At 40.4% G+C, this 144,179-nt stretch overlaps 2 protein-coding genes across 4 annotated transcripts in view; one reads left to right on the top strand and one right to left on the bottom strand.

The window, feature by feature from the left end:
* CNOT10 (CCR4-NOT transcription complex subunit 10) overlaps nt 1-24,578 on the top strand; it is a 33,208-nt gene extending 8,630 nt beyond the window's left edge. The window contains exons 8-19 of one of the 3 annotated variants that reach the window (XM_081933379.1): nt 154-271; nt 1,055-1,204; nt 2,089-2,291; nt 3,844-3,965; nt 4,910-5,083; nt 6,954-7,031; nt 8,658-8,771; nt 9,570-9,700; nt 18,902-18,937; nt 19,535-19,662; nt 20,260-20,335; nt 23,524-24,578. In XM_081933379.1, coding sequence (XP_081789505.1) covers nt 154-271; nt 1,055-1,204; nt 2,089-2,291; nt 3,844-3,965; nt 4,910-5,083; nt 6,954-7,031; nt 8,658-8,771; nt 9,570-9,700; nt 18,902-18,937; nt 19,535-19,662; nt 20,260-20,335; nt 23,524-23,678 — 1,485 coding nt within the window. In that variant the 3' untranslated portion in view covers nt 23,679-24,578. Of the gene's footprint in view, nt 1-153; nt 272-1,054; nt 1,205-2,088; nt 2,292-3,843; nt 3,966-4,909; nt 5,084-6,950; nt 7,032-8,657; nt 8,772-9,569; nt 9,701-18,901; nt 18,938-19,534; nt 19,663-20,259; nt 20,336-23,523 lie in introns of all 3 variants that reach the window. The other 2 variants (XM_081933378.1, XM_081933380.1) reach the window with 2 other exon arrangements.
* A 6,272-nt stretch (nt 24,579-30,850) lies between these two features.
* TRIM71 (tripartite motif containing 71) lies at nt 30,851-104,826 on the bottom strand. The gene is made up of 4 exons (XM_081969820.1): nt 103,482-104,826; nt 61,338-61,505; nt 51,173-51,307; nt 30,851-33,501 (listed from the first exon to the last, which is right to left on the bottom strand). The coding sequence occupies exons 1-4, from the start codon at nt 104,391-104,393 to the stop codon at nt 32,050-32,052; spliced, it is 2,667 nt and encodes an 888-aa protein (XP_081825946.1). The 5' UTR covers nt 104,394-104,826; the 3' UTR covers nt 30,851-32,049.
* Between the last annotated feature and the right edge of the window lie 39,353 nt (nt 104,827-144,179).

The following is a 144,179-nucleotide window of genomic DNA, read 5'->3' as shown; positions in this document are numbered from 1 at the left end:
CAGACCACTAGAAATTGTAGATTTTAGTGGTACATTTCTGACAGTCAAAGTTTAGACATTTCTGCAGCTTTTGCTTTTCTGGTGTTATTAATTCAGGTTTCCAACCCTGTTCCTTCAAGGTTGCAGTAACTCTTCTTTTTATGCCCTTCACAGTCTGCACCTTCACTTTTTATGAAAAGCAACTTTGAGTATTTAAGGGGCAATTATCGGAAAGCTGTAAAGCTCCTGAACAGCTCAAATATTGCTGAACATCCAGGATTTATGAAGACAGGTACAAATCACTTTATAGTTTGATCCCCCCCCCCCCTGATTTGATATAAAACATTGTTTGGATGAATGTATCTGAGTTTCGTATTTTCTGTCTTCCTTGGAAATGTGTTTATTTCTACTTGCAATATATAAAATATTTTATTGTTGAATATCTTATAAATTCCAAATATTTTATCCGGGAGAGGTATCACTTAATAGACCACTTCCATTGATTTATTAAGCAACAAAATACATCTTTAATTAAGTCTTGTAAATGTGAAAAGATTTAAAGTACAGCCTCGGGAGTCTCACAGTGGTTAAATCAGTAGCTCCAGCTACCTTTTAAAGCCACATGATGTCTGATTAAACTTACAATCGGAACACACAAGTCCTTATTTTTATAACAACAATTTTCACTTCATTGTTGAAATTAATTGCATCCAAGTTAAATTTTCTAACACGTTGTTGCTTATCCATTCAGATTAAAGTACTTCATTGAGTCAATATGAATTTAGTTAAACTGAAAAAAAAACTTTTTTCTTCACAAGAAACACAAGAAAACTTTTGAAGGAAACAGCATTTGGAGTTTGATTTGAAGAAATAATACTGAGAGACTTCCAGTGGTCAATGCAGGGCTTAATGTTGTTGAACATGATGATGAACTGTGACTGCTGGTTTGTAAAAGACCAAGTGAATGTGAAAGAAAATAGAATGAAATGTGTAGTCTTCTTGTAGTGTTGAAAATAAATGTTGCCCATTTCCAGTAGAAAGTCCATAATTTCATTTCGGTATTGCTTTTTCTTAGGAGAATGTTTACGGTGCATGTTCTGGAACAATCTTGGTTGCATCCATTTTGCTATGGCGAAACACAACTTAGGGATTTTCTATTTTAAAAAGGCTTTGCAAGAAAATGATAATGCCTGTGCACAGCTTGGGACAGGTGGCACAGACCCAGGTAAAGTAAGCAAGTAATAAATACATTGTAAGGACTAATGAATAGATTAATAAAATACAAAATAAATTCAGAATTTTGACTTTCCTAATTTTTGAAATTGAACTGTTAGGTTTTTTTTTTTACATGCATGGGATGCCTTAAAATTATTTTTCTAGCTTTGTTTGCGACTAAGGAATAAAATACAAAAAGTAGAATTAAAGGTAGAATAATATATTAAATTTCTTCAAATGTAAATCTAGATTGATGCATAGATCATATTTTAGGGTAAGTCACAAGATCCCAAGAGCATTTTTGAATTGATTTTATCAGCTGCAAAAATATTTACTAATGGATAAGTTGAGAAAGGCAATAATCATAAACCTCAGGCTTAAAAAAGATAATGTATAATGATGACACAATTAATTCTTCTGGATTTAAATTATAAATTTTAGAATGAGCCTTTGTATGGATTAGAATTTTTGAATTGAGTTTATATAATCAGAAAGGACACAAAGTTGAGGAGAATAATAGAAAAAAGGAATAATATGCAATAACTGGTGAGCACATTGATACTTAGAAGGCAGTTTTTCCTAAAAATTGTCCTATCTGAATTTGATAATATTTGGATTTATACTCAAATAAGAAACTTTCATTTTTAATAAGAAAGGAACTTCTAGGAACCAGGATTTTGAGCTCTATTTCTCATCCTATGTTTTTGATCTATAAAAATATGTGCTGACCTTCCAAATAAAGCAATCAACATAAAGGAAGTGATTGAATTGTAGTGATTTATCATTACTGGTATCTGTTAGCTTCTCTTGAGTAGAGGATAAATTAATTTGTTCTTGTGCAATAAGAAACTGTCCTCTTAAATTGCACAGGTAACATTCAGTTTTTAATCACAGGTAAAAAGTTCTCAGGACGACCGATGTGTACGTTACTGACCAACAAGCGTTATGAGTTGCTATATAACTGTGGCATTCAGCTTTTACATATTGGGAGGCCACTAGCTGCTTTTGAGTGCCTGATAGAAGCTGTCCAGGTTTATCATTCCAATCCTCGCCTGTGGTTGAGAATAGCTGAATGTTGTATTGCTGCTAATAAAGGGGTAAGATGTTTTTTCCCAGTGGTCTTTTTGTACTGGAAACTAAATTTAATTTTACTGCCTTTTAAAATTAAGCATGGATTTTTAAATAGCTTTTTGATAATCTGCCTTTTACTATTGAAATTGTTCTTTTTTTAAAAAAAGCACTTTTTTCCTCGAGCCCTGAATGAACAGGAACTCAGGAGACTGCAAAGTCTGATTATGAAAAGGGAAATCAAAAGTATATGATTTTCAGTTAATTAGGGTTGTTCCTGTCTGAACTATAAAAACTATAAACAAAGATCTCTGAGTGGAAGGTTGAAGTCAAAGCCTATCTGATTATCTCCTTAGACCTATGCTGAAGGAGGAGAGAGAAGAACAATCCTTTTGGATCATTATGGACATAGTACTGATCTCTAAAGATTTGGTAATTAGAGGGTGAAGATACCTTCCTTTTCCACTTTGGCCATGCCTCATTTTCTTTCCCCCAAGAAAGAAACACATCTCTGTGGTTTGCTCTAAAGAATCCTCCCCTACACTTGCGTCTCCCAAGTGTATTCATCTGAGAGAGAGGGAGAGAATGACTTACCAACTACTTACAGACATGGACTCTGGCCCCTACGCAGAAGAAGGTTGATTACATCTGCTTTGGTGAATTGCAATGTACCTTTACCAAGAAGAGATTTTGAATAATGTAAATTAAAATATAACTATATTTTGTGCTTCAGTAGTCATGAAAAATTGCTGAGGCTGGATGTCAAGCTTTTATGTTACATATTAGAAATGCACCACCTGAAATCAGAGAAAAACCAATCACTCCTCTCGCATCCTTCAACTAAAAATTAGAAGCTGAAAAGGCTTTCTTTGTTTTGGATTTTCTTTTTTCTCTCTGTAGTCAGCAGATATAGAGCTAAAATAAATAGTTTTGCACTGATATTTCAATCTGAATCCACTTTGAGAAACTGCATATGTGACACACCATAATTTGTTAATGACAACACAATAATCAGTTCGTATACATTTGCATAAGCTAAAGTCAATAGAGTAAAACATTTTATATTAAACACGTAGCAACTCTTGATTGACTTGTTACCATATTAAAACCAGTAAATGATATTATGAAGCCAAGATTAAATTGTGTCTCAGTTCAGAAAAGATTAATGACTTGATTTTCAATATTATAATTTGGGGGGAATTTCCTTATGATCATATGACTTAATAGGACAGTTATATTTGGATGATATGTTTGAGGTGAATTAAAGTGGTGATGATGTTGAATGTAAATAACATAAGAAACTCACAACTTAATTTCAGACAGGAACAATTATTGCTCTTTCTTCAGTTGTGTTCAGTTGTGTAGGAGTAATATAATGAGCCCCAACTCTAGCCTTAATTGGTGACCTGCGGTTAACATGCAAACTGGCCTTCTTGGAACATCTTGTACCCTGGCCCCAGTACTAACCCTAGTCCTAATAGCAGCCATAAACATTCCATGACCAGGACTGGATTTAAAATTCTGGATAGGAGCAGGAAGAAAGTATGTCAGTCTTTTGATATTATCAATATTTTTTCATAGAGTTTGGAACAAGAAACAAAGGGCCTGCCAAGCAAAAAGGGGATTGTACAGTCCATTGTAGGTCAGGGCTATCATCGTAAAATCGTCTTAGCATCACAGTCTGTGCAGAACATTGTTTATAAGTAAGTACTTTGAGATAATATTTTATTTCATTGTAAATATGAGTAGTTGATTAGAATATTTCTTAACTGTTGTTATATTTTGCTATTTTTGTTTATTTCATTAAAAAAATTTTTTTAGAGGAAATGCTCAAAATCATGGGTATCCAACTTTTGTCTTGCTTGGGCCACTTTGAAGAGGAATTTTCCTGGGCCACATATAACATACATAATAATGTATATAAATTACATAATAATGTTAAAAGTTTTCCATCTTGTGGGGCTGCATTATTACCTGTCCAGCACCATATGTGGCACATGGATCATAGGTTGGACATAACTGCTGTAAATGTTTGCAAAAATGAATTTAAATGGAAAAACAGGTCTTACATATTTACCACAAGACCTTTTAATATATAAATAGGAAGTATATCAAATTTAGTTATTATTTATAGGATGCTCTTTACAATTGACTATGACTTGGGAAAGTTGAATATGTTCTGAATGTGGAATTCATTTATATGATTTAGTAAATTATTTAGTTTAGTACATTTAAAATTCTTTTAAAAGAGATGTTTTCAGGATACAAAATAACCCATTTTTTAATTATTGGTTGATATAAAAAATCCCTTTTCAGTTTCTTTGTAAATTTTCCAATTGACTTGAATGTATTTTTAAAAAGTAGATGTGTTTTGAAACTGTCTTCAAACAATGTTGTGTAGTAGTTAAGGTGTTTAACTAGGGATACAAACAACCAGTTTCTAGTCATCTCTTAGGCACAGAAGCCACAGGATATGCTTGGGCCGTTCACTTGTGTCTCAACTTTAAAACAATGTCAGACTCTGACAAATTAGCTGAAGAACAAAATAATGTATTGATGATTGTACTGTACGAAATAGACATAATGCAAACAAACAGGATAAAAAAGGGGAGAGAAAATTAATACACTGTTTAATTTCCTTTTCAAGTGATGGCCAATCTTCAGCTATTCCTGTAGCCAGCATGGAGTTTGCAGCAATTTGTCTAAGAAATGCTTTGCTGTTGCTTCCTGAAGATCAGCAGGAGCCAAAGCAAGAAAATGGATCTAAAGCTGGTAATCAGCTAAGTGGAAATGAAAGCAGTGAGAATAATGAAGCTTGCAAGTAAGTGAGACATTAATGGTGCTTGTTTGGTAACTAATGTGGATAGCGTTTGAGGGGGAGAGGAAATTACTTTGCACATAAACAGTAAGCAGAAGTTGTCTTGAAATGAATATATTACAACTGTAACACTGAATGGTGACATAGGAAAAATCTTTGTGTTCCCAGTATGAAAAATAAATGCAGGGTATGCTCAAGAAGCTATTATAAAGGGAATGTGTGAACAATTAACAAGCATTTGTCTTTTTTGATCAATTGTTATTGAAACAATAATTCTAGCTTACATAAAATAAAAGAGAGTGGAAAAATATCCTTGAAGTCACGTTCAGCTCCTGGAAGCTTTATAAACACATCTATAGTTTTCTTTGGCAGCAGTTGAGAAATGGTTTGTTATTGAATTTTCTGGGATGTTTTTTCTAATTTCCCAATCTAGTCTACAGCCTGGGATTTCTTAGTGGTTCCCCATTCAAATACTCACTGGTTTCAATCTCCCTAATTTTTCAGCAAATGTCTGCTGGGTACAACCGCCTAGCAGGGTCTCAATCAAAGATAACATTAGATATTTTTCTGACATGAAGAATACAATCTGTTCAATTTTCTTTTCATCGCTAGGGAAACTGCTAGTTGTAATACAGTGCTCTAAATTTGGAAACAAAGTCCTACAACATCAACTTTATTTTTTTTAAAAAAAACTGAAAAATTGTCATAAAATAATTTTTAAAATATTTTAGTTTAAAAAATCATTTTTTCCCAAGCATATTCTCTGTTCTTTCCTTCACCTATTGGTATTATGTCACTAGTAAAGCATGGGAATGCTTCAGATTGTAATGCATTTTGCTATTTCATAAATGTCATAGTAGTAGTGTAGATAATCTTACCAGGACATTTAGTGCCAGGACATTAAAAAAAATTTAAATTCTTGAATTGATGGTTTGGATATTTTGAACAAAGACTTAAGAAGTTCGGTGTTGATCAACATTATTTTTATCTCATATTTTCCTTTTTGTTTTGGGAGAAAAAACTGCTGAATGGTTTTTAATATGGTTAAGATTCATTTGACATTTTAAAATGTATCCTTTCACTCATCTCAATTTTAAATTGACTTGGTGGCATCTCGCTTTTGACTTCAAAGGAGAAATTTGTCTGTCACATAGAATCATCATTCACTGAAAAATTAAAATATATCTTCTTTAGATGATATTTAAAAGTGTGACAGCAAGAAAAATTATGAAGAATAATTAATCTGTTTTAAATCTATAGAATGTTTTTGGATATATGTTTCTTGTATAAATTTAATTTTTGCTTATTTAGGCTTAAATATATATTTATACATATTCAAAATTATATTGGTTTTTTGTATAGATTTTTTGATGCATATATATATATATATATATATATATATATATATATATATATATATATATACAATAAATAAATAAATAAATACAATATATCATATATATATATATATATATATATATATATATATATATATATATATATATATATATATATATATATATATATATATGCATCAAAAAATCTATACAAAAAACCAATATAATTTTGAATATGTATAAATATATATTTAAGCCTATATTTATATATATGATTTATTGTATTTTAAGGGATTGCAAGGAATATAAATAATCGAATTCCAGTCTTCTACAAAGTGGCTGCTGTGATATTAATATTTAAAATATTTTTCTACTAAAATGTATTTTTAAAAGCTTTTTTTACTGTCATCATGAATCTAATCCTTTTTTATTCCTCTTTAAAACATGCTTAATTTGGGTTTCCTTAATAACTAGAAAGTGCTGAACTTGTTATGTTGATCCTTATAATGCTACTCATGGTGTCTTTATTTCAGTAGTAAAAGTCATGAAGGAGACAAATTTATTCCTGCTCCACCATCTTCTCCATTGAGAAAGCAGGAATTAGAAAACCTAAGGTAAATTTTTCATCCATCCAGAATTAGCTAAAAAGCATACAATTAGTTTCTGATAAATAGTGATAATACGAAGAAGTACCTTTTAAAAAAAATATGAACATCTATCTTTCATATATTATGAAGAAATGACAAAAAGATAACTACATTTTAGTTTGTTTTATATTGTACAGCTGGTCTTTGTTCAGTGAATAACATAATTGCAGTGAGATTCTTGATTGAAACTAAGCAGGAGGGCAAGTTATGATTTAACTTTACCCATGGTAACTCTAAATGTTACAGTCCCAACCATCTGAAGACTTGTTTGGAGAATGTTAAATCTGCAGTTAGAAAGCCTAGTCAAAAACCTCTAGTTTGTGGTTTCCTAGTTCTTCTCTTTGATACAGTTCATATTTATTGCTGAAGATCCTTTTTCAGTGTGTTACATGAATAATGACAAACGAAATCTCAGATATACTCCAATATCTTCAGGTTTTCAGAGATTTTATTGTCATGTATGAGCTTTCCTGTTTGGAAGAATTTAATTCCTCCATAATTTAGTCCCATTGAATACTAATGACTGTTTTCAAAATCCAAAGAAAACCTTTGTGACTAGAAAAATTGCACAAAAGAGAAATATTAATATTTTATCAAATAAATGATATGCTGTATCTTTTTAAGGGAAAGCTAATGGTTAATCATTTATAACATTTATGTTTCAATTACCTCCATAGTATCATGCTATGCTTAATAAGCATTATATTAAGTTCTTAGAAGTTTAAAAGTTGTGTCATGGCAACTGGACTTATTTTTTAATTGGTTTTAGATGTTTCACTGCCCATCCAAGCAGCTTCTTCGAGAAAATTGGTTAGGGTGAGGAGGCAGAGAGCCATTGGAATATACCAACTGCATTTGTATGGACTCTTGGGGCCTAACATTTGGATTGCAAACAGCCTGTGATTCTATTATTATTTCTGGACAGTGGGAAAGGAAGATTGAGAAAATAATATATAGCTTATGTATCTATTCCTGCAGAATATATCTGGCATAATAATGGGTCTATTCATATAAAAAAACTACAAAAAGTCTACTAAGAAATGTGTATGCGTATGAAAATCAGTGTGAACCTGATATGTTTGGAATCAATTCATTGCAAAATCTTTATGGCTTGGTTTCCATTGAATATAACTACAGGAACGATTAGCCCCTAATACAAAGCCCATATCCTATTCCTTTGTGTAACTGCAACTGCTGCATGCCTCCTTTCCATGGCAAGCTTTTCAAGAATGAGATTTGAAATAATATCTGGGTATGGTACAAAGGAAATAGGAAGGTGCAATGGAGAAGCTTCTCATGTTACTCATGTATAATTAAAGAACATGCCTCCCAGGACCAAGAAATAAAGAAACTCCTGATCCTGCCATGAATTAATGTGACTTATTATTGAAGCTGAAGTGGGCTTAAAAACTGCCAAAAGCAGTATCTATCTAGTGGCTAGAGGGTTTAAGCTCTAGAAAACATCAGATTTCTTAGATCACATCTAATATAAGTGATTTCTTTTGCATTTTATTAAAAATATATGCTAAAATGTACTCATCCTGATAGCTATATGTATAGATAAATTAAATATCCTTTCTTTTTCTCTGCCAGATGTTCCATACTTGCCTGCAGTGCTTATGTAGCTTTGGCACTGGGGGACAACCTTATGGCTCTGAGTCATGCAGATAAACTTCTTCAGCAGCCCAAACTCTCAGGATCACTTAAGTATGTTTGTCCCTATTGTTACATATTAATACTGCTGTTACATATTAATATGGTATTTTATTTCTTTATATATAATATAGGCACAGCTTTCAATGTAATCAACAATGGAGAGTGAACAGATGCTTTGATAGAAAGCTGTTTTATTACCATTGTAGACAGTGTTTCCAATTCAAAGACAGATAGTATTTTGCACCGCATAGGAATAGTCACCTAGCGCCAGTCTGTATCTTGTTCAGACAGCCACACTTTACCATGATTGCTGTTTGTGTTACCCTGTTCAGCTGTAGGATGATCCTTAAAAAAGAAATGTTTGGTTAGAGTGGATGTAGGAAAATGCATTGTTTATACCTCTACACCCTTTGGGCCTTTAAACCACAACCCTGGTTTTTATTTTCTTGTTCCTTCATTTTACCAATAAAGTTAAGTAGAGTTTACAGTGAGGGAAGTGAGAAATACTAGCCAGGCTTGGCATTTGAAACCCAACAATGTATTTAGCCAACAATATATTGACTGGCAGCTGATCTTTAAGAAAGTGGTCAGTTATTCTAGTCATGAATAGATTTGTAAAAGTAGCTGGAGACCAAGAAACAGTGTGGAACAGCTCCTTAAATATATGAGCAATTGTCATTTTATGCAGTTATTGCTTTCTACTGAATTTTATGTCCAAATTAGATACCATGAAGTTTCTATTAAGAGAAGAATCCACATTTCTCTGTTTTTCATTAGTTACAAGTAGTTGCCTGTATGAGGCACCTTGTCACCAGGCTGATCTTTTTCACTATGTTTTTGGTGTTTTAGATTCCTTGGCCATTTGTATGCTGCAGTCGCCCTTATTTCTCTGGACAGAATCTCTGATGCTATTACTCATTTGAATCCTGAGAACGTCACTGATGTGTCCCTGGGAATTTCTTCAAACGAGCAGGATCAAGGTTAATGAATACGTAGTTCATTAGAATCAGTTATGTTTTCAATTGACTTTCCATCATATTTGCAAGGGTTCCTCCTTTTAGTAGTACACTATTATAAAGGACATTGCTTCTTTCTACGTATTTTTTAAAGTTAATACAGTCATGTCAATCACTAAAGAATAAATATTGCCTTCTTTAGATTAAGTTCATGTTTGTTAAATACCAAATGAAATAGAAATCAATGTGACCACCTTGTAATTCTAATGTAGGCATTCCATAAAATGTATATAAATGCATGTAAGACTGGAAAATTGATCTGCAATTGCTTCAAATTAGATATATACAAAATGTTCCAAATTAGAAATGTTTGTGCTCATATTTTAAATATGAAATGAATTAGCCACATTGTGAAAGTTTGTTCCAAACATAAGACAAAAAGCAATGATTGGTTTCTTCAAGTTGTTTTAAGCATTCTTTCCGTTCCTAGTGCTGTGATTGGTATTTTGCAAATAGAAGACATTGCTGTTTTGAGACCTCTTCCAATCCATCCATGCAAGTAATCCTTGAGTTCCAATCTAGCCAATCAATGCAAGTAGCCCTTGGCTTAATAGCCATTTGTTTAATGATGGCTCAAATTTATAATGGCATTGAAAAATAAAAGACTTATGACTGGTCCTTACAACTGGTCCTGTGACTACCACAGCCTCCCCACAGTCATGGGATCAAAATTAATCCTGTATGCATTTACAACAGTTGTTTTATCCTGGAGTTATGTGATTGCCATTTGCGACTGATCAGCTCCCAACAACTAAAGTCAATGGGGGAAGTCAGATTCACTTAGCAGCTATGTGATTTGCTTAATGACCACATTAAAAAAGATTGCAAAGTCAGGCACGATTCACTCAATGATTGCCTTAGCTGATGATGGAAGTTGATGTCTTCAATTCTGTTCTCCAGCTGATGGCGCAGGAGGGTCCAGGACTGGGCTGTTCAATCCTTATTTGCCCAAGGGACTGTGTCAGAATTTAAGCCACGCCTCCAGCTTCCCCTGCTGATATCCAATTCAGACTCAGTCTTGCCCGAAAAGATGTAAAAACTTTTGCTGTTAGTGATAATTGGTTTTCTTCCCTAGGATAGTTTAATTTTTTTTTCTTCATTTCTTTCAATTAATTTGATGTCACTATTGGATGGAAGGTGTTTGAACTTGGCTCACAGATTCTTTCTTTCCACCTGCTTATGTTAGCGTAGCAAATTGTATGGGCTAGATCCTGCTGGAGGTTCCAGATTCCTCACAGGCAAGCTACCGGCTGGGCTTGCCATTGCTTCCGATTACTGGCTCGTGAGCGGGCCAGGGAGGTTGTCCTGCGTTGCCACTAGCTCTCAGGAACTGCAGTGGGCGGACATCAAGGCTGTAGGTGCGAGGAGCGCGTGTGCGACATGCCGGTGTTCCCGCATATCTGCAAATGGTCCAGAATGATGGGAGAGTGTGATTGGCGCTGACGAAGACTTGTGGAGGGCTGCACGGCTGACCGGATGATCTCGGGGCCATTTGCTCACCCGCACCATTGGTTTTGTCCGGAGGTTTCTCCCTCGTGAATATGGGACCCTGGGAGCAGCCATTTTTAGGAGAGCTTCTTGGGCAGCAGCCATCTTGGGAAGGTCCTAGTGGTGACGGCCATTTTGTTAGTGGCCATGAGGTGGCGGCCATTTTATTGAACCTCTGGGGGGGAGTCACATGGTCGGTGGCCATTTTGTTTCCCCTTTTTCTCTGCCACAAGGCTCATTGCGACTGCAGGCTCCGGTGAGGTCAGTTACAGATTAATGACCAGGAGTTTTAATGCTGTGTTGGTTACTGAACTGGTCAGGTGCGGCCTTGGGCAGAGAGTTTGTTACAAGACCATGGCTGATTCCCGCAGGGAAAGTAGCTCTGGGGTGACTTCTGCAGCTCCTTCAAAGAGCTCCAAGAAGAGAAAGGATTCCCCCCAGGATCCTCCTCCACTGGTGAAGCTAGCTCCCTCCAGGCAAAGGGGTGCAGTGGATGGGGAGAAGACCAAGCAGGGAGGTGGAGATAAGGCCCCTTTGCCTTCGGTAAGGTCCAATCCCACCCCCCACTTTCTCCATCCCCTTCCCCTTCAAGAATCGCTGGATCCCCAAGGGCCGAGGAAGGCGAGTACCATCTGCCTCCACGCATTATGCCTGTTCCTGACCCAGGGCATAGGCATCAGCTGGCACCAAGGCCTGGGCCTAGTCATGACATTGGTGATTTTGAGGACTTGCCTGATAACATTCAATCTCTTATTTATCAAGCCATTGCACATGGCGTAGCCCTCCAGGGTCGCCCTTCTAACCAGGCAGATGCAGAGCTGATGGAGGTAAAGCGCAGACGCATCCAGGATCCGGTTGCTCGATCAGACAGGATGCAGAGGGAAGTCTCTTCTTCGCTGAGGAGCGAGGTTTCACTCCAGGAAGAGGAAGAGCAGAAGGAGACGGAGCTTTCTGATGATGAAGGTTTGGCACCGGATACTCCTGCCTTTGCCGGTTTGTTTCCTCCTAATTTGTTCCGTTCCTTGCTATTTAAAGTCAGGAGCACTGCAGCCGATGAAACGGAGGATTGCAAACAGAAGGAGAAGGAGGTCTCGGCCGAGGCCTCAACTTCCAAGGCAGCGCCTAAGAAAAAACATTTCTTTGTGGAACCCGCAGTGTGGAAAGAAGAAATCCCTGCACCAAAACTGTTTCTGGATGTCATTCAGAAGCAGTGGGCCAAGCCAGGTGCTTTCCCCACCCCGGGTGGGAATGACAGATGGTTCTATAATATGGATCCTGATTTCTCCCAGGCATTATAGGTTCCGGAGGCGGACGCCCCTGTGGCCGCCCTGGCATCCCCAACTCCCATGGTGGCAAGTAATATAGCCAACAATCTGAAGGCAGAAGATAAGAGGACTGAACTGGCATTGTGTAAGACCTTCCCGGCAGCAACATGGGCGATCAAGGCCACCTCTTCTGCGTCTTTTTTCAATCATGCCACGCTGATGTGGTTTGAACAAATGCAGGAGCATGTCCCGGCGCACAGTGTGAGGCTGCTTCAAGACATTAGCAAGGTCATGGCTGCAACTCAGTTTTTGGCAGATGCTACCTTGAACACCACTAAGTTTTCCTCTGTTTCAGCTAGGCGGATGGTATGGCTTTGAAACTGGCAGGCGGAGGCCAAAGCGAAGTGGAAGCTGCGGCAGGCCCGTATGTGGGAAAAAAGCTGTTTGGTGACGTTCTGGACCTAATCCTCATTGAGGATAAGAACAAATGTAAGGTTTTGCCTGCCACGCTAAGAAGCAGGAACACAAGTACACACCATATACACATAGGGCACCCTATAGGGGCTCTGACACAAACTATCATTATCAGCCTAGAAATTTTCAGCCACGACAGGACATGGGGCAGGATAGGTCTTCTTACAGGCACAGGTCATGTTTCTAATCCCAAGGTAGGTGGACACCTCTTCCACAGGAATAAATGAGCAGGTTTGGATGGCTCCCATTGTTGCCGACCGATGGGAGAGTATTGAGAGGTATAGGTTCTCAATAAACTTCCAGAAGAGCCACATGCAACCATCTACCAGACTGTTGCATTTGGGAGCGATCATAGATTCCTCCTCCGGCATGGTGTTCTTGTCCCGAGATCATAAGGCTAGCTTGGTGAAACTGGTCAATCAGGTACAGAGAGAATGGTGTGTTCCCATAGTTGTTGGGGAAGATGATTTCATGCATAGACCTTGTTCCATGGGCGAGGCTCCATGCTAGAACCCTCCAGTGGTTCTTGCTCCTGTACCAAAGGAGCAAGCACAGTGCTTCGTCTTTCCAGGTTCGAGTACCCCCCCCCCCCTCCCGTGATGCTCTCCCTGAGGTGGTGGATTTCTCCAGTGCTAGCCAGAGGGTGTGGTTTCAGGGAGCCGGAGAGACTTACCCTGACCACAGATGCGAGCCTTTATGGCTGGGGGGCATTGTTGGGGACACAGTTGGCCCAGGGTCGGTGGTCCCCTCGGGACCTTACACATAACATAAACTGGCTGGAGCTGCGTGTGGCTCATCTGGCCCTTCGACACTTCCAGGCCCTTGTAAAGCAAAGACACGTCCTACTCCTGACGGACAACGTGGCCACGAAGGCGCATGTGAACAGGCAGGGGGGGACTCACTCCAGAGCCCTCTGGGTAGAATCTCAGCACCTGGGCCATTGGGCGGAAAGGCACCTGTTATCCATCAAAGCAGAGCACATACCCGGAGATGCCAATCACCAGGCGGACTGGTTCAGCAGGGCCACAGTGGACCAGACAGAGTGGCAGCTGGAACCAGAACTGTTCGAGGAGATCTGCAGGAGATTCGGACGGCCAGTGGTAGACCTCTTCGCATTTCTGGAAAATGCCCAGCTCCCCAGGTTTTTCACGCGGTTCCTGACTCGGGGAGTGGAGGGGAGCAGTGCCCTACGCAGCAGCCCCCCCCCCCGGGTCTGCTTTATGCGTTCCCCCCCTCCCACTGATTCCAGGGGTGTTGGGGAAGATAGTGATGTAAGGGGCAGAGGTAATCATGGTCGCTCCATACTGGCCACGCAGGCCTTGGTTCGCGGACCTTTTAGGTCTGTCCATTGTCAAACCCTGGAGAATCCCGCAGGAGAAGATATCCCTACGTCAGGTGGTCCTGGTCCATCCGGAGCCGCAATGGCTCCAGTTGATCACCTAGTACTTGAGAGGGAGATCCTGAGAAAGGCTAGTTTCTCCTCACGGGTGATACGAACCATCGTGGCATCCAGACACCCTGCCATGACCAGAATTTATAACGCCACAGATCCACTTTTTGTACTTGGTGCCCTAAGGCACATGTAGACTCCAAACCCCTCGCTCCCGAATATCCTAGATTTCCTTCAGGATGAGCTCGATAGGGGCTTAGCCCATAAAACACTTTGGAGACAAAGTCTCGGCCCTGTCAACTGTCTTGGTCTTGGATGGCTGGGAGAGCCTGGGCCGTCATCCGGTGGTGAAGGGGTTTCTACGGGGGGCGGCAAATCTTTGGCCCCTGGTAGTTCATAGGTTCCCATCTTGGGATTTGTCCACGGTCCTCTTGGCCCTAGTAGATCCTCCTTTTGAACCGCTGAATAAAGGCTTTCTTAGGAGAATATCTATACGTTCACAATTAGTGGGCAACTATTACTGTGCAAAATAATTATGCAACTAAATGAAAAATAAAAATTTGCCATCTCATTTGTTTAATTGCATCTGTTAAAATGAGACTAATGAACAAACAACTGAAACTCTACCAATAAACATTTCTGATATTTTTTTAAAAATATCAGTGACCAATATAGCCACCCTTCTTTTCAATAATAGTCATAAGTCTTCCATTCATGGAGTCTGTCACTTTCTTGATCTGTTAACAATCAACTTTTTGTGCAGCAACAACCACAGCCTCCCGGACACTGTTCCGAGAGCTGTACTGTTTTCCTTCACTGTAAATCTCCCATTTAAGAATAGCTCACAAATCCTCAATAGGGTTTAGGTCAGGCGAGGAAGGGGGCCATGTCATTATTATTTCATCTTTAAGGCTTTTACAGTGGAGTACATCGGTGCATTCAATGGAGCATTGTCTGGAGTAAAAATCATGATCTTTTTGAAAGATGCAGACTTTTTCCTGTAGCATTACTTGAAGAAAGTGTCTTCTAAAAACTGGCAGTAGTTTTAGGAGTTGATTTTGAATTCATCTTCAACCTGAAAAGGTCCAACTAGCTCATTTTTAATAATACCAGCCCATACCAGTATCCCACCTCCACCTTGCTGGCGTCTTGAGTGGAGCTCTGCCGATTACTGATCCAGTCATGGGCTCACCCATCCATCAAGAGTCACTCTCATCAATCCATAAAACCCCTGAAAATCTATTTCTTGGCCCGTCTTGCTATTTCAACTTACGTGTTTTGTTCAGTGGTGGTTGGGTTTTAGCCTGCCTTATCTTTGCCATGTCTCTGAGCACTGAACACCTTGTAATTCTGGGCACTCCAGGTAGGTTGCAATTCTGGAGGATAATGGGTTTCGGGTAGCTTCACATTTGATTCTTCTCAAATCTTTGGCAGTTAATGTGTATCTTTTTTTCTTCAACATGTTTCTTGCAACCCTGTTGACTATTTGCAACACAACATTTGATGATTCTGTGATCATGCTCCAATATCTTAACAATTTCAAGAGTGTTGCATTCCTCTGAAAGACCTTTTACAATTTTTGACTTTTCAGAGTCAGTTAACTCTTTTTGTCCCATTTTGCCTGAGGAAAAGAATGCACACCTTGATATAGGGTATTAATCTCCTTAGGCTGGATCCTCCCTCATTACACAAAAACCTGATATACTTATATCCACTAAGCATTCAAGTTTATGCAGCTTGGAAGTGGGAAAATGCATAAAAATAATGATATGATAAAAATACTTGTTAAATATTTGTGCACACACTGTATTTATACTGCAGCAAAGAAAGGACTGCTTCTGATAAATAGGTTTTACAAGAAGGGGCATAAGCTGCAGCTTCATTGGTGAATATCTGGCTAAATGCTTTGAGCAGTCCCTACTCTGCATCTTATTTTAATAGTCATTTATTTATCCTATTTCCATGCTGTTAAATCTCTGAAGGACACACTGCAGTTTAGAACTGATAATTAAAAGATTCACAAAACAAATTCAGTTAAAAACATCCATGGTAAATCAATTAATTTACAAATATAATTTAGTTAATTTAAATTAATTCTCACAAGTAAACTGGGTATATCCTAGTCCTGAAAATACTGCACATCTATTAAATTATTACTGCTTTCTCACTTTAAATCAAAGTTTATTTTTAAAGCTTCTTCACGCCCTCTATATTGAAGATTATAGCAAGCTAGATACATCCATCATCTCATTCCACCAATCATGGCTCTGGAAAGGTAGAAGAATAAGAGGACAGCAGGTGTTAAATTGTGTTGTTATCAGCCACTAGTGACCATATCGATGTATATCCTCCATGATGATCTATCCTTAAACTGGCCCTTCAGCTCTTCTAATAGCATCCCCAAAGCCATAGTAACCAGAGTGGATTTGATTTAAATCAAGTCAATTTAAATCATGATTTAAATCACTAGTAAAAAGGAGTGATGTAAATCAACTTGATTTAAATCATAATTTTTAAAGAGCAACTGTCATCTCTGACCCGCTGTTGACTCACTGACAGTCTCAGTTTAATGGGATAGTTGGTGATGTGGCAATAATACAACAAGGTGAGGGACGTGGTGGGCAGCAGATGAGTAGATGCCCACTATCAGGCGCTGCCATAATGGATCTGAAATGACAGGTGCTCTTTAATATTATATTTATAAGATGCTTTGGTTTCACTTTTTTACTGCTTGCCCTTCCTCACACTTAGAGCCTGGTGGTTTAAATGTATTTTTCTTCAAACAATCATACAGTTTGTAGTGTACATACATTTGCAAAACAATCAGATAAAGGAATATTCCTGAACTTTGTTTCATTATTTATCTCATGGTTACTGTGAAATTGTGTGAATGCATCAATGCAGTGCATGCTATTTCAGTTTGCAGAGCTTGGATTCATTGAGTGAGTTTACCAAAAATGTAAATATTGCAGAATATACAGCCTCATGTTACATAACTAAGCTCCATTTCATGCTAAATAAACTAAATTATTAATGTAGCTTACCGTGTTTCCCTGAAAATAAGACAGGGTCTTATTTTCTTTTGACCCCCCCCCAATTTTGCTTTGGCCTTATTATCGGGGGGGGCTTGTTGGTTTGGGGTTGCCAGGTGGCTGCTCTCTTGCGAGCGGGCACCCGAAGAGCCGGGCACAGCCTCAGGGGCAAACAGCTGTGTTGCGCTGTCGCAGCAGCGCAACAAAGCCACCATGAGGTGACCATGCTCATGAGCAGCTGCCCGGCAACCCCCCTTTCTAGCTGGGCAGAGCTAGAACCCAGTAATAGCCCAAAGGTGCTAAGCTGCGTGGCTCTCTGCCTGGCTGGAAAGAGGTTGCGCAAGCACTTGTTCTGCCTCCAGCTTGCGTGCCTCCCAGCCTCACCATGCCCAGCTCTCCCTGTAGAGCTGGGCCAGGGTGCCCCCGCTGCCGCCGCCACCATACTCTGAGCATAACCGGCTTTCAAACTTGGAGATCCACTGCCGAGTTTTCCGGCATTGGCCGCTCTGGGATTACACTCAATGGTTGTGGGTTGGCTGTTGGAAGACTCTGGTGGGAAGACTCCACAGGGAGAGCTGGGCATGGTGAGGCTGGGAGGCACGCGAGCTGGAGGCAGAACAAGTGCTCACGCAACCTCTCTTTCCAGCCGGGCAGAGCACCACGCGGCTTAGCGCCTTTGGGATATTACTGGGTTGGTGAGTGGTGCTCTGCCCGGCTGGAAAGGGGTGTTGCCGGGCAGCTGCTCGTGAAAGCAACTGCCCGGCAAACCCCTGATCCAGCTGGGCACAGCGCCACCCACCAACCTAGCGGTATCCTAAAGGCATCAAGCAATGTGAGTGCCTTTGCCCCCCCTCCCCCTGGCTCCTGCGGCTTTGCGCCTTCGGGATATCGCTAGGTTGGTGAGTGGCGCTCTGCTTGGCTAGAGGGGGGGTGTCCAGGGGGCTTATTATTGGGGGAGGGCATATATATTTGCCCATAGGAAATATATGGCATGGTCTTATTATCAGGACATGTTGTAATTACGGGGAAACACGGTAAATAGAAAATTATCTTTAGATAGATTTTTATTCCAAAAGCATTTTATTAAAATAAATTTAATAAAAATAATAAAAAACCAATTTAATTTTTTTAAAAATCTGTTTTTTTAAAAAAAAATCATCTATTTTTATCCAACCTGACAGTAACTGAATCCTTCTACCTTGCTACTGGTCATCCTCTCTCCTTTCACCTTTTCTAGCATCTTTTCCCTTTATGCATCTGGGTCTTTGCATAATATATGTGAAGTAGGATAGTTTGAACTTGGTTGTTTGTGCTTGATTAAATGTATACATACAGACTCTTAATGGATTTGGATATGCATCATCAGGTCTTAAATATTATGCATTCTATACTTCTTTGGTTGCTTTAATTTCATCTTTTTCTTCAAATTAATAGTTAGCCCCTCAACCCAGACTACATTTTTGTCAACATTATTTTTAAAATTCTTATTCTATCTTCTGGTTTGGTTTCTCTTTAGGGTCCGATAAAGGAGAAAATGAAGCCATGGAATCTTGTAAGTTTGTGCACTTCTGTAAACTTCCCATTTATTGTATAATATGAAGTCATTGAAAAATTACCTTTGTATCCAGTTTACTTAGAGTGACTAAGGATCGCAACATTTTATCATTTTATCAGTGGGTTTCATAAAGCTGTCAGCGTTTACTAATAATCACTTCAGATTTAGACATTCCACCTTTTAAATAGCATTTTGTATTTACAAATGCAGTTTAATTAAGTGTTTTAAATACTAAAATGAAGTTGAAACTGTTTCTACAAATGCAAAACATAAGAATATTTGGGCATCTATAGCCCATACAGATGATCCAAACGCTGAGAATTGTTTCTTCTTCATATTGTTAACATTCACTGAGTGAATCGACTTATCAGCTAAGCTACAGTTTAAAAAGCTATTTGCATTTTTGAGAAGCTAATATTTTTTGCTAGATTACTCTTCTATTTCTGTTGATTAGTCGGTAGATGTATTTCTCTTTCTCACATAGAGTTATTTTGTATGAGATGGGAGATCATATAAATGTGATTAATAAATAAATAAAATACATTTTTACCAACTGTAATTTAACAATGGCATTCTGTATTCATTTTAATATAGCTGGCAAGCAAGTACCTCAATGTTATCCCAGTTCTGTTACATCTGCACGAACCATGATGCTGTTCAATCTTGGAAGTGCTTACTGCTTAAGAAGCGAGTATGACAAAGCACGGAAATGTCTGCATCAGGTTAAAAAAAGGGTTTCTTATTTAATTTTGGGCAAAACTGTTAAAATATGGTCAACTGCAATATTAAAGCAAGATATAGACTCACCTTTGCTGTTTTCACTGGAGCAATATTTGATCCTAACAAGTTGGGAGGCAGGACCCTTTCCTCAACCATGAAAGTTAAGCATTCTCTGCAGATTTCTGCGAATATGTGTTGTCCTCTGTGCAAGTCCCAGACACCAAACCAAAGAAATATTGTTATAATTTGTAAGTTAGAAAGCTTGAACAATGTTTGAACATATTATGTGTTTGGGAAAATCTCATTACATATTAGAAATGGTCTGTTTAAACTTTTTCTTAAAATTACTTAATTTAAAGATTATTTAGAGGGAAGAGATGTCCAACTGCATCTTTGTGTCAATTTATGTAAGCACTGATGATATAGATTAATAGATGCAAATGATGTAATATTAATTATCTATCTTGCTTTAACAATTTGTTGGGGGGGGGGAATGAAATCTGATATAAAATACTTTTTGTTGCATCAGAGGCATACTGTATTCTTTTGTTAAAAATATATTAATTTACCTTTTATTTCCTGTTTGGTATTGATACAAGGCTGCCTCACTGATTCATCCAAAAGAGATTCCACCAGAAGCTATCTTACTGGCTGTCTATCTTGAGCTTCAGAATGGTAAACATTTGCTGTTTTTTAATTATATTTTTAATGAAGCATTTTTAAGACATGAAGGAAAGGGGAAAGAAGAAAGACACGCAAAACAGGAGCATAATAAAACTAAAATACAGAATGGATAAATAGGGAGTTTACAGGTGTCATGGAATTGGGTTAGGATTTTCAGGGTTTCATTGATTGGGTTTAGATAACTGAATAAACTACAAGTCATTAATAAAATCCAATATATCCAATAATATACGAGTAGCAGTAGTAGCAGTCAACACAGTATATATCATAAAAGGAGATTAAGAATTATAGTAATTTCTGTTCAGATAATTAAAGACAAGGTCAAGAGAAAACCATTTTTTTATTTCTACAAATTTGTAAATAGTCTTGTAATCTAAATATGGTTTTCAAGTTGGAATAAATTCTGTATCAGATTTTGAAATAATGAAGTTATTTTTGACACCAAGTCTTACAAAGGGATTAATTAGCCATTTTTCTGCAGAAGGAATTCTAAGTATCCTCCAATAGGAGATTGCAGTTAATTACATATAGACTTAGTTCAGTATACTTGGTGAGAATGTCACATGTAGCCATATTTAATATAAAAAGAGTTGGAAAGAAATTCTATTTTTCAAATTTGTTTCTATTGCAAATCATTTTCCAAATTTGTTGAACTTTATAATATTGCCACCAAATACGGAAAAATGAAAATGAGATCAAAATGAGCTGTGCATTTTAGTAATCAATAAAGTAAAGGTTTCCATTCCCAGTTGGGACTGATTCTAAGGGTGGTACTTATCTCCAATTCATAGCCAAAGAGCCAGCATTGTCCAAAAATGATTCAATGATCAAGAGGCTGGCATGACTGTATGTCAAAGGTACAAGGAATGATGTTTAGATAGTGTCATCGATCCAATGAACATGATTTTGGCAAACTCTAGGAGACAGTGGACGACAGGGGAACCTTGCATGCTATAGTACATGGGGTCACAAAAATCAGACACAACTTAATGACTGAACAACAATGTATCTGTCTGTCTATTCCCTCCCCACCCTCCAATGAAACCAACCAAGTAATAAAATGACCAAATAATAATAATCTATATGGCAACTCTTTCAACATTACTTCTCAGTTGCCCTGCGAATCCTTTTGAAACTACCTTAAAGACCCACTGGCTGGGACACATACTTCGTCCCATTGGTTTCTGTGTGATCCAAGTGTACAAGTACCTTATAGTATAATCCTATGCTATCTATTAATTGTAGCTTTTTAGAAGTTCACTGGGTTGTTTTATCCAGACTATTGAATAGTAGGCATCGTATATACCAACTAAATATTATTGCTAATGACTGCCTCTGGATTAAATAAAATATGTTTTGGTCCCATAAGCTTGAATCCTCCATTGTAGTTATATTCCCTTAACTGAGGATAAGTCTTGCCAAAAGAAATAAAAATTATTTCTGAGTGGATCAGCATAGGCTTATGCCATAAGGTACTTGTACTTGGATCTCACAGAAATCAATGGGATCAAAAGTGTGTATCATAGCCAGTTTTATTTCTATATATACATATTTTTTGTTGTTCAGGCACTAAATCATGTCTGACTCTTCACAACCCCATGGACCATACATGACAGAGTTCTCTGCCCTCTAATGTCTTTCAGAGTTCACCCATATTTATGCTCAATGCATTGATGACACTAACTATCTCAACCTCTGCGGTCCCCTTCTGAAATAATATACCAGCTGTAATTTAAATGGATCTAATATTGACTGTATATTTTACAGTATTTTTCTTCATCAAAATTCCTTTATTGCATAACAATTCTTGAATCTAAATTCAGCACCCATTTAATTTAGTCGGTTTCCGGTTCATATTTCACTGTTGTGATATAGTTTTGTGATGAAAAGCATTTACAGTGAATATTGACTTCTTGTTCCTTGTTAAAACTCTGTCCATTTAATTAATTTGGAACCACAATTCATCTTCTTCAGAGTTGTTAAGCATGAAAGATGATTCCAATTATCAAAAGCTTACACTGCATTAAGAAAGATTATAGTTGCCCTCTCATTTTATCAATAACATTCAAGATACAGCTGACATTGTCATCTATTTCTTTGGAACAAATCCAGTCTGACCAGAAAGTATTAATTCAGTTTTTAAAAAATCCTCTTTTTGCAAGTATTGTGGTCTGTATTCATTAATGAAATATGTCTATACAATTCTGAATAGTTGTCATTTTCTTTCCTTGTAGATCAGAGAAATGAAAGCTTCTTTCCATAACATAGGGAGTTCTTGACTTCATTAATTACCTAGGATAGTGAACTAATCTACATTTCTTGGAAACACTTGTAGTATATTGTGGAAATGTTATCAAATCCGGGAGATTTGTTTAATTTCTGTTTTCTGATTGCTTCCATAGTTTGTTTAGTTACGTGTTAAGAATTTCATTTTTGTTGATCTATAAATTTTAATATATTCAAGTATTCCTTAATCTTTCTGGATAAAATCTCTGCTTACTATATAATCTTGAATTATATTTTAAAAATTGCCCCGTGATATCCTTGTCTAGTCTGCATTTCTAATTCAGTACCAAATAGAAGTAATAATTCTTTGGTCTTGTTCATTTCATAGTTGGCAAATCAACAATTTGCTTGATTAGGTGCTTTTTCCAAAATATTTAGCTCTGATAAAATTTGAGTAGGATTCATATATTAAAGTACTCATTTAATTCCATTAAATTCCATGTTATTTGCATATGTAGGCCTGTAACTTTTTGTCTAGGAGATTAATGAGTTAGTAATCAAGCACATATTGATTCTAAAGTAAGTTTATAAACTGAAGACTAGGAAGTGTATTTTTATCCATGTTTATTTATTCATTTATTTATATCCCACTTTATTATTTTCATAAATAACTCAAAGCATGAACATATATCCCACACACCTTTCTCCTACTTTCCCCACAATAACCCTGTGAAGTCTATTTGTACCTCTACAAATTGAAAAGAGATAATAGTGACATATTATTCATATTTTGAGGCAATGGTTCCTTTTAGATAACGCAGGTGTGTCTATGGAGGAAAAAGTGTTTCCCTCTCCAATTTCAAAAATTTACTGGCAGTTGAATTTTGTGGTGTGCCTGATGTTTCATAGACTTGTTACATATAAGATCTTAATAAATTTTGAAATTGTTTTAGGCAATACTCAACTGGCATTGCAAATCATCAAAAGAAACCAGCTTCTCCCTTCAGTGAAAATGCTCTCTGAAATACGAAAGAAACCTGTATTCCAACCTCCCCACTTGGTTCAACCTATTCAGATGCCAACATTCACCACTGTTCAGAGGAAGTGAACCTCTATAAATAGAATGGTCCTTTTGAGGGAGCACTTAAGATTTGTTTTGTAATTTTGAAAAAATGTTTTCACTACATATATCATACATTAAGTTTTTTTTAATTATAAAATAAAATCTATAGAAAGACTTAAGATTCATTTTATTTTGTTCAAATCGTTACTTATGATGTTTATTGGTGCTGTGAATCTCTTATCCATTCAAAATGGTATGGCATTTTTGCATTGCCTCCAAGAAAACGGCTTGGATTTTTCTGTGAAAGAATTAAAGTTAGTTTGAGGAAGCCATTGCACAACTGAAGCAAATAGTTATATTACAGTAAAGATAGCCCTTAATTTACAACCACAATTGGGATTCGATTTTTAGTTACTAAATAGTGCAGTCGAGTCATCACATGACCAAACCCAATTTTATAACCATCTTTACTGTGTTCATTAAGCGCATCATGTGTAAATCTGGCTTCCCCAATTGACATTTCTTGTCAAGCCAGCTAGGAAGATCACAAATACCAATAATGTGGCTGAAAAACATTGCAACGACGTGTGAACCAGTTGTCAAGCACCTGAATTGTGATCATATGATTGCACGGATGGTGCAACAGTTTCGACTAAGAATGGATCATCTTTTCCAACTTTGCACCATTATTTGTTGTTTATCCATCAAAAATTTGAACCATTGTTTACTGAACAGTCATAAATCTAGGACTACTTATATGGCAACAATTCCATGAAAATGAGTTTTTGACTCTTTTTGACTGGCATATAAAAATAACTTTTAATAAAGACAAAGTTTGGCACTATTAAAAATAACTTGGGATTTTGTAAAAATAATAATTGATTTTTCATTGTATTGGATCTATCCTTGTCCAAACTGAATTTTCTGCCATGTCACCAAGTAAAAATCAGCAGAAATAGCATTCTTGAATTATCTCAAAATCGTAGGAAATCTAAATGTTCTGCTGGTTCATGGAAACAACTTTTGAGCATAATAAAAATGTTGTCCAAGACAGTGAGCCTTGTTAATTGCTTAGGTCAAGAATGATGAAAAAACACAGCAACAGCTAGGTAAGTGCTAAGGTGATGAGGGACAAGGGTTGTAGGAGAAAAACATATATTAGCCTTAACCTACCAGTCCATAAAGTGGCAGGTTCTTCTTCACCCAAAACCTAGAACCACAGCTGATCCAAAATGGTTTGGCAAAACTTCCAGAATGTGATGATTTATTCTAGAACTAAAGCATAAAATTTTCTATTTCATACAAGCCCCTACTAATCTGTTGAAATTCAGTCTAGTTACATACAATTTTTGACTGTTGTCAAAACTTTAAATATGTTACTGATGGTACTTAAGCACATGCTTCTTTGACTCGTAAGAAGCAGACACTTGTCATTTTGTCATTACAATGTCATGTAATTACAGCTTAACAGTAGAGGTACAAATGCTTCAAATTAAAAAAGGCTGTAATTTGTTGTTATATCAGGCAATGATATGAATAAAAGTATTAACAGGGAAAGAAACAGGTGTTACCGATCACACAGATGTGAAAAGTTATGGGCAACTGTTTTTGGAGGTGGAAAAAAAGACAAACCACATTTGAAGTGAAACTCACATTTATTTAATTAAACAAAAATAAAATAAACTGCATAGAAACATTTTTAAAGTCCATGGAGACCATGAGTTTGTTTTAAGGCTGCTAGTAGCTGATACATCGTCTCCTTGCTACATCCTTCAGCCTTCTCCATGGACCACAAAGATACATTCAGAAGCCTCCATTTGAAAAAAAACACAAGTTCTAACATTTTAGCTTGTCCAAATAAAGCTTGTGCCTCACCTTTCTCATATCACTCTGCAATCCAACAGCAATAGTTGGGATGACCAAATTTTTTAAAAATTAACAGCTTATAATTGAGAAAATAACCTTGGCCAATCCAACAATAATACATAGGGGGGCTCTATAAGAATCTGTTTTCTTTTATCAAATCTGATGTATGTTTGGCAGTATACGAACCACTAAAAATTCAACTTGCTTTAAAAAATAGTGAATTTTCCAAAGCTAGTCAGAATCTTAAGTAGTTCCCATTTTTTAAAAATGGGAGAAAATGGATTTATATTAAGACTAATCAATGGAAGATTTGGTCCGCAGAGTTTCTATGCTGATTTAAAAAAAAATTGGTCTTGGACCAACCATAGGGCTTAGGCACGGAAAAATACTGGAAATGCTTTTTTTCAAGAAAATAATTCCAAAGGCATGTCATATACTACTGCTACTTTAAAAATTAAAAAAAGGGGGGGAGAGGATTAGCACTATATAAACAGATATGCAATAGGTGAGGCACAATACAAGGAATATCACATACAAAGTAGGAAAAGCCATCTGTATGAGTGAACACACATTACATAACCTATTTAAAAATATATGTATATATATATGAAGGGAGGCTACAAACAAGATCTCCCATGGGAAAGAAGCTACATGGACTTAAGAAATCTATAATGCTACAAAAAGAACATACAGATTTGGTGACTTAAAGAATACCACACCCTACTACATACACTAAACATTCAGTGACCAAAGCTCTGAAGAAAGGAGCTTCCCACAAAAAAAAAATCAACCTGAGTTTGTAAGTTGATACAATCATTGAAGCGGTCTAGGACCATGTAGATACAAACATTTTTTAAAAACCTTTTTCTTCAAGAATCATTACTTGAAGATTGTGGTGGTGGTGTAGGGGAGAGGGAAATTGACCTAATGTTTGTCATGCTGTAAAACCACTTAAAGGAATCCCCAAAAGACATCTTCCATTCAAACTCAACTAATTCTAAATAGTTTTCTGTGCCCATTTCTCCATCTTCACTTATAAGCAAGATTGAGGAAATGGTGATAATCCACAAGGTATTCAGTGTGCTTTCATTATATCATTGCAGCATGTGGGAAACAATGGATGAAATAATTCAATTTAAGATGATTTGGGTGAGAATCCTTTTTCTTTGCCTAAATAAGCTGCTATATGAAAATTTGTAAAACAAAAAAAAATCAATGTAAGACCCCTAAATCTCCTTTCACTGTTTGTTGATATAGGAGAAGATAATTATTTCCTTTCCTAGACTTTGAACAATTAACTAGGCATTTCCAGATCTCCAGAAGATGGCTTTTCTATCAACTTGTTATAAATGCAATGTATTTCTTTTTCTCAGAGGAGGCCTATAACCTATAGTGATTCTGTAACTAGAGTTACTGTATTTTTCAGATTATAAGACACACCTAGCTTTTGATGAGGGAAAAAAAAAATCTGCCTCTGCACAATTTGCCTCCTAGCAGCAAACAGCCTGGTCAGTTTGAGCACAGCCTGATTTAGCATGAGCAGCTGATTGGCAGTTGGATCGGCCTCCTGGAATACTGCCTATCAGATGTTCCAGGCTTTGGGGATCGCCACTGCCCATTGGTGCCACCTATCCGCATGCCCCATTTTTGGCCTCCGTGCACCCCATTTTCAATCTGCTCCCTGCGGCTTACCACAGGCCAAAAATGGGTTGCACAGAGGTAAAAAATGGGGCAGCTAGATGCTGCAATAGGTGGCAGTGCCACTGGGCGGTGCTAGCACTGATGGGCAGCGGTGATCCCCTCAGCCTGGAACAGCTGATTTGTGGTATTCCAGAGGCAGATCCAACTGCCAATCAGCTGCTCAGGCTGTTTGCTGCAAGGAGAGGCAAATTGCTGGGAGGCAGAGGCTGAAGGGTAGGGGCTGGCGGGTGATGGGGCTTCAGCAACATTCACTCAATAAGACACACAGACATTTCCACCCACTTTTCTTTGGGGGGGGGGAGTGTATCTCATACACTGAAAAATACAGTAATTCATTATGCCAACTAGCTAGGCTAAGTATTGAAATAGAGGTAGGGTTGTTCCCTAGACATAAGGTCATAGAGAAGGATGAATAATAGATTTGCCTGAGGTGTCCATTTTTAGTTCAAATGGCCTAATATTAAAAGAAAATAGTCAGGATGTTATTGCTCTTTGGAGTAGGAACCAAAAAAGCGTACCTGGCTTTCAGGTGGTTTTCTTACCATGCTGAATACCCAATTTTTCCTCTAATGTCTGGAGGCTAACTATGAGGTAGATGCTGTGTTTATAAAATTAACAGTGAGGTAGGAATTTAAAACATATTTATTCAAGCATCCTGTACCACAGCAAATTGGGCTTGCTGATTTCCCAAAGATGTCAGAACTATAAACAGTGTTGTCTTAAGTATCAATATTTACTTTTTACACAGCTTAAAACTGCGTCTGGAGGTAGGGTGGTGTCTAACTTTTCTTTTAAAAAAACAACCACCATTACCTTTTGGCACCATCTGGATATGACCATTTAAAAGAAAAAAAGCACTACATAAATGCTTTGGAACTTATTTTGAACCAGAAAAAAAATATAAGAATCTCCTAATCTTCAAAAGAAATCAGAGAATTGAGTAAAATGAAATGGAAGTTTTTCTTCAATAAATTAATTTTGAATTTAATTGCTTAAAAGTGACAGGATCAAATCATGCAATTCTAGCTGGACGCCATAAAGAAGTACCTCCTTTAATATCTGTTCTGATTAATCTTAGGCAGAGTATAATTTATAGTTATCAAATGCCATTAGTTTCCCTGAAATTTATTTAAGAATACACTGTTCAGTTTACTGTTGAAGTACCTGCTATTTAGCAGCTCTTCTTAGCTTCCTTATTGAGTTTTCAAGAAAAGAAAATAATTAGAAAAGTAACAGCTTATTGATTAGCCAAATTCAAATATTTAAAGCACAACCAGTCCCCAAATATAGGTTAAACTTTATAAATAACAAATATTTTGTAAATGAGATGCATTAGTTTAGTAGCCAAGAGCTAAAGAATAAACACATTTACAAGCTGCTTTCAAACCTTTGCTCACCTAGTGTTAATCTGTACTCAATTTCTGCTCAGGAGCCCAGTATGTCCATTCCAAATAAAACCAGATCCCTAGAGGGCATTTTACATTGACAATATTTTTTCTATTATGCTATTTAATTCATTGTATTATAAATACTGTGAGAAGTTTCCGTTAAACCTTAAAGTGTGATTACGTGTGCTTTGCATTATCTATTGCAGTAACTGGACAGAAGTAAATCTGGCAGCCAAACAGCAGCATATAACAAATTAAAAACTTAATAATACACAAGGAGGAAAATAGTATGAAGACACTACTTTTCTAAATTGTTTACTTTGTGCCACAATAGCAGATATATATACATCTGCAATAGCATGAAAGAAAGTATTTGTGGATGAACAAATACACAACATATACCTTCTTCCCCTGATAGGTTCCTGTCTTTGCAATCTTGTATAGCCCCTTAACGTAGGCATGTAACTGTGCAGATATATGTCTTTCAAAAGTAGAACTACATTAATTATCAGTTTTATCACGTTAGAAAGAATGGATGACACACAAGTTACTGGACAAAAATTTCTAGAAATAGCTTAGTTTACAATAAGCTTAGCAGAAAACAAAGTTGGAATCAATGAAAATAACAGCTTCCATTAGAAGAACATCAAGAATTCTGTAACAATAAAGCTTTTAACCAGTTATCTTTGGTAGCCATTTTGGAGAAACTAACATTAGAGTTTCAAGTACAAACTAAAATCTGAAATGCCTTCATAGATTATGCACTGGTCTTACATTAAGTTTGGCATCAAGATAAACTTCAATTTCCAATGACAATGCTCAAACAATGTTCTTTGTCAACTCCAGTAACAATTTCTGACAAACATAATGTGACTTGTATGGGATAAGACTTATATATTTTATATCCTGCCTTTATTAATTATTAAAGGCAGGGGCAATAGAACCCCCCCTCCCTTTGAAATAGAATATTTGGTGTCTAAGAGAAGAACATATTTTCAAGCATCATGATATGTTATCTTAAAGTATTAATACCACCTCCATCGTATGCTACTGATTGGTTTGCCCATGGTTAAGAAGGCAATCCTTAGTTTCAGATAGCCCAGTCTTTTACCCCTTAGCAGTGAAGCTCCTTTGCAACTTAGCTTTATATCAGTTGCAGCAACATAAAATACTGAAAGTAGCTTATATTTTATCAACTCTACCCCAAGCCTAATTTGAATCCTTGTATCAGAGATACTGGTGGTGACTAAAAGGGAACCATTGGGTCTACCCAACCGATTTACATAGCATAAGACATTAGAAATGCTACGATGGTTCAGTGAAGGATTGTAAAAATGTAAATTGTGAACGCCCTGAATCTCTGGGAGAAGGATATAGTAATGAACTATTCCTTTTATCAATGTAGCCATCCAGTTAAAAAATGAATTCAATTTCATCACATCTAGAAAGTAATGCCTTTGGAAATGCAAAAAGTGCAGTCATAACATCTTCTTCTGGTCAAAACATTCAAGGATAGATCTGCCAGTAATGAATATATGGTTGGGTAGGAAGTATTATTTTTAATTAAAGAGCATTTCAGTCACTACATGAAATGTTCATATTATCCCCTTCTGATTACTCAGTTCTAAAAAAAGAAGTAAACTGTTTGAAAACTCTCAGATTGCTGATAGCTCTATCAATATTTTGGATCTCTAAGCAGGATCCTAAATAAAAGACATCAGACTACTTGACAGACATGACTCCAAGGACAGCCTTAGCATAGAGACTAAGCACCATAGTAACTCAACACACATTTGCTCAAATATTCATAGAGTATATAGGGGTTAATGACAAAGCAGGAAAGGAATTACATTCCTATGATTTGATATAAAACTTGAGTTACAGAGCTTCTTGGAGAAGTATAAATATTCTCAGTATTTTCAGTGCTAAATGTGGCTGATTGAATTCAAGGTATTTACCAGTTTTGGTTTTAGAAATGCACCCCCATTTTACATGGCATTCTTTGGCGCTGGAGCAAATGAGGTAGGATTTAGGGTGGTTCACTTTCCACAGTCTTTATCCCAAAGAGGGAGCTACATGGTTATCCTGTCAGGATGAATTTCCCATGTAGATGTTCCATTTAATAAGGGGGGGAGGGTTGTTTGAAAAAGGCAGAAAACAGTCCACTCAGATTACATACTATTATCTACTTTCTTTCCTTACTGTTAACTTCTGATATGCACCCTGAAATTCCAAATTTGAACATATATACCTGAAAAATCACACGTCTTGATAATGCTACACTACAAAAAGCTAATTTCTTCAACACAAACTTTCAAAACAGAAATATCATATCATGCCTAAACATGACTCATTGTAATGGCTATTGCCACGTATTTGTTACACATATATAGACACATACAGACAATACATAAGGGAAGTGACTTTAAAAAAAAAACAACTGGAAGAAAGGTTATGAGAAAAAACACTAGCCTAAGAGGAAATCCTCATTTGCCTTGAACATCCAACTATATCAAAGCTACATTCCAAACATATCCTTTTGAAGTCAAAAGCTATTAGGGGAGACACATTCTCACCCATTTAGCAGCTCCTTAGTCAACAACAGAGGTAACTTCTGAAGTTTCCAAGTGTAGAGAGCAACTTTGCCTAGCAGATAAAAAAAGTTGTTTCCAGGAGCTCCAGGGCTATTATGTATGGGTGGTTTTGCCCTGCGGCCCTTTGGGCCAAAGTCCAAACTACCAAAATAAGGTTGAACACATCACAACATTTTGTGCATCCTCAAACATTGTTTTGGTGTCGTGAAATTACTGCATTTTTCAAAATACACATGCAGAAAAGTACCAGTGACAAAGAACCTAGCCTTTTTTTTTTGCCTGGTGATTTCCATCCCACTTCAAAAGAAAAGGCCTTCTGAAATAAGATGCTATGTGGAACAGTATGTCAAATGCACTGAGGTATAAAAAAAAAGAAAACAAAGAAAAGATTTCTCTGCTGCAGCAGCATCTAAAAATACAGCTCCCTTCACCTTCTCCAATAAGAAAAAAAACAGTACAATCTGAATATAAAACAATTAAAAATCTAAAACTACTGATTTTTTCTTCTTTTTCAAGATGAGTGTGCCTCTTTGGCAGAATCTACAAAATTTATCACACAACCAGCTAATGTGCACATAAACAAGCTTGTGCATGAGTGTCCCATTTAGGGAAAAAGAGAAAATTTTTATACTGCACTGTGTATACTGTAGATGTAAAGGAACATAAAGATAATGAGGTAGATTAAGAGTTCATATAATCACAGGTTCAACCCCTGCAGATATAAAGGGAAAATACATTCATCTATAAAAAAATTAAAGATGAGGTAGGTTTGAACTATCATTGGAATATTTGTGTGTTTATGTGGGGCAAGATCTCTTAGAAGGATTTTCCCTGAGACAGTTTCTTCTTAGTACACATATACACAGATTAGAATATGAGGATTCGATTGTTTCCAAAGTCCACCACAACTATCATACCATCTGGGGTGACTGTAATACCTGAAGGACGGTCCATCTGACCAAAGCCACTTCCCTGAGTGCCAAATTTGCATAAAAAACTACCATTTGGCTCAAAAATCTGTACACGGTGGTTTCTAGAATCTGCCACAATAATACGACCTTCCTGATCCACAGCCACACCTTGTGGGCGCAAAAACTGGCCATTATTTGTGCCTTCAGACCCAAGGAAACGGGCTGACTGACAGTCAGGGCGAATGACTAGAAGACGATGATTGTTGAAATCAGTCACGACAAGATGGCCCTCGTGATTGAATGTCACACCTCGTGGGGAATCAAAGTGCTTCCAGAGTGCTCCCTCAAAACCATATTTATTCAGGAACACTCCGTCAGGTCCAAACAATTGAACCCGATGATTCCTTGTGTCGGACACCAGGATTTTTCCCTCAGAGTTAACTGCTACATCCCATGGATAATTGAACTGCCCATTTTTGGTTCCCTTCTCCCCAAACTTGAGAATGAACTGGCCATCAAAAGTGAAGATCTGGATGCGATGATTGTCCTTGTCTGCCACAACAATCCTCCGTGAGGAGTCACAGGCAACACCAGCAGGCCTATCAAACTGGCCAGGTCTGGCGCCCAAGGTGCCAAACTTGTGGTGAAAAGCCCCACAAGGTTTAAAGATCTGAATGCGGTTGTTGCTACGATCAGCAACAATGATATAGCCTTCCTTATCTACACTAACACCCCAGGGGCGGCACAGCTTTCCATCACTATCCCCCTCACTAGCAAAACAGAGCCCTGGCAATCCAATGCCAACATAACTGCGCCCTGATTTGACCATGACTTTAAATGGGCTGCTTTCTATATGCTGGTTGCACATCATGACTGAGATCAGATGTTCCCCTTCCATCTGTGGCCTGTAATTTACAAGGTAAGTTCCATTCTGCTGGTCACAAATATCAGCACCAAAAAGATTTCCATCTGGCCCCATTACAACAGCTGAAATCATGTCTCCCCCAGAAAGGCGAGGCTCACCATCATGATCATAACCTATCACTGAGAAAGAGGCTACTTTGCCTTGCAATGCACGTTTGAGACCCTCCCCAGTGGCTTTGGTCAGAGGAGCAAAGGCCCCACTGCTGACAAACCCCATAGACTTGATGGCCAAATACAGTGCCTGATCAGGAGGAGTAAACATGACCCTGTCATCCTCTTGAGGCTGCAGGAAGCCTCTTACATTCTTCATTTCCTGCATCTGTGCAAGCATCCGATCCCGTGCCAAGAGGATATCCATGTTCCGTCCCTCTTCCAAGACTTGCTGGACTGCGCTGATGGTGTTATCTAGCTTATTAAGATTTTGACGTAATTTTTCAACTTGCAAGTAGAGGGATTTGGCTTTCACTTGGCGGATTTTTTCCACCTAAGATAAGAGCAAGAAAACATATTTGGAATTATCAACTACAAATACTATAGAAAATGGAACAGAATATTTGAATGTGAAAAAGCAAACCCTACAAAACTATTAAATTTAATTAAGAATTTTAATACTCCTTCCAACGTAATGTTTACTTATTTTATTTACTGTTAAATCTCTACCTAAATATTCTTGGAAAGCCAGACCAAAATGATTTCCAACATATTATATAATAAAGTAGCCAACAAAGCTGACATAAATACAAAATAATGTATTTATATGACCTGCAACAGGTCATATAAAACATTGCTAAAATAGCCATCAAGCAAATTGATAAATTCAAAGTGATAATCACAAAGGAAAGCTAGCTTACAAAAGTGTTTTTTAAATCTGACTAGACAAGCAGCCAAGAAGCACTAAGACACTCCTTGGGAGCGGGGGGATCCATAATATTGGTGTTGCCACTGAGAAGGCCTGGTTGTACCCAAGGTAGATCTTGTAATATGACTGAAGCTTCCAGATGGAAAAGTACTATGGAAATCCTTCCTTCAGATGGTCAAAAAGATGTTGAAAAAAGCACTTTGGGATTTACCGTATTTTTCGGAGTATAAGGCGCACCTAGCTTTTGGGGAGGAAAACAAGAAAAAAAATCTACCTCTGCCTCTGCTTCCCAGAAATGTGCTTCCTTGCAGCAAATAGCCAGTTTCAGTTTCAGCACAGACTGATTAGCACAAGAAAAAAAATCTGCCTCTGCCTCCCAGCAATTTGCCTCCTTGCAGCAAACAGCACGTTTCAGAACAGTCTGATTAGTACAAGCAGCTGAAGGTCAGTTGGATCAGCCTCCTAATCATCAGCTGTTTCAGGATGCAGGGATTGCCATAACCTATTGCAGACTCCACACGCCCCATTTTCTGCCCATTCCGGATGGCAGAGATCAGAATGGGCAGAAAATGAGGTGCACGGAAGCTGAAAATGGGGCATGCAGAGGCAAAAAATGGGATGCAGAAGCTGAAAATGGGGTGCACTGAGGCAGCAATAGGCTATGGTAATCCTTGCAGCCTGACAGCTGATGATTGGGAGGCTGATCCAAACTGACAATCAGCTGCCTGTGTTAATCAGGCTGTGCTGAAGCTGAAACTGAACAGGCTGTTTGCTGTTAGGAGGCAAATTGCTGGGAGGCAAAGGTCAAAAGGTAGGGGTGAGTGGGGCTAAATTTGGTGTATAAGGCAAATTTTCATCCTCTTTTAGGAGGGAAAAGTGAGTTTTATACTCTGAAAAATATGGTACTTCAAAAACAATGGTTAGTTACTGAAGTTGAGTGAGATTTACGTCACATATTCCTAAGGAAACCTGAAGGAAGTCTAGGCACTATATCTTGATTTTGCTGCAGCTTCTAAATAATTTTCAAAAGCATGCTGCTCCACCCCAACTTAACACTAAATCAAAACAAACCTGACATTATCAGTGCCAACTGGAAAAGCATCTGGAATTACTTATCAATCATTACTTTTACAAGTACCTGTACTTTTTCAATAGGTTCAAAAATTATTTTTAATAGGGAAAGGACGTTGGTCTTACCTGAACGTCCATTTTTGGGGGATGAGAGGGAGGGGGTCACACGTGGGTTTTAACACAGCCTGATTGGTCCATAGACTGAGAGAAAATTGATAAAGGCACCTGCCTTCCCTCTATCTCCCAGTTTCCACGAAGACGAAGGTACAGCATCTGCATAAAGGAAGCACAAGAAGACCCAGGAGCCAACCCAGCCCTCCCCCAGCCCTATGCTAACTACCTAGGGCGGGAAAGTGACCCCTCCCTCTCATCCCCCGAAAATGGACATTCAGGTAAGACCAATGTCCTTTTTCCGGTGGATTCGAGGGAGGGGTCACACGTGGGACATACCCAAGCTAAGTCCCAGGGAGGGAAGACTAGGGCCCCGGGGGAGGATCAGCCACCACCTCTGTAGGACCCTACGACCGAAGGACGCCTCTGCGGAGGCAAAGGAATCCAAACGGTAATGGTGAGTGAACGGAGTCGGGGAAGCCCAAGTGGCAGCCCAATAAATGTCCTCAAATGGAGCTCTGGTGGCCCACGCTGCCATAGTGGCTGCACTCCGAGTTGAATGGGCCGTGATCCCCAATGGGGGAACCTGATCTGAAGCCTCATAGGATACCACTCTGACCTGACGAATCCACCGTTCTATGGTAGTTGAGGACACCCTAGCCCCTAGAGACCCCGGTTGAAAGGAAACAAATAGGGCCTCTGACCTACGCACCCCCGCCGTTCTCCTGAGATAAATGCGTAAGGCGCAGTGAACATCTAAACGGTGCCAAAGACGTTCCCTTTCATGGGAAGGGGCTAGGCAAAAATTAGGGAGAATGATTTCCTGTGCCCTATGGAACAGAGTATTCACCTTAGGTAGAAAGGAGGGGTCAAGGCGGAGGACCACCCTATCTAGGTGAAAGATGCAAAGGTCGTCCTTGGATGACAGGGCACCCAGTTCCGAGATGCGTCTAGCCAACGTGATGGCGACCAAGAACGCCACTTTGAGTGTTAGCAGTCGCAGGTGAACTGACCTGATGGGCTCAAAGGGGGAACCTGTAAGGGCTCTGGGGACCAGAGGGAGATCCCAGGTGGGAAACCTGTAGATAGGAGGGGGCCTAATGTTTGCCGCCCCCTTTAGAAACTGCTTGATTAGAGGGGAATGTGAGAGTGAAAGAGCACCCTCCCCCCTCAGAACCGTGGCCAGGGCGGCTACCTGCCTGCACAAGGTGTTAGGCGCCAAGCCGCCCTCCAGACCCTTCTGTAAGAAGTCTAGCACGTTAGCCACTGAGGCTCTGGTTGGATCTAGGCCTAACGGGATGCTCCACCTAACGAAAGCCGACCAGGTGGAATTGTAGATCCTGGTGGTGGATGGATGCCTAGCGGCCTCCAAGGTCTCAATAACCTTGGCGGACAGGTGGGCTCCACTCAGGAGCTGCCATTCAAGTGCCAGGCGGTCAGGTGGAGCCACTGGGGTTCCGGGTGGATCAGGACCCCCTGGCACAAGACAACCTCCTCCTGAGGAATCCTCCATGGCTGGGACACTGAGAGAAGCATCAGGTCCGCAAACCATGGTCTCCTGGGCCAATAGGGAGCAGGAGGATGATATGAGCCCCCTCTGACACTACCTTCCTGATGGTCCCTGGGATAAGGGGAATGGGAGGGAAAGCATGAAGAAGGCCCCGCGGCCATCTGCTCCTGAGCGCATCTGTCCCCTCCGCCGACCAGCTCTGGAAACGGGAGAAGAACCTCGGGAGCTGCGCGTTGCGTTGCATGGCAAACAGGTCCACCAGCGGGGTGCCAAATCTCCGACAAATCTTCTGGAACAATTGCAGCTGGAGACTCCATTCACCGTTGTCGAGTCGCTCAGCTCATCCAGTCCGCCTGATGATTGGACTCCCCGGAAATGTGTTCGGACACCACGGACTTTAGATGTTTTTCCACCCACGCGCCCAATTTCATGCCAGAGGGCTCGAGAGTGAGTGCCCCCTGGTTGATGTGGGCCTTCGTGGCTACGTTGTCCGTCAAAAGCAATACGTGGCGTCCCCGTACAGCAACCTTGAAGTGTTGCAAAGCCAGGCGAGCCACCTTCAGCTCCAGCCAATTGATGTTGTGGCGGAGATCTGAGGCGGTCCATCGGCCCTGCGCCATCCTGGTCTCCATCAGGGCCCCCCAGCTGAACAGGCTGGCATCCATTGTCACCGTCACTCTGTCCGGTTCCCAGAACGTGTTGCCTTGATGTAGAGCGGGAGATAACCACCACTGGAGGGACACTTGGACTGATGGTGGAAGTCGCAGGGACTGTAGGCAGTTGCTCATCCTTCTCCTTTGGTATGGGATCAAGGCCCACTGCAATGGCCGGAGATGGAGCCGGGACCACGGGACCACGCCGATGCAGGAAACCATCTTGCCAAGTAGCTGAGACAAGGTCAGGATGGAAACTGACCGACTTCTGCACACCTTGACCACGAGCTGACGTAGACTGGAGAGCCAGTCCGGGGAGAGCTGGACCTTCCCTATTCCTGAATCTATTACTATCCCTAGGTGCAATATACGTGTGGACGGGTGGAGATGGCTTTTGGGAAAGTTGACCGAAAACCCCAGGGACTGGAGACACCTGATGGTGAGACGGAGGTCGGAAGTGGCTTGGGGAAGGGAGATTGCCTGAACCAACACATCATCCAGGTAACATTGGAATCTCACCGGCAACGAGTGTAGGTGAGCCGCCAATGCCGCCAGGACCTTTGTGAATGTGTGAGGTGCTGAGGCCAGCCCGAAGGGAAGAGCTCGGTATTGAAAATGTAGGTTTCCATGGGAAAACCGTAGATATTTGCGGTGGGCCGGCAGGATGGGGATGTGGAGATAGGCCTCGGTCAGATCTATCGAGGCCATGTAATCCCCCCGTCTGACTCCCTGGAGAATTGACCTGAGGGAAGACATTTTGAAATGTCTGTAAAGGAGGAACTGATTCAGTCGCTTGAGGTCTAGAATCGCCCTCCAGCCCCCCGAGTTCTTTGGGACCACAAACAGGTTGGAATAGTGGCCTAACCCGCGCTCTGCGGGTGGAACGTGTTCGACCGCCTGAATCTCGAGCAGATGTTCTAATGCCAGATCCATGAGGCGTCGTCATTCCGGATCCCGAGAGGGAGTGAATGTCCTGAACAAGTTCGGGGGGTGGAGAGGAACTCGAGTCTCAGGCCGTACCGAACGGTGGCCCTGACCCAGGCATAGGTGGTGATTTCGTTCCACTGATCCGCATAGTTTGCCAGGCGGCCGTCTATGGGAAGGCCTGGGTTTGAGTCACTTCCCTCTGCGGAAGGGGCGGCCGCCCCCCCCCCTCACAAAAGGGCCGCCTGTTCTCACCCTGGAACCTGTTACGGTTCTGGTAATAGGGATGGGAGAACTGCCTATCCGATCTGAAAGAAGGGATGATGATCCTGTTCCGGAGCCCTGTAAGAGGGTCTGCGGTAAGGAGTGGGACTGGACTCTGTCTTCTTTGCATTGGAAGGGAGGACCTCCTTCTTATGTTTATTTTCTATTAAAATGGGGTCAAGAGCCTCCCCAAAAAGATTGGGGCCTGCAAAGGAGGCCACCGCCAGACCCCACTTGGCCTTATTGTCCATCTGCCAGTTGCGAAGCCACAACAGGCAACGGGAGGTGACCGAAGTGGCCAGGGCACTAGAGGCGAATTTCACTGCGTCAAGGGTGGCATCAGCCGAAAATTGAGAGGCCGCTAAGATCTTAGTTATATCTTGATGGAGACGCTCATCCTGAATTGGAGTGCGTTCCTGAAGTTTGTGAAGCCACATGACTGTAGTACGGTTAAAATAGGAGGCAGCAGCCACCGCTTTAACTTCCCAAGCGGATGCATTAAAGTTCTTCCTTAGGGTAAGCTCCGCCCCCTTGTCCTCCGGCTTCATTTTATCTGCTGCATCTCCAGAGACTAGAGTGAGAGGAGGAGACCAAAGCGGCTATGGGGGTGTCTACCTTGGGAAGCTGCAATGCCTTAGCAAATGTTTGCTCCACGTTATAAAAACGACGGTCATTGCTGCCTGGGCTGGAGAAATTAGAAGGGCGTGCCCACTGATTTTGGACTGCCTCTAGGAACAAAGGTGGTGCAGGGATCTCTGCCTTATTAATGGCTGTGTTGGAAAACATAGCCATGTCAGGATCCCTGGGAAGAGGGACCGTGGGGTCTCCAGTACCAATTTTAGTGGTCTTACGAGCCTTGTGTAGCAGATGCTTAAACATGGCTGGGGGAAGCAAAGCCGAAGAAGAGGGGGCATCTGGAGGAGCGGAATCCTCGTCCTCCGAAAACCCCATGTCATTATAATTGTCCTCCCAACGGATAGAGGCTTCACTCACAACTGATGGGGAAGAAGCCCTAGAAAAATGGCGCCCCAGAGATCTGCTAGAGTGAGAAGCTCTGTCTCTCTGAGCTATACCTCGAGTGATGGCAGCCGAGATGAGCCTCTTAATGCTCTCTGGCAAGAGCTCCAAATCCTCAAGTTCATCCTGGAGGGGATCAGGATTTTGTGGGGCCAGTCTTGGAGCAGGTGGGAAGGATCTGGAGGAACCTTCCAAAGGGTCTTCCTCCCCCCAATAGGTGTCAGTGAGGCTGGGGGGGAAGGGGATCTAGGTTGCCTGAAACCCCTGGTAGATTCGGGGGATGCTGAGGGAGAAGATGGACTGAATCCCCGAAGAACCAGATTGGGCTGAAGCGGGCCTAACAGGAGACCTAGATCTAGGCCTAGATTTGGGCCCCTGAGCCTGCTTTTCTGCCCTAGCCCCACCCTTTCCAAAGCTTTCTGTCTCCTCTGCTCATCTCTGGTGGAGGCCCTGGAAGAGCACTGGGAGACCTTTGGGTGGGATGAAGCAGCCCTGGTTCTGGGTCTTCTCAATTGGGCTTCTCCACCCTCCATAGGAGCATCTTCAGAATCCAGGGTCTGTCTCCTGTACATTCGCCATTGCCCCACTCACGTGTCTTCCACTTCACAATGTGTACAGCTGGGCAACAGGTAAGGTTTACTGGCTGCTGTCTCTCCACGCAATGAGGCATAGCGGCTCTAATTCTCACTGGAGACTTGCGATTCAGCGCACGAGGTGCGAATCAAAATGGCCGCCTGCAACTCTAAGGCACAAAGAAATCAAAATGGCCACCCGTAACTGTTCAAAATGGCCGCCTGTAACCTTTCAAAATGGCCGCCCGTAACATCCAGTGGTCTGCGAACAGTTAATTAGAACCACAAGGAGGCTCCCAGATGGAACAAAACCTCCTCTGTTCCAGCCCCAGTTTGCAACAATCGCCGCGGCTCGTTTTAAAACGCCGCGGCTTTCTTTCTCACTGCGGAGGCTCCTCTCTGTTTACGAGCCTCCGTAAGCCTCAAAACGCGCGCACGCTCCCTTTAGGGCAACCGGGACGGCGCGGAACAGTATTTTGCCGCTCCAGCGGCTGCAGGCAGCTAAAAGGGCTCTTTGCGCACTTCTAAAGCGCCGGAATGGCCAGCGGGCATCCCCCGGCTGCAAAACACCTGAGTCCGACACCCCCGCACCCCGGGGATCGGTTTGAACTCAATGGCCCGTGGGGGAGAGGAGAGGCTGCCCCACGGGGCCCTCCCCCAACCGCTCAGACAGGGAGACTAAAGTGCAACCGCAGCCTGTAATTTGGAATTTAGTGTGTCCAATTAATCAAATCAATTACCATTAATAATAAATTTTTTCCTACCAGAAGAAAAAAACACAGTACTAGGACCGAAAGACTGAGAGGAAACTGGAAGATAGAGGGAAGGCAGGAGCCTTTATCAATTTTCTCTCAGTCTATGGACCAATCAGGCTGTGTTAAAACCCACTGGTGACCCCTCCCTCGAATCCACCGGAAAATGCACTATTACCTCTTTTAATGCAGATGGTATTACCGTAGAGAAAGGATGTGGTGAGAGCACAACATATTTATTAAACATTTCCCAACCAATTCTAATCAAATGAGAACTATGTTCAGTAGACATAGGCAATTAACTACACCTCAGTCAAGCACCCTGTCAATTGTGACAGGTCTATGATAGTTATAAACTTCTAAGACAATCCAAAAGATTGGGCAAGCCCAGATGTTGAAGTTTCTATATATCAACAACTTAGGGACTCCAACGTTGGATTCAAGACAACTCCAACTACTCAGATACAGAGAATGTTGGACTGTGGGCTGCCTGGTACACAAATAAATGCTATCTAAATTCCAGATACACTCAACATAGTTCTGTAGCCTGATGAAATTGTGGTTTGTTGCATTGTGGTCTGGAAGAGGAACAGAATCTTTAACAATGAGAGCAGGACCTGACCCCTGCCTTCAACCCTTCAAATACAATACAATACAATAGTAGAGTTGGAAGGGTCCTTGGAGGCCTTCTAGTCCAACCCCCTGCCTAGGCAGGAAACCCTATACCGTTTCAGACAAATGGCTATCCAACATCTTCTTAAAGACTTCCAGTGTTGGGGCATTCACAACTTTTGGAGGCAAGCTGTTCCACTGATTAATTGTTCTAACTGTCAGGAAATTTCCCCTCAGTTCTAAGTTGCTTCTCTCCTTCATTAGTTTCCACCCATTGCTTGTTGTTCTACCCTCAGGTGACTTGGAGAATAGTTTGACTCCCTCTTTTTTGTGGCAACCCCTGAGATATTGGAACACTGCTATCATGTCTCCCCTAGTCCTTCTTTCTATTAAACTAATATCCAGTTCCTGCAACCGTTCTTCATATGTTTTGGTCTCCAGTCCCCTAATCATCTTTGTTGCTCTTCTCTGCACTCTTTCTAGAGTCTCCACATCTTTTTTACATCGTGGCGACCAGAACTGAATGCAGTATTCCAAGTGTGGCCTTACCAAGGCATTATAAAGTGGTATTAACACTTCACGCGCTCTTGATTCTATCCCTCTGTTGATGCAGCCTAGGACTGTGTTGGCTTTTTTGGCAGCTGCTGCACACTGCTGGCTCATATTTAAATGGTTGTCCACTAGGACTCCAAGATCCCTTTCACAGTTACTACTACTGAGCAAGGTACCACCTATACTGTACCTGTGCATTCCATTTTTGTTGCCTAAATGTAGAACCTTACTCTTTTCACCATTGAATTTCATTTTATTAGATAGTGCCCAATGTTCAAGTTTGTCAAGATCCTTCTGTATCTTAAGCCTATCTTCTGGAGTGTTGGCTATTCCTGCCAGCTTGGTGTCATCTGCAAATTTGATGAGTTCCCCATTTATTCCCTCATCCAAATCATTGATGAAGATGTTGAAGAGTACTGGGCCTAAAACAGAGCCTTGGGGTACTCCACTGCATACTTCCCTCCATGCAGATGCAGTTCCATTCAGAACTACACGCTGAGTGCGGTTGGTCAGCCAGTTACGAATCCATCTGGTGGTGATGCTGTCTAACCCACATTCTTCTACTTTATCTAGTAGTAGGTTATGGTCTACCTTATCAAAAGCCTTACTGAAGTCCAAGTAAACTATATCGACGGCATTCCTCTGGTCCACTAATTTTGTCACATTATCAAAGAATGCAATAAGATTAGTCTGGCATGATCTGTTTTTGACAAATCCATGTTGGCTTTTGGCTATTACTTTGTTTGCTTCTAGGTGTTCGCAAATTCGTTGCTTGATTATTTTTTTCCAGAATCTTTCCTGGTATTGAGGTCAGGCTGATAGGTCTGTAGTTTCCTGGATCTAATTTTTTCCCTTTTTTGAAGATGGGAACCACATCAGCTCTTTTCCAGTCCTCTGGTAGTTCCCCGATGTTCCAGGATCTCTGAAAGATATAATTCAGTGGTTCTGAGATCTCGTCTGCTAGTTCCTTCAGAACCTTGGGGTGTAATCCATCCGGTCCTGGTGATTTGAACTCGTCTAGGGTAGACAGGTGCTCACTTACCATTTTCTTCCCTATTTCAATTTGTGTTCCTAATCTGATTTTTGTGGTGCTGCTTTTGATAGGTTGGACTGTTTTATCCCTTTGTGTAAAGACAGATGCAAAACATGAGTTAAATAGTTCTGCTTTCTCCCTGTTGCTTGTCACCTTTTTGCCACTTTCTCCTAGCAATGGACCAATTGTTTCCTTAACTTTTTTCTTGTTTTTAACATGTTGGAAGAAGCTTTTTTTGTTAATTTTTACTTTTGTGGCAAGCCTTTCTTCATTGTGAGCCTTAGCTTTCCTCACTTCATCTTTACAGGCTCGGGCTATTTGCTGATATTCTGCCTTAGTTATGTCCCCCTCCTTCCACTTTTTATACTTACCTTTTTTGTCTTTCAGTTTGCCAGATAGTTCTTTATGCAGCCATGCTGGTTTCTTTTGGGAGCTGTTATTTTTCTTCTTCATTGGTATTGTGCTAGCCTGGGCTTTTGTAATCTCATTTTTCAAAATTTCCCAAGCTTCTTGAGTTGTTTTCCCCTTGAGGATTCTCATCCATGGAATTTTTCCCAAGCTCTCTCTAAGTTTATTGAAATTAGCTTTCTTAAAGTCCAAGACTCTAGTTTGACTTTGTTCTACCATTTGTGTTTGCATAATGTTGAATTCCAATATTGCATGGTCACTTGCCCCCAGGGTTCCTATGGCTTCAACACCTTCTATCATTTCCTCTCTGTTAGTGAGAATTAAGTCCAATATGGCTGATCCCCTTGTTCCCTTCTCTACTTTTTGGAAAACAAAGTTGTCTGCTAGGTTTGTTAAGAACCTGTTGGATCTTCCACTTGGTGCAGAGTTTGTTTCCCAGTTGATGTCAGGGTAGTTAAAATCTCCCATTACTATTGTGGTGTGCTTCCTACATACCTTAGTTAGCTGACTAGCAAAACGTTCATCTACTTCCTCTGCTTGGTTGGGTGGCCTGTAGTATAGACCTATGGCAATGTCATTTCCTCCACAACCTTTAATATTGACCCAAATGCATTCAAGATTGACCCAAATGCATTCAAATCTGGGCTTAGGTGATATTACCTAGCTTATCCAATGAAGACTCTATTATCTTTTCCAAGTTAGTTTTTCAGGCTGTACAATCCTCCAAAAAGATGATTTTATTAGTCATCAATAGTAGAAGAAAAGACTTTGAGAAATTATCTGGGTGCCTGTCTGTCCAAAATAGATTGATGACTGGCTTTGAAAAAGTAACACTACCTGCTTAACTTACTCTCTCCTGGAATAGCCTGCTTTAGCTATATTAGAGTAACTCCCTGTACCTTAGGATTTCAACATCAGTTGTACCTTCCCCTAAAAATATCTGATTCCTAACTAAATTTCCCTAATCTCATTCAGGCTTATTTTCTAAAACTCATCTCCAAAAATCTATCTGAGTAAAGATCTAACACCCATATGCTAACTTGAAGAAATTAATATAGTATCCTAGCTCAAAAACGTAGACTCTACAAAAAAACAATGCTGTAGTATGAGAATGACCATTGTCTTACCTGAAGGGTCGTTTTCAGGGCGCTGCGAAGGAGAGTCCAAGCAAGGGTTAAATACAGCCAATCTGCCCAGAACTGAATTGAAACTTTAAACCACGCCTCTAGTGCTGATTATCTTCATATTTTTTCAATGAAGACGTGGAACTGTTGCGCGCTGAGAAAACAAGTCAATAAGAAAAACCAAACCAACTGGAACAGTAAATGTTCAAACTGTCACCAGCGGAGCCAGACCCCAGGGTGGGGTGGACTCTCCTTCGCAGCGCCCTGAAAACGACCCTTCAGGTAAGACAATGGTCATTTTCCAGGCACTGCTCTTGAGAGTCCAAGCAAGGGACATGCCGAAGCATGGGCGGGAAGCAGCAGCATTCAGAGTCTCTCCGCTGGTGTGAATGCCTTGAAGAACAGGCCTCCCAAATGCCCCTTCCACTGATGCAAAGCTGTCCAACTTATAATTTTGGACAAATGGAGAGAACAAAGTACAGGTAGCCATCTTGCAAATTTCTTCAATCGGTGCCTGGATCACCCAGGCTGCCGTGGTGGCGGCGCTCCTAGTCGAATGTGTTGTAATGTGATGAGGCACAGATTTGGACTGCAGGATATGAGCAAGGGCGATGCAGGCCCTCAGCCACCCTCCGATCGTAGAGGAGGACACTTTCCTGCCCTGGGAAGCCGGCTGGAATGATATGAAGAGTGATTCAGATCGTCAAAACCCCACTGTGCGCTTGATGTACCTATGAAACGTCCTGCGCACATCTAGCAAGTGCCAGCATTCCTCCCTCGGATGTCTAGGATGCGGACAAAAGTCCGGAAGAACTACCTCCTAGGCTCGGTGGAACCAGGAGTTGATTTTGGGGATGAACGACAGGTCCAGCCTGAGAATTACTCTGTCTTGTCAAATCAAGCATACGTCCTCTCTGACGGACAGGGCAGCCACCTCCGAAATACATCGAGCTGAGGTGATGGCGACCAAAAATGCTGTCTTAAATGTCAGATGTTTGAGACTGGCAGTTCTGAGTGGTTCAAACGGGGGGCCGATAAGGGCAGATAGAGCTATGTTGAGGTCCCAGGATGAATATCTGTGAACCACTGGGGGTCTCAGGTTAGTTGTGCCCCTGAGAAAACTGCGAATGGTAGGATGATGGCCGAGCGAGGAATGTCCATCGGGGGCCAGAATGGTTGAAATTGCCGCCACCTGATGCCATAGAATGTTAGGCGCCAGGACCTTGTCCAAACCATCTTGCAGGAAGTCCAGGATGACAGGGACCGAGGCTGAGGAGGCTGAAGATCCACGAGCAGTGCACCAGCTGGCAAAGGCTCTCCAGGTAGCATCATAGATCCAGGTCATGGATGGATGCCTGGATGCTTGGATGGTGCAGATCACTTTGGCCGAGAAACTGCCTCTGCTCAGGAGATCCCTCTCAAGTGCCAGATGGCTAGTTGCAGCCACTGGGGCTCTGGATGTTGAAGAGCCCCCTGACTGAGGGAGATCTCCTGCGGAGGGATCCACCACGGTGGTTCGACAAAGAGGCTCACCAGGTCCGCAAACCAGGTTCTCCTGGGCCAGAACAGTGCCACCAACAGTACCTCCGCCGCCTCCGACAGGATCTTCTGGATGACTCTGGGAAGTAGAGGTAACGGAAGGAAGGCATACAGTAGTCCCCGCGGCCAAGGGCAGTGCAAGGCGTTGACTCCTTCGGCACGCAGGTCGTGGAACCTCTTGAAAAACCTTGGGAGGTGCGTGTTGGATGCGGTGGCAAACAGGTCTACCTGTGGACGGGCGAACCTCTGGGACAATTGCTGGAACAGATGCGGATGCAGGCGCCACTCCGAGTGGTCGACCGTGGCCCTGCTCAGCCAGTCCGCCTGGGTGTTGGTCGTGCCCGAGATGTGTTCCGCCTGTAGGGACAGGAGGTGTTTCTCCGCCCACCGTCCTAGGATTTCGGCCTCTGACATCAAGGATCTGGAGCGAGTGCCCCCTTGGCGGTTGATGTGCGCCTTTGTCGCAACATTGTCCGTCAGTATCCACACATGGCGCCCTTGTATGCTGGTCTGGAACTGGCAGAGGGCCAACCTGACTGCCCTCAGCTCCAGCCAGTTGATGCTGTGAGCAGCCTCGGAAGGAGACCACCTGCCCTGCGCCAGTTGACTATGGCAATGAGCTCCCCAGCCGTAAAGGCTGGCGTCCGTCGTGATGGTGAGACGGATGGGTTCATTGAAGGGGGACCCCTTTGTCAGGGCAGGGGACAACCACTACCTGAGGGAACGCCGTACCTCTAAGGAGACCGGGATTAGCCTCGTCTAGCTGCTTTCGTTGGCCCTTTGGTAAGGGAGCAGGAGCCACTGGAGCGGACGGGAGTGGAGTCTTGCCCAAGGCTCGATGGACAGACACGAGATCATTTTGCCTAGAAGCTGAGACAGCTGAACCACCTTGGCCAGGGGCGACCGCTGCACTTGTGCAACCCTCTCCCTGAGGCTGGTCACCCTCTCCGGAGACAGGAAGACCCGGCAGGAGATGGTGTCGATGATGGCCCCTACATGTTGTAGTCTGGTTGCCACAAGAAGATGATTTTTCTCCAAGTTTATGGAGAACCCGTGGTTTGAAGCACCTGGATAGTGTACACTCCAGGTCTCTGGTTGCCTGTTGGTGGGATGACGACTGGATGAGGACATCGTCCAGGTAGCAGTGCAGTCTTATTGGATGGGATCTGAGAAAGGCCGCCACCGCCGCGAGGATTTTCCTAAATGTCCTGGAGGCCGATGATAGGCCGAACGGCAAGGCTCAATACTGGTAGTGGCGGCCTGCGTAAGTGAATCTCAGGTATCGGCGATGGGCTTTGCGGATGGGTATGTGGAGGTAGGCCTCTTTGAGGTCTATGGATATCAATGTATCCCCCGGCCTGATGCATCCCAGGATGGACTGGAGGGATTGCATTTTGAACCTCCGATAGGTTACATGATAGTTTAATCTTTTTAGGTCCAATATTCCCCTCCATCCCCCGGAATTTTTGGGAACCAGGAACAGGATTGAGTAAAATCCTGTCCCCACCTGACCCGCCGGAACTGCCTCTATGGCCCCGATATCCCTGAGATGCCTGATCTCCTGTTCCATGAGGGACCATTTGACTGGGCATGAAGGGACAGGGCACCTCATGAAGTGGCGGGGGGGAGGGAGAGGAACTCCAAGGTGAGGCCCATGCGGATCGTTTGTAGGACCCACTGGTCCGACGTGATCTGCTCCCACTTGGCGTGAAATAACTGGAGACGCCCTCCTATGGGAGCTGATCGTTGATGGTCATTTGTATCTCCTGAAGGGGCGTGAACCAGACCCCCCTGAAAGGGGCGTTTGGAGTAGTGTTGCTGGTGACCTCTGTCGTGAAAGGACTGATGGTCTTGGGACCGATCGATTTGCTGAGGATACGCACGATGAAATGGGGCGGAGCTAGTGGAAGGCTCAGTGTTCCGAAAGGGCTGCCTCCTGTAGGAGCTGGGACCCTTCCGATCGAACTTCTTATTGACCAATGGCATCACCTTCTTCTTGTCCTTGTTTTCTACTACGACAGGATCCAGGACCTCCCCGAAGAGCTTGTCCCCTTTAAAGGGGGCTGTGACAAGCTTCCACTTGGAGCGCATATCCACGTTCCAGTGTCTCAGTCACAAGAGGCGTCTGGTGGTGACATTAGAGGCTAGGGCTCGAGAGGCAAACTTGGCAGCGCTCAGGGTGGTATCGGTGGTGTACTCCGTGGCTGCCATGATCTTGTTGATATTCCACCTCAACTTGGTGTCCTTGGCTGGAATTTTTCTCAGCAACTGCCTCAACCAAAGCAGGGCTGCCCTGGAAAGGAAGGAGGCTGAGGCGGATGACTTAATCGCCCATGCTGCCGCTTGGTGAGTTTTGTGGCAAGCAGTCTCGGACCTCTTGTCCTCAGCTGTGAGCCCCTCTAATAAGTCAGGGGGGAGATCAGGCGTAGAGGTGCGTGCCGCCACGGGAGGATCAATTGGAGGTAGCTTAAGCAAATCCTCCAGGCTGGCATCTACTGTATAAGCTTCTTATCATTGTTGCTGGGGGTAGTCATGGTAGCAGGCTGCACCCATTGCTTTTGAACCATGTTGAGGAATAGTTTGGGAACTGGGACTATCTCCTGGGCCGACATAGGTTCTTCAAAAAGGTCCCTAGATAGATCATCTGGGTCTTGGGCCGTCGGAGCCGACGGGGTAGACCCCATGCGGGTCGCTACCTTAGCTTTATCCAGGGTGGTTTTGAAGTTGGTCAATTTAAATAGGCCCAAAAAGGTAAGCTTTTCGGAAGAACCACCTTCATCCCCCGAGAACTTGGGTTCTGCCTAGGTAATAAGTCTTCCTCCTCCTCCCAGGCCAAATCCTCCGAGGCTAGGGAGGAATGGGGGGACTGAGGAGGCTGGGAGAAGGATGCAATACTGGGAGCTGCCTGGGGCTCCAGATGGTGGGTCTTGCGAGTGCGTTTGCCTCTTTGATGCATGCCCGCTTCAATGACCTGGGAAATTGCCGTTGATGACCTCTTGCATTTCCGCTGAAAGGTTGGGCCCCTGGTCCTTGACTGGGTGAAGCCTGGGGCTGGGCCTGGGAGGTGGAAGTTGCAGTGCCAAGGGCCCCATGGGGGCTGGCCCCTCCTCCAGGTCCGAAGGACAGGCGAAGAGGTCGGCCTGATCCGCCATCAAGGGGCCTGGTGAAACTGCCATGGCCAAAGAAGCCGTGGGTGAGAATTCCTGGCCTTCCCCCTCGCTATCAGAGATAGGTTGAGCCTGGGCAAGGGCAACCTCTCCGGAGGATTCCTGAGAGTCCACCACCTGGGAAGCTTGGGCCTGCTGCTGGGCCTTGGAAAATTGTTTTTCTAGGGCCTTCTGACGGCATATGGTGTCCTTATCCTGCCCCAATCCCTCCTTAGGCCCGGGTTTGGAATAAGGTTTGTTGCCTCTGATGGCCTCCCTGACAGCCTTGCCAGCCTGCCTAGCGAAGGCTTGGGAGGAAACCCCCAAAGAGACAGGTAGGGAACCACCTCCACTCACCACCTCACAGTAGCCCACCGCAAGCCAAAATGCTCAGGAAGAGACACAGAAGGTTGCAGGAAGAGATTCAGCCAGGCAGGGTTATGGTGCGAGCAAATCCAGCTCCCAGCACCTGCAGGAAGGTAAGGGTTGTGATCCAGGCGACCACAAGCACTTGCCACTTCAGTTCGAAAGGATAGGGGCCCAGATCGCCGGTCTAACCGGTCAATGAGGTCTCCACGCGGCTCCTGCTATGAGTCAGGCTTTAGCAGCTACGGCATGCGGTTAAATCGAAATAAAAAACGAAACAGGCGGCTCCAAATGGAGGTCGGAACTCCCTGCCGCCTCTCGACATTTTAAAGTTGCCGCTAATGCTTAGGAGAGCCCTGAGGGGCCGCACTAAACGCCGGCTTGTAAAAAGCATGGACGATGACATGGGAGCTCTCAGTGGGGATTTCCTCCTGCAGCAGGGTTGCTGCGGCGGTGCTGGTGACGGCAGTCCAACCCACGCACTTCCCCAACAGCTGTCTGTGACCCTGCGGGGCCCGTGCAAGATCGGGACACCGGGAGGACCAAGGGGTGAGAGAGAAGCCAAATTGGGATTTAAAGTAAATTTCTCTCACCAAGCCTGCTCCAATGTAAAGAGCATGATCTTTTCCTTTCAGTAATATAATTGAGAGTCCAAGCAATCTATCTAGAATTGAAGAAAAACTCGAAGCGTGTCCACTGGGCTAGCTGAATTGAAAAAAAAACTGAAGATAATCAGCACTAGAGGAGTGTTTTAAAGTTTCAATTCAGTTCTGGGCAGATTGGCTGTATTTAACCCTTGCTTGGACTCTCCAGAGCAGCGCCCTGGAAAACAATTCTTCTCAATTGAAGGGGGGAAGGGCAAGCTTTAACCAGTCAGCCCTATTATTGCAGCAAAAGCCATTGCATAGGTGGGCAATCAAATAGCAATAGTACTTAGACATATATACTGCTTTACAATGTTTTTACAGTCCTCTCTAAGTGGTTTACAGAGTCAGCATATTGCCCCCAATAATCGTCATAATCGTCATTTTACCTGCCTTGGAAGTATAGAAGGCTGACTCAACCTTGAGCCTGCTGAGATTTGAACTGCTAAATTGCAGGCAGCCGGCAGGCAGCAGAAGTAGCCTGCAGTACTGCACTCTAACCACTGTGCCACCGTGGCTCAATGATTGTTATAAAGCACCAGTCAGCAGCAATAATGGTAATTAATATTGGCAAGTGACCAGCAAGACTTTCAACAGGATATTGGCCAATTAGACACTTCAAGATTTAATTAGTACCACAAAAAAAACAACCTTCCATATAGAGCTAAATTTAGAGATTTCTCAAACTGTGGGATGTAATTACTTCACTCTTCCTCTAAGCCTTTATAACTAACAAGCTATACAACTCGAGCTGGATCTGTTTAGACTTCTGCTCCAAGCAGGAATTCATTGCTTTCTTGTAAAAATGAAGTTAAAAGAACTTTGTTTTAATGTATTCTCAATTATAACAACGTTTGTTTAAGAAGACAAACAAAAAATTAATTTAGGATATGGCAAAATTATCATCTTTTATAAGCAACTTTCCTTCCATAGATAATTTTGAAAAAACATAGAAGTATGCCTCTGCAGTTCATAAACATATTGCATTCTCTTTTTACCTTCCACAGCAGCTCACATTCTCTTTCTTCTAAAGCCTTTTTGTGTCTGGAAGTCACGGCCTTCACTTCAGATTGTACCATTTTTGCCTTCATCTCAACTTGTTCTGCTACAGCTTGCGCTTGCTCAATACTCAGCTATAACAAAAAAAATACATTTTAGTCAATTAATTGTACAACAGAAGACAGAGCATTTATTAAGCTATTTTTTTTAAAAAAAATAGAACTGAAGCACAAAATAACCAAGTCTACCAAATAGAAATATAGGGTACTTAGAGCATGTTCAAACCTTGACTAATATAATCAAACTTTGAAAGTGGGCTGGCAATGGCTGATTGACCACTTCCATTATTAGCATCAGAGCACAGTGTTAAAACCTTCTGTGAATTAGGAATTGGTAAAACTGATTATTTTTCTCAGAAAGTGATTTATTCAAAATGGTCTATTTCCGCAGATCTATATCTCTTGCTCAAATAATGCATATACTGTACCTTTTTCTGCCATGAATTCTGATTTAATCTACTACACAGAAATCTTCATTCACATATAATAGTAGACCCTGCTTCTTTTAATTCATTCACAGTATGTACAGTTCAGAGGTGGGTTCCTACCGGTTCGCACCGGTTCGGTAGAACCAGTTGGTCAAATTTACCAAACTGGTTTGAAGATGTTCCACTGGTGGATCCAGAAGTAAGTTCCGGAACACCCTGCCCGGGCTGGCCCTGTCACTCACTCGCCATGCCCATTCCATTGCAGATCGCTTGCTCCTCCACCTGTCTGCACTAAACAAGCCCAGCCCACAGCTCACTGATTGGCTGGAGTCCAGCCTATCAGTGAGCAGGCTGGAGTATTAAAAGCATTTAAAAGCACGGCGCCAATGGCCAACATTCCTCTTTTGAAAAGAGTCTTTCTGCTCGCGAGCAGCTGTCGCATCGTGCTTGCTGACCGGGTCCTCCCTTCATTTCGTTTTGTTTCCCTTCGCCTTCCAGAAGCTTGCTGCTTCCTTCAGGTAAGGGGGGGGCAGCGGGAGGCTAGCTTACGCCAGCTCGCCGCTTTCGCAAGGGAAGGCCTTCAGGCCTTTGCTCGCGAAAGTTGCGAACTGGCGTACGCCGCATGCCTTTTGGAAGTGGGTGGCGGCAGCAGGGGGGAGAGGCTAGCTCGCCTGCGAAAGCAGTGAGCTGGCATATGCCGTGTGGCCGAAAGGGAGTTTCCTGCTACCTCCTCCCCCCATCTCCAGTTTCGCCTGGCTGGCTAAGCCTGCCAGGCGGCGAGCCTACCTGACCCGGTTGTCCCTTGTCCCTTCAGTCCAGCTTACCTGCTGCCTCGTTGCCTGCCTGCTTCCTGCAGCATCCATTGCATCGGAGAGCTGCTGATTCTGCCTGCTGATAAGTGACCCGTTTTTTTAATGCTTTTAATGTTTTTTTAAAAGAATATTTTATTTATTGTATAGAATTGTTTTAAATTGTTTTATTTAAAAGTATTGAGTATAGAATTTTTTTAAATGGTTTCATTTTAAATTATTGTGTGTGGAATTTTTTTTAAAATTGTCTTAGACTATTTTTAAAAAATATGCTATCAACAATAAATTGAAATAAACCATTTAAAAATATTCTATTCTCAATACATTTAAAAGTATTGTTTTTAATGGTTTATTGTAATGTATTGTGTATGGAATATTTTTAATGGTTTCATTGTAATTCATTGTGTATGGAATATTTTTAATGGTTTCATTTTAAATTATTGTGTGTGGAATCTTTTTTAAAATTGTCTTAAGACTATTTTTAAAAATATGCTATCAACAATAAATTGAAATAAACCATTTAAAAATATTCTATACTCAATACATTTAAAAGTATTGTGTATAGAATATTTTAATGGTTTTATTGTAATTTATTGTGTATGGAATATTTTTAATGGTTTTTAAGGACTTTTTATTATTTATAGAATATATATTTTAAATTATTTTTAGGGAATTTTCATTTATTTATTGTTTATAGAATATGTTTATTACAAGAAATGTTATTCCTTTTTGCAAATGGTTTATTTGTGATGCAATATGTTGCTTTTAAGTGTGCAGGTTGGTGCATGGTTTATGTGTCTCAAAGTGGCTGCTTTTCTATGGGCAGGCCAGGTTGGTGCAAGGCAGCTTTGCCAGATTTTGTGTGTTTCTATGTGATACCTGGTTGTTTAGGTAATTGTGGGGTGGTTGCTGGTTCTGTGAGCTTCCTGGCACTGGCCTTTATAATTTCCCACAATGCCTTGATGGTTTTTATTCCAGTGGCTTTGTCTTTCCTGTCTTTAGGATTAGAGAAAAAAGCTGGTTTCATCTGCAGTCTCTTGGTGAAAAATTGTTATTTTTTGGTGTTTTCCTGGCATTGTCATAGTTTGTGGGTGTGTAATGTCCCTCAGTTATCTACGCATTAATAATGATCAAGTACTAATAATATTTCCTTATACATTTTAGTGACCTTTCCTTACATAATTAGTGTTTTCTTTCATACTTTTAGATTTCTAATTTCTGTTTCTGTTAGTTATCAATTGCTAAAACAAATCCTACGTGAAAATGTATTCAAAGCCTTCTTGATTTTAATTGTCAATTTATTTATTTCTGCATATTGTAATATTTATTCATTTTCATATCTCTGTTTTTCCACTGTTGTGCAAACACAATTCCAGCAGCTGCTAATATGTGTAAAATTAAATATGTATTGTATTCCCTTTCAAATAGCCAACATAATATTTCTGGTTTTAAATCCATATCTTGCTTTACCATTGCTTCTAACCACTAACTCTTGAATAGTTACTTGGACTGACCTAAGTACTGAACCTAATTCATATATTCCTGTTTTTTGAACTGAGAACTAAATTTCAGAAAAAGAAATCTGTATTGTTCTGTGAATCTACCTATGACATTCATTCTTGATTTAACTTCTTGGATGGAAGACTATATCTTTCCTGTTTGTTGGGGGACATCCTTCCGGAAAAGACTGTACATTGTTGAGTGAAAGCAGAGGTCCCTTCTGTTACCTGTAGTCCTCAGCTTACAACCACAATTGAGTCCAATATTGTTTTATTTCTTTTGCAGTTAGTATTATTTAACAGAATGAAGAAGAGGCAACAGAGTATGACCGCTTTCTTTTCCAAAAACCAAAAGCTGAGGAATCAGCTGATCCATAATAGTCACCAGTACCACAAGCATCAGTACCACAAGCACCAGCACCACCACTTCCACCATTTGAGGTCGAAGAAAGCAGCAAGTCCATCTTCTCCACTCAAGTTCCACAACTTCCTGACTGCTGGAATTTGCAGCAATATAGACACTTCAAGGACAAGTATGATGGACTGGCAGTATCTGACAAGAAGTTAGGTTGTGAGTACGGTGCAAAACCCATGTTCTCATTAGAGAAAGGTATTCATGTTTCTAAAGAGTGGAAACATTTCCAGGTTGTGCCAGCAGGGAAATCTAAGGAGACAGAACAAGCATCACTCAGAAAAAAATTAAAGGAACATTTTCAATCAAAAGCACACCTTATTTGCTTGGAGAGCAGTAAACAACGGAGCAAGATGCTTTAACCGAATCCGTAGATAAGTCAACTGAGAAACATTTATCCAGTACTTGCAAAATATTTTCTACTGTTTACGATCTGGCGCAAAGATGTAATCCATTCTCAGAATCGAAGCGCAGGTAAATTTGCTAACCATGGTTGGAGTGGATGTGGGAGTTGGCTTGCATTCCCAGAGATCCACAGTGAAAATAGTTGAATTCATTGCAAACCAAATCAAGACCACCATGTTTTCCAGAATTATTGCAAAGAATCTAAAGGTGTGCCTAATAATAGATGAAGCCTCAACACTTTCAATGAAAGCAGTGCTGATAGTTTTTGTTAGAGTTGAGGATCTAGAATGTCCAGCAACCATTTTCGTTGAGCTTTTGGAATTAGAGAAATAAGATGGGGAAACCATATGTTCTGCAGCGATGGGAAGCTTGCGTAAAGTTGGGTTTACCACCGAATATCTCCAGAAGAATGTAATCGCTTTCTGCTCTGATGGTGCCAATGTTATGCTTGGAAGAAAATCTGGAGTCAGAACCAGAATAGCTCAAGACTTCCCAAACATCATAATCTGACAGTGCTTGAACCACCACCTACAACTTGTGCTGGATGATGCAATAAGAGAAGTGAAGCAGATCAACCACTTCAAGATTTTCCTTGATAAAGTACACACCACCTTCCACAAATCCTGCAAGAGCCAGAATGACCTCTTCCAAATCTCCGAACAATTGGGCATTGAAATTGTGAAGATTGGCAGAGTTTTGGGACCAAGATGGGCTGCCTGTAGTTTGAGGGCAACCATGGCTTTGTGGGATGCTTATCCAGCACTACATCAGTTTTTTCTGGGCAATGAAAGATTCCCAGGCAGGGCTTCCCGTTTTGAAAAACTAAATTTTTTGAAGGATTTGGCCCTCATGATAAGATATTCTAAATGAGATTTCTCATCTGTCAAATGCCCTGCAGGGGAGAGACACCGATATCATCAAGGCCGAAAAGTTAGTATTGCGAACATTCAAAGCTTTTCAAGTGCTTAGATAGAGAAAAGGCACATATGAAAACAACATTGCTGCAATGCTAAAAACACAAGCCTTCAAAAACATCAATTTAGTTCCAAATCAACGATTTGTTGCCCTTCCTCGTGACAAGATTCTGTCATGCATCATCACCAATTTGAAGAAAAGACTGATGGATTGCGACCATCTCAAAACAGGTAGCCAATTGCCAGCCGCAAACAAGTTTCACTTTATCACATATTTGGAGCCAGATTACTGGAACATTGAATATGTAGTCGTTCCATGGGCTGAGGCAGAGGCAGCATTGTTTGAATTTGGTGAAATTTTTAATTATGAAATTAATTTGAACGACTACAGAGATTTTTTGGAAAATGTGCTAAAAAATCCAAACAAGTACAAAATTCCTGACGGTATCAAAAAAGCTAAAGATATTGTCAGGACAATTGCTGTTAGTTCAGCAGAGGCGGAAAGGGGATTCTCAAAAATGAACCTCATATGTTCAGAGCAAAGAACCCGCCTAATTGTTCCAAACGTAAGTAATCTAATCATGATAAGTGTTGTTGGCATGCCTGTTGAGAGATGGGACCCAATTTCTGCAATGAAAAAGTGGTTCAGAGCGCACCATCACACGGCTGATGATCCACAAGTAAAGACCAAGAAAGCTGCAACTGAGGAGTCTGGAAGCTTAAGAACAATATGGAAATATCAACAACAAGAAAACCAATAACACAAGAAAGTACTTGAATGTATCTCTTTCATTGTGTTATTCTTATGTAAAATGTAAGTGCATGCAATTAAAGTCTTCCTTTCTGTGTCTCTTCTTTGTGCAGGTTATTGGAGCAAGGTGGTGAGGAGGTGGTGTGCAGAAGACTGGCAAGGCAGTAATCTTCCCTCTGTAAGTAGCTGTCTTTATTGCTGGGTGTGCTGGGTTCATCCTTAATATAGTAAGTGCAAGTGATTAAAATCCTCCTTTCTGTGTCTCTTCTTTGTGCAGGTTATTGGAGCAAGGTGGGGAGGTGGTGGTGCAGAAGACAGAGAAAAGGACAGTAATCTTCCCTCTGTAAGTAGCTGTCTTTATTGCTGGGTGTGCTGGTTTCATCCTAATGCAGTGCATGCAATTAAAGTCTTCCTTTTTGTGTCTCTTCTTTGTGCAGGTTATTGGAGCAAGGTGGTGAGGTGGTGGTGCAGAAGACGGAGAAAAGGACAGTAATCTTCCCTCTGTAAGTAGCTGTCTTTATTGTTTTGTGTGCTGGTTTCATCCTAATGCAGTGCATGCAATGGAAGAGTTCATTTCTGTGTCTCTTCTTTGTGCAGGCCATTCATTGGAGTCAGTGATACTGAAGACTTGCAAGGACAGTCATCGTCCTTCTGTAAGTAGCTTTTTTATTGTTTTGTGTACTTATTTTAATCTTATTGTAGTTTATCCATTGGGGCAAAGAATTCAGTGACATCGTTTTGGCCATTCCCACCCGGTCACATGGGCAGCAAGCCATGCCCACACCAGTCACATGGGCAGCAAGCCACTCCCACATAGCAAGCCACACCTACAGAAGAGGTTCCAAAAAGTTTTGAAACCCACCACTGATACAGTTACCACATCAAGTGTGAAAAAGAGAAGCCTTGTACATGCCTATCAAATCATATTCCCAGCAGTCTTCCTCATTCAATTCAGTCAATGAACTCCTGGAAATATCTGTATTCATCATAATAGCTTGGCCCAGACTCTGCCTGCATCCCACCAGGAGACTTTACAGTAGATTAAATCCAGCCATTCAGGAATTTGAGTGTGTTTTCTTCAATATATGCCTTGCAGTTCTCTGCTCTTAATTTCCACTTGTTCTCCTTCTTCTATGCCCCCTTTCAGTGGCAGTAAGATTTAGAGTAGAAGAGTCATGAATAAAAATTCAACCTTCCCAATTTCTTAACGCAATTGATAATATAATTGATGATCTCATTTAAACATGACTACCACACGTTGAAAACATTTCAAAATAATTTCATTCTTTACAACATTGTAGCATCTTATAAATTATCAACATGTTTTCTGGACTTTTTGAATATACCCAGTCATTTTGCCCTCAACAACTGAAAGCCACCATGAAAAAAATGCTTTTAATATTTTGGTAAAAAACAATCTGTTAATACAGCTATGAAAATGCATGATTTATTAATTAAGAGAAAAGCAAAAGATATGTATTCTTTCTTCCACAATGTCAAATGATTTCCATGAACATACACTGTACATTAGACATCTAATAACCTAAAAATAACAGGAAGTTATAGGTCAATAACATTCCCATTTAGCCTAATGTATCCCCAAAAGAATCAAGCTTTAGACTTTGAGACAGATACACATTCTTAAGCACACATTACATATCAGGATTTTCAAGACTATTAACATCACTGTTGAAAGAGATCAAAAGTTGCGTTTTAACATATTTTAAATTTAAATTTAAATCTTAAGATTTATGAATAAAATTTGGTTAACACTGATAATGTAGTGTTTCCTTTTCCTCCATTACCAAAAATTACTTATCAGAAAGTCCTTTTTATGCAATTCAGGTAAAGCTGCATTTTAAATGTTTCTGTTGTGATTGAGTAATGGGTTCAAAGAAAATACACTTTTACCCAGTTTTGGATAATTTTCAAGGTTTGGGAAACGCTGACACGAGGGAAAGTAAGGTTAAAAGCATATAGGTTTATACCCTTGGGTTTCTATTGTGGAGGAGTTTTCTAAAAGAATTATTTACTGGGATAGCAACATACCTGTTGCATTATGGTAGCTGTAAGACACGGATAAGATGTAGAGGTGGGAAGCAGAGATCCTTAACAATGGAAGCAACAAGTCCTGAAGAATAGCTCCAGATTTCAGATCATACTATTTCATTGTCTCATTACAAAACACGAATTTTGTAATGTTCATGTAATATCTCTTGTCCATCAATGCACAGGAGCAACATACATTTTATTGTGGGCCCAAGCTAAAATTATTGCACAAGTTCCAAAACATAGGGCAACTGACATCCAGGCAACCATGTTAATCTTTTACTAACATTCAGCAACCACGTAGGCTTTTATAGTAAAAAGTCAAAATCTTCTACGTGAATTCCTGACTTTCTTTCTATTGCTCCTATCAGGCATAAACAGATTTCTGATTTACTGCTGCAATTAAAAGAAGAAAAACCATCTATTTTTTTCTCTATAAGTTACCTAATAAGGCTGTGATGGCGAACCTATGGCACGCCAGCCGTCAGCTCCGGCGTGCACGTACATGCCGGCTAGCTTCAGATTTTTTGCCCTTCTAGAGGTACAAGGGGTGCCTTTTTCCCTCCCCAAACTTCAGGAAAGCATCAGGAGGCATGTGAGGGTGAAAAACAGTTCCAATGGGCCAACCAGAAGTTTGGAAATGTTCTATTTCCAGGTTCCGGAGAGCGTCCGGGGGAGCGGGGGATGCTGTTTTTGCCCTCCCCAGGCTTTACGAAAGCCTCTGGAGCCTGGGGAGTGGTTGCCTGCATGAGCAGGGGATTGCGCATGCATGCGCAGGTGGACAGGGAGATTGGGTGGGCAAGCGCGAGCACAATTTTGGCACGCCGTAAGAAAAAGGTTTGCCATCACTGTAATAAGGCATAGATGGTTCTCACCTAGCAATCTTAATCGGTATCAAAATATTGATGGTAGGGTGGGGGAAAAGAGTCACTACAATCCAATTCGTGGATCAGACATCACTATTATTTGCTCAGAGTTGCTGAACGAATGGTAAAGGGGTGATTATCTGGAGTTGGGTTTTGTCCAAATGCTTGGTTTTCTGGCAGTAGGAAGCCAGAAATTTGTCTGCTCTCAAATATTGTTCCAATCAGAAAAGGAGGAAAAAAGAGGAATCCTAGAAGACTTATGTATCATTGACCTGTTTATAAAGACAAACTAGTGATGTTGCCCCCTGCTGCCTCCTTTTTTAAAATCCATCTTCTCTCGTGGATATACCTCCTGTCACATTTTTTTCCAGGTAGGCAGACTCATGTATAAAAGAAGCACCAATACTGGAATACCATATCGCACAACTACTCAGGCAGTGAGCATGGAGGGGTTCCTGTAAATAAAGATAAGGCTAAATGCTGCTCCTAACTATTTGCTTTGTACAAAGCCATGTATGTATTATTTTAATAACAACAAAAATTTAGACTAAGAAAAATTTACTAGCAGTCTGAGGTTTTTTAAACAATGGTTTATCTGTACAGCCCTTCCTTTTTGATCTTTCTGATACCTTTCTTCTTAAAGTTTTTTTTTTGTCTTAAAATTTTCAGAAAGGTATTTTTAAAAAAAGGCTTGGATGCATGATCTAAATTTGTAACCTCTTTCAAAAATCAATCTGCCATCTGGGGATTTTTCAGAAAGATGTAGGGTATGCTTTTTCTGGATGTGCTTTATTTGAAAGATTCAAAACTGGACACAATGCCAACAATACAAGAAGTAATGCCTCTGTGACATTCCAGACCAGGAAAAATGTCCATAAGCTTAGCAAAAGAATTTCCTACAAATTTTGATTTTGAGATGAGCTAGACTTGCTTAACTGGTTTAATGGCACTTTGGACAAAGACATTTTGTGAATATTTTTTTTAAAAAATGTATTTTTGGAAATGGTTATCATGCACCACTTATTGAGTCACTGAGACTATTAGATCAAAGCTTTTAAAAAACCACTTTCAAGAAAATACAGATATTATTTTTTTCCCTTTAGCCAGAAATATCAATTTAATTATTTTTCTTTAGGTACATTGAGAGCATATGCACCAAAGACAAATTCCTTGTTTGTCCATTCACACTTGGTCAATAAAGAATTCTATTCTATTTTATTTAACTGACCCAGCAAGGAGAGCGGATTTTCCAGAGAGCCTAGGAAACCTTAAAATAAAAATCAAACAGTCTGATAACATAACAAGAACCAAAACTGCAATTTGAAAAATCTCCCTAGTTTTATAGAAAGACAGCTTTAAATAATGATACATTGGGAAAAGATATTGAAACAGCCTAAGCTAAAAGGTTTAGATAGTTAACTGCCAAAATTTAACAAATTAAAAGGAATCTTTCCACAGAGATGGTGCGATCATAATCCCAGGGTTATCCTCATCCTAAATTTGTCTGCACCCCTCCTCTCTCTATCACACACACACACACACACCCCTATATCGATTTTTGTTGTTTTAATTTTTTCTGTTTTCTTTCTGATGTTAAGGAAAAAAGGACAAAATAGAATGGTAGATTTAAAAAACAATGTATTTACAAATACTTCATACACCTCTCAAATATATTTAAAACCTATATTCATGAATCCAGGTATCACACAATAACGTGACACATTTCTACATCATTCAAGAGAGAATGGCATAGCAGAGTATATACAGAAGTGTTCTACACTAAGAATACTCAGTGTTTAGCCTAATACATCAACTTAAGCTGTATTGACTTAGACTTCTGGAATTCTCCAGCTAGAGTTGAAGTCCACCCATTGCCAAGATTGAAAAACAATGGTTTATCAATTATGGTTGTCTCCCAACAGGCTGCGAGACTTCAAAGAATATCAGTCCCTAGCTTAAGCTGCATATTTACCTGAATAGCTTGGCGGCCCTGTTGTGCATCTGCTAGCAGCTGAATAGTAAGAGTTCTGGAGTCCTGCAAAGCTTCTTGGAGGTAGATAAAGCTATGGCCGACATGGCGTCCCATGGTGCATTCCCGACAAATGGGAACAGAACAAGCATCACAGTAGAAATGCAGCACCTGAGACAGAGAGAGTATTGAATAATATGCACATCAACAGAAGATGTAAGATTTTTTTTAAAAAAAGCCATTTCTTAAATGGGCAATTTGTAAAGTACACTCCAGAGGGGACAAGAAAGTTCCTTTTTGTTTTAATTCAAGGTATGAGAATAGCATTTTTTGTTATATCTTTCTTTATAAACCATTTACTTTGAAGTGCCATTAGATTTATATAATTCCTTCCAGTTAAGCTCTTAATTTACTGTTTATTTAGATAAAATGTTAGTTAACCACCCTCAAACAGACCCCAGTGAACTTTCCCAAAATATTGTGTCAAGGGATTAACTGATTTATTCATCAGTGAACTACAAAGCTCTTTTCACATTTCATCCAGCAGAGGGAAGCAACAGAGAGCTGGGAGTGCTTCTCATTTAGGTTTTTTTTTTAAAAAAAAAAACCTCAGTGTTTACACCATCTTTTATTGCTCCAGAACAGTTTGATATGTTTATCTCTGTAGAACACAAGTAGTTCAAATTACAAGAAAAGTAATGTTATAATTGTGTTCTATAATTATGTGAAATAGTGTGGCATTCATTGTTCTTATTTTCTTGGCATATCCTCATTCATTATTCTGTAAAACTAACCATGATATTAAAATATTCCAATTTAACAACTCAAATCAATGTCTAACAATCAATCAACAAAAATCACGAGTTTCAGCATTAATAAAACTATATATATTTTTAATGAAGACCATGAATCTGTAGAGTCAGAAATAACTATGAGAATTACTATTACCTGGGATCCCATAATATTCAACATTTGTTCTTTGGCAGAGCATAGCAGCATCATTTTTATTTGCTATCTGATTGCATTTTATTTCCAAATGTAAGTGTGCTCTTAAAAAAAAAATCCTATACAGAAAAAAAATAATCCAAAAGCACAGAAAGAAGTTCATGCAGGTCACCAGTATAATATCACAGTCGTGGTGGTAGTTAGAAACACCAGGAAGAAAATGGTGTCAATATGAGCAAGAACTCTGCTTCAAACTACTATTAACCCTCTGAAACAGTTAATGCCAGAAGCAAAGCTAAGTCAAAGTCCAGAGAGCAGTGCTGTCATACAGATCCAGATGCTACTTTCCACAGGGATACAATGCACACTAGCTAAAAAAGAAAGGAAAAAGTAATGAAAAAAAATTAATAGATCGTTAAAGAAAGCCTTTTCTAGTTGAGCTGACTATAGCTTTAAAAATGGCTTGGTAGCAGTGGGAACTACCTAGTGACAAATAAATCATCTTTAAAATATAGAATTGATATGCAAAAAATGTTTTTAGTGTTTTGAGAATACAACTGGTTTAACAAGTGAAATTGCAAAAATTTCGACCCAAACACTATGTTGCCAGAAGAATGATTAATGAAACGAAGAGCCACTCTTTCCTCTCACTAGCTGTGCTAACAGATGCTGATGTTAAGATAAGGTGAAGTAAAAGATCGTCTTTAGATTGCCTTTGTCATCTTCAAACTGATTGGTATATTTTTAGTAGCATCTCTCCATTACTAAAGAAAATAATAATATCTCCATCTGTAGTGGTGTTCTCTTCTGTTAGTCCTTGAATTGCAACTGTAATGGCAGAGGTGGGCAGTTTAGTTTTAGCACCTAATTTTGGAGGAAAGTTTGAGGGAGAAAGAAAGTCTTTCCCTTCCAACTTTGTTTTCTTTATTGAAGAAATATGGTTTTTTGGGGAGGGAGGGGAGTTAAAGTAATGGAAAACTTTTGGGAAACTCATCCTGAAGCTGCTGCCTTAGCACGTGGAGACTAGTTTTCCAAAGCCTACACGAGTCAGAGGTTTGCAGTTGATTTGGGCAGAAAGCTCTGAAAGCAGCCTCCATTTCCTGTAAGAAATGGCCAAAGCAAATGGTGACTGTTTCCAGGGGGCATGGGTACCAGGCCCAAGCATTGAGGTTGTGTCATGGTGGGAGGAGAAGAGGGGTGGGGATGCTGCAGCATCTTCATAGTCGGGTTATGTGGTTGAATGACCATAGGAGCAATTCAATTGTAATTTTGAAAGAGGATCATATATGTAGTTATGAGGTGTCTGAATAACTTTGAACTAACCTGTATTATCTAGAGGACTACCAGTACTGTCCTTTGTCAATATGGACCTACCAGTGGGCAGAACCAATGACATGAGATGATAGGAATTATAGTCCAAAATGTCTGCAAGGTACCAGTTTTACAGTTGTATCTGCCTACAGTGACATAACAAACTTATGCCCTTTCTTGCCTTTGTTCAATATACTTCCATATTTGGGTGGTGGTAATGGTTGTGTAATAATACTTAATAATACTTAACTACTTCTTATGTTAAAAAGCATGAAATATCTAACTGGCTATTGTCCTATAAAAAATGTATCCCGTCTATCTGCTGTGGCATAATACTAGTTATTAGTACAATACTAAGTGCTTGCCAACACTTCTCCCAACTGTTCCTCGCCATGTCCTCTGACTAAGAATGTGCAGTTCCACATAGACTGACAGCAGCTTTTCATCCACAAAAAGGAATTCTACCTAACTGGTATTTTGTTCTGCCTAACAACATTCTGCATCATAGAGTATTCCAAGGTTATCCAAACATTTGCAAGGAACTTTTAAGAAAATAATGGAAGATTCTGATTAGAAAGTGAATTTACACTCTCATAAGCAATATGCTACTTTTCTATGTCCTGGCCAAACTGTTGTGGTTGTTGTTATTCACAGGAAATAAGATAATAATTAGGTATGACATTTGGTAGCATTTCTAGTGCTAAGCGAGACAGTTGTTAAGTGAGTTTTGCCCCATTTAAAAACTTTTCTTGCCATAGTTAAATGAATCACAGCAGTTATTATGTTAGCAACGAAGTTGTAAAGTGGCTTTCCGAGGGGCCCTGCAACTGTCACAAATATGAAGCAGTTGCCAAGCATCTGAATTTTGATCATATGAGCATGTGAAAAACAGTCATAAGACAGTTTTTTTCAGTGTTGTAACTATAGTCACTATATGAATTGTTGTAAGTCAAGGACTGCCTGTAGCAGGAATCCTATGGCTGTAGACAAGATTGTCATGTCAAACAAAATCCCCCCAAAAGACAATGAGAAATCCATTTGTACTAGATGTTGCCATACTGCTACTAGAATTCAAACTGTTTGGAATGCAAAATGACATTTCTAGGGATAGGTTGGGGGAAAGACATACCATAATAGTTACATTATAATATGGGGTCAGCACAAAAACAAGAACTGCTACATGCATGAAGCCCACTTATTTGTTTAAAGGCTGGTTTTAATTAAAAACTCCACTTTGCAGGTCATTCATGGAACATTCCTAAACCTGACCCCCAGATGATATTGGTCCATCTAGCCAATGTCTACTTAGTTACTAATGTTAAAAACAACAACAACAACAACAAAAAGCAAAACTAGACACAGAAATGGAGACCAAAGGCTCAAATCCTAAAATGCAAATATTGGAAATAATCTGGAATTACACTAAAATAGTTAAAGAAATAGTTCGTTTCATTATCATAGAAAATATATAAAATAGAATAGCATTTCAGATTTCCTGATGCAGATTTCAAAACCAAACGTAGCCTTATCATTATCAGAAGCAGTAACAGGACTTAATGACAAAGAAATAGTGTGTTTTTGTGCTAAGAATTATTTGCAAATGCTAAAGCTATTTGAATTCAAGACTTTCATTAATGCCCATTTCCTCAGCTAGGAGGAAATGTTCTTTGAATTAGTCATATGCATTCAAACAAACAAACAAACAAACTCTGCCTACAGGAACCTGCTACATTTTCCAAAGCGGTAGGGCATATCACATGGGGCTATTCATCTTTTACAGCTGTAGCAGGCAAAGGAGTACCAGAACAAGGCTATAAAGTTGATTGCTCTAGGATAGGGCTTTACAGTGCATAATAAAACAAAAAACACGAATGTTCAAGTGTCATACTCCCTTTTTGGCCCATCTGCTTTCAAAGAGCTTAGAGGGGGATGGGTAAGTAAAATGTCTCCAAGGATTGCATAGCAATCAACCAACATCTGATGAATGGCCACTAGAGTTAAACTCTGACCTGAATGGACAATTCCTAAACCAGTTACCCTCCCCCACATTGTCCCCAATATGCCCCACCTACCTGCCTCCTCTTTACAAATGTTTTAAGTACCAGGCACAATTAACAAAAGCAATGGAATGTGGATGCAGTTTCCACTGAAAGCTGCAATGCAAAAAACAAAAACAACATCCCACACAAAAAAGCTGAGATTCATTGGGAAGCCAATGGAGACTTATAGCTTAATTGTACTACTTTGCCTTATTCACATATGGACATAAGAAAAGAAAGGGATTGATTGTTGTGCTATGATTAAGATGACAGAACAACAGAGTATGAAGAGTTACCAACACTTCCAAATATTTCAAATGGAATGAAAGACACGAGAATAAATGATAAAAATGTATAATATTGTGTGGACTCATGGCACCACAGAATCTATTTCCTGTATTTTTTAAAAATAGGGATATTAGAATATGTTTTGCTTTCCCTTTTCTAGTGAAATATCCAAATCTTTCTGATATTTCTATATACAAATCTTATTTTGCTTGAAATGGACTTTGCCTCCCTTGGATGTTGCCAAATTTTATCATGCTGGCAGCAATAAAGAATCAACTAACATCTCTACAACTCTGAATATAGATTTATTTTTTGCCTACTTTTGTCTTAATTTCTTTATGTCATGAAATTAAGTAACTAAGACAAATAACATTCCAATTCTAGCTTGAGAGATCCAGTTTTTATTAATAGCTATAGTGGCAATAGTAACATAATATTCTAACTTTTTAACTCACATTTCATACCTGACCTTCCTCTTCCTCTTTTACTTATAAAGAGTTCATAGTTTTGTTTTACATTGTCTTTGATCAAAATAAGCTTGGAATTGATTTACTGAACTGAATTGATTCTTTTCCTTTCACTTGAACACATTCAAAGGGCTTGGGTTTGCTAGGGGCTTAGGCTTAAAATCTATACAATTCAAAGGAAATACATCTTGCTAAAATAGCTAAAAATAATCGTGAGTAAATAATGAAGCAATCTCCAAATAAACATTAGAATATGTTTTAATGTGATGTTCAAAACCATACTTAAAAACAAATTTATTTTTCTGCAAGACTAAAACAAAGGTGAATATTTCCCATCTTACTAAATAATTTCCATTAATAAAATACAATTAGCTTTGAAGTTTCCTTGGAGGCTTGAAAGAGAATAAAGATCTGACTCTGAGGAAATACCTCTTCCAAGGGGAAAATGCACTTTTTCACAAATTCCCTGAAACATATCCTGGAAATCATAGCTTTACAGATCCAAAACTTGACACGGACAGCAGCAAGGGGTTAAGGACTTGAACCGAGAACCAGAGAGAACTACAGCTATATATTTCCCTGGGTGACTTTAGGCAACACTCAATCTCCCGCAGCACAAACCCATTACTATAGTTACTGTGAGAATACAAAACATTATAAAGTAAGTCTAAAAAATAAGATGTAATTATATATTAGCTATGTATATATTTATTTTGTTTTTTAATAAATACAAGAGAAAGCGCATTGGTCTTACCTGATGTTCCTCTTCTCATAAGGTGGAGATAGCATCCAGGCATGGGTTGACTTCATCTGCTCGCTGATTGGACTGAGTCTGTCAAAGCTGTTAAGACATGCCCTTGTTGCTAGGATTACCCAGCTTTCCACAACGTTGAAGTGACAGACCCGATGTGTCTTATGGTAAAGTCTTGCTCATTTGGAATGAGGACCAGCATCCTACAAGGTGGGGCTGGATACTATCTCCACCTTATGAGAAGAGGATATCAAGTAAGACAAATGCCTTTTTTCCATGGGGGTAGATATAGCATCCAGGCATGAGAAAAGCTGGCTTGTCCTTACAAGTGGGCTGAGAGACCCCCTCCCGTGTGAACAGCCTGCAGTACCCTTCAGCCAAATGCTGCCTTGGCTGAGGCAAAGCTGTCCAGTTTATAGTTCTTTATGAATGGAGGAGAGGACCATGTGGCTACTCAGCAGACTTCTTCCAATGACGCCTGCATCGCCCATGCTGCGGTAGTAGCTGCACTTCTGGTTGAGTGAGCGGTGATTCTTCCTGGTAATGAGATGGACTGCAGTTTATATGCTTTAGCAATGTATGCCCTCAGCCATCTACTGATAGTTGATGAATGACCTTCCTGCCAAGGGAAGCCAGCTGGAAGGACAGGAAAAGGGATTCTGATTGCCTAAAGGCAGAAGTCCTCTTTATATATATCCTGAGAGCCCTCCTCATGTGCAAGGTGTGCCACTTCTTCTCCAAGGGGTGAGAAGGGGCCGGGCAGAAGTTCAGTAAGATCTGTTCCTGGGTATTGTGGAACCAAGTACAAACCTTGGAGATGAAGGTGGGATCAAGACATAGCACTAACCTGTCATGGTAGAAAATACAGAGATCCTCCTTTATGGAGAAGGCCTGCAGCTCTGAGATCCTCCTGGCTGAGGTGATTGCCACGAGGAATGCCACCTTTAGGATAAGAAAATGTAAGGAGGCTGTCTGTAAGGGCTTGAAGGGAGACCTGGTGAAATAGTTCAAGCCCTTGGACAGGTCCCAGGTCGGGACCTGTGCACCACTGGTGGCCTCAGGTTAGATGTCCCCTTCAAGAATTGGTGCACCATGGGGTGTTGTGTTAAGGACTGCAGCTCCCCACAGGTCAGCACCGAAGCTAACACTGCTACCTGCCTCCTGATGGAATTTGGATAAATAGTCCATTTTGGAGGAAATCCAGGATCTGGGGTACTGTCATTCCTGTGGGAGGCAGGCCCTTGCTAACACACCAGGTACAAAAGGTCCGCCAGGTGGAGTTCTATATCCAGTCCATGGATGGTCTCCTAGAGGCCTGGATGGTCTTAATGACCCTGGAGGAAAAATTGTCTTCCCTCAGGATGCTCTGCTCAAGTGCCAGGCGGTCAACTGGAGCCACTGTGGTTCTGAATGTACCAGCAACCCCTGGCTGAGCAAACTCCTGTCCCAAGGGATCCTCCAGGGCCGGTCTACCGACAGGGTCCATAAATTGGTGAATTATGGCCACCTGGACCAGTGGGGGGCAAGAGGTAGGACCTCTACCCTTTCTGCTATAACCTTCTGAATGACCCATGGGATAAGGGGAAGGGGAAGGAAGGCATAAAGCAGTCTGGGAAGCCAGGGGTACCTGAGAGCATCGACCCTCTCCGCCCTGGTGCTGGGAACCTGGCATAAAACTTTGGAAGGTGTGTGTTGGCTGGGTTGGTGAAGAGGTTCACAACTGGGAGGCTGAAATGGTCTGAAAGTTCCCAGAATAGTGGAGGATGCAGGTGCCACTTGGCATGGTGCACTAGAGCTCAGCTGAGCCAATCTGCCTGCACATTTGCCACCCCTGAGATGTGTTCTGCTGTGATGGCTAATAGGTACCTCTCTGCCCAGAGCCCAATCATTTGGCCTTCTGCATGAGTGACCTGGAGCTGGTCCCCCCCCGATGGTTTATGTGGGCTTTGGCAGCCACACTGTCAGTCAGAATGAGCACATGCTTGCCCAAGACAGTCTGTTGGAAGTGACGGAGAGCCAGATGGACCACTCTGAATTCCAGTCAATTGATATTGTGAGTTCAGTCGCTCTGGTCCCACTGTCCCTGGGCCAACTGTGACTGGAGGTGGGCCCCACCATCTGAAGAGGCTGGCGTCCACTGTCACTGTCAGCCGCTCTGGCTCTTTGAAGCAGCACTCCCTGGCAATGGCTGGGGACCTCCAGCAGTAGAGTGATCATATGACCTCCAAGGCGACAGTGACCCTGGCTAGGGAACTGCTCCTGTGCTTTCTCTGAAATGGTAAAAGAAACCATTGGAGGTCTCTGTTGTGCAGGCGTGCCCAGAGATATACCGGATACCAATTTTGCCCAGGAGATGGGAGAGCTTGGCCAAGGATACCGTGCATTCCCTCTTGACCTGCCCTGTTAACCCTCTAGGGCTAGTCTGTCACTCCGGGGACAGGTACACCCTGCACACCACCCATATCAATAAGCACCCCCAAGTGGAGCAGTTGGTTCAAGGTGGATCTTTTCTGTGTTAATAGAAAACCCATGGGACTGCAATGTCTGGACCATGAGACTCAAATCTTCCCTGGCTTGGGTGACAGATGATGACTGTATCAATATATCATCTAGGTTGCATTGGACCCACATGAGAATAGTCCGCAAATGGGCTGCCAATGCTGCTAGGACTTTAGTGAATGCCCTGGGCGCTGAGGAAAGGCTGAATGGTAGGCCCTGTACTGAAAGTGGCAGCCTGCAAAATAAAATCGGAGGTATTGCTGATGAAGGGGCAAGATGGGAATGTGCATATAAGCCTCTGTTAAGTCTATGGATGTGAGGAAGTCACCCTCCCATACGCCCCCCCAGAATAGTGTGCAACGAGTGCATCTTAAAACGCCTGTAGAGCAGAGAAACTGGGCAAATTAGAATATAAACTCCAGAAAGAACCTCAAAATAAAGAAGCCAAAGAAGAAAAAGAAATAATTAAACATAGATTAAACTTAAGTACAGAAGAAGAAGTGGCTCAGAAAATTAGATCAAGTAGGCAAAATTATTTCAAAAATGCCAATAAACCGGGGAGATGGCTAGCCTATAAGCTAAAAAGAGAGAAAGAAAAGAAATTAACTAGATGAAAAAGGGGTGATACACCACCAACAGGAAGAAAAAAAACTATAGCAATAAGATACTTTCAAGCATTGTACTGCTGAGAGGAAATAGAAGAGGAGGATATTAAAAGATATCTCCAGAGGAGGAATCTTCCAACCCTACTGGAAACAATAAAAGAAACATTAAATGCGAAAATAACGAGGCTAGAATTAAAAAAAGCAATCCAAAAACAAAAAAAATAATAAAACTCCGGGCCCAGATGGAATTCCAGCAAAATTTTATAAAGAATTGCAAAAATCATTAGAGAACATATTCTTAGAAATGTATAATGAAGTATTAGAACGAGCTAAGACACTAAAATCCTGGATGGAGGCACTAATAACACTAATTCCCAAAGACAAGGCTGAAAAATAAAAGATCCAAAATTATAGGCCAATCTCGCTGCTAAATGCTGATTATAAAATATTTATGACAATAATGGCGGAAAGAATTTAAAATATATTAAACGGAATCATACACCCAGACCAAAACGGATTTTTACCCAACAGACACATAAAAAACAATATACGAACAATAATGGACATATTAGAATACTACGAGATACATCCAGGAAAACAAGCAGCATTTATATTTATTGATGCTCAAATAGCATTTGATAACCTGAATTGGGATTTTCTTATAAATCAATTAGCAGTAATGAACTTCAGAGAAAAATTCATCGGGATGATTACAGCAATATATTCGAGTCAGAGAGTAAAAATAATACTAAATGGGGAAACAACACAAGACTTCAGCATAACCAAAGGGGTAAGACAGGGATGCCCGCTATTCCCCCTGTTATTTATCCTCTCATTAGAGACATTGATATCACAAATTAGGCAAAATAAGGACATAAAGAGACTGAAAATTAGAACACAGGAATATAAAGTGCAGGCCTTTGCAGGTGATCTTGCAGTTATCATAGAGGACTCCCTAGAAACTGGATTAAAACTATTCCAGGATATAAACCAATTTTATGGTGGCAGGGCTTAAAATAAATAAAGAGAAAACTAAAACATTAATTAAGAATTTAACCAAAAGACAAAATGAAGAACTGGAGGAGAAACTGGGAATTTCGAGGGCCAAGAAAATTAAATATTTGGGAATATGGCTATCGGCAAAATGTATTACAATAAAAGAAGATAATTGCAACAAACTGCTACGACAGATACAAAAAGATTTGGACAATTGGACTAAACTACAGATATCACTAATTGGCAGAATCTCAACAATCAAAATGAATATACTACCCAAATTACTTTTTCAAACAATACGCCAATGGCGAGTCTTGAGAAACCTTTTTGGGAGGAGTTTGACTTGGTTGTCATCGAGGATTTGGACAGATTGCGTGGACGACTGCGACCTACCACATGTTTACTGGACCCGTGTCCCTCCTGGCTTGTACTGGCATCCTGGGAGGTTACACGCGACTGGCTCCTGGGCCTAGTGAACGCTTCGTTGGGTGAGGGGTCTCTTCCGGCCGCCTTGAAAGAGGCGGTGGTGAGACCCTTGCTCAAGAGGCCTTCCCTGGACCCTACGGAGCTGGCCAATTATCGTCCTGTCTCCAACCTTCCCTTTTTGGCGAAGGTTGTAGAGAGTGTGGTGGCTTCTCAGTTCCCACGACATCTGGAGGAGAATGATTATCTAGACCCGTGCCAGTCCGGCTTTTGCCCTGGGCACAGTACAGAGACGGCCTTGGTCGCGTTGGTGGATGATCTCTGGAGGGCCAGAGATAGGGGTTGTTCCTCTATCCTGGTCCTATTAGACCTCTCGGCGGCTTTTGATACCATCGACCATGGTATCCTGTTGCACCGACTGGAGGGGTTGGGGGTCCGGGGCACCGTTTTGCGGTGGTTCGGCTCCTACCTCTCTGGCCGGACGCAACGTGTGTTGGCAGGGGAGCAGAGGTCGACCCTAAGCCCCCTTACTTGTGGGGTGCCACAGGGGTCGGTCCTCTCGCCACTCCTGTTCAACACATACATGAAGCCGCTGGGTGAGATCATCCGTGGTTTCGGGGTGGGATATCATCTGTACGCTGATGATACTCAGCTGTACATTTCCACCCCGAACCACCCCAACGAGGCCGTCGAAGTGATGTCCCGGTGTGTGGAAGCCGTACGGGTCTGGATGGATGACAACCGACTCAAGCTCAACCCTTCCAAGACGGAGTGGCTGTGGGTTCCGGCCCCCCGGTTCAACCAGTTAATTCCATCTCTGGCCATTGGGGGCATTCAACTCGCCCCCGTGGAGCGGGCGCGCAATTTGGGTGTCCTCCTGGATGCCAGGCTGTCCATGGATGACCATGTGACAGCCGTGGCCAGGGGGGCGTTCCACCAGGTTCGCCTGGTGCGCCAATTGCGCCCCCTATTGGACCGGGACGCCCTACGCACAGTCACCCATGCGCTGGTGACGTCTCGCCTGGACTACTGTAACGCTCTCTACATGGGGCTTCCCTTGAAATGCACTCGGAGACTGCAGTTGGTCCAGAATGCGGCCGCGCGGGTGATTATGGGGAGTACTAAGTACTCCCATGTGACACCTCTCCTGCGCGAGCTGCACTGGCTTCCTGTGGTCTATCGGGTGCGTTTCAAGGTCTTGATTACGATCTTTAAAGCGCTCCATGGCTCAGGACCTAGTTACCTGCGGGATCGTATTCTGCCCCATACATCCCTACGACCCATCCGCTCGCACAGAGAGGGACTTCTCCAGGTGCCGTCCACCAGACAGTGCCATGGGGCGGCGCCTAGGAGCAGAGCCTTCTCTGTGGCGGGCCCAGCCCTGTGGAATGACCTCCCCCTGGATATTAGGACCACTACTGACCTCCGCTCCTTCCGTATAAAACTCAAGACCCACCTATTCCAAATAGCCGGCCTGGCTCAATCATAACTTCATAACGCTCCTGATGGGTTTTTTAATTCAGTAATTTTATTTAATGGGATTTTAAATTGTGTTTTTTAATTGTCTTTCACTTATGAGTCTACCTCCTCCATGCACATGTATATGTCTTTGTTCTTTATGTATATATGTTTGTCTTTATCTGTATTTTATCTGTTTTGATTGTACGCCGCCCCGAGTCCTTCGGGAGAGGGTTGCGGCTAATCAAATAAAATTATTATTAATTATTATTATTATTATTATTACCAATTAAATTAGAGAAAATATTTTTCGAACAACTAAATAAAGTGGTATCCAAATTTATTTGGTCAGGGGAAAAACTGCGTATTAAATACAAACTTCTACAAGATAATAGAAACAGAGGCGGCTTTGGACTCCCAGATTGGGAGTTAAATTACCAGGTGGCAGCCCTAACATGGTTAAAAGACAGGATCCAATTAAAAAATAAAAGAATACTTATGCTAGAAGGACACGATCTCCAACTAGGCTGGCACGGCTTCCTCTGGGAGGGAAAGACTAAATCCCATTTCTACTTTCAGAGACATATAGTAAGGGATGCTCTGTTTAGGGTCTGGGGAAAAATAAAAAAACCCACTACCTGAAAATCCCAAGCTGGTTATCAACCATGGAGGCAATGACATATCCATATACTATAGACCTTAGTGAAATGGTAAGATATGCAGACCTCTTAGATGAAAAAGGAGAACTAAAATCAGTACAAGATCTGAAAGCACAGGGAATAAATATGGAATGGTGGCCCTACCTACAAATTAAAACAAGATTTAAAAAAGATCGGGAACAATACGGAATATATGAGTGGAATTAGATAAAATATTACTAGGAATGGGAGGAAAAATGATCACTAGATTATATAACCTTCTTTTAAAATATAAAATGGAGGAAGAGACGGTAAAGGAGACAATGATTAGCTGGGGAAGACATTTTGGCCATAATATAGAGTTAGAAAAATGGGATAAACTGTGGGAAAGAAATTATAAATTTATGACGGCAGTAGCTTACAAAGAAAATCTCTATAAAATGTTTTATAGATGGCATTTCCCCCAGCGAGATTGGCTAAAATGTACCCAAATTTATCCCCTAATTGTTGGAGATGCAACCACACGCCTGGAACATTCTATCACATGTGGTGGACGTGCCCATCACAAGGAACTACTAGTGCAAAATTCGGAAGTGGTTAGAAGAAATTACTGAGTGAAAAATAGAACTCAAACCAGAAACATTCTTATTTGGACTGCTAGATCAAAAAATGGACAAACAATCTCAATACATAATCATACACATACTCACTGCAGCCAGGATTGCCTTCGCACAAAACTGGAAAAAAATCAATACACCCTCAGATGAAACTACAATCAGGAAAATACTTGAATGCGCAGAAATGGATAGAATGACAATAGAACTAAAAGAAAGAGAAGAATCGGGCTTCTATAAAGTATGGAATAAAATGTACAAGTGTCTAGAAAACAGAAGCCAAGACAGAAAATAGAGAATACAAATATATCGATATAAATAATGAATACTATTATAAATGTTAATACTACTACTATGTTTGTTAAATCATAGGACAAGGTTATAGTGAGAGGAAGGCAATGCAGAAGGGAGAATTATAAAAGCTAAGAAGGAAAGCCGATAGAGAAAGCTGTAAAATTATTGTATATTGTTATGTATGTTCTGTGTTTTGTTTTGTCTTATTGTGTTTTTTTCTTTTCTGTGTCTTCCCTATTGTTTTTAAAGATCAAAACATTTAATAAAAATTATTTATTAAAAAAAATAAAATGCATGTAGAGCAGATGGCAGTTTAGGCATTTTAGGTCAAGAATCACTCTCCACCCCTACCTCACCCCCCCCCCCCGAGGCTTTGGGATCACAAATAAAATTAAGTAGAACTCCTACCCAATTTGGTCCTCCGGTACTTGCTGTATGGCTCGAATTTTCAGCAGGGGCTGAATTGCAGAGTTTATGAGGCCTGTTCAATACCAGGTAACAAATGAATAACCTTGGGGGTGTGGAGATAAATTCCAGGGAAAGTCCAGACCTCACCGTGTCTCTGACCCAGGCGTCAGAAGTGATTTCATGCCATTGGTCTGCAGAGGCCAAACAACCTCTGATGGGAGAAATGGATTCTAAGTAATTAGGGGCAATGGAAGAACCAACCTCCTCAGCTATGAAAGGGCCGCTTACACTGTCTACCTCTAGATAGGAAGTCCACCTGTTGCCATTGTCTAGGGATGTAAAAAACCCCTCCCCCGTGGCCTGAAATTAGCGGGTCCAAAGTCTGATCCCTGAAAGGCAGGATGTCTGGAGTAAGGTATGGGACAAAAGAAACCCCTTTTGGTGGCCGTTGGCAAGACCTTCCTCTTGTCCCTGGTCTCCACTAGAATGGGATCAAGTGATTCTCCAAACAAGGCTACCCCCTTTGAAAGGGGTGGAAGCCAAACGCCACTTGTGTCGAATATCCGCCTGCCACTGGCGTAGCCAAAGTAAATGTCACATCACAACCGAGGAAGCCATAGACTTGGATATGAATCTGGCAACGTTGAGGGTGGTGTCTGCCAAAAACTGGATCGCTGCCACCACCTTGTTGATACACTGATGCGCCCTGGAATCGGTCACCAGAATCCCCTCTTGCAATTGACACAGTGAAAGTAATGAAGCCCGATTGAAGAAATAAGCCATCGTGGATGCCTGGACTGCCCAAGCCGCCACTTAAAGGCCCTCATCTCAGATCACTCAGTATCCTTGATCTCTCCCTCCTCAGAAGGAGGAGATTGGCTGCACTGCAAATGGGTAGGCAACTGAGCCCCAAATGCAGATAAGGCTTCTATGCTTTCCAGGTATAACCCAGGTTCTGCAAAGGAAGTATGCCTAGACTGGTGCTGGAGGCTGACCACAAGGCCCTGCTTTATGGCATATGGCAGCGATGGCTGACCTTTTTTGGCTCGCGTGCCATAAGGGGGGAGCACAGGGGGATTGTGCACGGGCGTGCGGCACCCATAATGCAATGTGTGATCCCCTAGTGCGCATGCACGCATGAGAGGTGCTGCCCTCATTTTTGTATGCTTTTTTTGCCCTCCCCAGGCTCCAGAGGCTTTATAGGAGCCTAGGGAGGGCGGAAACAGCCTCCCCCACCCCCCAGAGGCCCTCCAGATGCTTCAGGGACCTTCAGGGGGCTGCCCTGAAGCCTCCGGAGGACAAAAAATGACCCTACGAGCAAACTGGACTTCCGGTTTGCTCATACGGTTGTTTTTAGTCCTCTGGAGGCTTCAGGGACCTTCAGGAGGCTTCCCTGAAGCCTCCGAAGGAGTCAAAATGACCCTCCAAGCAAACCGGAAGTCACTTCTGGTTTGCTCGGAGGGTCGCTTTAAGCGCTCTGAAGGCTTCAGGGACCTTCAAGAGGCTTCCCTGAAGCCTCCGGAGCAATCAAACAGGAAGTACGAGCAAACAGGAACTACGTTCCTGAACTTCCGGTTTGCCCGTAGGGCCATTTTTTTGTTATCCGGAGGCTTCAGGGAAGCTCATGAAGCCTACGGAGGGCCTCCAGGGGAGAGGAGGCTCTTTTTGCCCTCCCCAGGCTCCTATAAAGCCTCTGGAGCCTGGGAAGGGCGAAAAATGGCTTTAAAAAGGGGTGAACTCAGCTGGCCAGCGTGCGCATGCACGCTGGCCAGCTGACAGGGCAGCGCCTCGCATGCCCTGACAAATGACTCCACATGCCATAGGTTCGCCATCACTGCACTAGAGTAATGAAGTGACAATTTTAAACAAAGTGAAATAGCATGTGACAGACACTGACCTCAAATAGTTACAGTTGTACATTTTAGAAAATACCAGTGATTTTGCTGGTGTTATTGTATTCTTATTAATTAATTGAAATTTAGTTTAATGCAAGCAAGTTGTCTACTTGAAATAACTATGTAGTAAATATAGATTTCACATAATTTAACAGACTTGGTTTTGAGAACTAAAGTTACATTTTTACCTCTTGCTCTCTCACACACTAATATATATCAGAAATGTTTTAGAAGTATTTGTTGTGTAACAGAGACAGCTGTTGAAAAATAATTGAATGGAGCATGGCAGCCTTCTCCAATGTGATTCCCTTCAGACATTTTCCAATATTATCCAAAAACATCATAAAGCCCAATACGTGAGGGGGTGGGAACCAGTATAAAGGGTCCTGATACAGTAAATTTCTCAATTTACAACGGCATTTATAACCAAAGACTCCTTCTGTGAGGGAGATAGACAATTAATAAGTTTGATATATAAATTAATTGAGACCAGAATTTTCCTCACTAAGCAAGGCAGTTGTTAAGTGAGTCGGGCCTGATTTCATAACCTTTTTTGCAAATTGCTGCAATAAGTGAATCACATAGTTGTTAAGCAAATCCAGCTTCACCCATCAGCTTTGCTTGTCAGAAGCTGGCTGGGAAGATTGCAAATAGTGGATAGCAATAGCACTTAGACTTTATACTGCTTCAGTGTTTTTTACAGCCCTCTCTAAGCAGTTTATAGAGTCAGCATTTTGCCCCCAACAATCTGGGTCCTCAATTTACGAACTCGGAAGGATAGAAGGCTGAGTCAACCTTGCATCATGTGATCCTGGGTTGCTATAATCATCATAAATATATGCCAGTTGCCAAGTACTCGAGTTTTGATCACATGACCATGAGGGATACTGCAAAAGTCATAAGTGGGAGGACTGGTCACATCATTTTTAGTGCCTTTCTAACTTTGAACAATCATTAAACAAATGATTGTAAGTTGAGGACTACTTGTGAATATCAAAGCTTTCAATTACAGGTAGTCTTCAATTTACAACCACAACTAAGTCCAAGATTTTCATTGGCAAGAGAGTTGCTAAATGAGTTTTTTCCTATTTCTTCTTGTTACACTTGTTAGGTGAATTGCTGCAACTGTTAAGTTGGTAACAGATTTGCCAAATGAATCTGACTTCCCCATTGATTTTGCTAGACAGAAGGTCGCAAAAGGTGATCATATGATCCCAGGATACTGCAAATATCCTAAATACATGCCACTTGCCAAATGTCCAAATTTTGATCACATGATCACATACAAATTCAAACAAGATACAAAAAGGACTTAGAACAGTATGGATTTCAAAACGAACAACAAGAATTGGACAAAATAGTAACAGGAACAGAAGAAAAAATGCTTACAAAAACATACAATTGTCTCTTAAAATTCAAAATGGAGGAGGAAACCATGAAGGAAACAATGATAATTTGGGCTAAAAACTTCGGGTAGAATATTGAATTGGAGCACTGGGAAAAAGTATGGGAGAAAATTATAAATTGACAATGTCGGCATCCTATAAGGAAAACATTTACAAAATGTTTTATAGGTGGCATTTCCCCCAGCGAGATTGGCCAAAATGTTCCCAAATAGATCACCAAACTGTTGGAAATGTAACCACCAACAGGGGACCTTCTATCATATGGGTGGAAGTGTCCGAAAGCCAAAGAATTCTGGACCAAAATTCAAAAATGATTAGAAGAAATAATAGAACAAAAATTGACATGAACCCAGAGCTGTTTCTTCTAGGAATAATAATAAAAATATTAGTAAGGATATCCAATATTTAACGCTTCATATAATCACTGCTGCCAGAATTTCATTTGCCCAAAGTTGGAAACTAAAAACCATTCCATCAAAGGTAGAAATCATAAAAAAGGTGTTAGAAGGCTCAGAAATGGAAAAACTAACAATGGAACTAAGAGATAGAGAGGAAACAGAGTACTACAAAATATGGAACAGGTGGTATTACTGGCTTGAAAAGAGATGTAAAATCAATGCATAAGGAACACATAGCAAACACAATGAAAAGAGATGGCATATATTTAGAAAGCAATAGAGATGTAAACATTGTATATACATGTATATATTGTAAAAATGAGAAAGTAAAGAAGAATATGTATAAAATAATAGAATAGAAAATGGAAAACTCGAAATCAGAAAAAAGAAATACCGATAACAGAAAGCTGTAAAAGTGTAATTTTGATTTTAATGTTTGGAAAATGTCAAATAAAAAAAATATTAAAAAAAAGAAATACATTGACATACTGTGGCTCCATCAGACTAACCATTTAGCATAGTAATACACCAGCAAGTTGCAGGCTTTCCAATCTCTTGCCTCCCTACACTTTAGAATTACCTACTTCTGAATTAGCAGACACAGTAGCATAGCTTTTCAACCAGTATGTTGGCAATTTGAGACCCAAGAAGTGCATGACTAGGTACGTTCCTGTTCATATATATATATAAAAAAACACAGAACACATAATGTAAGGAACCCCATTTCAGTTATAACTAATACATTTGGCATGCTATAATAGATTATAACTATTGAAGATAAATTCTCAGTCATATCATATTAAAAAATAACATTTTTTTCTTTTGCAATTACTTTTAAGCAATAGGGCACACCTAATTTAGAAATAAACTATTAGATATACCTGGAAAAGGGCCAAGCCTAAAGTCTAGTACCTTGATAATTTAAGATTGGGTCAAAATCAAATGGATGAGCATACCAAAAGTCAAACTCATACCAAATCATTATTTTTTTGTAGCTGCCACCAAGGCAAAGAAGTAAAATTTACTCATATTCTATGATATGATTATATTTAAATCACCTAGATTACAACATTGGAATGAGGATAAAATATCCTACTAAAAAACAATTCTTAAACAGATTTAAATCCATCTATTCAAATATAATACAAGAATGAAAAAAACTGATTTTCAAATATTATATACACTAGCTTTGAAATGAAGTGTAGTTCAACAGAGCAACAGACTCTGAGAATTAAAGTTGTAAAACAAATTGACCAATCTCAATATGAATGAAGATGAATATAAATCAAACTGAAGCCTATGTTTAATATTTCTTTGGCAACTTTACACATGCTCTTTAAAACAAGTTTTTTAAAAAATCATCTAGGAAAAATAACAGTCCTTGGTTAGCCAAACTAAAACAACTTCCATTAACTCTCCTAATCTTTCATCATCTTGCAACATTTGCAAACCTTACCGATCTTGCAAAGAGGAAGCTGAATTTATTATTTTCAAAACAATACAAAAACTGTCCTTGTATGGTGCTCTGGAACTGTCTGAGTGCCAACCTGACCGCCCTCAGCTCCAGCCAGTTGATGCTGTGAGCGGCCTCGGAGGGGGACCATCTGCCCTGCGCAAGCTGATTGTGGCAATGGGCCCCCCAGCCGAACAGGTTGGCATCCATCGTGATGGTGAGACAGACTGGCTCCCTGAATGGAGACCCCTTTGACAGGGCCGGAGACAACCATCACTTGAGGGAGCAACGTACCTCTACTGAGACTGGAATCAGCCTTGTTGAGCTGCTTTTGTTGGCCGTTAGGTATGGAAGCAGGAGCCACTGAAGCGGGCAGGAGTGAAGTCTTGCCCAAGGCACGATGGACAGGCACGAAATCATCTTGCCTAGGAGCTGTGAGAGCTGGACCACCTTGACCAGGCATGACTGCTGCACCTGGGCGACCCTTTCCCTGAGACTGGCCACCCTTTCCGGGGATAGGGATACTGTGCACGAGACGGTGTCTATGATGGCCCCTAGATGTTGCAGCCTGGTTGTTGGAACAAGATGACTTTTCTCCAGGTTGATGGAGAACCCGTGGTCTTGGAGCACCTGAATGGTGTGCTCCAGGTCTCTGGCTGCTTGTTGATGCGACGATGACAGAATGAGAACATTGTCCAGATAGCAGTGCAGTCTGATCGGATGTGACCTGAGGAAGGCCGCCACGGCTGCGAGGACCTTGGTAAAAGTCCTGGGCGCCGATGACAGGCCGAACGGCAAGGCCCGATACTGGTAGTGGCGGGCTGCGTACGTGAACCTCAGGAACTTGCAGTGGGCTTTGTGGATAGGGACGTGGAGGTAGGCCTCCTTGAGGTCTATGGATGTTAGTATATCGCCTGGTCTGATGCACCCCAAGATGGACTGGAGGGACTGCATTTTGAACCTGCGATAGGTCACATGGTAATTGAACTTTTTTAGATCTAATATCCCCCTCCACCCTCCGGAGTTTTTGGGAACCAGAAATAGGATGGAGTAAAATCCTGTTCCCTCCTGGCCTGCTGGAACAGGTTCTATGGCCCTGATTTCCCTGTGGTGCCTTATCTCTTGTTCCATGAGGGATCTTTTGACTATGCCCGAGGGAACTGGACACCTGATGAAGTGGCGGGGGGGAGGGACCAGAATTCCAGAGTAAGACCCATGCGGACCGTTTGAGGAACCCACTGGTCCGACGTGGTCTGCTTCCATTTGGCGTGAAACAACTGGAGATGCCCTCCTATGGGAGCTGACCTTTGATGGTCACTTATATCTCCTAAAAGGCCGTGAGCCGGAGCCCCCCCGGAATGGCCGCTTGGAGTAATGCTGCTGGCGACCTCTGTCACGAAAGGACTGATGGTCCTGGGACCGCTCGCCCTGCTGGGGATACGCCCGATGAAAGGGGCGGAGCTAATGGAGGGCTCATTGCTCCAAAAGGGCTGCCTCCTGTAGGAACTGGAACCCTTACGATCAGACTTTTTAGCGACTGACGGCATCGCCTTCTTTTTGTCCTTGTTTTCCACGAGGACAGGGTCAAGGACCTCCCCAAACAGCTTGTCCCCTTTAAAGAGGGCAGTTACAAGCTTCCATTTGGAGCGCATGTCCACGTTCCAATGTCTAAGCCACAGAAGACGTCTGGAAATAACATTGCAAGGGCGCGTGAGGCAAATTTTGCAGCACTCAGGGTGGCATCAGCAGTGTACTCTGTGGCTGCCATGATCTTATTGATATCCTGCCTCACTTTAATGTCTTTGGCAGGTATCTTCCTCAACAGCTGTCTCAGCCACAGGAGAGCTGCCCTGGAGAAAAAGGAAGCAGAAGCGGATGACTTAATAGCCCACGCTGCTGCCTGGTGAGTCTTGTGGCAAGCAGTCTCTGTTCTTTTATCCTCAGCCTTGAGCCCCTCCAACAGGTCAGGAGGGTGCACAGAGGAGGAAGTGAGAGCCGCTACAGGGGGATCAATTGGAGGTAGCTTGAGCAGATCCTCCAGGCTGGCATCAACCGTGTACAGCTTTTTGTCATTGCTGCTGGGGGTAGCCATGGTAGCCAGCTGCGCCCACTGCCTCTGAACTAAGTTGAGGAACATCTTGGGCACGGGAACAATTTCCTGGACCGAAATAGGCTCCTCAAAAAGGTCCCCAAATAGGTCATCAGGGTCTACGGTCTCTTGGGCTGGGGGAGTTGACCCCAGACATGTTGAGATCTTTGCCTTGTCTAAAATGGTTTTAAAGTTGTCCAATTTAAATAGGCCTGAAAAAGCCGGTTTCTTGGATGGGCCTGTCTCATCCCCAGATAATTCAGCCTCCTGTCTAGGAAGGATATCCTCCTCCTCCTCCCAGTCCGAATCATCGGTAGCCACCGAAGAATGCGGGGACGCGGGTGGAAGACTAGGAGTCATCTCTCTGGGATCCTCCTGGGGCTGCAAATGGTGGGTCTTGCGAGTGCGCTTGCCCCTCCGTTGCATGCCTGCCTCAATTCCCTGGGAAATGGCCCTGTTAATAATATCCTGCATTTCGCTAGATAGGTTAGGCCCCTGGTCCTCAATGGGGCGAACCCCTTGAGCAGACCCGGGGATCGGCTCCTGAGGGGCCAAGGGTCCCATTGGAGCTGGTCCCTCTTCCATATCTGAGGGACAGGCAAAGAGATCAGCCTGGTCAGCCATGGAGGGGCCTGGAGAAGCTGCCATGGCAAAGGAAGCCGTGGGGGAGAATTCCTGGCCTTCCTCCTCACTATCAGAAATGGGCCCTCCCTGGGCTGGAGGAAGTTCCCTGGAGGGCTCCCTAGGAGACACCGAAAGGGAAGAATGGGCCTGCTGTTGGGCCTTGGAGAACTGCTTTTCTAAGGCTTTCTGGTGTCTTAAGGCATCTCTGTCTAGGCCTGAGCCTTGTTTGGGACCATGTCTGGAGTAAGGTTTACTCCCTCTAATGGCCTCTCTGGCAGCTTTCCCGGCCTGTCTTAAGAGGGGTTCTTGAAGAGACACCTTCAGAAGTTTCAGGGGCCTGATCTGCCATGGTATTAATCTCTGGACAGGATAGTAGGGGATGGGAAGACCACCACTCACCACCTCCACAAAGCCCACCGCAGCACGATGCTCCTGAGGAGACAAGAACTGCAAGGCCTGATTCAATTACTGGAGCTTTTCGTGCAAGCAGAATTCGCTCCCAGCGCCTGCAGGAGATCCAAGGGGGCGACCCAGCAGGCCACAATCCCACGCTGCTATTAAACGATTGGATTGGGGCCCAGGTCGCCGGTCACACCGATCAAGTCTGAATCCAAGCGGCTCCTGCAAAGAGTCAGGCTTCAGGCAGCTGCGGCAAACTTTTTTACTCGATGAAACCGAAAGTTGCGCAATCCAAAATGGCGGCCGGAACTCACCGCTGCTTTGCGCGCCAAATTTTAAAGCCCTAATGGCCAAAATGGCTGCCCTGGAAACCCACGCCGCAATCTGACTTGCAAGAAGCGCAAACGGCAACAGTGGGCTCCCAGCGGGAAATGGCCCCCAGTAGGGGTGCCCCAACAGTGCTGGCGTCGGCACTCCGACCCACGTGTCTTCCTCAACAGCTGCCTGTAGCCTCGAGGAGCCTGAGCGAAGCCCTGGACACCAGGAGAGCCAAGGGTGAGAACGCCAATTAAAAACAATATTTTTGACTCACCAGCCTGCTCTGCATGATTACTTTCCTTATTTTCTTATTTTTCTTATTTTAAATTACTCTTGAGAGTCCAAGCAATCTATTTCAGAATTGGAGAGAAACTCTAAGCGCGTCCACTGGGCTAGCTGAATTGAAAAAAACTGAAGATAATCAGCACCAGAGGCGTGGCTTAAAGTTTCAATTCAGTTCTGGTCAGATTGGCTGTATTTAACCCTTGCTTGGACTCTCCAGAGCAGCGCCCTGGAAAATAAAGAAATTTCCCTCAGTCTATGGACCAATCAGGCTGTGATAAAACCCACACGTAACTCCTCCCTCGATTCCACTGGAAAATGTGAAAGTAATTTGTTAAATGTTAAATGTTTTGGGTAGGAACATACAGGATAAGAAAGCACCAAGCTACAAAACAATCAATATAGGCAATTCATCTTCAAAAATTAAATAATTTCTCCATGGTCCTCCTAGAAAATGAAAATAGTAGCAAAAGTGTGTCCGAAGAGTAAAGGAAATTATTAATGTACTTTAGATAACATAATTATGGTCTTACAATTAGTTCACAATTCCCTTCCTTAAATACTGCATAGTACAAAATTATAATCAATACATGAGCTTCAATTATTAACCATAATCACTTGGTACTAATATTTACTAATATTTACCCTTAGAATTGAAAGTTTCAATTCAACCAATAATATAACTGAGTCTTGATTTTTTTTTAAAAAGAAACTATTTTTATATTAAAAAATTGATATAAAATTATTTTAAAACATATATTAAAAAACTAATCATTATTTGCAAATAGCCAATTTAGATGGCATTTATCACTAGTATTATTCTGCCTTTTATATAGTGGTTTCCTTAGCAATGGAAATCCATCCATTCGACCAGAAGTTCTCCAGCTGGACAGACAAGGTGTGTGTGAACTCTGAAGAGTCTCACATGAACTCTGTCTGACAAATCAATTCTGAGACCCTTTTTGGATCAGAACCCTCCTGGGGGGGGAGTAAAGAAGGGGCAGCGCCTCATCCGATCCAGGGGGACTGCAACAGGTCCATCATGGGTCAGAGATTTGCTCTCTGAATCGGAGTCAGGGCAGCAGCATGGCAACACCGCTGCACAAGAAGCTGGCTTCCAGTCAAAGTTACTGAGCAGGAGCATGCAGGAGACGAGATGAAAGCCTGATAAGAAGGTCTAATTAACCCACAGTTATAAATCAGAACTTGGAAAAGGCAAAGAATCTTGAGAGTATAAATAATATTAATGGACAGATCTGGATTTTGGCAAAAAGAAAGAAAGAAGGGGAAAAATGGAGGATTGAAACACTAGCCCAAAAAGAGCCATTTGCTTGAAACAATTTGGACAGAAAAGGAAAAAGTAGAGAAGTGGCAAACCCACTCAAATACAAACTTTAAATTTGGTTTTGGATTTGAAAAGATTTGAGTTTTTAAGAGAGACTAGGAGTTTGAAATGGAAACCAAAAGATACCGAGGAGATTTACTTCGTTCGAATTCTTCTAACTTACATATCTTAAGCAACTCCAATTAATGAGAGGTGGAATGTGATAAAGGAAAAAAAATAAGAAAAAAGCACTATTTTCTCACTGATAACCTAATCTTGCCTGTGTGGTGAATAGAATGCGAAACTTTGAGCAGGAAGATTTAATTAACCAATTGCAATAAATCAGAACTTAGAAAAGCAGGTGGTGAAGAGAAACATACCAGAGTTTGGATGTATGCAAGTTTGTTCCAATTAAGATATTTTGAGCAACTATAACCAACAAGAGGTGGAAGGTAACAAGGAAAAAATAATAATAAAATCAAGAATCTGGAATGACAGTTGGTCTTACCTGAAATGTTGTTTTAGGAGGTTTTGCAGGATTAGCCAGGATTGGGTATTGTGATGTCCAATTAGCCTCGAGACAGAGTTACTTTGAAGCCATTCCTCTACCTCCTTGCTTCTGGTTCCCAGTTTCAATGAGTCAAGCGCACTGCAAAACACCTGAAAACAAGTCGTAAGGGAACACACCCTGCCCCCTGAACTCCCCCAACTCCTGGACCAACACTAGGGCGGGAACCTGGCTAATCCTGCAAAACCTCCTAAAACAACAGTTCAGGTAAGACCAACTGTCATTTTCCGGAGGAATTTTGCAGGATTAGCCAGGATTGGGACATACCCTAGTTAACGTCCCTGGGGGGGGGGGCACTATTGTTCCTGGGCCCCGCATGAGCCCTGTTGTAACACCCTACGACCAAACGCCGCATCAGCCGATGCAAATGCGTCTAACCTATAGTGCCTGATAAAAGAAGATGGGGACGCCCATGTAGCTGCCCTGCAAATCTCCACAATAGGTGCCTGTGTGGCCCAGGCCGCTGAGGTAGCCGCTGAGGTAGCCGCACCCTAGGACACTGGAAGGTGCTGAACCTCATAGGCCAATACGATGGCCAGTTTGATCCACCTCCCTATAGCCAAGGAGGACACCCTCTTCCCCAGGGAAGATGGATAAAAGGAAACGAAGAGTGCCTCAGACTTCCTGAAGTCCACCTCCGGATGGCCGAACCTGGAGCAGATGGCCTGGAACAGTTTCGGAAAAAGGCTCCACTCCCCATGGTCGACCGTGGCCCGACTGAGCCAGTCGCTTGATGGTTGTTCACTCCTGTGATGTGCTCTGCCCTGAGCGATCGAAGATGCCTCTCCGCCCAGGCGCCAAGTGCCATCGCCTCGGTCCAAAGAGCTCTGGAGTGTGTGCCACCCTGTTGGTTGATGTGGGCCTTTGCCGCCATGTTGTCGGTCAGCACCAAGACATCTCAATCCCGAACATGGTCCTTGAAGTGCCGCAATGCCAAGTGAATCGCTCGCAGTTCCAGCCAATTTATATTGTGTTGGAGGTACAACCAACGCCCCTGCACCATCCGGACCTCCTCAGATGGAATCCTTTCCTGCATCTGTTGTAGCCAAAGGATAGCCGTGTGGCTGAACAATGATGCAGAGGCAGCTGCCTTGATGGCCCACATGGAAGACTGGAATGTTTTACGAAGGGTCAGCCACACCAAGGGGAGGCTTTCAGATATCAGATTGAGGCAAGGGGAAGAAGGCAGGGAGAAGGAATTTGCAGGATGGCACTGGATTGTTTTTGGAAGAATCAGGAACCAAAAGCAACCTTTCTTTCTTCGGCCAGACAGATTTGAAACTGGGAACCAGAAGCAAGAAGCACAGAGGCGTGGCTTCAAATTAACTCTGTCTCGAGGCCAATTGGACATCACAATACCCAATCCTGGCTAATCCTGCAAAATTCCTCCAGAAAAAATACAAAGTTTTTTTTTCTCTGCAAAAGATCAAGATGGCTCCTACTTCTCTTCTTTTTCACATTAGCTGAATTAGCTAAATTTAAAGTGGACCAGAACTTTGAAATAAGAACTGTATAACTAACTACAACTTTGGAACTGGATATTAAGAATCAAGATGGCTCCTGCCTTTCTTCCTCTCCACATCAGCTGAACTAGCTAAATTTAAGGTGGACCAGAATTCTGAAATAAGAACTGTATAATAACTGTAACTTTGGAACTGGACATTATGGAAAGGCGAGAATTTGAAGAACTACATGAAATTATAAAAAAACATGCATAAATCATTAAAATCAAGTCTAAATAGAATTTTGAACTCAGAGAAGCAGGAATTGAAGGGAAATGTAAATGAAGAAGGGGGGAGGGATAGTGAAGAGGTAGAAACGGTGGAAAATAAAAAACAGACAAAAAACTTCATTGGGTTTGACAGTGGTATAGGGAAAATTGAAAAGGGGGGATGCGTCCCAACAAAAGGAAATAAAAAGCAGACAAAAGATCATAATGAGGTTGACAGTGGCATAGGAAAATTGAAGAGGGGGTTATGCCCCAACAAAGTGAAATGCAAAAGATTTCACTGGGTTTGACAGTGGTTTGGGAAAAATTGAAGGGGGTGGACATGTCAAAACAAAGAAAAGGGAGAAGACAGGAATAGAGAAGTGGGACAAAAAACTTACTAGGAAAAAATCAGACAAACAGAAATTGTTATATGGGGAAATGTAAAGCTGAGATATGTGGTTTACTCCTATACATGATAATAAAATTGAGTTGCTAACAGATTGAATATGATAATGGAAAGATCATTAACTAAAGGTTAAAATATATGGAATATGGACAAATATTAAACCTATGGGGAGAATGTAAAGCAGAGGTATGTGATTCACTTTTATACATGATAATTAAGCTGAGTTGCTAATTGATTGAATATGACAATGGAAGGACAATTAAGTATGGGTTAAAATATATGAAACATGGACACATATAGAACTCCTACGATGATGAACGAAGTGAGATGTGTACCGCTTTTTATTCTAGATAATAGATTAAGGAAATTGTAATGAACATTGCACAGAAAGGATTGTTATTTAAGACAATTAAAGGTAACCTAAGCCAAGATATGGAAAAATGGAGAGGGAACATGAAATATACTTACAATGGGAAATTATTGATTTGAAATTACAATGGGAAATTATTATTAAAGACAGAATCACAAATTTGGGGCCTGTAAGGATGCATCATTGTATAAATATAATGATGAGAATAGCTGGGAACTGTAACAGATCTACATCTTGGCCAAAAATAGGCTGGGAGTGGTGGTGGTTTAAAATACAATTACTATATATGTATACTTTTTTTTTCTTTTAAAAAAAGGAAGAGGAAGATATATGTTAAAATTAAATATGTATATTGAAAAGGAATTAGAAATACCATCAACATAAAATGGAGCTCGCTCAGAGGCTGAAATACACAAGTAAATGAGGTGAAGAGTGTGAAGTAGAGGAGAGAGGTAAGGGAAGAAGAGAGGGATAGGAGAGAGGACAGGGGGAGAAGAGGAGGAGAGAAAGGAGGAATGGAAAGAGGAGAGAGGAAGGGGAAGTAGAAGAGAAGGATGATAGAGGGAAAAAAGGAGGTAGGGAGGAGGAGAGAGGGAGAAGAAAGTGATGGATAAGGAACAAATATGGTGTATGGAGAGCAGAAGAGCCAATAATTTTGGGGGGGAGTTGATGCTAAGACGAATTGATATAAAAAATTAATAATATAATACAATGTTGTTTATGAAATAATATACATGTGGATATATGTTATGAAAATGAAAAAAATTGTGTGTGTGTGTGTGTGTGTGTGTGTGTGTGTGTGCAATTGAAATCCAGTAAAATCAAGCAGGTTGTTGGACTAGAATACCTCCAAGGTCCCTTCCAACCCCATGGCTCTCTGTTTTATGGAAAACTCTGGAATGACCAAGAGAAAACCTAGATCTAAATCCTTTGAGATACTTTGAGTTGATTTGACATGTGCTTTGCGTGCAAAACAACTCTTCAAATACTGCAGATGAAAAAAATTCTACATGGAGGAAGGGGGGGAAAGTCTTCCATTTGAGGTTAAAGATTGGTAGAAAGTTATAAAAAGGGCCAATGGGGTACTTACTTTTTCTACAGAAGGAAATGACAGATCTTTTAATTTTATGTTATTAAATGATTGCAATGTCAATTTAAATGCTTATCTTTATATTTAAATACTGTTTGAATGAAAGTAAAATATTGTTATGACCACATACCATATTTTTCGCCCTATAAGATGCTCCGGAATATAAGACGCACCCAATTTTAAAGGAGGAAAATCTAGAAAAAAAAAGATTCTGAACCAAATACTATAGTAAAATATTTTATATCAACTGTATAAAGTTAACAGCAGTTTAAGAACAATTTTATGTCAACCATGTAACACAGGGGGGTCCAAACTTTTTTCAAAGAGGGCCAGATTGGATGAAGTGAACATGCTGGAGGGCCAAACATTTTTCCGAACATTCTTTGAACAATAACAATTAAATGCAAATGAATTATTTTATGCCAAGTTAATTGCAAATGGCATACTTTTCATTTCATAACATTAAGATCAACTGACAGCTGAGTTTTCACAATGTATCCATCTTTTCCCTGAAGACTCGTGTTTAGTACATTCAGATGCTTTCTTTCCTCTTTCCCTCTTACTTGTCTATCCTTCCTTCCACCCTCCCTTCCTCCTTCCCTTCCTTCCTGCCTCCCTTCCAGGATCCGGAGAGATTTGGGGTTGGGGGTGGAGAACGCTAGATGGGACACAATCAAACTTGATTCAAAGGCTTTGGCTCCTGAGATCGGTGCGCTGCCATCCAAAATGCTATTACTACGATCTCTGCCGCCTGGAACTGCCCGAGAAGCGGCAGGTAAAGCGGGCGCTGCAGCGATCGTGGTACCAGCATTTTGGATGGCAGCGCACCGGTCTCAGGAGCCAAAGCCTTGAGGCACCTTTCGTTTGCGGAGGAGGGCAGCTTAAAGCAGCGCCCCAGCAATGTGAGGAGCCGCTGCCACCGCCACCACCGCCTAAGCCCTCTCGGGAGCCCGGCCGAGCGGGAGCTCTGAAAGCGAAACCTCTCTCCTTTCCAGCCATCACGATCTCTGCAGCCCCCTCTTTTCCTGCCCCATTTTCAGATGACCCAGTGGCTACATTCGGCTTACAAGACGCACTCAGATTTTTACCCTCTTTTTTGGAGTAAAAAAGTGCGTCTTATAAGGCGAAAAATACGGTATATGTCCACATTTTAAAAAACATAGGTTTACTTTTTTAGATGACTGTAAGTGAAAAATTAAATTTTCTTCATTACAAAATCTATATAATTAATTGAATTAATACTCATTTATATAATAATTGTTTAAGGTATGCTTTGCTTTACAATCAAGCTTGTTTTTAACAACTGCAAAGGCAAGGACACTTTTTAAAAAAAATATCTGGGTTTAGAACATTTTCTTTAGAATCCCCGTAGAGTAGCAGGACAGAAAACTGGAGGATTTTGGAAGGTGTGTGGGATTATAAGAGGCAAAATAAGTGCTTAAGGGCACCAAATTTAAATCACCCCAAACTGAGGGCTAGCACCAATCAGTATGATGGGTGAATTTGCATTAAACTTCTGCTGAAGGTGAACATGCATAGGCTATCCCTTAAAGAATTGCTCAAGAAACTATGATTAATAAAACCAAAGACAATATATCTTTCTTAAATCAGAAAATAACCAATTTATAGTATTCATGACTAAGTTTATTTCATCTTCAGAAATATAAAAGGATAAGGAAACATGCCCCACTCTAAACAACAAACTAGGCAGATGAATCATCATGCCAATAGAATTCTGCCTATCAATCCCACACTGGCAGCAATATGTCTATGAATTTGTCCTCTTGTTCAAAAGGGGCAGGGAAAAAAGAAAAATATGAAGGATCTTTTAAATCTAATATAAGCAAGCTCAACGCTGGCTTCAAAAACACTTATGGGTGAAAAAGTACGGAATATTTTTCACAACCTACATAGAACTATTGTCCCTCACAAAGCCCACTCAAGCTTTTTTCACCTCAACTATTATTTATCATTTGCCTTCCATTGTTCTATAAACAAAGGAAAAGAAGGGAATTCCTGCTTTATATTTTGATAAATCAGCTTGGACTGCAAAAGTCAGTGAGCACGAGATGGTGTAACAGAGCTACTTAAAATTCTATTTGCTATTTTCCATTAGTGGTTGAATTTTTGGAACCCAACAGCTGAATTTATGCTACAGGATTTCATTATGTTCCTTATTTAATGAATTTGCTTACAATTACCACAGTTTAAAAGCAAGCTTAAGGAAAACGAATGGACAACAAAGAATATTCTCAATATGTACAGTAAGTATAAGAGCAAGGAGGGCAAGAAAGAGTTCTAATAAATTTAAATATGAAGCTAATAAGCAATTAAATGAATCTATTTTGTTGGTATACTAATGCTATTATTTATTTGAATTCCCAATGAAGACTGGGAATCATAATAGTTCCTGGAGTTAATGACCGTTGGTTTACCTGAATGGTCATTTTCTGGGTGCTGCGGGAGAGTCCAAACATGGGTTAACGTCTATCTGCCCAAGGATTGAGTTCAATTTTTTCTCTGACTACACCTCCTGCTCCTTATTGAGGTCAGTTTTAAAACTAAGGCGTGAATCCCTGTACAACGTGATGATGATGATGTGATGTGTCTTAGCTAATGTCAAACCCTGGCTGGGGTTGGACTCTACCGCAACACCCAGAGAACGACTGTTCAGGTAAGCCAATGGTCATTCTCCTGTGCGCTGTTTGTAGAGTCCAAGCATGGGACTTTCCCAAACTATGTGGTCCCAGGGTGGGAAGAAAGTCTGTCCAGGGTTTGCGATTCAGAATGAACCCATTGCAAAACTCTTCTTCTAAATGAAGCCTCGGCTGCAGCAAATGAGTCCAATTTGAAATTTCAGAGAAGGCGACAACCAGATCGCCCACCCTGAATATCTCCTCAACGGACACTTGCGTCGCCCAAGTTGCCATGGTCATGGCACTCCTGGTGGAATGTGCAGTTATGTGTGTTATACCGACCTGGCCTGGTGTTTGTAGGCCAGCTTGATGCAAGCGTGCAACCAGCATCCTATAGTCAAAGATGACACCTTCCACCCCATGGAGCCAGGCTGGAAGGACATGAGGAACACCTCCGACCTACGGAAGGAAGCTGTTCTTTTGATATATGTGTGGATTGTGCTACGGATGTCTGCAGGTGCATTCCCTCGGATGTCTGGGTCATGGACAAAAATTGGCAGAATTATCTCTTGCGCCCTATTGAAACCAAGAATTAATTTTTGGAAGGAATGACAGATCCAAACAAAGAATGACCCTATCAGGATGCACAATACACAAGTCCTCCCTGACTGAGAACGCTGCCAGCTCTGAAATTCTGCGTGCCGATGTAATGGCAATGAGAAAGGCAGTCTTAATTGTTAAATGCCAGAGATGGATGAGCAGAGCGGCTCGAAGGAAGCAGAACAACTGTAGAACAACTGAGAGATTCCAGGATGAGTATTGATGGACTGACGGAGGTTGAAGATTGCTCGCCCCTTTCAGGAAACTACGCACCCTAGGGTGCCAATTGAGTGTCTGAGAAGCATCCCTTCACAAGATGGTGGATAGGGAAGCTACCTGTCACTGGAGGGTGCTGGGTGATAAGCCTTTATCCAAACCCTCTTGTAAAAAATCCAAAATTTGTGGAATTGTCACTGAGACGCAGTTAATATGATGCGACTGGCACCAAGATGAGAAAATGGTCCACGTTGCATCATAAATTCGAATGGTGGAAGGTTGCCAGGATGCTTGGATGGTTTGTATAACCTTGTCAGAAAATTTGTCCTGTCTCAGAAGGTTCCCCTCAAGTGCCAGACAGCCAATTGGATCCACTGGGGGTCTGGATGCAGGATGGCCTCCTGGCTGAGAGAGACTTGTTCCTGAGGTATTTGCCAGAGTTTGGCCACCAAGAGACTGACAAGGTCCAATGAGGAGTGACCAGGAAGACTGTAGAATCTTCCTGATGACTTGGGGTATGAGAGGAAGCGGTGGGAAAATATAAAGAAGCCCTGGAGGCCAACGACAGCGAAGGGCATCAATCCCTCCACTTGAGGGTACTGAAAATGAGAAAAGAAACAAGGAAGATGAGCGTTGTCTGGACTGGCAAATAGATCGACCACTGGAAGGCCGAACTTCTGTGATAGTTGGTGGAACAGAGTCGGGTGCAGGCGCCACTTCGAGTTGTTGATGGTGGACCTGCTCAGCCAGTCCACTGTTACATTGTTTTCCCCTGAGATGTGGTCTGCCTTCAGAAACTCGAGATGATGCTCCGTCACCATCTCAGAGTCTCCGCCTCTGCTATGAGAGCCCTGGATCGAATTCTGCCTTGGCGGTTGATGTGGGCTTTGGTCACGATGTTGTCCATCAGCAACAATATATGTTTCCCTGCAATGTCCTTACGGAAGTGGTGGAGAGCCAGTTTGGCGGCCCTCACCTCTAACTAATTTATGTTGTGTGAGAGTTCCGCCTGCAACCACCTGCCTTGTGTTACCTGTGATTGCAGATGGGCCATATAGACTGGTGTCTGTTATTACGATGAGTCAGTCCAGATCATTGAAGAGGGACCCTTGTGACAGCCCTCTTGAGCGATTGTAGAAGATTCAGAGGAACCCGTATCACCCGTGGACTGAGTTTAAAAACTAACTTCAATAAGGAGCAGGAGGCGTGGCCAGAAAAAAAATTGAACTCAGTCCTTGGGCAGATAGACTAAAGTTAATCCATGCTTGGACTCTCCAAGCAGTGCACAGGAGAATTTATGGTTTTGCTGTAGAAGAAATAAGATAAGAGGATCCAAATCAGGAGGTATACATTTATTCTTGCTCTGTTTGGAGTGCTCGGATACAGTTACAGCTGTATCAGGCTCAGTGAAATAAAACATTTGTCAGTAAGGCTTTTCTAAGTTGAACTTTAATACAGGTAGTCCTCAATTTACTACTACAATTGAGCCAAAAAATTATGTTGCTAAGTGAGACATTTGTTGTGACTTTTGCTCCATTTTACAACTTTTTCTTGCCACAGTTGCTAAGTGAATCACTGCAGTTGTTAAACTAGCAACACGGTTGTTAAGTGAACCTGACTATTCCCCATTAATTTTGCTCATCAGAAAATTGCAAAAAGTGACCCCCTGGACACTGCAACTGTCATAAATATGAGCCAGTTACCAAGCATTTGAATTTTGATCATATGACCATGGGGATGCTGTAACGTTTGTATGAAAAAAGGTCATGTCACTTTTTTTGTCATGTTATAACTTTGAACGGTCACTAAATGAACCGTTTTAAGTCAAGCACTATCTGTAAAAGGGAAAAAAATGGATCTCCAACTATTAAGAACAGTCCTTCAAGAGAGCAAAGTTCCCTCCTTCCCTAATAAATTGCCCAGTACTATCTCACCTTACAAAATATGAGTTGTCATTTTGCCAGCCTGTACCTGCTCAACAAACTTTCTTTCCTGCAACTGTTGCTTTCTTAAACTTTCACCTCATACTTTCATCTTGAGTTCTAGATCCTCATCTCTAGAAGTCAGTTTAAAATTATGTGTTCTGAAGTTGCAAAGCTATGGCTATATTTCTCATCATTTTGATACACTATATTGCCAAAAGTATTCGCTCACAACTGAATCTGATTATTTGGATGGGTGAGCGAATACTTTTGGCAATATAGTGTATTTCACAATATCAAAATAGAGATTATATACAATGCTCATACATAAAACTAAGCCAATATTTTTTTAAATCATAATTAGTTGGCAAACATAATTGGGCAGTGTACCAGATTGGCTGAAAAAGTCCAGATGGTCACTCACTAGATGGTAGCAAAGACAATTTTCAGCATTTCTTTGCTTCTGGCTATTATCCATCTAGATTTTTGTAACCCAGATCTTATGGATCTAGGCTTGTCTCACACAACAACAAACAATGACAAGTTAAGTTTACATAGCACAGTTTAGCACACCCCTTCATCATTTCTTTGTTCTGATATGCCAAAAGTATTCACTCACCCATCCAAATAATCAGATTCAGTTGTGAGCGAATACTTTTGGCAATATAGTGTATTGTGGAACCCTTATGGTACTTGCATAGGCTAATCTTATGAAAGGAACCTAACTTATCGACATTACCCTACAGTAGTTCTGAAAGCACTGTGAAACTATTACTCTCAAACCCCAGCCCTATCAGGCTACCTAAATAATCCTGTGATAGCTTTCATGTTATGCGTTAATCAGGAACCCTGGTGGTTAGAATGCAGCACTGCAGGCTACTTCTGCTGACTGCCAGCTACCTGCAATTTGGCAGTTTGAATCTCACCAGGCTCAAGGTTGACTCAGCCTTCCATCCTTCGAAGGTGGGTAAAATGAGGACCCTGATTGTTGGGGCAATATGCTGACTCTATTTAGAGAGGGCTGTAAAACACTGTGAAGAGGTATATAAGTCTAAGTGCTATTGCTATCCATCCTTATAATTTTCTCTATCAGCTAACAATGTGGCATTTAATCATAACATTTATTTTGTTATTACTGTTTTTCAATCTTGGGAATTTTAAGATTTGTGGACATGCTGGCTAGGAAATTCTGGGAGCTGAAGTTCATGCATTTTGAAATTGTTAAGGAAAGAAAACAATTGTGAAGGATATTCACTCTCTTTATACCCTGTTTTCCTGAAAATAAGACCTCCTCGGATAATATTCCCAATTAGGCTTTTGAGCGCATGCGCTAAAATAAGCCCTCTCTAAAGTAAGTCCTCGACAAAAATATTGCAACACAGCGCAGCCATGAGGTGAACATGCTTGCCGCCTCCTGCACCTCAAAAATAATAAGATCTCCCCAAAAATAAGGCCAGTGCTTATGTCAGGGGGTCAAAAGAAAATAAGACCCTGTCTTATTTTTGGGAAAACATGGTATTAGTAGTTAAACTAAATCAATACGGGAATGGAGGTGTCATATGCTAACCTTCTTCATCCTGCTCTCTTCCAAATATGTGCCATTTCAAATATTAATTTCCAAAAGTTGAGAAGATTTGACTAGTTTTAACATAGGTATTTATTTGCAATATCCCAAATGCAAATAGAAAGATGCTGGCTACAATCAGTGTCATAAAAATTACCTGGCACTGATTATCTTTTGCTTTCTCATTCAATTGCCTGGACAAAGAAAGCACATGGTGCAGATGCTGCAGCCGTTGTGCTTCATTGGACAGCTGGGCTTTAGCTGCTGACACACAACTGTTAGGATAGATTTCATTTTAACTCAATAACCACTGACATACTACTCTGCAGAAATACAATACTTCAGAAAGATATTTTTAAACAGGATTACATTCTGCCACTCTCTTCACACCAAGCTGTTAGAGAAAAGCAACAAATGATTTTATTCCACTCTGTATTAAGTTTGCTAAGAGTTTTCAACTGACTTGTTTGTTGAAAATAAATGGCAAACTGATCAAAAGAGTGGGAGAAGTTTAGGCAATGTGCACAAAGTTTAGAATTAGATCTGAATCAATTTTACTAGGCTTTGGTTGAAGTATATGGGATCAAAAGGCCCATCTCTCTTCTATTTTTCCTCATTATAACAGCTTTGGCTTGTTGATCTTTGCATCTCACTCCTTCCCCCACACACACACACATTCACAGGAGCAACATAATGGGCTGTACTTGACAACCACTGGGATTTATCAGTGCCACTACTTGGTTTCTAAGGAAATGTAACTTCCTGGTTTTCATTTAAAACAGAATTAAGATGGCAGGCTTTTGGAGGTAGAAGTATACGCTACATACCAAAGTGATGCTGGAAGTATAGTTTTTCCACAATTAATAGTCCTAATAATATTGTTCGATAAAAGTCTTAAATCACAAAGAAAAATAAGAAAAATTAACATTGCATATACATCTAGTAGAATATAATAATTAACATTATTTTAGTTTTTCAGCAATAAGTATACATTAAACAGGAATTATGTCAATCAAGATGGTCTCATTAGGTCATTTGTAAATTTAATAAAAAGTCATGTTACTTTCACAGGATAAGAATATAGATTCCAATTCAACAAGGCTATTTTTTTCTTGTTCAAAATGCCCCAAATTGTTCTCATTTTGTGCAGCAAGTACAGATTTATCTAACTTTAGACATATAGAAGGGATATGCTGACTCTATAAACCGCTTAGAGAAGACTGTAAAGCATTATGAAGTGGCATATAAATCTAAGTGTTATTGCTATTTCTCGTGCAAGAACTTCTATGTGTCATTATAGGAAGAGACTGGAGAAAGTGGCTTGAAAACAATTGAAGTTATTTAATATATGAAATCAAATTTCATCTAAGATATTAAACAGGTTACAAATTTAAACAATCATTACTCTTCTTCAAACTCAACTACCACTATATAACTACATTTCCACATATTATTTTTACTACAAACCATTAGACTTTCCCTAAACATAGTAGCAAATAAACATGCTAACTGCTGTAGTCAAAACTGGCACACAAGAAAATGTGCCACAATTTCCAAGATATAGCACAAGTACTTACACTCAAAAAAATACTCTTATTTTATAGTGCAAGTAGGCAAACTACAATAGTGTACAATCTTCACATCCTGCTGCATTTTTGTATACAAACTTGTGGCACTATTATATTAATAGAGCCAACTCTAATCCATTATTTTGTCTCACAAAAAAGTAGCACGGTGCCAACTCTCTCTGGTTCACTAAAACAAAGCAAGACTAGATTTTTAGTACTAAGTTTGAAAAAACTGTTGAACCCTTATTAAAACTATTATTTATACAGAGCACTTGCAAAATGCATCATCGGGTATAAAATATGTCTCTGTTTGCACAGTTCAATCAGCTAAGCCCATTTATAGAAGAATATACAAGAAAAAGTCAACAGGGGCACAAATGCTAAATAATCTCATAAATTCATACTTTAAATATGTGTGCAAATCCAGCTCTGTGTGTTTAAAAATATTTCAACTAATTCTTTTTAAGAGATGAAAGTTATCTCATAGAAACAGTTGGTAGAAATAATTACTTAAATTTGGCACACCAATTAAAACCCAACCTTGCTAATCAATACCAGAGGTAGTAAGTTTGATGAATTTTTAGTTGTAGGTCCTTTCCCTCTCCTCCCTTCCCCACTACAAAGTCATTGTGTTCAAAACTATTTGAGCCTCAGGGAAATGTTTAACTCTCTCATTTTACAATCTCCAGAGTCAAATAGTTACTTTTTCACTAGTGGTGTTTTGATGTGACCATTGGGATCACTTGTTATGATAGCTGGCACCATGCAGTCTGTTGTTCAAACTTTTTCCCAGAGATAGTCAAACCTTTTAAGTAAACCATTTTTATTATTCAAGTCCTGTGGTACTGGCAAGTGAATTAAAGAAGCACTTTGTAGATGCCCTAATATATATAACAAACATTACATTATTGCCCTAATATTACATAACAAAAATTAACATTACAGGGCACTTAGAATATTTGTAATACTGAAAATATGCTTTAAAAAATCCTCAGTTGTGTACTTAAAACTCTCTCTCCCTCTCCCTCTCTCCCTTGACTATTAATTGTGTGTTTAAACTACAAGACTAAAAACTAGTTCATGCAATGCAAACAAAGTACAATAAACATCCAACAAAAAAGTTATGGAAGAAGACATTTTCTTCCATCCTACTTAAACAGGAATCTTATCAGAAACCTTAGATCTTTGATGTTAGATGGAAACACTAATTCATATAATCTGAAACTCAGTCAGGCCAGGCAAAACAATTTCTGCAAACAAAGTAATCAGAACACATCCATCTCAAAAAAAAGCTAAAGTATCCTATAAGAACATTCATAAGCAAGTTATACTCCATTCCCTTGGTCTTCATTTTTTATGCTCCTGTTTTAACTTCTTAACCCAGTCAACTAATTTTAGATAAACATGTTTGCAACTTGTTTGCAAAGTATATCTCCTGTTCAAGGATAATTCTTTACTATAATTATCTATGAAACACAAAAACAGAAGCAGCAAGTACACATATCAAAAAGAAGGCCCACTAGGCTAAACTCCCCAGAATAACAGAGTTGCAGAAAACAAAAATTAAGGGCAATCATCAAATAGGAAATATGAATACCAATATTTACTCTTTAAGAAATGTAACAGTGACCACCAAAATTATAAAAGGCATAGAAACTGCTTCTAATTCCTATAAAAGTTTTCAGTTTGTGATATTTAGATGAACAGGTTAAAAAAATCCCAAGATTATAATTAAAGTTATGAATACTTATTCACTGAGCATAGGATTTACTTCTAAGTAAATAAACGATTGTAGTGTTCTAGAACACTATAGATGTACAACATTTTAGAAAATCTCCCAAATATAAACTACATACTAAGAGTAGCCTTTTTCAATTGGGACTCTCTAAATGTTCTCTCAGAATTCTGGAAGCTACAATCCCAAACCATTCAGGCATTCAGTTGGAAAGCACTGGTCAAAATAGTTTTTAAAAAGTGATGGAAAGAAGTAGCTGAGATCATGTAGTACTCGAGAGGATTGCCAATACAAGTCATAACCAGGTCCACTTTCATGGAATCTCTGGGTTAGAAATTAAGGCAGAAATAAGACTGTTGTTGAAATTCCACACTGGTTGAAAGGCTGTCTTCTTCAATAGTGTCAATTTATGGTTGTTATGGCAGCCCTTGGTTTAGAATAGTACATCATTTCAGAAGGTTTCTTAATCCTCAATAGCAGCTTTTTAGGGAATCCAGGAGGTTGTAGTATGCTCGCCCTGTGCAAGCAGAAATAATGCAAAGTATCTTTTAGAACACCCCTAATCCCTTTCTCCCATAAAAATCTTACAATTAAATGAAAATATTTATTATTTATTCCCTTTACACAGATTCAAATATTTTTTCCACAACAAGTACAAGTTTAACACACAATTGTTTTTTCATTTGGAATAGTTCCCATTCTATTTGCTATTTATTTATATTTAGTTATTCCTAAATAAGCATAACAAGCAAATAGTATTATATTAAGTGAAGTTGTACTAAGAAGTTACTGATGCACTATTTGTTTCAGAAGAAACTATCATAAACAAAATGCACAAAATGCTTTCTACTATCATAATATTATTTTAAAAAGACACATGTTATGTGAAGTTCTGAAGTAATATTTTTAAATGTGGAAAGAAATTAACAAGCATTGCAGAGTACACATTTATGTTTTTCAGTATGCACATTATTTGAAATGCAAGCATTATGATAAAACTGAATTACAATACTTTGGTTCAAGATACAGCCATAAGAACAAAGTATTTCCCCTGAAGAATTCCTATAAAATGAATCTACTGAGTATAGTGAAAACAGAATGAGGAAGAGGGGGTTGGAAGATGTTTTTTGATGTAACTTCTTCAGAATATCAGAAATATTCATGCACTTATTTTTACTGTCCTTGTAAATAATACACAATTTACTTTTATCACTTTAAATCTTGTATTTGGAGTTCAAACTTTCCTTCAGATTGATAAATATTCCTATTTGTTTGTGGAAAATGCTAAAAAGCTCAGCATTTTCAGAAAGTGGCAGATAGCTAAATGCCAATAAGATGTTTATATTTCCTCAAATTCTTACAAAACTCTAATAAAAATTCCTTTTCTTAAAAAAAGAGGACAAAAATTGACATTCTTTTCCATGTTTGAAATAACTACACAAAATGGCAAAAGTTGATTAGACATAAACAGCATTTATTTTCAAAATAGATCATAGTGTACTTTTTCCCAAGCTACAGAGTATCTAAATAGCAACAACCAATCATTTATTTCCAAAACCCGGTTATCTTTCAGTAATAAGGATCAATCAGGAACTGTAGCATGGAGTAAGCTATCCTCTAACAATGGGGCTAGTGGAAAATTCCACTGTGGTCTATGCAACCAGCAAAAGAGATGGAATGTCGGCTTACAAGTTGAACTTCCAATACATGAATTCAGTACTAGATCTTTATTCCTTGGGATTAAAGCAATGATTCTCTGTTAAAATAATTATTTAAAATCTATAAACAACTGGTTGTTTTTAAAGAGCAGTACTCTCAGGAAATAACTGCTTGGGCCTACTTGACACTCTGATGTTAAACCTTTTATTAATATATTACTATATGAGATCATTCAAAATATTAATACCATCAGGTCATTCAACTTCACCAAACACATGCAATCTCAAAGCATAATTATAAAGAGAATAATAATCTGTACACCAATTCTCAATTCACTTTCTTGCTAAGTTTTCATTTTGCTTCTGCTATGCTTTATTGATCCTATCTCTTGAAAATAGAAAAAAATATGTTAGAATAGTTCTTCAGATATTTATACATGGTTCTTGTCCAGTTTTTAAGAAATACAGATATTATAAACAAATTATCTTGTGTACAAAATGTTCTCTATCAGTTTAGAAACTTTCAACATAGCACTAAATACTATGCAACAAATTAAAGAATGTTTTGTATGCACAAGCAATAACAGAAAGTCACAGTTTGCTCTAACCCTAACCCTCTGAATGAGAAGTAATTCAACCAATACTTCACACATGCTCAGAAGCACCAGCATCAACTTCCGCAGCTGCCTTAAAGTCAGGCTTCTAGATCCTTCGTTCATAATCCATCTTTGGAAAGATACTTATCTTTAACCCAAATTCGATAAGTTAAAAGTTTGTCAATACCTTACTTCTTGATTTGTAGTAGTCTGTAACTGATCTGTAATCAGAAGCTAAGTCAAACAGAGTGGCAAATATAGCGGTCTGTTTATTTAAAAATGTAAACTACAGGGGGAGAGAGATCAGGAAATCCTTACTGAGTACTTTGTCCATCTCAAGGATATCTGTAGTCCTGGGAATGGACACAAATTGGCAGAGGAACGTGGAGCAAAAAACAGGATGATGTGGCAGGAATTAGGATTGCCACTTCTCACATTTACACTATCTTGACATCCCTGAAGAAACAATGTATGTATTTATTCTCCAAAGCATTGCAAGAGGAAACATGTTTCTCTGGTCTTCGGCATCAAACCCCCCCCCCCCAACACATAGATGATGCTGTTTTTAAATGGCTCCAACTATCTCTGCCCCCTGCAGCACACAGAAAAACTCTGCTGCTTATAGAGAATTATGATTTACACCAGTTAAGCTTGGACAGCTCCATGTGAATGAAGGCATGGAAGAAAAAGAAGTAGGACTGGAAGATGCAAAGAGTGACCACCTAAGGAAAAGTATAAAAGGGGAACTATTTTTTTTCTTTTTTTAAAAAAAAAAGGAAATTAAAGCCACCAGATGCTCTGAAACCTGAAGGGTATTTCCTGTTAATGTGGAGAAGGAAGAGACTGGTTGACAATCTTATGGAGAGAAAAAGTCATGTGTAGCCTGTCAGAGGAAGTACAATGCAGTTCTAAGGTAAGAAATTTATACTGCATAGCCACAAAATTACAAGATGCAGAAGCCTCTTGCTTAGTTATCAATTATCCACATTCTATACAGTAATTTGTAATCCACAAGAGCACAAAATCCCACCCCCACAAACATTAAATTCTGGAGAGTTTAGCACCTTTGAACAATTTTCAATATGTATAGAACACTATAACCCCATTATTTTGAGACTGATACAGTAAAAAAACTAATATATATGAATGAAAGTCTATCTTGAAATCCTAGTGTGCCAATGGCCCTTTTTCATTTAGCTGTCCCTTAATCCAGATCATCACCCCAGGACTCAATCCCAAAGTGTAAGAGTCACCCCTTACTACAGAACGTTTTTGTCTATTTGAGAACACTTTTAATATTTTTTCATTAGGTACTGCCCCCTTGCAAACCCATGAAAAACCAACCACTTCTTGGCTGTTTAGAGTGGGTTTGAAGACAGAATTCATAGGATTCCCCTTGATCCCACCTGTTGGCATCCTTTCTGGTCTGGGAAAAGTCAGAATGCCTCTGAGACTGCCCCTCCCCAAAACAGAGGGAAAGAAGGAAAACGCCACTTCTTTAATGCCCAACGTTTCTGGTGCGCAAGCTGACGAGCTGGGACTCTGAGGAAAAGCCACTTAATTTGACCGGTCGGGGTACTCACCTCGTCGTCGTGGTGCTGGCAATAGTTGACTCGGTCCGGGAAGACAGATAGGATGTTGTAAGGCGAGGCGGAATAGGGCGGGTTGAGAGCGAGCTGGGAGGCTGCCGAGGCGGGGCCGGTTCCCGCCGTCGCGGGCGGCCCTGGGCCAAAGCGCTCGATAAAGTGGTCCTTCGTGAGGCGAACGCGCTGGTGGGCGCGCACGCAGTTGTCGCACAGGTGCTCCTGGCAGTCGAGGCAGCGGGAGCTGGCGGTGTTGCCTTCGTCGCACGAGCTGCAGCGAGGCTCGCCCTGTCGGCTGTGGGGCCGCCTAAGCAGCAACGCGGAGCCACCGCCTCCCCCGGACGGCGCCGAGCCGGCGGCAGAGCCCGGGGAGGAACCACCCGCAGCGGCGCGGTGCTGCTGTTGCTGTTGAACAGGCTGCTGGCGGGAATGAGGGTGCCGGTTGTTAGTATTGCTGTTGCTCGCCGCTCCTCCGCCGCCTCCTTGGCCGCCGCCGCCCGGACGACCGTTGTTCTTCTGGTCTTCGGCAGCGGCGGCGGCCACGACGACCACGTCGAGCAGGTTGCTGAGGAGAAAGTTGGAGGAGGGCAGCGCGTCCATGCCCGACGGCTCCGAGATCACCACCTTCTGGTCGCAGATGGGGCAGCGCAGCTTGAGAGTGTCACCCGCGGTTGGGTGGCGCTGCGCTTCCAGGCACTGGCGGCAGAAAGCGTGCAGGCAGGGCAAGACGTGGAGCCGCCTCGACGGGGTACAGGATGAAGACACCCCCCCGCCGCCGCCGCCCCCGGAAGAGTTTGAAGTCTGAGAAGAGGACGACGAAGTGGACGAATTAGAGGAGACAAGAGCCGGCGAGCCGCACATCTCCTTACACAGTGGACAAATCTGGAAATCCGACTCGGGGAACGAAGCCATTGGGAGGAGGAGGGGGAGGGGGCAGCGCAAGAGAGCGCGGCTAGTAAGGAGGCGGCAGCAGTAGCAGCATGAACCGAAGCGAGCGACGACGACCCGCGTTGCAAGCCCTGGTGGGTGGCATCAATTAGTCGTTGTGTGGGGGCGCTGCGACGACTCCTGCTATTCCAAACCACTCTTCGCGGGGTAGGCGAGACGGGAGCAGCTTCAGCCGGCGTTCCTCTCGTCTTCTCCTTCCTTAAGTAGCGCCAGGAGGAAGACGCTCCTCTGATTTGCCCCCTCCCTCGCGCTGCGTTTAAAGCTTCCCACCCGGGACAGCGCCTTCTTCCTTCTCTGCCTCCTCAGCGTTTCTCGGACTGCGAGGCGGAAGAATGAGGGTTTCTTTAACAGAAAAGTGCATCGGACCCTACTCCTTAAAATCCAGCGTGAACTGGATCCGGTCGCGCGGCTGTCCTTCGCTTCCTTCTAGGGGAAAAACTGAAGGGAGGGAGCGAAATCTTCTCTTTAGTTGGTGTATCAGAAGAGGCGGGTTGATGGCGAGGGAATGAGGAAAGGGCTCAGCTGGTGAAGGAGAGAGACGTGAGGGAACAGCGGGACCACTTGCTTCACTTCTCCTTTCTTGGGGACTTCGGGAGGTTTCGGGAGACACGAAAGTTGTCCTGGAATACTCTTCCGGCACCGATCCGCCCCTGAGGGCTCCACCACCGCATGTCTTGAAAACGAGAAGAAGAGATGGCGATCCCCCCGGCGTAGCTTTCTGGGCAGGCGGGCTTCCGAAAGAAAGAGAGTGTGGGTGGGTGATGCGTGTGAATGAATGAACGAGCACGCGATCTTACTCTCCAGAGATCGTCTTCCTCGCGGGTCCACGCCTTTTCCAGGTTTCCAAGCGGATCCCCCGGGAAGCCGAGTGAACGCATGGATCAGGTCCCTTATTCTTTCTCGGGATTTCCCGAATTTGCTCCTTTTTCGCTGCTGCCCAAGGGCGGCAGCGACACGCACGCGGTCTCACTCTTTCCTGTAGCTTGGGCGCACACGCGTTTAAACCGGCAAAAGGAGCCGCCTGAGAGGAGGACGGCGGCAGCAGGTTCCGGCCGGCCTTCCTGAATTATTCATGGGGGGCGTATTAGGTTCGATTGCACAAATTGCAACACCAGTGTAGCGCTTTCCCCAGGCTGCAATTCTTTTGCGCCTCGCTCCCTAAGCACTGCGATCACATTTCCTTTGTCATTTCAATTCTTCGCGTGGTCTTCCAAAAATAATTGAAAACGAATTCTTTATTTTACTCTCCGAAGATGAAAAAATCCCCAACGTGGTTATCAAGAAAATCTATGGGGGGAGGTGGGAGCGCCCGCCGGCCGAGGGGTTAAATTAACAACAGTAATGGCAAGAGCGTGGAGATCCCATCCGATTCCGCTGTAGCCATCGTGCCGGTGAATGAGTGGTTTCGCTCCCCTACGTTCCCCTCCCCCCCCCGACCCGCGATTTAGGTGAGCCTGATTTTTGCAGGGCGCCGAGGTGCTCGCATTCCTGGTCGACCTCTCTCGGAACGCCTGTTATTGAAACCGATGGAGCTCGGAATCCTTTTAATCTCCAAAGGAGCGAACTCACTTCCGCCTGAGCTCTGAGGGGGCGGTTAGAGGGAAAGGGGAGGAGGGGAAGAGGAGAACTCAAAAAAGCAAACAGAAAACATTAACCCTCTGGGTACCGCTACCTTTTGTGCGGGGCTGCGTCTTCTCGAGCTAAGCGCCGCGGTTCTGAAAGTTCCAGCTAGCGAGCGGGCTACACAGCGGAAGAAGCGACAACTTTCAATGAAATGCATGGCGGGTCCTTTTTCAAGATAGCGGCACAGACGTGGGAGATTAAGAGTTAGCGCCGGGGAAGCCTGGTTTCGTCAACCGTACCTTTAAAAGCATTAAGGTCTTTAAAAACCTCAAACTTTGCTCGGGCTACTCCCAAACACCCAACATGTTTTATCTGAAAGAAGCCCAATTCAAGGTTTATTCAGATGTACGCCCAGTTTTCTAGAATTCTCTTAAGTAACTTCAGTCTTGCAACGTTAAGATATTGAAAGAATGTTAGTTTTTAATTAACATTTGAATGGAGAAGGATTAAAACCATGTCGCTAAAACCAGTTTTAAACAGGTACAATTAAAAGGACAGAGTCTTGAACTTTAGTTCACATATTTATTCTTTTTAGAATAAAACATTTACTCTTCAAAGAAGAGTTCATCCAGGTTAATGATCAGGAACCTTAAACAGTTACAAAACCACTTTAAGTAGCATTATTAAAGAGTACTTCTAAATCAAATTCTGGAGTGAAGTATTCACAATCTTATTACTAATTTAAAAAATTAGGGATATCTCCGATTAAAGGACCCATGAGATTTTGCAGCTGATTAACCAATGCAGCTGATTAACCAATCTGAATTTGTGAATAAATTCTTCCTGAAGGGAGTGAAAACCCATTTTCTGATTAATAATCTGCATACTTTTTTATAAAGAGAACTCAAGAGAGATAGTCCCACACATGTCAATTAATGCAAAGAAGAAATATTTCATTAAGATGGTGATTGATGTGAATTATTGGATTCAATGTTACTCCATAGAACAGATCTGTTGTTGAATTCTGGATCCAATTATTTTTAAACACTTGTATTCAAAAGTAACTTCATAAGCTGCAGTTCAATTAGAAAATAATTGATCTGATAAACATTGAAGCCCAGCCCTACTGATTTTTGGGGATCATTTATGTTTTACCAAATTTTCTTTTTAATGCAGGAAATAATTTTGTCAAATGTAGTTTTAAGAATATTTGATTTCCATAAAATACTTATAATGTAACAACAAATACCAGCAAAGCTGATTAGGATGCACTCCTAAACATACTTACAAAGGAATAAGCTCCATTGAGAACAGTGCAACTTAATAAAAATGTGCTGATATTTATAGTTTTAGAATAAAACTTTTAAATTACAATATGTGTAGTTTACTATTCATTGACTGTTTTCAAACTGGCTTTCATGCACCATGTTAGAAAATAATCAGTCATATGCAATTGTTTTATTTCTATGAAGTATACAGAAGTGATTGTTCATTCAGTGGAGCCAGAATAAAAACTGAAATGCTGTGACAGTAAAAATGCAAACTTTTGGAGAAAGATCACAGCTCAATGATTGGAATATTGGATTTGGAAGCAACAGAAATTTTAACTGCAGATTTTTTTTTCTTTACTACCTTTCTAAAAATAAAAACAAGATTTTCTATTTCTCATCTTATGATCCAACCATGTGATGGCAGATCCCTAAAAAGAGTTTTGTAAAATTAGTAATCAGATTTATTTTAAGTAATACTTTAATGAGTTGTGGTATAGAACTAACTTTTCCAGAATGGATTGTTTATGCATTAAATATAGATGTATTTTATCTAGATATTTTTGGTCAAGAAGTGTTTGTGCAGACCACTCAGAAAATGTTATAATTCATTATACTCCAAACATGTTTCAAGCTCCCTTTCTGCTTCTTCAGTGCAAGTTTGCTTCTTAGGACTTGATGATGTCCAGGAAACAGTCTTTGGGAACCACCCATATAGATTACTTCACTGTAGTCTTCTACTTGGCCTTTCTAATTAAATGGATTACTAACCCATCATCATGAGCTGAGAGGACTCTTTTGAAGACAATCCAGAAATTTAAGATAGTTCAAAATACAACAGATCTTATATGGAACAAACATGGATATATGATTTTCCCCTCCTTTTTATAAGCTTGTAATTAATTTCCAGGCTCACATTTTGACCTGAAAAGCTGTACCTGGTTGGAAACCTAAGGAAACTCAGCTCACAGACTGTGAAATCAAAGCTTGTCTTCATGAGAGAATAGGAGGTAGATCATAAATTCATGATTTGTGACTGTTCATGTTTTAATTTATTATGTTGTGATTCACCTTATATCAACATACACCTTCATTATGAAATGTTTGCCATAGAGAAGTTGTCTAACAATTTATTTTTATTAATTTTTATTAACATTATGTAAGATATCATCTGAATGTTTCATTTCAGCCAAGTGCTTTATTTTTAATATTTACAATGATCTTTAGTTCTCAGTTGTGAACTTACTTAAGGTTTTGTTTCCCCACTATTCGATATTCCCTGCTAGACTGCTATTTCCTTAAGTAACTTATCATTTACAGACAGGCATAATTTTATGCCTTTTTCTTAATAAATTCAGCAAAGCATATTCAGTTTATTTTAGATTTTGAAATGTGTATACCTAAGAAAATGCAAAGGACAGTTTAAAAGATTTAAGTTCAAAATAAAAACATGAGAAACATGCACACTGCTTTACACATTACACATATTGAAACTGCAACCCTGTGTATATTTATTGTTCACTTCCTTAACAAATCCTAGCGATAACTGCCATCAATAATTTTGCTGAGCAGAACCACTCCTTTTTGTCTTTTTTGTCGTTTATTCATGCAACAAATGAGACAAGCAGTAAAACTTTGCAGGAAAGAATAAGCCAACTAGATTCTTTTCCATGATGTTTTATTCCAGAATTTGCTCGGTGATTATTGATATTATATGGCATCCCTCTATCCATCTTTCCATACCAATGTAAAGTGTGGTTTTCACCACCTGATAAATACAGAGAAGAAATTCACATTTGAAATTTATGATGTCAGAAATTAATTGTGGCATGCTCTTGAGCTTACTCTGCAATTTAGACAGAAATTCCTTTTTAAAAAAAGCTAAATTAGTACTATAGATCTAAAGAAGGGGAAATATATGAAGAATCTCTCCTACATCTTCTAACTGGTAAAGAAATATGCCTGACCAAAATGGAGACAACATTGCTGGACCTTTTTTTGGCCTTTGTAGCCCTTCCTTGTAAGCAGAGGAATTTATGACATTAGTTAATGCCATGGAAACTCCATGCTCAGGATGGAAGATGAAATTGCTATCTAAAAGACAAAGGTCTTAAATATCAAAATTGTATTGCTCAGGTAACCCAGCTTTTTGATGATTTCACTTTAATGTTTTTCAGCTGTCATGCAATTTACTACTATTTTATTTATAGGGAGGCTAACTTCTGACATCAGGGGAAACCCTTTCAGAAGTAACAGCACAGAATGGCTGCAACAAGAAAAGTGTCTTATATTTCTATCAGTTATAATATAGAATAGAATATAAATTTATATACAACTGGGAGAATATTGTGGATAAATATCATATATATGATAGCATCTACACCATCATAAATTGACAGTGGAATTTCACTTCCATGTTTATTAAAAGTTGCTAGTCTTTTTAGTTTAATTCCCTTAAGAGTAGAAATTATTTTTTTTGAAAGTGAGGTTATATTTAAAGGAAATGAGAGGCTGAAATATGTCAATGTAACCTTATGAGAATTATATTAAAAAATATCTTGTCTTCCTGGCTCATTGTTACTTTGACCTTTTGATATGATGGTGAATGTAGGTATCAGTTAACAACTTTTAAATTCACATTTAAACTTAATTAATACCTAAATAATAAATTGCACAAGAACAAATTTCTATAAATATTGTATTTTAAAAAAGAAAATTGAAAATGTTGAATTTTTTCATTCTACATATCAGCAAAATAAACAAAACAAAAAGCAAGCAAAGAGCACAATGTGGTGTGCTAGTTCCCAATCTATTTTGCTGTTTTCTGCCCAAAGGAAAATCTTTAATAGAATACCTGTATTTGCTCAAACCCAACAGTCTACCAGTGGGCAAAGGAATCTCTAGCAATTCCACAGGCTGAACACTTTTTAATGGCATTGGAACACATGAATGTATTTGAATGTATATGAAACGGTTGACTGGTTTTCTCTTTTCCCTTTATATTTCTCCAAGTATTCAAATTATACAGTGCTTTCTATATTTAATTACATTTAAATCAATGGATTTAATTTAATTTTCTATTATGTTGTGTCCCTAGAGACAGATTGACACAACATACTAAGCTATTATATGCTTGATTTGGATTTAATTTAGCGTTAAATAAGTTTCTTTGCATTGTGTAAGAAACTAATCATACCCTCTGCCATCTTCATAAAAATTGTGCAGAACTCCATGTGAATTATTAGTTACATTTAGCTTGTATTAATTTCAATAGATCTAAGTTCAACTGTTTAGGAATTGTTCCTTTTTTGTTGTCCTTACATGTGTTTGGGATTAAACTGCTAAAGTTCTTGTTGGTTTTATTTTTAATGAAATTTAAATCTAAAAATGTCTAGATAGGACTTATTTTTTCTTTTACTTTGCTGATACGTACCTGCATTTTTGTGAGTTTCTATTAGATGACGATTTATAGACAATTTTTCCTATATGGTGCTTTACTCAGTTCACACCTGTCATTTTAAGTATTAAAAAAACATAAATCTCTTTCTCTCTCTCCTTTTAATTTACAATTAACCTTATTGTTTACCCATATAATTATTCTTCATGGCTTGGCAATAATCAAAATGGTGAAAGCTTTCATACAGAGAATCATTACCTTTTACGGAAAATGAGGCTGGGAAACCATCAGGTATTTCTAGAGATAATTATGATAGTCCTCAGTATATGCAATGGTGTATTTTTCCTTTGCTCAAAAAGGCAGGGGAAAAGATTTGGGCTAAACATTGCAAAGACTGTCCGGATGGTGACACAAAGCTACAACAAAATGCAACCAGAGGGTGTGGGAAATCCTTAAGCAGAGACTGGAGAACTATCTGTTTAGAAATGCCAGAGCTGCACCTAATGCTGATCATGAACTGAATGTAGTAACCTTAGATTCTAGTTTTATGCTTTTGGATACAATCATGAGAGTTTCATGTTTTTGTTAAAATTGCTTTTTTTCAGTTTCCAGCCTCTAATTATATCACTAGTTAAAATGGAACTGGAAATGGATATTTCCAGTTCTTTTAAACTATGGGATGTTAATATCAATATATGAATATTACTGAAAGTAAAAACTTGGTGATTCATTTCAGGAGCTGCAAAGCAAGTTACTCACCATAATGCAGACAGTTTAATCAACTGACTTGGGCATGATTTAACTGAAAGAAAAATGTAAGAAGGATAATTCATGTACATCCAATAATAGTCTCATTAACTGGGCAGTAGTGAACTTCAATTGAAAACTCACTAAGGGCTCAACTCTATACCTTATGAGAGGCTTTTGGGGGCCAAGAAAACCATTGGGTTCCAATGCTTAGAGCAAGGATGTCAAAGTCATGGCCCTTGGGCAGGTTGAGTCATGCACTAGCCATGACCACGCCCAGTTTAGCAAAGGGGGGGGGAAAGTCCCAATACATCATGTGACACTGCCGTGATGACACCCCTGGCTTAGAAGAAAAACTAAAGGGCAAGCAGGGACAATGGTATTAAGGCTTACCTGAATTTAGATTGTATGTTATAAAGACCTTCATATTGGTGCCTTATTTGTATTCCATTTCCCAGCAATTGATAAATTATCCCTTATCAACATAGCAATATCCTTTTTTAAAGGTGCAATTGGCCACAACATCACACTAATAAATGAAAAAGATGTGGGAGGAGCAAAAGATAGTGGGTGCTGGTTCCTGACTGCTAGAGTATCTCACTGTTGTAGAAGGTTACACAAGAGATTCTTGATAGGAATTAATGTTGTAATTTCATCAAAGATGCCCTCTCTGCAGCATAAACATTGTTCCTGAAGTCTGGAAGTATACTTTTTATTTTTATTTTTTGTTTTTGCATTTAAGCAGCCAATAATAGTTTTCATAATATATGTATATTGCATGCAGTATATAAAATATTTAAAATAATTATATCATTGCCTGTTCCCCCCTTCTCTAGCTACTTCTGTGGGGCCTACAGGATTATCATTAAAATACAAAGAGCACATTTGAGCCCTTGGGCATTATAACATTGGAACTCAATGTTAGTAGTAGATGTCCTACAGGGCCATGGTTAGCACTCAAGAGTTTGGAAAAGGCTTTTGTATCTAAATGCAAATGTAACTAAAGTGTTAATTACTTTCTGTTATGTCCTTATTTTAGAGTTCTGAAGAACTCAACATTTTGTAAAAGTTATTCCACCTGGCAGCATTTTCCTCCAATAATAGCAAAACCAAGTACCATCTAGAATATAAAATATATGTGCCTGATCTGTGTCCTCTGTGTTACTGCTTTCAGTTGCATAAGGACCACCACCTTCCCTTCTAGCAAACTGGCTGGGGTAGCAAGATTAGAATCACTTCACTATTTTGCTGCTTAAATTCATATGAAATTGAAAACTAGGCTACCACATCTTGGTGTAAAAGTGTAGACCGCAACTAGAAGGTGTAAACCAAGATGATCAACTAGATATAAGGAAAGACAGAAACATGTAATTCAGTTTCTATTTAGTGTTTAGGCAAAAGAAAAAAGGTCTACAAAATATCGAGAATATAGCATTAAAGTCTAAGTATCTTCAATATCCTGAGATCTTTCTCAAATAAGTTATCTTAGACACAATAATATGTATTCATTAAAATTCTAATATCATACAGGGATTCTTTGTTTCCCACTGCATTGTTTTATACATTTCTATTTCATCTCCTATATATAATTAAATTACAGTAAAAGCATTTTACTGTTAATATTTAACATATATAGCGGTAAAAATGAATAGAAATATTCAGTTCATTTGATTCAGAGATAAATCATATTCTTTTAGTTTTCTTCTAATGCTTTCCTAACATGCAAATGTAATTTATTTAAATGTAATCAATGAATTGAGGAAAAGCAGATGATTAATCAACTTCAGATCTTTATCTGGCAGATCACTCTTGTTGCTACAGTTATTAATTCATATTGAGATTGTCAAGTGAATCATTATTGCTATAAAATCAATTCATGGAACACAACCAAGAAAATTACTATTTTATATCTAATGCAAGGTTCCAGAGAAAAAAATAACTAGCACTATTCTGAAAAAAAAAGAGTAACATGAAAACAGAAGAAAAGCCTATCAGGAGGAATGGTTAAATAAAAAAAGTACCCTTAGGAAATTTCCCCGAGAGTGATACCCAACTACAGAAGGCTAAAAGGCAGGAAATGAAGGAAACAGATGGGATTAAATAAGACTGGGAGAAAGAAGGCAAACTGAAGGAAGTAACCTGGAGTGAAAAAGTCAAATTCATTTTTCTTCTCCCTCCTTGTTCTTCAATTCTCATAATCAAATGCATGAATATTCCATTCAGTTGCCAATGAACTCAATAGAAAGAAACCTGTATATTACGGCATTTATTGTAACAAGAATATAACTTTATCTAGCTAAAAACCATACTGGCCTATGTGACATATGCAGGAGACTGCATATAAGAAGTTGGTAGGGCCAGAATAAGACTTCTATTATGCAATTTAACTTATATCAGTTAAATACAATTGTCATGGTTTCTACTCCTTATTTTATCATTTCTCATTTTTGTTATGTTAGAAATTACAATTTGGCTTCAAAGCAGTGGCATTTGCTAGGAGTCCAAAAGTTTAAGATGGCATTCATGATTGTGTAGTCAATGTTGCATTTTCATTACCTTTCTCTGTAACTAAAGGGGCCTGGGTGGAACTTCGGATTTCATGATTGCAACCATCTTGACTATCGTAGCCCACCCCCTGGGAACACTCTTCTTTCAGTGATCTTCCAAGGTCACACTGCAAATGATGGCATCTCTGATGGATATGACAAATCACAGCAGGTAAATCAATTTGACCTTATTTATGTTCACACACATTGTGCACAAAGATTGCACACAGATATTAAGAGATTTTTGGAGATATACCCTTGGACATTTTCTGCAACTGCAATTACTGAAGCCAATAATATTTACTCAGAGTTAAACAATTGCAGCCTTAGAAGAAGAGAGGCAGGGTTTGCCCACCATATTAGGCTAAAATGTGTTTCACCCATTTGTGTATCTATGGCAGGGGTATCCAAACTTGAGAACTTTAAGACTTGTGGACTTCAACTCCCAGAATTCCCCAGCCAGCCATGCTGGCTGGGGAATTCTGGGAATTGAAGTCCACAAGTCTTAAAGTTCTCAAGTTTGGACACCCCTGATCTATGGTAACTTAGGCAGTTACATTCAGTTAATCATGCTTCAGTTAACCATGGACTGACATTATGGGAAAATGTAGCCAGATAGAACTGTTGAAGCTTTGGAACTCATCCTATCCATCTATAAACCATAAAACTACCATAATTAATTTTTATTGAAGAATTACTCCAAAGTTTATCACGGTGATAGGAAACCAATCTTTCCCTTGTTTTACCCCCTTTGTCATTTCTTGCTTACACAATGGCTGATTTTGTACAATAGATTTCACATACTTGTTGCTTTTGTAAATCTAATGCTAAGTTACCCAAACAAAACGTAAATGTCTCCTGTTTTCATTTTGTTACTAAACTTATTTATTAATCACAATGCATATGTACCATATCTAGAGCTGATTTTTCTCCCAGTAGTTTGAGACCAATTCAAGCTACGACGTGTAGTGCCTCTGTTCTCACAGTGTGTTCACCCTAATTAATTAAACCTTGATGTCCGTATTTGTACAACACGCCAAAACCTAAACATAGATCAAACTAGCTGTGTTTATACAATGCTCTGGGTTAATATTGATTGGCTACTTTGTTAATCTATTTTTTGCAAATTTTGTAAAAACTTGATTTTGGGGTGGATGGGATTGAATCTGGGAAAAATGTGCTCCTCATACAATTCAATACATGTCTATCCAGAAGTAAGATTCATTTTGTTCAGTTGAAGTTCTGCGTAGATGGCAGAAAGCTCCAGAACTCAAATGTAATAGTCCCTTGGACTAATTTCAAGTCCATTAACCAAGATTAGTTTACTTCTTTAAGAATTAATGACAGCACCTATCTAATTTTGACTGTCTTTGACAAAGCTAAATAGATTGTCCTGCTTAGTTTTTGAATAGGAGACAACCAGAAAATCCCACAAGTATGAGCTGAAGTGGGAAATCAAAACAGCATTTCAGAAGAAGGCAAACCATTTCATACTGATAGTGTTTCTTATATATCTTTCCTTGAAGATTAGGAGAGAGAGAGAAGAGAAAGCCAAAAGGTGGGGGGAAATTACTACTAAACAGACTAAGTATCCTCATCCACTACTTATCTTCTGTACACCATTTGCTCTCCCAATAGACTAGGGCTAGAAGGAACATTGCCCTCAACAAAAGAAGGTCCTCATATCTGATGCACTATAAACCTCTCTCCAGCGCTATGTTTGTATTGTAATAAATATGCTTTTGATTTTGATTGTCACAAAGCATAATTAACATAGAGAGCAAGGGATTCTGCATGATGCTTGGTTCAGGCAACCATAATTGTCAATAAGAAATTTGAACAAAGCTATGAATTTTCCTTGCTTCTCCTTGGTTTTTTGTAGATGGAATAGGGAATGGCCTTCAAGGAGAGGAGGAAGAATCACTACCAAGTTAGATAAGCAAGGCTTGAGACCCAAGAAACTAATTTGAATTTTTTTTCCAGATTCTGTGATAGTGGCTGTTATAATAAAAGCCGTGCTGACTTATATGGTATTGGTTGGTTAGTCAGATCTATCTTGTAGGGCTGACATCTGTGCCTGTACATTTCAGGCTTTGGTTGCCCAGTTGTGGCTGCCATCTTGAGTTTTTTAATCCACATATATACTCCTGTGGATAACCCTGGAATTATGGCTGATCATTTTGGACTGCAATCATGTTTTATCTTAAATTATTTACTCCTGAGTTACTTGCACTATGCAAACTAGGGATTTTTATTTACCTAGGCCTTGAAGCCCCTAGGCTGCCATGAAAGTGTTGAACACATCACCAAATACTTCCAAAAAGCCATTAATCAACTTCAATTTTAATGAAGCAGGAATCATAAATACAAATTAGAATAATCATCATCAGAAAAATTTATTTTTAATCAGCTCAAACTGAATATCAAATCAAATCTAACTATAGGTTCTAGTTCATAACACTGAGGCATGCACATAAATATTAGTATAAGGTAGAACCATCTTCACTAGAAACTGAGTTTTCAAATGATCTAAGCCATAAATCATGATTTACAGAAGTCTGTGGTTGGCTTTGCATGACATACTAACCAACATCATCTGGTTCTGACACACAGTGTGATTTGTTTCATTTTGCCTTGTCATGATAACAGAGACATTCTGGATTGTAAACTAGGTTTGATACATTAGTGATATGTAAGCCCACTCAATTGTGGAAAACTAAAGAAATATAGCACATATAGGCCAGCTTGCAAAACAAGCAGCATTTGTAGCAAACCATGGTGAAATAAAAAAGATAGTATATCAAGTACAAAGTTATAGCATTGACATGATGACATCATCACTCTCAGGTCATGCTTTGCCTCCCTTAATTACTCTGCAGTCATCTACCTGTGCACCAGATTGAGCTGTTGGGTTCTGTAAACACCTTGGGGTTTTGCGCCATTTTTAGTAACTGTAACTCCCGCTCCTAGTCTCACCTGGCAAAATAAGATTCTCCTACTTGCCTTGATTTGGATATGCAGTAAAAAGTGAAATCAATCTTCTTTCAAAATCGAAAGTAGCATTTTTATACCTATTTATTTATCTGCTTTTTTCCAGTCTTAGCCTCCTGTGCTATTGTTCTCTTTGCTTTGTTTTTTTTAATTATTCCACGTGTTGGGGATAGTATTTGAATCTTATGAACACAAGTCAATAAAAAGGCTTTAAGACTCAAAGGAGGGTCACCTTATCATCCCAGGTTCTTTTCAGAAAAAGAAAAGAAGATAAAAATAGCAAAGATTAACACTGAACTATGTTAAGGAATACTTTCAAGTAGGTAACAACTAAGTGTTTGACTCACATAGCTAAAGTATGGCCTGCTATAGAATGAAAAAATGGTTGGAGTTGTCTGTAAATTACAGTTTCACTCACTTCCTTGGATGTGTGGATGAAACCTATGTATGGTTTTTAAGCATGGTATATAGCTTAGTGCGGAATGTCAATCAACACAACTGGAATTTAATTAATAAACAGACATTAAGCAAATTCTGGTCAAGCAAATATTCCTTAAGTGCCTTTAAGGAAAGTGAATTGGATCAAATACAATTAAATATATTTCTATTTAACTGAAAACAGTAAAAATTCAGTTGTTACTATGTGAATATATTTCTGAGATATTCTATATTCCACTGCAAATCTGGACTCAATTCTATTTTTAAAGTATAATTTTTAAAATCCCAGATTGGTAACTGGTTATAGAATTCAATAAATCTGCATTAACAATTTAGCACTACACTTTATTATCTCTGAACCTCAATTCTTTATTAAAGTAAGCTTTATCTCCTAAACCTAGCAACCAGTCATATTAAAATACTTACAACATGTTTCTTTTCTGGGTAATCATAAACTACCGCAAATATTTAATCACTTTAAGCGGAGAGCAAATAATTACAAAACTTACACTTCAAACACACACACACACACACACACACCATTAACATGAAACTGCTGACAATAATATTGTGTATCCTGTGTTTAAGAGTTATATGCAATTTAGAAGGTTTTATTTGCACTCACTAAGTGGTTTGTGTGGCTTTAGCTTTTCATGTAGCATGGGCTGGAAGCTTAAGCACACACACCTTCCATTTTTCTTTTCCACCCAAATCCTAAATTGTCTTCCATTTTTTGTGTGTGCTCTCATTCTGAATATCTTAGGCTGGTTGTAAACCCAACTATTTTACACTGTAAATCATTATTTAGGGCAGTTGCAACATCCAGAGCTAAAGAGAAACTTACAATACCTGAACTCTTATTTTTAGCCTTTAGAGTCGTCTTCTAGCCCAATATTTTAAAATCAGCAGGACATTTCACTGTTCTGAAGAAGGAAATGCAAAATCTTGATTAAATCAGAAACCAGATTAAAATAATACAGCAGCAGCAGCAAGATAACTTCCCACAAAATAAAGATTGTTCAGAACTTTGGTGACATTTTTCTATCTCTTTTGAATTTTCATTTTAACTACTGTTGGATATTTGATCTTCTTCATCTCATATGCTTAAGAGTAACCAGTCTGGGTTAAGGAAAATGTACACTTAGTGAATTTGCCTATCCCACCAACAATATTTAAAATCACGGTTTATCATGATTGTGATGACAATTGATTTTAAAAAAACAATACACGCACACAAAGACAGCACAAAAAGAAAAGGGATTTCATTCCATCATGTTCTCTTCAGATATGTGGGGTACTTCCCAAAGTAGAAACATTTACTATATTGACAGGATTCAGCTTTGAAAGTTTTATAATGTCTTGACCTGTTTTATAAATTTGAATGGTTCTGATGCAAAATGAAGCAAAACAAATCCCCTCCCCCAATTTTTACTGTTGGAATTTGTTTCACTGAAAAGCAAGCAAGCAATATGAGCATATTTAAATTCATGATGCTAGTTTGGACCCTAATAAATTTTAATTAACTATTTACATTCAGTCATATATTTATTTTGGGCTAATTGAAATGTACCTGAAAGTTTCTCAGATCTTTTTTGTGAGCAACTGGAATATTTTCCTATTTTCTTTCCAACATTGACTTTAATAAAGCATTATTTAATGGACTTACACTCCTGTTTTTTTGTTAATTTTAATTTATGATTCCTGGTGTTTCTTTTATCTGGATACATTCTGATATTTTTAGTGCAAACTAAAAGGACCTACCACATCACTCGGCAAATCTTTGCATTAATGTCTTTTAAGTAATTTAACAACATTGCAATTATTTAGTAAACAATTAGATCTCACTCTGTGAAACAATTTGCATTTGTAAATCCACAGATCAAAATACCCAATTTTACTTTTATTGACTTCTTCCTGAAGTCACAACTCTTGTGTTTCCCTCCCCCCCTCCCTCTTTTTTAAAAGTGAGATAGAGTTGAGAAGATTCACTTGAGGCTACTGAAAAACTCAAATCAAGTGATCAGTGGAAAATACTGTAAAAGGTCTTTTAACCAAATGGCTATTTTCATAAACCTATATTAATAATTTTGAAAGCTTTGATTGAGCTATACTGCAGTTTACACTAACTAATCTGAAACTTTTTTTCCTCTTTCTTTTTCTTCACAAAACAAACAAGTGGCTACTGGAATCTTTTAATTTAGGATGAAGCCCAATTTTATGTGAATTTCAACCAATCAGATGGTTTGCATGAAAATTGAGAATTGGGGTGTGGTATGTCAAATTTATATGTGCTAATGGAAATCCTAGGATTTACTCTGAGCTGACATTCAACTAGGTGTCCAGAATTACTTCTCACAAAGCAAATACTAATCTAAAAATGTAAGGTAGGGAAGAATGAGCAAGATGAAATAAACCATGGTTTATCTAATGGTCTTTAAACTCACAATTGGCTGAGTGTACTCAGTATCTAAGATTATAAACCATGGTTTTCAAATTATATATTAATTCCTATGGTATGCTAAGCAAAAAATAAAATAAAATCAAGCAGCGGCATTATGGTTTCATATTCTGATGAGTGAATTCAGTGCATATCTCATAAGAAGGTATATGGTCGTTTGGCTTTAGCTAAGCATGTTACATGAACATATTTCAAAATCATAATTTATCACAGTACATTACATCACCTCAACCACTGAGGCTTATTATACAAACCATGATCTAATACCATATTTGATCTATACAGAGGCTTAAGAGCTCTAATTTTCTTTTGCAGCATTGATATTCATAGCATCACATGTTTATTTATAACTTACATTCATTGGTAATTACTTGAGTTTTATCCTGATTAATATTTACAATAGAACTTCTGAAATAAATGGAGCTTAAGTTATGATAAATAAATCCGAAATATTTAAATAGATTTATTCTAAGATTTATATCATAAATGTTCGGTGTTCTTTTTACATACAACTACTATCCCGCCATTACTACTACTTTGTGTGACTTAGCAAAATCTTAGTTAAGATAGTTACTCTTTTAGATGGGCAAAACTGAAATTTAGGATTTTGCAAATGTACAAAGGATAGTTGCTTTGAGTCTGAGTGACATAGTAAACCTTAAAGTGGGAGAAGACAATATGATAGTGGATGTTTATTATATGCTCAATATATTCTTCACTCTTAGACTAGCACATCACACTGGCTCTCATATAGATTAATCACGGTGTTTGGCTTACATGATGTTTAAACAAGAGGTGGGAGACTATGGCCCCTTTATGACTTGTGCATTTCAACTCCCAGAATTCCTCAACTAGCATAGCTGGCTCAGGAATTCTGGGAGTTGACATCCACAAGTCATAAAAAAGCCACAGTTCTCCACCCCTGCTTTAAACAGTCTTCTAAATAATTTTAGATGTATCAGTGGAGAAAGAGAGTAGAACAGAATATTACTGGTTGAAATTATAAGTATTCACAAAAATGTAATCTGTAAAATTTAGAATTATTTACCATTGCCTTCAAACAGTCATGGTTTTCTGTTAGTTATTTTTTTCTTTTACAAAGGAGCTTTAATAGTTCTGTTAAACTTTAGAAATCTACTTGATTATTTCTTTGACTTATTTCAGAACATGTTTTTAAATATATTTAAGTACACTCAAGATGGTAAATATCAGATCAATTACATTGTCCTGAAAAATCAAGAAGCACAATGCTATCATTAATTCTAAAGTGTGTCATAATTAATGTTGAATACGTTTTAGCTATCAAATAAGATGGGAAAAACAATAGATATATTGTATGCTAGGATAAGAACTACTGAATGACATAAACTCATGGATATTTATTTTAGAAATATGTCTTGGGAGGAAAGCAAAGCTACAATGTAAAAGTGTGTGTGTGTGTGTGTGTGTGTGTGTGTGTGTGTTGGATTTTGACAGACAGCTAAATGTGCCAGTCTGGCCATCTACCAAAACTATCAATTGGTGGATTGTTTGCCATCAGCTGACACCATCAAGGAGGAAAGCCAGGAAAATTCATGGCTTTGCTTAACATAATTGTATAATCCCAGAACCCGGATGCCTCTATCCAATAAAAAGTCAGTAGAGAGGCTATAGAGCAGTAGTGTGAAACTCAATTTATTGAGGACCACATCAGCATTATGGTTGCCTTCAAAGGGTTAGTTGCATGTAAGACTATAATGACTCACAGCAACTAGGTGGGCGTGGCTGGATAGACGTGGCTGGGTGGTATTAAGTGGGACACTGCAAGTAGGTGAATGTGATTGGGTGGGTGTGACTGAGTGGATGTGGCCAACTCGATGTCACTCACTGGGCATGGCTGATTCAGGATGGCTGGGTTGGGATGGAACAAGTTGCACTGGCTAACTTGACATGGAGACAATTCGGTGCCCCATAAGCTCCTTGCCTCCCCAAACTGCTGGCAGCCAATTGCATGCATGGGCACACATCAGTGGTGGGTTCCTACTGGTTCGGACCATTCGGCTGAATCGGTAGTGGTTTGGCAGCCAGGGTTGCTGGAACTGGCAGTGACCCAGGCCTGCCACACCCACAAACCAGTTCTCTATGGCACCACCATCTTGTTTTTTGTTCTATGCATGTGCAGAACAATTTTTATTGCTTTGTGCATGCACGTGCATCATGCATCAAGTGTGTGCATGCTCGTGGCACATCCACGAGCAAACCCACAGTAGAGACTGATGGAACCCACCCCTGGTGCACATACACACACACCACCTCCAAGTTTGGGGACTTTTATCCACAGAGGAAAGATGGCCTTCTCCACAAGCCTAGGCATAATTGGCAGCTGCAAGCTCAGATGTGGATAAAAGTCTCCAAGCTTGGAATTGTGTGTGTGTGTGTGTGTACACGCATGTGTGCATGTGCACAGCATGTCAAAGGAGACATTCTTCTCCCAATCTCAGACATCATTGGCATTTCCAGGTCCAGTGCCTCTTCCCAGCAAAGCAGGAGGTGGAGGATGATGCTGCAGTATGTGGAAGCACAGAAGAGAAAGTTTACAGGAGGCAGTTTTCTCCAAATTCAACTTGTGCCTTGACAGATCTCTGGAGAGCAAGAGGATGAGGAAGAAGAGCAGTACTCCCCGGTCCTGCACAAGGGAGATTGGCCCTTCTCAAAAGCAAATCCCCATTTCCAATCGTGCATGGGAAGAATGCTGGCTTGTTGAGGCAGTCTTTCCTCACCAGCTCTATCCCCACCCCCTCTTCTTCTCCAGAGATCTATCAATACCATTTCAGATATGTGGCTGTCTTCAAAATCTCAAGTGTTGAAGCACCTGTTGATAAAGAACTAGACATTGTATACCTTATCCAATAGTTCTCAATGGAAGGTGATATAATAAAGAAAATTCAATGATATGTTAAATCGGTTAGTAGGCATTCAGCAAGCTAAGCATAATTTTCAAGAACAGCTTCCTCCTATACCTGAAGAGAAAACTTTTCAATCAGTGTGTGCTACCTATTCTAATATATGGCAGTGAAACATGGACACTAACCTCACAATCAATACAAAAACTATGAGTTGCGCAAAGAGCCATGAAAAGATATATGTTTGGCATTACAAGACAAAATAGAAAAATCTCACATGGTCTTGAACCATTTAATTGCCAAATATGTATAACCCCTGTTTGCGGCTTTCATAGACCTCACAGCAGGATTCGATATCGTAAACAGAGAAATGCTATGAAGCAAATTGACATCTCTTAAAATAGAACCTATACTGCTGGCTTTGATTAAAGCCCTTTACACAAATACCTGTTTGAGGGTGCAGTATGGGGTTAATGGGGCTCTGACTAACATGATTTACACAAAAATAAAGGGGTAAGGCAAGGGTGTACCCTGGCCCCATTATTATTTAGCTTATATACCAATGACTTACCAAGGTTAATAAAGGATCCCATGGTGCACATGCCAATGATTCTAAATACTTACTGTAACAGCTTGCTTTATGTTGATGATATGATTTTACTATCATATTCGCAAGTAGGATTACATAGGCTATTAAGAAGATTCAGCTCATTGCCAGGATAACTTCCTAATCATCAGTAAATCTAAATAAAAAATAATGGTGTTTGGAAAACACCATCAGAGACATAGGTTGCAATTAGATGGTGAACCAATTGAACAGGTTAACACCTTTGTACATTTAGGCGTAGCTTTTTCAAAAACTGGGTCTTGGGTTTGCCATCATCAACCGAGTATATTTAGAGCAAAAGCCCATTTCAATTTACTTCTTAAGTAAAGAACCATAGTTATCCAGGCTCCCAAACCCCATTAATTAAGGTTTATAAAGCTAGGGTTACCCGTATGCTTTTGTATGGAGCAGAAGTTTGGGATCTATACTCAACCACAGTTCTAGAACAAACACAGTCCCAGCACTTGAGATGTATTTTGGGTGTAGACCCAAGAACTTCTGTTGCTGAATTGGGAATTCATACAATTCATGCACTATCCAAAAATTAGAGCATTCACATTAAGTTTACAAATCATCCTTATGGTTCCATCAATAACAAGAAAAACATCAACTCAATATGATGCTGATGTGTGAACCCAGCTAAATCTCTTATTTCTATAAAGGAATCCATCAGCTGACGAGGACTGAGTACCTTCCTCAAATGAAGACAAAAATGATCTCTCACTTTTGCATTTTTTTCTTTTTCTTTTTATTCCATTGACAAAAGTTGTGAAGCAGCATGAATACTCAATATACTCCCTGAATGGATTAAGAGACAATTACATTGAATGTTGGATGGGAGAAAAAGAACTGTTCTTACTGCAGGACAAAAATGTTTTTGGGAATATTCTCAGTGCTACAAAGTTTTTTGGCTAAGATACTTTCAGTTTTGTTTATATAAAACAACACTGCCCCTTTGTGGCTATATTTTTAATCACAGGATTATTCTTCTGGCCTTATTATCTAAAATGGAATGGAGATAACTTGGTTTCACCTATGCAGAATCTCCTTTGTTTTTCTCAAATGCCACTCAAATCAAGTTGCAAAAGACCCAGATTTGCCAAGTACATTTATAGAGCCATTACCAAAAGCTTTGAATGCTTTAGAAGGCTTAAGCAGAGGAAAGAGTAAAAAAGACTAGTTTGAAAAGTGTGGTGGACAATTAGTTTTATTTTATTTTATTTTTATTCACATTCTTAAAGTCCCATAAAATGATGACATTGTGGATATTTTAACAGAAATTAACAAAATAACAGAGTTGGAAGGGACCTTGGAGGTCCAATTGCCTCATAAAAACCTCCAGTGATGGAGCACACACAACATCTGAAGGCAAGCCATTCTAGATATTATTCTACTGTTAGGAAATTTCTTAGTCCTTGGCTGGATCTCTCCTTGATTCAGTGACGTGCGGTGAGGTTTATGACTGGTGAGGCACTGACACAGTGCTGAGTTTCAAATATTTTTAGACTTGTGGACTTCAACTCCCAGAATTCCACAGCCAGGCATGCTCAGTTCCAATTTAAAGCGACAGCATTTGTTTTTCTCCTTTGCTCCTTCTTTCTTTTTCTTTTTCTTTTTCTTCTCCTTCCCCTCCTTCCTCCCTCTCTCCCTTCCTCCCCCTCTCTCAAACACACACACACACACACACACACACACAAACACACACAGAGAGAGAAGTTGGATTGGACTATCTCTCCTACCCCTTCCCTCTCTCACTCACTCTCAAACAAACCCCCCCCACACACAAAAGTTGGATTGGATATCTTTTCCAGTGGCTTGAAAGCAGCTCCTCTGCCATCCCCCCCATTCCCCTGCTGCCTTTCCCAAACACCTCCACCATTGCAAATGCATCCTGCTGTCTGGGTGGGAAATGCCTGGAACACAATAAAGCCCACCCACCACCTCCTGCTGGCAGGCTGGGGTGAGAGGAGAGGCAGAGAAGCCAGAGGGGAGCCGAGCCGAGCCTTCCAAAAGAAAGAGGCTGGGGGGAAGTGTGTGTACTACAGCATGGCTCTTTGCCTGGCTTCCTGCCTCCTCCTGTGGTCTCCTCAGTGCTCGCTTGTGCTCTCCCTCCCCAAGTGTAGTTTGATTGCAGGTGGAGCCACGTTGCCTTTTCAAACTTGTAATCAGTGAAGCTGGGCTAGATTTTTATATAGTTTTATCCAGCTGTGTGTGTGAGAGAGAGAAATGAATGGGGGCCTGGGGAGGAAGTCACTACACTTGGGGAGGGAGAGCACCAGTGAGGTTAAGCAGAGTCATCCACGGTGAGGCAGCAACTAGCTCAGCTTTTTCCTTTTACTTTTTTTTTTCATGATGAGAGTGGTGAGGCTGTGCCTCACTTGCCTCACTTGCCTCACCTGACTGCACGTCACTGCCTTGATTAGTCTCCATCCATTGCTTCTTGTTCTGTCTTCAGGTGCTTTAGATAATAGGTTAACTACCTCTTCTTTGTGGTAGCTCCTCAAATCAGTGGAACACTGCTATTAAGCAATTCAACAGAAGTTGCCTTCAGAAGTTGTGGGAGCTTCATCACTGGATGCTTTCTTTTTTAAAAAATTTTTTTTATTGGTTTTTATACATATATGGGGAAAAGGTAAGGGGATATACAAAAAATTTTGGCAGCTCCCACACTAGTGATAGAAATCCATCCAAAACTTACAATTTTTACAATCGTAAAAACAAAATATAAAAGATAAGCAGAAAACAAGATCTTATTCTATATTGTCAACCATGTGTTCATTCATTTTCCTTTGTCACTTTCTAGAATATCACCAATTGCTATTATTTCAAATACTTTTATTTTTGTGATCTGAGCCTTTTCAATATTACTCCTTCCTCCCTGTCCCCAGAGGAAGCCTCAGCCCACCCTCCTTCTTATCTTGCACCTTACTGTCCCTTCTGCTACCTTCGCTGTGTTTGTCCTCTGGGAGGGAAAATGCTTCTTAATGAAGGCTTCCGCCTCCTGCACTGTATTAATTCTAATCCTGTTTCCCTCCCAGAAGATGAACATTCCCTCTGGCAACAACCATCTAAACCAAATTCCTTTATTGTATAGTTTCTTTGATAAGGAGGAATACTTCCTCCTTCTCTCTCTTATCTTTTTTGGAATCTGCTTAAGGATGGTGATTTCTTCATCTTTATATTTCAATGGTCTCTCCCTTTGGGGCCCAAGCACCTCATCCCTTGTGGTCCTCCTGAGAAATTTAACATGTACCTCCCTTGGAACATTGTGGCTTCTAGCATATGCTGAGTTTATCCTATAAACTAGGTCCATATCCCACCACAGCTGTTTTTTTTATCTCTCTTAAAATAATCTGCTAAGATTGTACTCATGATATCCTTAAGGTCTTCATTTTCTGTCTCTGGTAGGTTCTGGAATCTAAGAAAAAAGGACATTCAAATTCTATTTTTGCCAAAAAGTTTTCCAAGTCTACATTTCCCTTCTGGATTGTTTTAATTTCTTCCCCCAACCCAGCCGCTCCCTCCTCCAACACTACAATTCTCTATTTATTTTCTGCAATATGATGTTTAACATCTCTGAGTTCCTCTTTAAGTTCTGTCATTTCTTTTTTCAATTCATTTTGACCCCTCATAATTTCTTGAAACATTTGAGAAACAGATAGTTCTTTTGGTCCCTCTCCAGTCCCCTCTTGCTGTAACAGTGAGGTAATTTTCGTTTGTTGCATACTAGGACTGGAAGAGGCAGATGAGGGGGCCGAAAGTGACTTGCCCGTTGGTGGTTTGTTAGGGCCAATTTGTTTAAAATTCAGAGATGTAAGTCTTTTCCCAAGAAGATGGTGTCTGAGGATTTTGCAGCTGTGCTGATCCCAAAAGGCAAACAAAGCCGAAAGCGACAGTTCACAGTTCCAAGGCAGAGGCAAACCAAAAGGAGGAGATCAGATAGTCAAAATTCAGAAGAACCACGTAGCAGAGAGAGGTCTCGGATTCCCTCAGAGAGAGTAATAAGGCAGCTCCAAAAGGTTTTTTTTTAAAGGTAGTTTCAAAGGGCAGACTTCATTTATACGTAGACAAACAAAGAAGGGCGGGCGCCATCTTGGCTCCTCTTTCCACAGGGACAGTTGTGATAACGATCTTCCTCAGTTAGCCAGCTCAAGTGATGGGTCAGCCTTTGTTCTCTCTCTTCAAGAGAGATCGTTCAAATGCTGCTTAATCCGAGGGGGGGGGTAAAAGAAACAAACACTCCCCTCTAATCTCCATTCAAATAAATTGAACACAGAACTTACAGAAGTCTGCTGCTTTTCTTTTAAGCGGTCAAAGAGTTCAGGATGGGTCCCCCACCACCAGGATCCAGCTGCACCTCTCCAAATACTCTCTTTCTTCCAGAGCCATTTGGCGAAAGGGCGAACAGCACAGCGCTGTCCCTCGCCCCCCCTCCACTCCCTGGCTTCTAGGCGAAGCTGAAAAGCAACCCCGCCGGCTGCCGCCGATTCCAGGGGGCTTCAGCAAGCCGCCCTTCAGCAGGGGCCCCCTCCAGGGCCCCCTGTGCTCCTTACGGAGCCAACTGGGGAGACGAGCGGTGGACAATACGTCCGTCGCCAGCAGGAACCGGAAGTCGTCTCATCACTGGATGCTTTCAAGAAGAGACAGGACTACCATCTGTCAGAAATAGTGTAGGGTCTACTGCTTGGGCAGGGGGTTGGACTAGAAGACCTCCAAGGTTCCTTGCAACTGTTAATCTGTTAATCATGTCACCTCTACTTCTTCTTTTCACTAGACAGGGGTCTGAAACCTTAAATACTCAAAGAGCCATTTGGACCCGTTTCCACAGAAAAGAAACAGCAGGCCCAATAATGTAACAACCAGTGTGACTGGGTGGGTGTGGCCAACTCAATGTCACTTAGTCTGACCCAGTCACATGACTCTCCAGCCATGCCTATCCAACCAGTCATTAGGGCAGAGAACTGGTTGTTAAATTATTTGTCCTGCCTGGCCCTGCCTTACCTCTCCCCTTCCAGTCACCTCTTGCCACACCCGGCCTCAGATGTATTCTTCACATATCTCTCTCTCTCTCTCTCTTCTCTCTCTTTGTCTGTCTCCCTTTTTTCCCCTTCTCTCGCCCTCTCTTTTCTTTCTTCTTTCTTTCTTTCTTTCTTTCTTTCTTTCTTTCTTTCTTTCTTTCTCTTTATCTCTCTCATCCCTCCTTCCTTTCTTTCTCCCTCTCTGTCTCTCCTCTCTCCCTCCCTCTCCCCTTCTCCTCTCTCCTTTTTTTTCTTTTCTCTCTCTCTCATCTCTCTTCTCTCTCACTCTCTCCCCTCCCTCTTTCTGTCTCTGTCTCTTTCTTCTCTTTCTCCTCTTTCTCTCTCCTCCCTCCCTCCCTCTTTTTCTCTTCCTCCCTCTCCTTCCCTCCCTCTCTCATCTCTTTTTCTCTCCTTTTTCTCTTTCTCTCTCTCCCTCTTCTCTTTATTCCTCTCTTTCTCTCTCTCTCTGTTCTCTGTCTCCCCCTCTCTTTCTCTCCTTGTGTTTTCTCTCTTTCTCAGAAAGCCGAGGCTGGGCCAACCCAGCAAGCTCTCCTTGGGGCTCTGCTATTTCTTTTCTTTCTTCTTGGCAACTTTTTGGAAATCCAAAATTTGGCTGAGGAGTGAGCGTGAGCTGTGGTGGAGGCTCCCCTGAAGATGAGCCCCCTTCTCCTCTCACCCCCCCTATCTGGCTGTGGCAGGGATGGAAGGGCGCTCATGAGTGGGGAGACCCCCCTCAAGTAAGCAACCAGGCTCAGCCAAAGTGCAGCAAAGGTGCGTGGGGTGGGCGGGGTGACTGGCTGATGGGCGAGTGTCTTTGGCGAGGGTGCTTCAGCTTTCTCCAAGCCTGACCCCTAGGGTGGGCTTGAGAGTTTTGGTGGGGCCAGTCCCCTTTTCCTGCTGTCCTGAGCTTCTTTACTTGAGTGACCGAAGCATGCCCAGCACCAACAAGGGCTGGAAGAAGCGCCTGCAAGACCCAGCAAGAGATGAGACCCAGCCACTTCTCGATCCCCCACTGTCACCCTTACTTCTCAAGCCAGGTTAGGAGTGACCGGGAGGGGAGAAGAGCAGGGCCAGCCAGTGATGTGATCAGCCAGTTAGCTGAACTGCAGAGGTTTACCAGTTCAGCAGGGAGCCACAATACAGCCACAATAGAGGGGTCAAAGAGCCACTTGCAGCTCCCAAACCCGGGACTAGACAAACCCAATTCCTGCAATCATTCTTCACATGTTTTAGCCTCCAGTCCCCTAATCATTTTTGTTGCTCTTCTCTGCACTCTTCCAGTCTTAACTTTTTTGTGGTCTTTATATTATAAAGTAGTAATAGCACTCCACATAGTCTTCTATTCCTCTGTTAATGCAGCCTAGGATTGCATTGGCTTTTTTAGTGGCTGCAGCACGCAACTGGTTCATATTTCAATGATTTTCCATTAGGAATCCCAAGATCCCTCTCACAGGCACTGTTATTGAACCAGGTTCTACCTTTTCTAAGATTAGTACATTTGGTTTTTCTTGCCTAATGTAGTGTAAAACTTTACTTTTTGCACCATTTAATTTCATTTTGTTAGATAATGCCGTGTTCAAGTCTGTTGAGATCTTTCTGGATCTTGAGCCTATCTTCTGGGGTGTTGGCTATTCCTACCAGCTTTGTAATATCTGCAAATTTGACTGAAGCTTGGGGTACCCCACTGCTTACTTGCCTCCATGTACATACACTTCCATTAAGGACTACATGCTGAGTGTGATATGTAAGCCAATTAGGAATCTATCTGATGGTGATGCTGTCTATCCCACATTTTTCTAACATCCAAAAGTAGGTTGTAGTCTATTTTGTCAAATGCCTTATTAAAATCCAAGCATACTATGTTCACAGCATTTTGTGGGTCCACTAATTTAGTCAAATTTAAATTAGTGCCTAGAAGATAATGGGAAAAAATAAAAAAAATTTTTTTTCTAATTAAAATATGGGATGCTTTTGGATAGCATCTTGGACAGTAAAGGTGAACCTTTTTGGCACTGGCCAAATTGGAATGCGTGTGCATTTATGCCGGAGTGCCGGAAACCCGAAGACCAGCTGGCCAATGCATGCCTGCCTGTTTTTGCCCATTTTTCGTGCCATTTCTGGGCTGTTTCAGGCTATTTTTGTGCTGTTTTCAGGCTGTTTTCTGGCCCAAAAAATGGCCTGAAAATGGCACGAAAAATGGCCCAGAAAAAGGCTTGGAAAATGGCCAGAAAACAGCCTGGAAAACAGGACAAAAATGGCATGAAAAATGCCCCAGAAAATGCCCCCCAAAATGGCTTGAGAACAGCCTGAAAAATGCCCCAGAAAACACCCTCCAAAATGTCCCAGAAAACAGCCTGTTTTGGGGGCATTTTTTGAGCTGTTTTCTGGTGGTCTGGCACCCACGAAGACCAGAAGGGCAACAGTGCGTGCCCACAGAGAGGGATCTGTATGCCACCTCTGGCACATGTGCCATAGGTTTGCCATCATGGACCTAGGATCTTCAGGAGTGTGAGTCGCATGTACAATACATATTAAAAAGGTATGGAATTTTAATTACATGACTGTCATCACCATCTTGATTTTTTGAAGTTTCTTAGCTGATTTAAAGGCCCTCTTCCAGCTCTATGGTTCTATGTTTCTACCTTGAGATAAGAACTCTTCAATGTGCTTAGAAGAGGATTCTTGAGAAATTATATGTTGGTTTTCATCTAATAATATAGTAGTTGGTTGCACAGTCAGCCAGATGTTTAGATTATATGTGGTTTTTTAATTTATGTATCAATTAGTTCCTGAGGATATGTCATAGGCATTTGCTGCTGTTTGTTTTTATCAAAGGTATTGTCACAAGATATAAACTGTTCCAAGTAAAGTTACCTATTGTATTTGACTGATGACTTTGTCAATGTTGATGGAGTTCAAGTGAGCTCCAGACGTTTTTAGATTGCACCCAAGGCAATTTCTCTTGGTATATTTTTGCTTTCTTTTACCACCAGTATTCCACTTCTATTTGCAGGTCTTTGTATTTTGTTATTTTCTCCACTTCTTTCTCTTTGCCTCTGCTGTTTCTAGGCATTGCCATGTCCCCTATCCAGAGTTTTTAAAAAAAATTCTTAATTTTTAAAGAAATTTAAGAAGCTTAAGACCCACCTGTTCAATTTAGCTGGCCTGGCCTAATCGCAGTTTAGTCCCTCAAGTCTGTATTTTAAATTTTTAGGGGTGGGTTTTTAGGTTGTTTTTAATTTTTATCACTTTGTACAGCCTATTGTTTAATTCGATTTTATGGGAATTTAAGGGTATTTATTTTTGTATACGGTTTTTTATTGAGATGTCTGTACACCGCCCCGAGTCCCTTCGGGGAGAGGGGGCAGTCTATAAATCTAATAAAACTTAAACTTAAACATAGTTATTAAATCTGGGAAGTTATGTGGCAGTATAATAATTTATTAAATTTATATGCTGCCTGACTCCCAGCAATGCTATTGGTTACAAATTGTTCAAAATATTAAAATACAAGGAGGAGCAAGACAAAAAGTGCAAGACAAATGCAAAGGAACAGAGATGGCAAAGAAAATAAACCAGATGGGAACAAAGATAAAGAAGAAAAAAGGTCTTCAATCACACTCACTTAAAAACCCAGGTAAAGAGACAGTCTTCAAGGTCTTTTGAAACTTCATTTAGGGCAAGGGCTGATCAGATCTCAGAGAGAACCTCATTCCAGGAGGAGATGCTACAGAGAAGGTGGCCTTTTGGCATTGCCTAACTAAAGGAATCTGGAGTGTGCCAACCTGCCATGTTGGATCAGCTGGGCAGATTCTGTGGTGACAGGAGGTCCCTGAAGTAAAAATCACTATGCTATGTAGAACTTTATAAGTAACAACCATCACTGACAACAAGTGTAACTTACGAAGCAAACTGAAGTATTTTCATTATTGTCTGCACTGTCAGCCTCTGCTTTGCTGCTCGCTTTCAGCTGCCATTGAAATGGGGAGGGGGGGAGATAAATGGTATTTGGGAGGGGAAGCTTGAGCACAGGAGTGAATGAAGAAGGGAGTCGTTTTCTCACCATCTACTGCTCATGCTGCAGATATGGAATTGCCGCCAAGGCCAACCGTCGGGCATACCATCCTGATGATGGGTTTTGAAAGTGCAGCCCACATGACACCTGTGGGGTGTGAGGATTGGACTGGGGGTTGGGATCACTAGGGGGAGGGAGCTGGGTCACATATTGATATCTATGATTGCGCACGCTTTTGCCTCAGATCTTGCTTTGCTAGCTGCTATCTACTCATAACCAGTAAAAGTACTCTTAATTCTGAAAAATGGACTTGAGTGGTTTCTTTCTTGGTTACTGATGGAGGCTGCACTGACATTCTGAACCAGGTCCCTGATGGTGAACCTATGACATTCATGCCAGAGGTGGCGTACAGAACCCTCTGTGGCATATGTGCCATCGCCCCAGCACAGTATGTCATAGGGTGAGTGTCAGCAAGCTGCAGGTCTTTTGTCCCTCCGCTGCGGCTCCCTTTTGGGTGATCCCACCACTGGCTGGCCCTGCCCCTCGCCTTCCCCTCCCAGTCACCCCAAAGGAGTTTTTGAGGGCTGAATGCTGAGAGGCATGGAATTCCTTTGCCTTCTGCACTGGGTCTCCCTTCCCGCTAAGCAGCCCCACTGAGCCTGCTTGCAAACTCTGGCGAGGGTGGCTCCAAATGTTCAGCTCGCGCGTCCTTCCTGGCCAGCGCCAACACCACAGCAGGGAAGGTGTTCACTCTGCCTGCCTCACTGTTGCTGGCCAGAAGTGGGGCTCCCTGCTGCCGCCTCCCAGCCAGAGCACCATGTTTGTTTGCTTGCTGGTCGCATCTGAGGAGGGAGCTGCGCTCAGGCTGTCCAGGCCCCCGCCATGGCGGGGAGAGAGGAAGAAGAAATGGGGGTGTCTCGCCAACAGGATCCAGTTTGGAGTTGCCTTATTTTACCTGGATCTCTTAACGCTCGGCTTTGTATGCCAGCCTCCACTCCCCCTCCAGAGCCCAAGTGGTTGGATTCACATGACATGTGAAGCTGGGCAGGAGAGGACAGATAGATAGATAGATAGATAGATAGATAGATAGATAGATAGATAGATAGATAGATAGATAGATGATAGATAGATAGATGATAGATAGATAGATAGATAGATAGATAGATAGATAGATAGATAGATGATAGATGGATGGATGGATGGATGGATGGATGGATGGATGGGAGGGACAGAGAGAGACACAGAGAGAAAAATAGAGAGTGAGATGGAGAGAAAGAGGGGGGGAGAGAGACAGAGAGAGACAGAGAGGGAAGAGGGGGAAAGGGGGAGGGGAGAGAAAGAGAGGAAGGGAAAGAGAGGGAGAGAAAGAGAAAGACAGGGGAAGGGAAAGACATACTGAGAGAAATGGGCAGAGAGAGGGAAAGAGAAAAATAAAGAGGGAGGGAAAGAAAGAGGGGGAGGGAGGGAGGAAAAGAGAGAAATGATATTACAAAAGTTAGTGATGTGATCTCACTTCGCTGATATTTTAGTTCAAGGCTGCTGTTAGCCAGAGGCAGAAAAGTGAGTAGGTTGAGGAAAGATCATCTGGCACCATTCTGATTAAACCACAAAAAAGAAAGAATAAAGCATTTGCTCCAGTCTTTTGCTCTTTCAGTAAACTCCTGTGTATCAAGTGCTCCCTGATAAAGTCTTAGAGTACTTAATCAGTATTAACTGAATCAGTGACGTGCGGTGAGGTTTATGACTGATGAGGCACTGACACAGTGCTGAGTTTCAAATATTTTTAGACTTGTGGACTTCAACTCCCAGAATTCCACAGCCAGGCATGCTCAGTTCCAATTTAAAGTGACAGCATTTGCTTTTCTCCTTTGCTCCTTCTTTCTTTTTCTTTTTCTTCTCCTTCCCCTCCTTCCTCCCTCTCTCCCTTCCCACTCTCTCTCAAACACACACACACACACACGTTGGATTGGACTATCTCTCCTACCCCTTCCCTCTCTCACTCACTTTCAAACAAACCTCCCCACACACAAAAGTTGGATTGGATATCTTTTCCAGTGGCTTGAAAGCAGCTCCTCTGCCATCCCCCCCCCCCATTCCCCTGCTGCCTTTCCCAAACACCTCCACCATTGAAAATGCAGCCTGCTGTCTGGGTGGGAAATGCCTGGAACACAATAAAGCCCACCCACCACCTCCTGCTGGCAGGCTGGGGTGAGAGGAGAGGCAGAGAAGCCGGAGGGGAGCTGAGCCGAGCCTCCCAAAAGAAAGAGGCTGGGGGGAAGTGTGTGTACTATAGCATGGCTCTTTGCCTGGCTTCCTGCCTACTCCTGTGGTCTCCTCAGTGCTCGCTTGTGCTCTCCCTCCCCAAGTGTAGTTTGATTGCAGGTGGAGCCACGTTGCCTTTTCAAACTTGTAATCAGTGAAGCTGGGCTAGATTTTTATATAGTTTTATCCAGCTGTGTGTGTGTGAGAGAGAAATGAATGGGGGCCTGGGGAGGAAGTCACTACACTTGGGGAGGGAGAGCACCAGTGAGGTTAAGCAGAGTCATCCACGGTGAGGCAGCAACTAGCTCAGCTTTTTCCTTTTACTTTTTTTTTCATGATGAGAGTGGTGAGGCTGTGCCTCACTTGCCTCACCTGACTGCACGTCACTGAACTGAATATACCACACTGATTGGTTAAATTTCTTGTTTATTTTTATTTTTTTATCTCGGATGTAAAAAATGAAAGAAAGAAATCTTGTGACTTGATTGATTATCCCCCACCCCGTGAACAATATATGAGCATAGAAAACAAAATAAAACAGTAGAATTTTGAAACTCAGCCATGCCTTAGAGTGATTAGAACAATATTCACACTGGTATCGAATAGTGAAGTCCTATTTCAGCATGTTTGGAAGACAAGGATTAGAAGTTTATCTCAATGTTAGATCAGAAAGTGTGATTGAAATTCCTATTCAGTTGTTAAGTCTTTTTCTTTGTCTCTTTGAGTCAGTTGTGATTTTATAGCCTCGCAGGATTGTCCTGAAATAATTGGAAAGGAAATATTTTAATAGGATCCTCATGTGTTTACATGAAATCATCATTTAAACTATTTAAGGTATCTATAGAGTTTCTCAGTCATCCAGGTCATGATTGTCCCAAAGGTCCTTTGTCAGGAGGCAACTGGACTTTGTTTTTTCTTTTGAAGACATTTTGCTTCTCATCCAAGAAGCTTCTTCATCTCTGACAGGATAGTGGAGATGTGAAGGATTTATATTTCTTGCAGACAGCTGGCAATCTGCATCCTTTTTGCAGGTCACTGAAGCACTTGGACATTTTTCTGAGTCCTCAGGGTCATCTGAGTAGTGCTCCTACTGAGTAGTCTGCAATTTGTTCTCTGGAAATCCATTCCTACTCCCACATCATTCAAAGATTGTTCACCCCAAATTGTATAGCTAAAAGTCTGTAGAGATTCTCAGTCATCCTGGCCAGTGGTCACCAAGTGGTGGTTGTGGACCACTGGTGGTCTGTGAGAAACTTTTGGTGGTCTGCAGAAAAATTATTTGCATTTTTTATATTGCACTAAATACTGTTTATCTTTTAAAAAATCATAATAGTGGTCCACAGGATTTAAAATTATGAATTTAGTGGTCCCTGAGGTCTGAAAGATTGGTGACCCCCGACCCAAGTCATGATTGTCCCAAAAGTGCTTTTTCAAGAAGCAACTGGACTTTTTTTTTTTTTTTTTAAAGGAATCCATAAACAACACCTCTGTCAAACTGAGGCTGGGTTCTAACACCACATTAACTATGTGCTTTGTCTCTTAGTTTGCTGTTGTGGACTAAGCCCTGATGTTTAGAAACTAAATTCATGGCTGAATGCATTATGAGGATATTTTGAGGATACTTTGTAGCACAAAGTATGGGTAGAAAAACATAACTCCATGTGTGCACCAGATTTGTATGTATTCATGCCTGCATTAATGACTGCATGTATGTATGGAATTATATACTATATACTGTATGTGGTTCAATATTTTACTATAAGAAAGAACCATAAATACAGTGAGTATATTTTCTTTGAAAAAATAAAGGACAAGCCTGAAATGGGGGCAAATCTGAAAAAGGTTCATAAAGGTAAGAAAATTATTTATTTCTGGTACTTGACTTTGCAAAAGCAAATTTAAGAATGATATCAAGGAAATAAATAATTAAATTATATCATTCTAAAGGACAACTTTAGGAAATAAAGAACTGTCCTTTATAGCATAAGATGTTTCATTCACATGATTGTATATGCATTATCATGACCCATAAATAAGCCTTTTGCCCATGTATGCAACGTCTTATGATGGGGTAAAGAGTAAAACCTGCTTCAGTTTCAGCCAGCATCCCATTCTGTCTGCAGCAGAGAAAGATGCTACCGGTTTGTTTCACATGTAGTGTGTAAATTGGTAAATTGAGATGGGAAACTGTGGCTAATTAGGGGTTTCCTGGGTTGCTTGCTTCAATCCCACCCCCATCCCTTAGGCAGGAATGAAGGGGCTACACAGCAGGCCTAATATATATGTGCATATGTCTTAACTTAAGAATGACCCTCCAGCTATACATTTTGCAATTCTCCTTTTAAAGCTCAAATAAATGGAAGACAATCACCAGTGGCTCTTATACAGGAAAGGTGCTTACGCACAGGTCTCATTATATACCATAGTCACATTAAAAACAAACTCAATGAAAGGCTGTATCAGCTTTTGATTAAATGAAAGTAATGGTCATAGTAATTTTTCACTATGAACTGAGCCATCCACTGTTGTAATGTTACATTGTAAGAGGCTCCATAATGTTTGGCACAGCTTTTTAGCACATGGAAGGTATGCATTCTCATTTTAGCAGGCTGCCCAGTCTTTTTTGTCAATTGCTCCACAGCCAAACAGTATCTATATTTCAAACAGTGAGTGTGAAATTAGGCTGAATTTACATTTGATAGGATTCACAAGTAAATACAAAGAATATTAAATGAATTCATCAGAGCTAATATGCATTTAATAGTTTCTCCCTTTGTTATTAAGAATTATAGTGGAAGCATTTAAGAGGGTTTTATAACTTGGTCCAAAAACTCCAGTGGAGGAGGCAGATTGCTGGCAATCCTGTGGCTCAGGTTGTTCTCCTGTTGTATGGGGCAGCAATGAAAAGAGTTTGATTTTTTTGGGACCAGATACATTTCCAGGAACAAACGAGGAACTCAGATTGCTTTTTGTCTTTTTTAATTCCAATGATCTATTCCTGGAAAGTGAACATGAATTTGCAAGTTTTGTCAAACTTCAACAGATATTAATGCAGTATGTGGAAGTAACTCCTGCTAAATGTGGACCAACAAGCCAGATTAATTTTTTGCCTCAATCACTTCCTAGCCATACCTATGATTATATTATAAAAATTTAAATTAAGTGCCTGATCTCAGCTCAGTTCTAGGAACTTGGATTGGATTTTAATGTAGGAACAACCACAAAATCATCTAGCTTTTTAAAACCTGAGCTCTGCATGTTCAAATGTATGTGCACATGCCCACATATATCTTAGAATGACTACTTCTTCATTCATCCCTTCCGCAACTGTGGGAGTTTGGAGCAATACTTATACTGAATGTGGAAGTACCACTGGCCCACCAGAAATTGTCCATCTTCAAATTAGCATCAATTCCATCTAGGAGAATGAATAGCCATTTCTATATTTTTTTCTACAAGCTCATGTTTGTAAATGAAGTTTGTGGCAAGGATGACTTGTCAGAGACAAATATAGGACATTTTGATTAAAAACTTGCAGCAGCTGTTCAAACCAAATGAGAACATAAGTATTGCCACTCACCCACTCAAAGTTATCATGTATCCAAAAGAAGAAATCATTGCAGTTCTTGTTCTTGTAGTAGGATACTATGGATAAAGTGAACTCCCTTTCTCTCCCATTTTTACACCACCACCACTCCAATTCAGACAAAAATAATTTGGAGTAAACAAAACATTCTGCCAGGAAGATGCCAGGAAATGCTATAACATTAAACTTGAACTAGTCATTGTGGCTTTTAAAATTATGTTATTTATTCTTGCTATTATTGGTAAGAAAAAAAAATATGGATAACACAAAGCCATTTGTTACTGTTCACATTTTTTCTTTGCTAATTCATGTTCTGGATCTTGTAAGATGTCTATCAATTTATTCTTATGATACAGAAATCACTTCAATACATTTAAACAGTTGCAGTCCAACAGAACAAATGGGTGGCAAATAAGGGATGGGTGCTATTTATTAGATAACAAGGTATGGACAAAATATCTGAGGTGTTATTGGACTCTCCTTTGTTCCCAGGAAAAATTGTTTCTGGTACACAAAGAAAGTAAGCAGATTCACAATATTACCTTCTATACTACACATTTTATCCACAAGTTACTAATGGAAATGTAAGCCTAAGTGATAGATCATGCTCAAGTCCAGTTGCCATTGAAACATCTGCATCCCACATCTTGAAATTCAGTTGAAAATGCAGTTCTTTTTCTTCTATAACAGGTTAATGTTTTTTTCTTTGCATTAAACATTGATAAACAGAGATAATTGGATGGGAACAAAAAGTTTTTGTTAGAAGTTTTTGCACATTTTGAGAAAGATTAAAATTCAAATCCACATTTATCTATAAGAATCTGAACACATAATTAATATTTTGTGGAAAATGTCTAAAGGAAAGTGAATAAATATTATGGTTAAAAATAACTACATCCAGAGGTGATTTTACTAAAGAGCCATATTCAAAAGTTATGCCAATTTTAATGTATGAGGATATTTGTTATTATGCAACTTCTTACAGGATAGAGTGCACAACTAAAGTTTAGTGATTCATTGAAACACCCAAATTATTTTAATCTTGTATTCACAAAAAAAGATCATATTTTAGTATTTTACTGCCCAGTGATTATAATTGTTTTTAATTGGACTTATCCCTAACTGACATGAAGTTGCTTGCTTGTTTATTTATTTGCAACATCTACAGTTTATCACCTGCTAGTAAAGAATATTGTTATTAAAAGCACCCCTATTAAAGAAGGCTTAAATTGAAATTCTGAAAAGATGTTAACTCCAAGTAAACTTTGTTGAATTCAGTGGGCATTATTTCTGAGGAATCATCATAAGGAGCAAACTATTAACTATTCTTTTAAAGTCCCTTTTGCTGTTATATACAATAGCTCTGCTGGATTACGCCAACCAACACTCATTTTTGTTCAGCATTTTGTTTTTCACAGTAGCCAACAAGATGCTTTTGAGATACTCAGGAATAGGAGATGGAGACAATAACAATTGTTTTTCTCTTACAACTGGTATGCTAAAATTCAAATTGTAAATAGCTTGGGGCAGGGATTAATGATGCCTGCATGCTTTCTAAAGTGCTATACAAAGATAATTAGCATTAGCTTGAGACATTTTGCTGCCTGAAGAGAAGTCCAAATGGTGCCTCTCCAGAAGGCTAATACTTTCTAAAGCTTCCTGCATCACCCCCACACACTTGTCTTTCTGTTTTCACTGATCCCATAGATTGAATTGTTGAATTAGTCCCAGCATTAATATTGCTACCTAAATAAAGCTCATCTCTCCGTGTACACTAGTCTGACTCTGCATTTGAATATTTCTTCTTCTTCTTCTTCTTCTTCTTCTTCTTCTTCTTCTTCTTCTTCTTCTTCTCCTCCTCCTCCTCCTCCTCCTCCTCCTCCTCCTCCTCCTCCTCCTCCTCCTCCTCCTCCTCCTCCTCCTTCGCCTCCTCCTCCTCTTTCTTCCATTAAACTTGAAATTCAGTCAACTGAACATTTAAAAGATGTGTCACAAATACCATTGACTGGTGCTAATGGTTGAAACGAGTTGCTGCAGCACCCTAGGTATCAACCAAGTATCTTCTTAAAATATATGATGTTCCAAGTAGCAGAGTTTATTACAATTCTGCTGGTGTTATTGCAGGAAGCTGCAATTTATTGAAATCTTTTATAAAATTCTTGAACATTATTATTGTTGTTGTTGTTGTTGCTGTTGTTATGTGGCTAATCTTTGGTGAGATTAACAGCCTTTGGGGCTGGTTGGTAGCTCAACAGCTCGAGTCCTAACCAAGGACCTAGGAACTGTCAAATCAACGTCGGAGGATATAAGTTGTTCCAGGTAGAGTGTTTTTTTGCAGAATCAGAACGTTCCAAGTCCGATAAATTTAGAATTTCCAAATAGCGAGGTAGTCCTTTAGGTATTGCTCCAAGGGCTCCAATTACAATTGGGACAACACATGATTTCTTTTTCCACAGTCGCTCAACTTCAATTTGCAAGTCCTGGTACTTTGTGATTTTTTCTTGCTGCTTATCTTCAATTTGCACATCACCAGTTTTTCTGGCACAGTTTCCAGTGAATGATTTTAGCAACTCAGTCATGGCGTTATAGGTAATCAGTTTGTGAAATTTTGCTGCACCTACTGATCAAATGGTCGACTGTCTCATCTTTCTCATTACAGAGGCGGCATTTGTTGTTGTTGGTAACATGCTGAATTTTTGCCTTCATGCAATTTGTGGCTAAGGCTTGTTCTTGAGCTGCCAAAATAAAGCCTTATTGTTGTTGTTGTTGTTATTCATTAAACATAAAACTCAGTCAACTGAACATTCAAAAATGCTTCAAAAACATTTAAAACATTTATTATTATTATTATTATTATTATTATTATTATTATTATTATTATTATTATTATTATTATTATTATTATTATTATTATTATTATTATTATTATTATTATTATTATTATTATATCTTCAATTTGATTCATACTCTGGGACTGGTAAAAACGTAACAGTTCAAGTACTAAACAAACACCTAAGAGCTGTTAAGGTAACTCTCAGTATATAGGTAGTTCCGAGTAAGATGATTCTTTGTAAAGTCAGAATATTCAGGTCTGATATGTTCAACATTTCCATGTATCTAGGTTTACCTTGGGTATTGCTCCAAGGGCTCCTATTACTATTGGTACAACCATTGATTTCTTCCTCCACAATAGCTCATTTTCAACTTGCAGATCATGGTATTTTGTTATTTTTTTCTAGTTGTTTCTCTTCGATTCACCTACTATTGCGATATCAATGAACTAGACTTTTCTTTTCCACAATAGTGATATCAGGCATGTTGTGGGCCAGACATCTATCTATTTGGATGCAAAAATTGCATAAGATCTTGATTAGTTATTCTAAAGCAAATTCCAAAAAAGATCAGAGAAAAAAGGAGGAAGTACGCTTCCTTATCAAAGAAACTATATAATAAAGGAATTTGGTTCAGATGGTTATTGCCAGAAGAAATGTTGATTTTCTGGGAGGGAAGTCAAGTTAGAATTAAAACAGTGGACGAGGCAGATGCCTTTATTAAAAAACATTTTTCCCTCCCAGAGGACGAAGATAGCAGAGGTGGGGGAAAAAGCAGCAATGTACAAAATATGGAGGGGGGGCATGGCTCCACCCGGGGGCAGGGAGGAGGAAGCAATTTCGAAAAGGCTCAGGTCACAAAAATAAAAACATCTGAAATATTATTGCAATTGTTGATATACTAGAAAGTGACAAAGAAAGAGATGATTAAACATGTTGTTGACATAAAGTAAGAATTCTGTTTATGCTATCCTTTACATGTTATTTTTAAAATTGTAAAAGTGTGAGATTGGGGGGGATTTCTACTGCCATCATGGAAGTTACTAAAAATTTCTATGTACCCTATTACCTTTTTCCCATGAAAGTTTTTAAACCCAATAAAACTTTTTACAAAAAAAAAAAAAAGATCTTCATTGGTTCATTTTCAAGAACTTTGTCAAGTTGGTGTTTCCAGTAATTTTTGCTGCATTTGAATCCAAACGTCCAGCAAAGTTTCCAATGTATCATTTTGGCAACTCAATCATGACATTGTAGATAATCAGTTTGTGATATTTTGCTGCAGTCATTGATAAGGTGATCCACTGTTTCATCTTTTACATTGCATAAGCAGTATTTGCTGTTGTTACTGACATGTTGAATTTTTGCTTTCATGGAATTGGTCTGCAGGACTTGTTCTTGGGTAGCCAAAATGAAGCCTTCAGTTTCTTTCTTCAGCACCCTTGATCTCAACCATCTCCAGGTTAGCTTTTTGTTTCTATCTTTCCTTCATTATCCTTCAGGAATTGATTGTGCATAGGCATCTTTTCCAGATAGAAACTCGATACTCAGTTGTTTCTTTTCTATATTCTGCTTTCAATCTCATTGTTTTCAACAATTGTTCACCTCTTTCAGCAAAAGCTCTTACACTTTTTTAATGCAATCATTTAATCCATGTTTTTCTTATTCCAGTTTGTTTCCCCTGAAATAGGTCTCTGCCACCCTGAGATCTAGGCAAGTACAATAGATCAATATCACTTTTTGGGTGTGGAGCATGGTACATTAGTTTTCTTGTCTTTCGATCCAGGTTATCAAGTTCTAGCTGAGTACAATCAATTATTCCAGCTGAGTATTGTATTATATGTATTGCCCAGGTGTTAACTGTCTTTATGATATTTCCTCCATTTAACTTTGATCTAAAGATTTCCCAGACTCGCTTTATGTATTTTGTTGAAGTAGCCTCCTTGGCTCAATTAGTGCAACAAGTCAGAGGCTTCCAAGACTTGTTTTCTGGTGTTATTGCTTTTATCAACTTTTCATTGTCAAGTTAGAATCTATCATCTTAAACAATTTTTCCTGCCTTAACAGCAACTGTTGCACTTTTGTCAATGCCAAATGGAATCACAATGTCTCTACTAAACTCCTCAATGCTTTTCAGCAGTGAGCTCAATTCAGCTTTTGTTTTTCCAAACAATTTTAAATAATCCATGTAGAGCAAATGGGAAAATTTCAACTTTTTTAGTTTGTTTTGTTCAAAATGCTTGTTAGTGGTGCCATCGAAAGTAAAAATAACAGAGGTGATAATGAGTCTCCTTGGAAGATTCCTTGTTTGATTTCAACCTCATCAAGTTCTTCTCCATAGGCCATTAACTTAGTGTGCCATAGCTTCATGGAAGTCTTCAGAAATTTCTGGATGTTGCTGCTAATTCCAAAAATGTCTAAGCATTTCTCAATCCAGCTGCGTGGAACAGAATCAGATGCTTTTTTATAAATAATCCAGGCCAAGTACAAATTGGTTTGTCTTTTCTTTGAATTCTTCAAAACCAGTTTATTAATCATCAGTTGGTCTTTGGTTCTTCTTGAATTCTTGCAGCACCCTTTCTGTTATAAAGGCAGCAAATCATTGTTTTCTAGATATCCATAAATTTGGTTTGCAATAATGCCTGTAATTTATTTATTATTGTTGTTATTGTTTAGTTTAAGATTGCTTATTACTTGTTTTAATGGCTGGTCATATAAACATATTGTCAACAGCAAATCATCACTGATAGCATTTGTAATAAACTGTTCTAAGGTCAAATAATGACTCATACATGACCTCCTCAGACAAATGCTATAATTCGATACTTGCATTATGATGTCTGCTTGCCAAAGATGCCAGTGTCACCTATAGTTACAAAAGAGAATTCTTGTTGGAATTTCCCAGTTACACAAACTATGTATCTTTAGTAGTTATAATTGGTTTATTGGTTGAATATTCTCAAACTTCCATAGAGTTCTTATGAAAAAGTTGGTTACAGATTTGTTTATGCAGGGACACAAGTTGATGTTTGCATAATCACAAAAACACATGCTGATTGAAGAAAGGAGAAATCACATATAGTCTATATGATAATGTAGTTGATCAGAACTGGGAGGCACAGATGGAAAGCAATGTACAGCAGA

The sequence above is a fragment of the Natrix helvetica genome (assembly GCF_964273705.1).
Source record: "Natrix helvetica genome assembly, chromosome: Z".
In the NCBI taxonomy this organism is placed as follows: domain Eukaryota; kingdom Metazoa; phylum Chordata; class Lepidosauria; order Squamata; family Natricidae; genus Natrix; species Natrix helvetica.
This window is presented reverse-complemented; position numbering and strand designations above follow the sequence as displayed.

What these genes read in the sequence shown, in the direction of transcription:
- TRIM71 (XM_081969820.1), bottom strand. Translation starts at nt 104,393, where the DNA reads ATGGCTTCGTTCCCCGAGTCGGATTTCCAGATTTGTCCACTGTGTAAG. An exon ending in AGGGCCGCCAAGCTATTCAG is followed by an intron (nt 51,308 to 61,337) that starts GTAAATATGCAG and finishes TTTTTGTTATAG; the next exon opens with CTGAGTATTGAGCAAGCGCA. An exon ending in AATGTGAGCTGCTGTGGAAG is followed by an intron (nt 33,502 to 51,172) that starts GTAAAAAGAGAA and finishes CTCTTATCTTAG; the next exon opens with GTGGAAAAAATCCGCCAAGT.